General features: G+C 50.3%; 1 protein-coding gene and 1 long non-coding RNA gene across 2 annotated transcripts; one reads left to right on the top strand and one right to left on the bottom strand.

The window, feature by feature from the left end:
• Positions 1-13,352: 13,352 nt before the first annotated feature.
• Positions 13,353-111,051, bottom strand: LRRC75A (leucine rich repeat containing 75A). Its single transcript, XM_005240545.4, has 4 exons — positions 110,180-111,051; positions 77,408-77,536; positions 52,601-52,713; positions 13,353-18,083 (listed from the first exon to the last, which is right to left on the bottom strand). Exons 1-4 carry the CDS (start codon positions 110,438-110,440, stop codon positions 17,498-17,500), a joined length of 1,089 nt encoding a protein of 362 aa, XP_005240602.2. The 5' UTR covers positions 110,441-111,051; the 3' UTR covers positions 13,353-17,497.
• Positions 21,212-24,139, top strand: LOC114012981 (uncharacterized). The gene is made up of 2 exons (XR_003555795.2): positions 21,212-22,080; positions 22,993-24,139. It is a non-coding gene; the product is annotated as an uncharacterized LOC114012981 (long non-coding RNA).
• Positions 111,052-131,144: the final 20,093 nt, after the last annotated feature.

Below are 131,144 nucleotides of genomic sequence, written 5' to 3'. Positions count from 1 at the left end.
CCCTAAAACCACTGTCACAGTGTGAGCTTGCTTATTTTCATGATGGGACAAGAGCAGTGGTGACAGCGGAAGCTAAACGTTCCAGTCCTGTGTCACAGGCTTCAGGGACTGCCCCAGCTGTGCCTACGCTTTCCTGTGTAGTTGGGTAAAGACTTGAACCGGTGTTTTGACCGTTTTACCTCCTGACCTGAAAGAAGGAAGGTGCTATGACTTGGTGTTGCCTGTCTGGCATCACGGGACAGTGACCCTGTCGCTCTGGTAGCGCAGGTGAGCCATGCTGGCTGATGGCTGTGAAGCCAGTGGAACTAGGACACGCGTCAGTGCTTAGGGCATAAATTGTATGAAATGGGGGATTTCACAGAGGTTTCTCTTATGAGAAGTCAGATTTATGTACTTTAATCACAGAAGAACAGGTTTAATGTTATTCAGATTAATGTCAAAAACCCTGATACTATAAAGTGCAGGTAGATTAATCTGGATTTTTCCTAGGAACATTACTGTGATACATACAGGGTTTAATAAAAACATTCAACCTGGGTAATAAAGGAGTATGCAAAACTTGTTTGGAACGAATTTTTGATCTGAAGGTATTTGAACGATGTGAACAGGTTACTCTGATATTTATTGTAATTTTAAATTTTAAATTAATTTTGAAGTAAGAGTAGCATACTGTTCCCAGTGTTCCATGAAACAAAATTATTACTGCCTGATTTTAAGAGCTGCTTGTTTCTTAGCTGATACGATATGCATTGGAAATGAAAATGGTTTTAAAGATTTTAGAAGGAGGAATCTATTCTTTTTTCCAAATGAGAATTTGTACTCCATTAATGATAATGGAGGGGAGTATGGCCACATGGCCTCAGTAAACAGAAAGAACTCTGGGAATTTTCGCTTGACTGCTTAATGTGCTGTTTAATTTGCACAAGATAGGTTTGCTGCAACTTGCTTTTGTAATTGTTCTTTCTAGTACTATGTATCAGAATTACCTCATTAAAATAGAGAAGAGTTGATTTGGGAATATTTGCATAAACAGGAAACGGTTTATCTGGGTTTATTGAGGCTATGAGTTGGTGGTATCTATTATAGTTAACTATTCATGAGCTTTATTGTAGTATTACTTGTTTATTGTTTTCATCAAAAACGAAGTTCCTCAGCGGGGGATCCTCTTAACAGGCTGGTTTTTGCAAAGATGAATGAATGGAAAAACATTACTCGTATTAGAATATGGTGCCTTTTGAACAATGTGGGTGTCCTGAAGTTAGTACTGTGATCTTACATGGGAGCATATATAATCTTACTATTTTATCTTGCAGTGCTTGAGGGGAGGGGAAATAAAATTCTGTTTTGATTACATTTGGAGCACGAGAACTTTACAGTGTTTGGGAATAAGCAACAGAAAAAAACCCCTGATTTTTAGAATACTATTATTTTGGATTTTCTGAAGGCTTAAGAGAACATTTGGCAGGAGTCCCTGGCACTTGACAGCAGCCAACAACCATGGATAAGTCTAACGCAGATGAAAGGATTAAAGCAAAAAAAAAAAAAAAATGCAAGGAAGCTAAGAATGGCTGAGTGCCAGCTATTAGCAATAAGAGAGATGGCAATATCATGTAGTAATTCATTATAAGAGATAACACAGTGATTATGTATTATCCATAAAATATGTGCTGTGACTGCTGACATGCTTGAGAATGGCTGCTCTGGGTGACAGTCTTTCCGTTTGTGTCTTTCCATGTGTATCGAGATGGTGTAGAGGATGCCAACTGCAAAAATCGCTTCTGTGGTGTGAATATGCGTTTAGTAGTAACTAGACTCAAATCCTCGGGCTCCTTTTTGTATAGGGCAGTAAAGGTGGGATGGGACTGACTTGTAACCTCCGTTCAGGGAATTTGTCATGTGACTGGTAAGAGGCATGAACTGCAGGCAGCTCATTGCACCTCACGTTTTTGCTAGAATGAATTGGAGTGGACATCATGCAAAAGGTTTCCTTGCGTGTGCCAGGGGAGGGATATTGGTTTCATCCCTTCTTTCCAGTGTTGCCTGAAAATGGTGGACAGGAAAGCCAACGTGATGTGTCTCACGTCACTGGGAGGGGAGGCTGGGGAGCTGGCGTCCTTGTGAGTACTCTTGTTTCTATTTTGTAAATCACAAACTTCACATTTCATTTAAATGCTGCTTACCACTATGTCTTAGTATTTACGATAAAGCAATTGTATCTATATTAGCATTAAAATTATCACACAAACCCATGAATTACTATAATTAATGTATCAGTTATTAACTAAAACCTAAAGATGTGTTCTTTCTTGGCTCAGTAGCTGTGCTTTCAGCAGCTGAATTCAGTTTTAGCTGGCTGTACTTGCTTAATGAGAAGGGAGGAAGGGATGTACTGCATAGTTTTACCTTTACAGAATGAAGTAGGTCCTAAATTTTGAAACTTCACTCCCTCTCTCTTGAAGGCAGAGGGAAGAGCAGTTCATTTTTCAACTGTCCCTCATTTTAAATTAGTGAAAGGGAAGCAAGGACTGTCAAAGGAGTTGCTGTTTTCTAGCAAGGAATGACTTAGGATGGTATTAGTGTTGTGCAAGGAAAATCTATGGGTTAGTTTCCTTCCAGCTGCCACATTAGCAAATGCTTTGTTATAATTTCTCAGATGCTACAAGGCAGCAGCTCTCAGAGTTGCTCTGAGCAAGGAGTGAAGGCTCCAAATAGCTGTGTGTGTGTGTGTGTGTTTGGCCTTTCCCACGCTTGCCCAGGGCTCTGGCTCAGCAATGTTCCTAGCACTTCACTGACCTTGTGCTGCCAAAGCTTTATTGCATTTCGTATGTTCCTGTAAAAAAGGACAAGGCTGACACATCATTTAGTGGTCTGGTAGGCAAATATGCACCTTATTTTGTCAATTCATGTAATTTAGTGTCTCAATTTTATGCTTAAAAATCAATTTCAGCCCAAATGTTATGAACAGTTCCTAACACTGCTTAAAATTGTAAGACTTTAACACATGGAATTTGGTTTAGAGCATGCAAGGAGGGCATATTTTAAAAAAAACAGTAGGGATTTCATGCTCCTGTACTCTTTAATTCGGGAAGAGGGAGAATATTTGCCCTGTTTTGCCTCCTGACACTCGAGCCCACAAGGTGGTGCAGTGATCAAGTTCAGAGCGTTAATTGTAGAGGAAGATTTTGCAACTTTGGAAGCGGCTGGTTTGGGGAAACATGGGTTTACTGCCTATTCCTTCCCGGTTGTCTAGTAAGATTTGCAACTTTTGTTAACATGCAGAGAAGCCCCTGTACAGTGAAAATACCACTCGTTGCTTGGCTGTTAATGTTTCTCAGTGTAGGACCAGCAAAGGCTGAGCCTGTTCTCTTTTGACACTGTGCAAACCCATTGCAGTAATGGTCGCAGCCCCAAAGCGTTTCTAGTCTAAGCAGGCAGCAGCAACACAGGAGTGCAAGAATCAGCAGTGTGATGAGCAGCAAAAAGAGTTGAAACTTACTTTCCTTTAGTAAAAATAAAAATACTGTGTGAAAAATTATTTGCCCTTGATTACCTTTCGCTCAGATTGCATGCAGCCTCAGGACTTGCAAGCCTGGCTGCTTGCTAAAGCCTGGGACTGACACAGCAAAGCCCTCTGTGTCTCCTTGGTGGTGGGTGTTGAGCCTCAGCTCAGCTGAAGTCAATAAACCCCTTGCAGCCCAGCAGCTGTGTGTGGAACTGTAAAACCTAGGACAAAGCAGAAAATCACTTACACAATGGAGACTGAATTTGAAATCCCTGCTGTTTTAATCAACTTGAAATGTAAGAAGTTTTATCTCTGATAATTAAGACCTTTCCTGTGTGTGCTTTTCCTTTTTTTTTTTTTTGGCTAGACACCTTTAGGTTTTGCAAGTCAATAATTAGATATTAATTTTTTTTGTAACAGGTTTTTTATTTGTAATGGTTTGTGGTAAAATAATTGCGTAGCACAGCTGCAGTGTGAACTGTTAATCAAATGAAATAAAGATCTATATTTCTAAAGCTGACTATGGCTTTCTAGTGGGCTGTCCTTTGTAGGGTTTTTTAATAAATTGATTTATTTTCTGGGTATTTGAATGACTTGCTTTTGCTTTTCCAGATCCTGTAGGAGATCGGGTTTCATTGTCTTTTTCTTGTATTTTGTCCACGTGCCAGCTGCATTTGATGATTTGTCTGCACTGGCTCTGAGTTTGTATTGGGTGCAGTTAACTGAATGGTGAAATAGGTTTGATATTTGATAGCATATTCAGAGGCAAACTTCCTAGCTAAGTCTTAAGCTTGCCAACAGATAATAGATTTTCCTGAATGGCTTAAAATTTACTAATGAATACCTGGGTCAAGAATACTAGTGGTATGGAATAACTTCCTATAGGTCTTCAGTTATCAGAACCCTTATCCAACAGCAGATGCAGCACTGGCGTTTAGGTGATCTGCGAATATGTACAGTTGTTTAATGTGGCACGTAGCAGCAGCAGGTGAAATGCCTGATATAATGCTTTACATCTCTTGTGCCTCCACATCCAATGATCTTGCAATGGTCTGCCAGCATTCCTTCAAAGCCACGTTACCTCCTCGTTACAGATGAAGAAGCTGGAGACCAGAGCCTTGCTGGGGCGGGTGAGAAAAGGGAAAGCCAGTGTGGGTGGTCGTTGGGTAAAGCAATTTTACTTAACTGTCTCAGATCAGGTATTTATTACATTCAACCGTAGCAGTAAATAATAAAATCTTTGTGCCGAGTCCTGCTCAGGATGTGAAACACACAGGATACCTCCTGTGAGGATGATGAGAATTGTTTCAAAGCAAGGTGGCAACTGGGAGCTTTGAAATGCACGGTGGTTTCAGAAGTTAATGGGAAGATGCTGTACCAAGGTATGTGCACTTTGAATTTGATTTAATATGTATCCAGTCATCTTTAACCAGCCTCTGTGCTTCTGTACTACGGAGGAAGGTGCTCTGTGTTTGCAGGAGGCAAAATAAAGATTTTTTTTTTTTTTTTTTTTTGTCAGTACCAGGCTGTTTGGTGTCCAAAAGGGCAGACCACATCAAGGAGAAGTTATTTCAAAGCTACTGCTTTTGCTTCAAAAAGGTCTTTGGAGATGACAGCAATGCTGTGTCACTTGGCAGCATATCAGCAGCTCAGAGGCTAAAGCTGAGGAAGAGGAAGGGTTTCAGGGAGGAGAGCAGGACTGAGGTGTCAGTGATGACACCAAAATTGTTTGAAGATCTGATGTGGTACCTGGAGCTGGTTAGATAGATGAAGAGACAGGCCTGGTGGGTGTTGGTGAAATTCAGCCCATTTTGGGGTTCGGATTCTCTGGTGGTTGTGTGAAAATCTATTAGTTTGTGTCTTTGGAGAGTTTCTTACACAGAGGGAGGTGAAGGTGGCTCTGCTTGCAGGGGCCTCCCACACAAGAGCAGCAGGTTAAGGCCACTGGGTTTGTAGGTGGGATGCTGCAAAACATGGGTGGAGGAAACTGGAGACTGCGGAAGTTGGAGGAATTGGATAAAAAGAAAGTAGAAAGTGGCAGTAAGGTTATACTGTGCCTGGGGAAACTTTTTTCCTCCTTAGCACCTCTGGAGAGCGTGTTCAGGAGCCCAGTCACTGGACATGTGGATTTTTGGTCAGTTCAGAGAGGTTATTTGTGCAGAACTGTAACTACAAAGTAAGATACAAGCTGTTAGATGCAGTGGAGACTTTTTCCCCAAAGCCTGTAGGTTCATCCTTCACAGTCAGGTCTCGCTTCTGATCTGAGGGATTAAAATGGCATCCAGTCACTCTGGTAATTTCCCCTACAGCCCCTGATAATCATCACCTGTTAAAAAACAAGGTCCGCGGGTGGTTGCAAGAAGGGGTGGCCCAACCTGTGTTGAACAATGTTAGAGCTTCAGTAATCTTACTAAAATGCAGGGCTGGGCTGAGGTCAGGACCTTTGCTGGCTGTTACTGATTAAATGGCTGGTGCTCGTTGGGGCCCCAGGTGAAGCTGTTTACCTCCATTTTGTTTTAATTATCCACCTCCCATTTAATGCTGCCCCGATAGATGCAGGGTGAAGATTTTGGGTTGTCTTTTTCTTTTCTTTCTTCTCTTAGCAGAACGCAGTACTTTATGAAAATAATACTACACTTAGCCAAGTTCTCCTGCTGCTCGCAGGGTGTCAAGTGGCAAGTTTGAGGATGAAATGGCAAACTCCTGGACAGTGCTGGCTGATTGTGGAGGTAGGTGAGGAGGAAAAGCTTCAATTCTCATGGGTGATTAAGCAAAAAGCCTTTGAAGTTGTAGACCTAGCAAGCAGAAGATCAGTTGCCAGAGGAAGAGCAGCTGGTACCTACATCCATTAGAAGAGGAAATTAAAGTAGGTCAGAAAAATTATGTTTTTTTCTGGAGGAGCTGGTGTCTAACCACAGCCTGCATATTTTCCTAGAAATCAAGGAGGGAGAAGGAGATAATTGGTGGTCATGGGAAAATACTGATGCTGGTGGCACGGAGGGATTTCAAGAGGTGGCTGTTGGTGTCTGTGACTTCCGAAGGAGTTTTGCTGGGTGAGGAGGGAAAGGGAGAAGAAATGGATGATTTGGAGGAACGCTCAGATTAAAATAAGGGCAAGATAATGGAGACCCCTAGACAAATATGTAAGAGTTGTGCACCGGTGATATTTTGTTGTGAGTGTGTGGCTTTAGAAACACCCTGGTCCGGAGCTCATTTCCTATGAGGTATGATCAGTTGCTTGTCTTTTGCTTGGTAGTTATCATTGGAGAATGCTGGTTTAATCCCTTTCACGTGAGCTGTGCTGAATTGATGTGGAACTAACTTTTAAATGGAGCTTGCTTGGCCTGTCAGATGGGTAATTTTGCTGACATGCAAACCTGAGCTGCTAAGATCAGTCTGCAAGGTGACATTTCTGTGAAAAGCAGCACCTAAATTCCAACTGCTGTTCTGTTGTGTGTGCGTACTGCGTGTTGTGGAGGTGTGGGGAAAAGAGCTCTTGCCTTCTACCGTTTCCTAATCGGTATAATCAGTTAAAGAAGCAATATCCACTCAGGTTATTGAGCTAGAACGAGGACGGTTTTGGCAGCGAGAGACTTGCGGAAGACTGATTTTAACTACCTCTGAGATGGGAAGCTGGGTTTGTTCCAAATGACACTGGGGACTTAGTTTGTTTAGCACATTGCAGACATCTTCCCGTGCCACCAATTTAGCGCACAGGGCTGATGTGAGCTTTGGACCTACACTCTATAGAGATGGGCAGTAGTGAAATACAGCCCCTCTCTCCTGGGTGTTGCAATGCTTTAAGCTGTTTTGCTGCTTTAGGGTTTTTTTTCCTGGAACGATGGAATGATTTTTCTTTTACAGTAACTTTTGCCAGTTGTTGGGAAAATGTGTATCACCCAGTTGGCTTTAAGCATACTTGCAAAGCCTCTCTTCTTCAGCAGCTTGGAAGGGAGAAGTAGGTGCTTTGTTCTTTTGAAAATCTCCCCCTTATAATTTGCTTGACTGTTGTTTCCTTTCAGTATCTTGCAGAGAACCTGAACATAGTTGGCAGGATTTTGTGGCAAAGGGAGGCAAGGGAGGGGCACAAAGAAGTGCTAAGTTTTGCATTTTAGCCTGCAGCTCTGTGCTGTTTCCAGTGCATGCGGTGGAGGGAAGCTCTGAGCTTGCAAGAAAGCACAGCTTCCTCCAGTGTGGTTGGAAAACTACTTAGCCTTTAAATTCATAATTTAACAAGCAGGTGTGTACAATGAAGGAGATGAAATAAAGTAACAGGGAAGTTCTGTTGGAAAGCAATGTGTAAAGGCACGCAGTGAAGCAGATGCCTTTTGTGTGTTTGGAAATCTGTCTGCTCTGAGATTTTTCTACTTGCATTTCTATGTGCAGGATTCAACAGGGGTTTGGTAAGAGCCGGATTAGCAGGTGCCAGAGTGCGATGTGTACAGTGCTCGGAGACTGATTCTTTGCCGCCTTGCAGTTAATCCGTTCAAGAGAAGTTGGGATTTCAGTTTTTACCTGGAGGCAGTGGCAAGGCAAGGGGAAGGGAGGCTTATTCCTGTGGTGATGCAGCTGGATTTTCTGTAGTTGTTAACGTCCCTTTCTTTATTTTGTTGTTTGCTGTATATGGCTGAGTCTTTTTGTATCTATTCCATGAGCTTCTGCCTGAAGGAAAGGCACATCTGTAGTAAGGAGCTTTGAGGTCTAATGGAGCTGTGATTTTTCACACTGTTTAGCATGTCTGTTGCTTGTGGTCCTGCTGCTGGTGGAGGCCTTCAGCTCCTGCTTGCGATGCAAAATCCTAATCACAGAGCACCTCTGCAAAGGCGGCTTGTGCAAAGCGAGGGGAGCTCTGGCTTCCCCTGGGGAAGGACATGGATGACAGGTAACACAGTGAGCCATGGGGAGAGACAGAAATGGAGCAGCCTCGCAGCACATGCCTAGAAAAAACCAGTGATAAATGCACAGGCCAAATCTTCAGTGAGTTGTGTATTGATCTTTTCTTGGCACAGCACAAAGCAGTGGCCCTGTGCATCTCTCTTGTAAACCTCAAATGCTATTTCTGCTTCCCCTAACAACTCGCCGAGAGAGATGCATTGTGCAACAGGCTCGCGGAAGAGCTGTGCTGGCAACCAGTTACTCCACCCCACCTGCCAGTTGCAGTTAAATGAACCCTTCTTGAAGGATGCTCTATAGGCTCCACGGATTTATTTTCTCCTCAGATTGAATTAATAAAATAGCAAAGAAAAATGAAAGATGGCACAGAAGCCACAGAATCAATAAGCTATTACAAGGCCAGAAACTTGGGGAATGAATTTAATTATTTGTGCAGATTTCTAAAGGTGGTGGTGAAGAGGCTTCATCTTTTCTGATCTATTAAATCAGGCCTTCAGATTTATGTAAAACCATAAATTAAGCCAAAGTCAGATGCCTGCCTTCTCTGCATGTGAACAGAAGAGAAGGTAGAAAATGCAAGCCCAAAACTGCCAGAAGGGATGGTAAACAAGGGACGGTAAACTAGGAACAGCTCCAATTACCCATTCATCAGGAGTAATTGAGCAATGGGCTTATGCAGTTCTCGTGTAAAAAAGCTGGCACCATATTCCTAAATACCTGTCCTGTAGTGCCAGTTTGGGATCTAGGCTTCCTCTCGTTCTTTCCAGTTAGCAAAGCTCTTGGAGTTTGTCCTTGTGGACAAATTCTGCACTAACATTTGTTAATGGTAATGCACAAGCAAAGCAGATTGAATACTGTCTTTCCCTGCCAGCTTAGTAATTATGGCTGCTCAAAGAAATAAACTCGCATCCACGTTTTATTCCCAGCAAGCGCTCGGCTCGATATAAATCACATATTTTAGATGAAGAGCTGGTTTTTTGGGGTGGTTTTGTGGGTTCCCCCCCTGCCCCTAATTCTTTTACAATGTTGCTTGGCGACATTGGTTATTGCAGTGTCTGAAAAAGGAGGTCAGTAAGTTTAGTTCTAAGCTCGACCATCTCACCAGGTAGCAGCAGAGCAGTAGTTGCTACCACCAGGCCAATTGCTACTGCCTTTCTCTGTAATAAAGCTTCCTACGAGCGATCTGTTGTAAATTAACTGGTCATCCATCATGCAGCAGCTTTTTGCTGGGCAGGCAATTAATGGCACAATCAATGAAATCGACTCAATTTAGCTGTGACCTCTGAAGGCTGATCTGCCAACTTAATGCTCAGAGGCTGAGAGCCACGACATGAGCCTTACAGGCTTTCCCTCGATGCCCTTACTAGTGTGGGGCACGTGGATTGCGTAGCAAAATCTGTGAGATGTTTCCAAAGCTGGGATTAATCCTGTTAAGGAAAACTGGTCTTCAGATCCATCTTTAAAGAAGTCACTTGAGAGTTAGCTTTTGGGGTTCGTTAACTTTGGGTGCATGGTGAAAGGATGCTGCGGTCCCCGTGGTTGGGGCAGGTGGCAGGCAGGGGCTGTTGTGTTTGTACAGAGAGCCCTCATCCTGACCGAGACCTGTAGCATTGCTGTAAGCATTATAATGATAGGATACAAAGGGAAATTTCACAATTGGGTGGAATATTTGCTCACTGAAACGTGGGAGAGAACTGTTAGGCTGGAAAGGGAAGGTGGCCTGATCAGTCATCCATCCCTGCTTGTGGGAGGCTGGTCCCCAGTGCTCAGTACTTGGAATCTGGCGCTTTTTTCATGGGCCCTGAACTGTTTTGACATCTGCCTTATCACTCCACCAAGGAAAATGATTCCAACAAAGAATTGCACACATCGGAACTGCAGTGTAATTTTGCTTCAGAGCTCCTTGATCAGCAAGAGCTAAAGCCCCTCTGGTTTCTAACCATGCTTGCTCAGTGTTTTGTATGTAAAACAGGTAGTCCTTGAGGGATAATACCTAAGTTACTTTTCCAGATGCCGCTGTGTACATTTTCCCCTATCAGCTCAGCTTGAGTAGACTATTTGCTGTCTCCAGGGCAAGCATTTAACACACCAGCATGAGCCGCCAATAAATAATGCAAGATTCCCCTAGCTAGGACTTTTTCTTCTATTAGTAAGGGAAAAAAACACTAGGCTTCAGGTAGCATGGGAGCAGCTAAAAGTTTTAGCTTAACCTCCTCCTGGGTTTTTCCACGGATGTTGGTTTTTTTTTTTTTTTTTTTTAATCTCAGGTGATGTGGGTGAGATTTGCCAAGGTCTCAGCTTTCTCCCTTTCTGTGCCCTTTATTGCAACCTCTACCCTGAGTCACCTTCTCCCTGGGAAAACCGCATCCTGCAAACGTCTTGGTTGGAGAAGAAACCAGCAGGAGCTATTTAAGCAGCTGCAGCTGAAGCACTCTCCCAAGAGCCGGTTTTCCTCACAATAACCAGAGTATTCACACAGGTTTTGTTATGGCCTGGCTCACAGCCTTCAAAAGCACTCCCCAGCTGCTGAGTTCATGTTTTAGGTGGAAAAGGGCTGATTTTGTGTGTGGCCTGACTTGTGGGTTTGGAAGGAAAGACAGACCTCGGGGCACATATAGGGCTGGTGGCTCTCCTCTGGACCTGTGTACTCAGGAAAATGGCAGCACAGCTTTCCTAAATTTTGGATATTGGGATCTTTGTTGAGATTTTGATGTAGCTCTGCTCCGGGCAGCTTGGCATATTGGTGCCTTCAAGGATTTGGTTGCATCCATGCCTAGGAACAGCAGCGTGTGCTCAGCAGGGCGCTCACTAGGCATCATCTACCCTGACAAGTGTAGAAATCCCTCTCGTCCCTGTGAAGCCCTCTTCCCACTCCCCAAGCATTGCATTTTTCCTTATGACAACAGGATCAGCTGACCTGCTGCTCTCTGGGTTTTCAACTAGGCTGGCTTTTTCTTGTTTGAAAAACACGGTTTTTGCATTAAACCCCCACCTTCCTTTGCAGCAGTTGTGATTATTTTTCATTCACCCATTCCCCATAAACAGCCATTTCCTAAGAACCTGCTTCTGTACAACCCAGAAGCGGCAAAATACAGATGTAGGAAAAAAACCTAGCCTGCACCCGCCACCCCCTCCAGTTTAATTATTTACTTTTCTCCCCTGCAGTGCTGTGCGTTCCGGAGGAGCACGTGGGAAATCCTCTATGCACTGCAGCCCTGCAAATGTATATTTCTTTCATAAAGCTTAGAAGGGAATGAAAATAAAGGTTTTTATTTTCTTGCTGAGGCAGAGAGGAGGCTGTGTCAGGGACACCCCAGTCCTTTAGCAAGTGCCAGGACACCCTTCTGGGTACCTGGGGTTCAATTTTTCCTCTGAATAAAGAAAGGAGAGAAAAGATTAGGATAAATCCCCCCTCTCCTCAAAGGTGGGTGTGATGGTTGTGAGTAAAATGGGTGAAAATGTGAGAGCAAAGGGTGTGTTGGGCTGTGTGCATCAGGGAGAGGGGTCTCAGTCCCCCCTGGGGCTTGGTCCTGGTGAGGAAGGGATTGCAGCCCTGTGGATTTGGAGCTTTACTGGCACAAGCAGAGTGTGGGTTGCAACAAGGTGAAATAAGTCACAGCCAGCCCTGCAGGTTTTTTTTTTCGCCTCGTCTCTTCTGCTCGTCTTAAGTCTGGTGGCTGGAACCTGCCTGCCTGCAAGCAGTTGCTACTGCAGGTACGTGCATTTATGATAAAGCTGGTGGGGTTTGCAGCTCGGCGTGGCATTGCCCAGGCTATTGCACTGGGCTCAAAGCGGGCAGCCCAGCTGTAATCCACGCAGGGAGATGTTTGCTCCTCGCTTAGCTTTCCTCTTGACAAGCTGTCCTTGACCATGCACATGTAAATACACAGTTAGGCCCAAACCTGTTGTATTTCTTATTTTTTGGCTAGCTTTGTGTGGGAGTAGTGGTCATGATGTGCTGCCTGCCTGGCTGTGTGCAAACCCATGTATTGAAAGCGTGCAGTCACTTGTGGGGGGCTGTAAGGGTAGGGAGCGATCCCCATCGAGCCTTTAACTCCACTTTATCGTCTTGGAAGACTCTGTTCCCCCAAGGCATGGAAAGGAGAGGCTGAAGCTCTGCAGCTCAGCAGGTTGTGGTATTGCAGGGTCAGCAGCTCTTTAGCTTACAGCTGTTGAGCATTTGAGAATCTTGCGTGAAGCTGGAGCCCGCTCATATGAAGTGGTGAGGCTCGCATCGCTGGAGGCTGTCAGAGGACTGTCAATGATGGATCCTGGTTTCCAGTCTGTCCTTCAGAATTTAATGCTAAAGGCATTTAATAGAACTGGAAGGATCAGCTCCTTTTGCTGTGTATAGGCTGCTGGTGGAATACAGCCCCCGGGCAGATAAAAACTCAACTGCCCCTGGAGTGACGGAAGAGCGGGAGCACTGCACCGTGTTTCCAGGACAACATCTGCGTACCAAAGAGGTCAGGAAGAGATTAAATCTGTTGCTCACCTAGGAACACCACACTGGAGAGGTTAGGTTAGTTGTTTTTTCCCTTCCTCATAAGCATTAATGTATGAATGCTGTTAATAAGGTCAGTTGGTTTCCTTGGCAATAGCACCTACCGGCGATGCGCTACCAGTTAATGGAACACGGGAGTCTTTGTGTTTCTCAGGACACGAGTGGTCCCTGCACGAGCTTGGGAGCCACCTCCTTGCCCACTGCTGAAATGAGATGTGCTGAACCACAGGAAAGCGCTGGAACGTTTGGGCCTGAATGCAGCGTCAGCTGCAGGGCAATAACCAGGGTGGTTTATTGCCTGGGGCAGCCCCCTCCCCGGCTCAGCCCTCCTGCTGTCCCCTTAGCCCTTTAGGTCACTTTTTGACCTTTCCTCTGCGGCAGGTTTGGGTAGGTGCTTGGGTAGGCATTTGCAGTCATCTGCTCCTCTCCGAAAGAGGGGTGAGCAGCAACTAATGCTTGGGGGTGACCATCACCAGCCCTCTTGCTTGCTCCTGACCCCCCTCTTCTGGAACATAACCCTCATTTTAAATTAATAATTCCCTTCAAAACCCAAACAGGACTTGTGCAAACTCTTCTGAGAGAACCCAGCTGGAGCGAGCCCTCCGGAGCGCATGGCAGTGGTCCTTCCCTGGCTCTCATGCCTCACCTACTGTTTCAATTCCCCTCGATTCTCCCTTCGATTCCCCTTCCATCTGCACAGAATCATTTTCAATTACATCTCTGTCACTGAAGGTGTAAATCTCCCACAGACTGGCTTCTTTCATGCCCAGGCAGAGCTGTGTGGTGCTGGTGGAGATAACAGATCAAAGCGGGCTTGGGCGTTTTAGGCACTTTTTTATTTTCTGGTGGCCGTTTTCTCCCCCCTTTGACAAGAAATGACCTCAGCCAACTTTAATATTCTAACAGCAGTGATTTTCAGTACTTGAATCCTTCTTCTAGGGCCATTTAAAAGCTTCTGGCCAGAAGCAGCAGCCCCATGTAGCACAGGGAACATCACTGATTATACATGGAGTGAGCTCCAGGCTTGTTCTGATGCTGATGAGCTGGAAAGGGAGGCAACCTCATGCTGCTTTCTTAAAAAAAACCCCGCTCTTCACTGAGACCACAGGATCATCATCCTGAAGTGCAATAAATGGCTAATTGACCTAATCCACACTGTGAAGAAGAGACTGATTAGCTAAAGTCCTCTTTGTTTTTATAACTGAGTAACTGTCTCCACTAGAGCTGTGGGGTTTTTTTCTTTGCCTGTGAAAGTCAGTAATTTGGGTTGCATGCTTCAGCATGCACAAATGTACAATAAAAAGCCCTTTCTAGTTATTTCCCTTTCTCACGAGGGCTGCATCCTCACTGGGCACAGAGATACCGGCACAGCCTCTCTGTACCAGCGGAGCTAGCTCAAGTCGTGCAACATCTGCACAGGGCTGTGGGGTCTTTCTCTGGAGGCTCATCCTTTGCAGCATGGTCCTGGATGATCACACAAGGGATCCAACCACGGCATTTCACAGTAGAGGGGGATGGCTGGGATGAGGTCCCAATCTGCAGCACATCTGCGTCAGCCTTAGGGACAGAGCCTTATGTTTAGCCCTCTGTAGCCAAAAGTTGAGCTGGTGAGCTGCTGGTAGCCCTGTGCAGAAAGAGCTTGATAAATGCAAAATATTTCCCAGTTGATTGATGTGTTTCACAGCAGGTAGAAGCTCAGCTGGAAGGGAAATGTGGCAGGAGCAACCTCCTGGGTGGTTTGTGTTGGTGAGGGAACTGAGCGTGCAAAGCATCACTAAGTGATGCAGCACTCTAAAAGCAAAGTGCCTCTGGTTTATGAATTTGCACAGCTAAACCGGGGGGTCCAGACGAATGCTAAGGCCCGGGATGGCCGGTTCCTGTGCAAATACTTTGCAGAAAATAAAAAGGTTGCAGCAAGGAGCTTGTGATTTAAATAGTTTAAACAGATGGAGGGGTCTGACCTGTGCACAAGGAGAGGAGCCCACTGTTGAGTACTGAGGTACTGAGCAAACCAGTGCCTGACCTCTTACAGAAGAAATTGCTGAAGTTTTCTTGTTTGTAAGGAGGAATCTTGTTTTTGATGAAATCCCCATACATGGAGTTACCAAATCTCCTGGTGCAGCAGGGCGGTGTGTCTGTGTGGCAGTAGTGATGGTGGATTTACTGCCTGTGCTACATTGCCTGCCCTGGGTGTAGGCACAGGCTCTGTATGCTGCCTGGCAACCTTTCCATATGGACAAAGCATATGTGCTATATTAACTCAGTCCTGCAGCCTGCCCCAGGCAAGCAGATCCCTGCATGTGGCTGCAGGGGGAGGGGGGAGAAGTGCAGCCTCCCCCAGGGATGGGCTGATGGTGAGGGATGCAGCCGAGACCCGGCCAGCCTGGTGTATCATGTCTTGCTTAATTTCTACCTTTACTAAAGGTACCTTTTTAAAGTTGTAGTAATGGTGGAAATAGTCCCCAAGTGCTGCAGGAGAGGTCTGCTGGGAGTTACAATGAACCTCTTCCCACCCGTGTCCTGTCCCATGCCATGGTTTGGGTGCTGGAACAAAGATCCAGGACCACGGAATCCTTGCTGCAAAGAACAGCCATTCCCTTCGGTGCACTGAGAAGAGGTGAAAACCCATGGGGCGGTGTACTGTCCTCAGCATTCCTTTCTCCCCCATTAGTTTTGCACACTGGCGACGTTTAAAATTTAACAGATGCTTTTATAATGCTTCTGTGTCCACCTTCTGCCCACCCTGCAGAACCCAGCCCATAAACGGGGCTATTTATTTCTCTAGCGACCCTTTTTTTAAGCACCGTGGAGAATGCAGCTCCTTCGGTCGTCGGTTTTGCTGGGGTGCTCTGGGATGCCAGCTGGGCATTTAACCTGTAGAGAGGAAAAAATTCAACGCTGGGTCTTTATTAAACATTTTCATTTATTTTGATTACGGATAGCTCCTTTATTTCAAACAGATCAGTTTATTCACTGCAAAGTTTTTTCATGCCTGTTGGAAAGAGTTAGCATTAAAAAACAAACAAACAAACAAAGGAAAAAGGCTTGGATACATGCAAATCATACTGAATGTTGCCAAATGTATTAAAACGAGTAGCAGAGTTTCTTCTAAATTACCTACTTGCGTACGGAGGAGAAACAACCACCAACAGTGTGAAGCGCTGCTGGAAAAAGCTTCCCGGTGCAGTGGTGTTAACCAAACAGAGCCAAAGAGATGACCAAAAGTCTGACTGCGTTTGCACCCAGAAAAAGCAAAGCCAGAGAGTCACCGCTGCGAGCCAGAAAAACGATGCTGTAAAGCTGGTCGGGGGAATGGGCTTTGAACAGCCAGAAAGGGGCTCCCTCTTAGCAAAGGGAGTCAGGTCTGGCCCTTTGAAGGTAAGGGAGAGGAAGTTTTCACGCTTTCCTGCCCTCCCCCAGGTTGAGGATCAGACGAAATTCTGGTTCAAAAGCCAAAGTGCATGGTCCAGCACTGCTGCTCTGGGGTGATCCATTTTCCATCAAAAAGAAAATAAAATCAAACCCCTGTCTCTTAGAAAAAAACAAAACAACATTTTAAAAACAAAGGACTTCTGGTCCAGGGGGCAACGGACACAGCCAAGTGTCCCAACAGCCTTTCGGAGGCTTTACATCTCCAGCTGGCTGTGTCTGCCCTCAGCGGCAGTGATACAGGGATGAACCCCAGGATTATTTTTTCTTTTATAAACCTTCAGTATTGTAGTCTCTTTTGTCATCAACAGCGATGAACCTGAGCTGAGCCCCAGCTCCAGATTTTGTGGCTCGCGTCTCAAAATGGATCAAATACTGTCAGCGTCGCTGGTGCAAGCTCCAGGTACCACGTTAAACGCTCTGGAGTTATTCCAGCAGCACGGGTAGTGGGAAACTGGATTTTACATCTGAATAAATACTGGGCAGGCACAAGTGCCAGCCTGATTTCAGTAAGGCTGGAGAGCGAGAGCAGCATCCAGGCATGCTGCGGGCTGGGATTTAGCTTTGCACCAGGAAAGCAAAGCTGTCCCTGCAGGCTGGCTCACAATATGAAGGGAAACACCCCTGGTTAGTGCGTGATCGGACTTTTGTTGTATCTCAGCAGATATGCTATTCATCAGCAACTCCTGAAGTCAGGATTGGAAAGGATTTAAGGTTTATCTCAGTGGCAGTCCTCTTTGGGGTGACTGCTGTCTGTCCATCATGCCTAGGAGAGCAGCTGCGATCTGGCTAGATCCAGCGCGAGGGAAAGGGAGCCCTTCTTTACAAAGTCTGGGCACCTTTCTTCTCCCCTTTTGTGCTCTTCTAAGGGTCTTGTATGACACCACCTTGGAGATGCGTTTTTGAGAGGTTAAAAGGCATAGCACATCACTAATGTTTAAAAATACCTGGCCAGCTTTTGTAAAATATAAGTATTCGACACGATAACCTTTTTGTGTTCTTTGAAAAGAGAGAAGTTGACATTCATTGTACAGGAGGAAGGCAGCAGTCCGGGCTCCCGAAGCATCCCACCATGTGAATCGACCCTCTGCCAGTACCTTCAGCGCTGAGGTCTCGGTTTGAAGTCACCCTTGCTCACCGTGCCCACCCAAGAGCCACGGAGCTGGACATCATGTCTGCGGGGTTGCAGCACCTTGGTCCGAGTTGGGGAGCTCCCCAGCTTCGACCGTTCTATCTGTCTGCTGCAAGCCTGTGTTGTCAGTCTTGCCTGGCCCAGCTCGCAGGTCCTCCTGGCTCTCAGCCAGGCCATCCTGGCTCTCCAAATCGCTTACCTGACCCTCACCGAACTCCAGAATGGTTGGCAAGTTGCCTTGCTTTGGACATCGTCTCTTTAGGCTGACCAAGAAGGGCTGCGGCAAGGAGAAGATGTCCACGTTGTTGCCAAGGTCGATCCAGGTAACGCTGGGGAACTTCTTGGGATCCTTCAGGGTTTCGGTGAGGTCCCGTAGGATGGCCTTGGTGAGCCGGTTGCCGTTGAGGGAGAGGGTGGTGAGGTGGGGCAGCACGCAGAGCGCTGGCAGCAGCTGCAGCAGCATGTCGTCTGTCAGCTCCGTGAAGCACAGCTCCACCGTGTCAATGTGCTCTGAGCTGTGCTGGAGGTAGGACGTGACGCGATCCAAGTCTTTCAGCGTCAGCGGGATGCCTGACAAGTCCACTGTGTTGTCCTGAGGCTTGCCCATCAGGACAGCTTTCAAACTGCAGGGGGAGAAAAGGAGAAGGACGTTAATGTTGGGGAATGTCTCTGCTTGGTGCCATCGCTTTGGGCTCTCTGGCTGCTCAAGAACATGGGTTATTTAGGTAGGATGTTCGGTTGGGGCTAACCATCTCTTCTGTAGAGTCCAGGAGTGTGGCTGTCAAGTTTGGAGGCAGAGAGACATTTCAAGGCTGTTGTTTATTGATAGAAGATGGCCAGAAACGAGGAGACCATATTTAAAACCCCTAATTCAGAAACAGTGCAGAGTTCTTTTCTACAGCCACTGCAAAACCCCGGAATAAAGAGGCTATCCTGCTGCTTTTTAAAGGAGCAAAGAAGGGCGAGGGAGCCCTTGCTTAGGTGGGCAGGAACTGCTGGTGCTGGTGTAACACTTCTCACACTGCTGATTGTGAAGCTCTTTGAGCAGGGAGGCACGTGCTTGTCCTCTCGCCTGAACAGGTGGGAAACTGAGACCCAAGCCAGAACGACTTCATCCCAAGACAGCAAATGTAGGATAGACACCTCCAGGGCCGGCTGATTTGATCTAGTATTTCCAGTGTGTTAGATCTATTATGTCTCTTCAGTGTAGCTGCTGAGGAGACGAGCATGATGGAGAAATCCTTAGATAAATAAATTAATTCTCACAATGGCCCTATAGAGAGTCATTAGCATTAGCTAGACTGGAGTTTCACAGGTCAATTTATCTTCTAAAGTGAATCAAAGAACACATCTACAAGGAGGACCTGTTGGCAGACTAGTGTTGCTGAGGACTTTTTGCTAAATGAATTATTCCGAGTGAATTAGGAGGTTGAAGGAGCCTCACGCATGCTAATTGCTCACATCAACTTGGTGAGCCTCAAAGATCTCATCTGCTGCAGTGACACACGTCTCAGCAAAAAATGCTTTTGCCTTTCATTACAGCCTGAGCTGAGGAACGACGGTTCTGCCCAGCACCTGTTGGGTTTTCCAGCTGGAAATGCAAACCAGCACCTAACACTGCTTTTTTTAGCTACTGAGCACCGCCTGCTGCCGAGCAAACCCCCCACCTCCGCTGCCCATGGCATGGTAGGATGCTTCACAGCTGGTCCCACCGTGTGCCCCATGTCGTGAGCTGGGGCTGGGTGCAGGCAGCTGGTAAGTGTCAGGGTTTTACCTGGGGAATACAGAAGGATCACAGCTAGAGAGCTGTAAATTGTGCTGAGCTTTGATTTGTAATTAATGCACAGACACAGACCACCTTGCAAGTGGTGTGAGCTCCCCACTGGACTTGGGGGGAGTAACTTAGATGTGAGCTCCCCACTAGACTGGGGAGGGGAGGGGGGGTAACTTAGAATAAAGGCAAGGTGGAGGGAATTGAAGGTTATTTATAAGTACCAAAGCATTTTATTGTTGACTGATCAATACCCGATTAACCACTGAGGAACGTGACATTTGCCACGGCCACTTGATGTGCTGGAGATTTGCAAGCTGAGGAGGAGTGAAATTCCTGCAGTTCCTATGGAAATAAGCCTCAAAAAAAATGCAGGGGGGGCTGCAGGTAAGTGTGTGTGTGTATATATATATGTGTGTGTGTGTAGTGCGTGTGTATTTTCCGAAATCATCATCAGAATAACTTTCCTAAATCATCACAGGAAGACTGAAATGGCTCCAACATATTGTTGAAGAGTCTGCTCCAAGCCAGCGTGTCTCAAGGTGCTGGCAAAGAGCCAGGGAGAGCAGCAAGGAGCTGCCGCGCGGGGTGGCCCTTGCCATGCGTGCGTGCACGGGCGCTAGCTGAGCGCTCTGCCTAGTCTTACTGCTCTGTCGTCATCCAGAGAGCAAAAAGATCTGGGTGTTGCACACGGTATTGTGAACGTAGGGAGGACGATCTGCCACGCGCGTCTGCTCCGCCGAGGGGCCGGTGCTATGTGCAGTGCCTCATGTGTCTGCTTGTCGTATCCCTGTGGATTATTAGCTGCCTGCCTTTGAGCCGGTTGCCGAATAGCACGGCAGGCCATCTGGGCTGGCACTGGTGCAGTCAGCGAGGCCAGTTTAACAGGGCTGAGGGTGGTTTTAGCAGCAAATACAGGACAAGCCATGGCAGGGCTGCCGGGGTGTCCCAGTGGATGGACGCGTGTGCACCGGTTGAGAACGCAGCTGCGTTTGTGCTTGGGGTTAAGCTGTCGGCCAGACAAGTGGAAACAGCCTCCATTGTGCCAGGGGAGGTTTAAATGGGATATTAGGAAAAATTTCACTGAAAGGGTGGTCAAGCTGCCCAGAGAGGTGGTGGAATTGCCATCCCTGGAAGGCTTTAACAAACGTGTAGATGCAATGCATGGTTTAGTGGTGGGCTTTGGCAGTCTGGGAGTAATGATTGCACCTGATGATCCCAAAGGTCTTTTTCCAACCTAAATGATTCTATGATTGTGTGACTCAGGGCCAAGATGCTGCTCTGCTGTCTCCTCTGGGCATGTTTTCCCACGCTGCCCACGAGCAATGACTGCCCAGAGGCTGTTATTTCAAACAAGGGGGAAAATGAGAGCTTTACTCCAAAGATCCGTGCCCAGGGGTTGTGTGCCAGTTAAGAGTCTCCAAATCCCGCTCTGGAATGGCACAAAAGCCATGTGGCGGGTGCCCATGGCCACAGGTTGGCTCTGGAGACGTGGCTATGACCCAGCCAGGCTGGGGTGAGAGCAGGCAAAGTCCTGGGTGCTGTTAGACTGGAAACATCTCTCAAATCTTGACCAGGTTGTGATGGGGAGGCTGGCAGGGGTGAAAGATGTCTTTTGACATTTCCTTGGTGATGCTGGGTTATGCTCCACAGTCCGTTTAGCAGTACTTCGGTTTTACTTCTCTTTTGAAGATCTTATTAAAGGAAGAAATGGATGCAGATAAGCACTGGGATTAAAATCAGCTGCCATCTAGAGGCTTGGCTAAACACTAGGAAAACAAGCTCTCCACCAAGCCTCACCACTCACCAGTGCCAGCCCAGTTTCAGTTTGCACTTGAGCTGTAGCTTTCTGGTATTGCAGTGTGGCAGAAAGGGAGGTAATTTCACAGAACCTGCTTGGCTAGAGTGGGTACCAAAACCAGAGCTGGATGCAACAACTGTGCAAAAGGCATTGATCCAAAAGCCAGGTGATGCTCACAGTCGTTTCACATGAACTGTTTGTTTTCAGGGAACACCCCATAGGAAAGAACTAAATTTAGGATTTTTTTGTGGTTCCCGAAGCCCTTTATGGTCTCACATGACCTGGTGCAACCCTCCTGCTCTAACAGAAAGGCACCTGCCTGCTGTGCTGCAAGGAAAAATCACAGTTTCACCTAACTAGGTGATGCAGTGGTAAGGTCTCCGTAAGGAAATCAGTTGCCCCCTGCCCTTTGTGCCTCAGAAGCCGCTCAGCTGCTCTGTGTTTGTTATTCAGGGATGTTCTGTTTGAAAAGAGGAGCTTATCCTGGCTGCGGTTGCTGCTGCTGGGGGGACATTGCTGTGGGCTGGAGGAGACTCAAGCCAGGTAGAAGAGGAGACACCAGGGCATTGCGGGCTCTAGGAAGACAACGAGTCTTCCCAAAAAATGCTAGAATGCCCAGATGCCAGCTGCATGAATTAATTTCTCATCCTTAAAAAAAAGATGTGAGTTTGTGCAGCAGTTGGCCAATTTCGTTATCACCATTAAGGAGAGTGATTGACTTCTTATTAACCTTCTAGCTCTAAGTACTTGGGAGACCTGAGGGCAATTTCAATCCATCATCCTGACTGCAGCCCTGGCATAAAGAAGGCGCTGGGCTCCGGCACCAGGCGAGTGAGCCAGGGCAGCCCAGCCCGTGCCGTCTGCCACGACCATGCTTGTGCCGCAAGGCTGGGGCAGGGTCCCCGGGCTGTGGGTGCTCATCCCTGCACAGTAAACCCAGCGGTGCTCAGCAGAAGGCCACGGGAGAGGAGAACGATGAACATCTGGGATGTTTTGCAAGAAATAGCACCCGATTTGACAGACAGCCCTACCTCTGAGGCTGTGCCAGGTATGAAAAATGTCTTGTCTGTTGGTGGGGGAAGGAAAAAAATCAATAATGGAGTCTTGAGAACAGAAAACAGGAGAAAAGGGATGTATCCAGCATGGTTAGGTAGGACTGAGGAGATGGGGGATTGCAGGAGGAGCAAGACCTACAAGAGCAAGCCCAAATCAGCTGGCAGCAGAGGGAAAGCAGTTTCCTTCTGCATACAGCACCAGAGGCAAAGAAAGCAGGGAGCAGCAGCACCCTGGGGCTGTACGGCTGTTTGTATGGCTGTGCTTTCATCTCCCCAGCTTGGATCCAAGAGGATCAGCCCTCTGGCTTTGCAGGAACACCTTTAGCCAATACAAACCGAAGCCCTGGTGCAGAGCTCTGCCCCTGCAAGATCCTAAGCAGCCCAGTGGGATTTTTTTGGGTTACAACCGAGCATCCCTACGTGGGCGCAGGCAGTCCAGTAGGAACCGTGAGCACAGCTGGGTGTGCTGAGGCTCTGTACGTGCTTTGGGCATCCTGGCAAGAGCTGTGGCCTGAAGAGAAGAAACCAAACCAGCCTGATGGATGAGCCGCCTTTCGCTAAGGGTTCTTACCGTACTGATAAACAGAAGCCCCAGGCTACGATCACCCATGGCAGGCTCTGAACTTGTGATTTAGGCCCATTCAAAGGCACACAAATCTCACTGGAAACCTTTTTTTTTTGTAAGCAAATCGTGGTTTACTGAGTGTGTGCCTGGGACTTACTACACACATCAGCCAGCAGGCAGGTCAGGTGGGAGGAAAGGCTAATGAATGAGAGTCACTGCTGCCCTTCATTATTATCTGCACATTTCAGTTGCTGGTTTGCCCTGGGTAAGATTATTAACACAGGCTGCTTAGCAAAAGGCTGGCCAGGCAGTTTCTATCATTTTGATCTTTTTTTTTTAGATTTTGGTGCAATGGTGCAATTAGCACCTTCCCATCTGGGCTGCTCTCCCCCACAAGACGTGGCAAAGCTGGGATGCATCTGCTGCACCCCTCTACATCACCTTTAAACGAAACGTGTTACCAAACTGCACTACCAAGCAGAGAAGGGCATGGTGGATAATGCCTACCCGTTCTTGGATTCATTCCACACTGCGAGCGTGGAAAGGGGCCGGAGGAAGGGTCAGAGCTTGGGCTTGCCCCCTCGTCCCCTTCCCCTGCCACTGGCACTAAGCCTGGCTTTGCAAGGGGGCAAAACCTTGCTCCGGTAGCCCAGGCTGCTCAGTCTAAGCCAGGACAATTACTAACTTAGTCTTTGTTTTTCATGCAGGTGCAGGCAAATAGTTACCCAGACTCCCCATCTGCCAGAGAAAAGTTTTTGACGCAAATTCCCTCTGCCTTCGGTGAGACCCTGAGCTGCTCTTCCGCTGGGATGTCCTTTACATCAAAATTGCCAAAGTGAATCTAAGCGTCGTTCATCCAGAGAGTTGGGCCCTCATTTTAACGGTTTTAGGTTAGTCTTTAAAGCTTGTTCAGCCTAAGAAAATAGCTCAGAATTTCTAGGTGCAAAAAGCTCTGGAAGCTCTGGCAGAAACAACTTACCTAGGTGGGGGATCAGCCCTTGAGCACCCCTCGGTAGCAGGAGAACAAGAGGGCTTGAAAAAGAAAAGTTACAAAGCTACTGCTGTTTTTCCTTGTTTAATGTAAGAGGTTTGGTTTGTTTTTTTTCTTCTGGCAAGACAGATCCTACAGTGCAAAAACTATTATAAACTGATGGGGTGCCAAGCTCCGGTGGGTAGGTCGGTGATGTCTTGGTGCGCGGCACATCTGGAGTCTCGCTGAACTCTCCTGTGCCTGGGGGGACTGTTGCACTGCGGCAGCAGCATCTGTTAGTGGCGGTTCGTGGCTTGCTGGATTAGCTGAAACCTCAAACACACACCTCCACAGCCATTTAACAAGATCTATACTTATCCCTTTACAAGGTCTCATTTAACCTGGATGTGGGCAGGAAGACAGCTGTTAATGTGACATCGTTCTCTCTGCTGGTAATTTTTTGGCAATGCTGGGAAAGAAACTAATGAAATATATATATATATATATTTTTTTTTTTTTTTTTTTAAAGAATTTATATTCATATGTTGGCAGCTACTTCTCTCCCATATGTACTGCTGCATCACTTTTTGGAAGCAGCCCCAGCCAGCAAGGTGTAGCAAGGCTGGGGCCAGGGTGATTCCGCAGTAACAAGCTCTTCCCACCTAAAAAATCCCAAATTACTGCCGTCTTGCAGTCTTTGAGCACCAAAGCTGCTTATAGCAGGATCTTGCTGTCAAATAAAGCACATAGTATCCCTGTGAATAAGTGATAACCATTTAATAGCATGGCTAAAATAAGCATCCAGGGGTTGATCCTTGTTTTATCCAGCACAGATAGCCCCTGCACAGAGTGATGCTGCCTGCCTGCCTTCATGTAACGTCTTGTGGGACTTCTAGTGTGGCTTTACTTTAGCAAAACTGAGATGATAACAAAGGGAGAATGGGGATAACTTCAGGGCAGCTCTTTTTTTTTGTTTTGAGCTGCTTTCAATATTGCTTCACGTTTGGGTTTGGTGGTTTGTTTTTTTTTAACTTTGGAGCATGCATACAATTTCTGCCAGCAAGTAAAAGAGGATTTCTCACTAGGGCTCTATCCTCCCCTTGAGAGGGATTTAGCTGATACCTACTGAAACAGATCAACTACCCTGTACAAACAGCCTTTTCACCCTGACGATCTGCAGTCTGTATCAAAGGCAGAGGAAATCTAAATCACTGGGGCAGAGCATCCCCGTTGCTCACGCTGAAGGATGGTTTGCTGCTCTGCAGCAGCCTACGCTCAGTCTGTCCCTCAGGAAACAAACCAACCAACCCCCTCCCCCCCCCCCCCCAATGATTTAATAAAAATAGTTCTGTGGATATTCTGAACCATCTCATGGAAGTAAGGAAGATATTATGTTAACAAACAGCTGTAAAAATTTTTTATCCCTGCCATAAAGTTTGCCACAGAATGGCCCCAAATCTCCGGAGGAGGATCTTGCCATTAAAGAAATCGCTACGAGCCTTAGTGGAGGATCAGTTACACCCACTTGGTTTCATCCTCACACTTTATAAGGATATTCCATAGGGGAATACACAGATTTTTCTCCCCAGCTGGAAACAGTATATGGGGTTTTGACCCATTTAATGATAGGACTGGGTATACAACCACGCACAAAACTCCTGGTAACACTTTGGCAGGATGCGGATTTATATACACTTGTGCTGAACCGAAAGCTATTTTGCATGCAGCATTGAATGAGATCAGAAAACGTTCCCATGAACAAGAATATTGAGGTTTAGATCAAAGAGAATTAAAACAAAGGGCTTTCCTCTTCGTATAAGCTCATGACATTTTTCTAAAGCACGGCACAAATCAGCACAGGAGATGCTGATGTGTCCTGTAATAAAGTATAATTGGACTATTGAGCCACTTTCTTGGAGGGCAAAGGAATAGCTCAAGAAAAATGAAGACGAGGCAACCCCACAGAGTGAAGAATTACAGTAAGAAATTCACATGCTGTCGCTGGTGAGAAAACTATTTATGAAAATGTCAGCAAAAAATTATTGAAAGTATTGAGTCATCAGAAAAGAAGTCAAGTCTTGAGAAAAAAGACTTGTCCTGAAATACTGATGGTATCAAAGATAAGTGTTAAATTCCAGGTCCCTACTCCTGCTTCAAATGATGACAGCCAAACACTGGAATAGGTATTTTGGAAACGGAGGGAAGGAATACAAACAAATGCAGCGAATGCAGAGACCCTGTAATAATGTCGCCAAAAGGGTTAAGCTGCCCCGGGCTCAGAGGAGGAACACAAACAAGAAAATATAATTACCTAGCTTAAATGAGGAACGCAACTAAGGTGTATATAATAACGGCTACATTTTACATTATAGCTATATTTTATATGTATTATATATGATATATATGATATATGATGTATATGTAATAATAAGGATGGCTAAAACAGGGAAAATGAGAATAGATTGCTCTTTCTTCATCTCTCAATTCATGAGCCAAGGGACACCCACTGATGCTGAAAGACTAAACTCCCAGCGGATAGAAGGGAAGGAGTGTTACACCGAGTTCAAATTAACCTCCCAGCTCCAGCCGCGGGATAGCTCTAACATCAAGGGCTTGGTGGGAGGTCCACGGCGGACACAGCACTGCTGCGGCTGATAACATCAAAAGTCATGTTAGGATTTAGGTAAATAAATTAACTGGGTCTGCATCCTGGGGCGGAATTGTAGAAATTGTAGAATTTGCCAAAACGGGGCCCTTTTGCTTCATCGCCAAAGCCTGGACAAGGGCTGGGGGGTTGCTCCTATGTGAGCAGCCTGGTGAACATCAACGGCCCTGGGACCCTGAAGGGTCCAAAGGCTGTGTCAGGAGGTGGGGGGGGCATATAAAAATATACACGCATGTGCCTGTGTATGTGTGTTTTGCAGCTGTTCCTTATATATATATATATATAAAAACTAGGGAGAGGCATTACAGGCCAGGAGCAAAAACGCTTCTCCTTAGGCCAGTGGCAGGGAAAGGACCGTATTTCCCCAGTTAAGTTCCAAAAAACTCCGTTCAACAGGTCTGTGATGCTGCCTAGCTGAATACTTTCCTTTTTTTATTTCCCCCTCCCCTCTTTTGTTTTAGAAAAAACCCAACACTCATCAAAACATGAAAGCTGAAATCCAAACCCAATGTAGCCAGAGCCCAGATCAGAGCTGGGGTTGCCAAATTCCCCAAAATTCAGAGACACACGATTCCTACATGGGGCCACCACAGCTCAGGATTGCTTTTTACTTTATTCTAAACTTTAACTTGTCAGCGCTGCAGTGTGTGTGCTGCCATGATTAGTCATTAGCTGGTCTAGCTCCTCGTTTGCTGCCACAGAAAGATTTAGGGGTTTAGTAACAGCATAGTTAAGTCTGTTTTTCTCCACCTTTACAAATGAATAGGTTTTCACTCCTCGCCTTAGATTCAGAGCAAAGAGGATTTTCAAATATATAAATATAAAAATACAGCACTTCAAAGCCCCTTTAAGGCTTACCAATAAACACATAAAAAAAAAATCCTAAGTCTTTACTGTTAAGAAGGGAAGCACCAGTGGGGATTAGTTATTTTGGCCTCTCCTTGTTCCAAGAGCTTTCCTAGTTTTGCTAAGGTTTGCAGTTTTCAAAGTAAAGTCTGGACATCCCCGTTGTTAACTTCCCTCCCCTGCCATCCGAAATTCTTCCCAGGCGGCTCCTCCAGCGAGCACCATGGGATCTCGGGGGGTGGGAAGGGCAGATAGCTCAGGCAGGAGCTCGTCATCTGGGGGGTTTGCTCCTAATTTTGGCCCTGAGGTGTGACATCAAAATTAACTTTCTTATGGCCGTTTATAAAATAATTGTGGCTGCTGGGAATGTTCTGTGGGAATCACATCCCCAACTAGGATCTCCTATTGCCGTTGCAAGACCAAACACTGGGCTATTTCTGGAACTCGGCACAGCACTTTTAAAAACATTTTTGAAAGCATTTTAAGTGCATACCTGGAGGGAATGCTAGAATTTTCCCCTTGCAGCAGAATCCTCAGCGTTGCATGCTGCCGGTCCCTGCGTGTGTGATGCTTGCAGCATACCTCCTCCGTGTGCCCGAGTGCCCCGGCTGCTCCACGAACAGCTCTTTGTTTACACATCTTTCCTTTCCAAACCCCACTGAATTGTCTTTGGCTCCACACCAAGCTCCACAGGCCTGTTCCTTCTCTATTCCAGGCATACAGTTTGGGAAGTGCATGGGGTAGTTGATGGGAAGAGTCATTTCTGTGCACCCAAGAGCATCCAGCCCCTGCACCAGGAGAACTAAGGGTCTCGTGGCTTTGGCCACAGCGTGGTGGTAGAAGGACCGTTGGCATCATCAAGATCTTGACCACTAAATCCTTCCTATCATGGTGAGATGAAGTCAAGCACCTTGGATTTATATTTGTTTACTATATTAATCCACACCTGTGCAACGTCTCCACAGACACCTATTAAATTCTAAAAGCTCGTGATACAAGTAATAAGAAAAATTTCCCCTGGGTGACTGCTGACCCTCTCCACTAGCCTCAACTCCATCATCTCAACCCGTCCAATGAAGAGCCACCCACCAGAGAGCACCATCACCCAGCCCTTGGTGCCTACCAGCCCCCACGTCACCCCAAAGCCAGGGACACAGCTCACACGCCGCACCTTGCACATGGGTTCCCACCTTGCAGGGGACCAGTCACTGCCTCATCCCTGGTGTGGTGAAGGGATGAGATGTCACCGGTGCCATCAGACGTCCTGCTCGTGGCACAGCCCTCAGCTCCTCTGCTGGGTACGGCACACGGGCTGAGAGCTGGTGGTGGCTTTGGGCAGCTGCACTCAGGCTTTGAAGACCCAGATCCGGCTCTAAACACACCTAAGCACACTAATATTGCAAATCATGTGCGGGTGGAGGAAGGAATCTGGTATTTTGGGTGCAGCACCTCTTTGGGGGAAACAGAGTGCATAAGAAGAGACTGGAGAAAGAATAAGAGAAAAGAGAAAGAACATAAAACAGAGAAGAGTCTGTGTTTGGGGCTGGGTGGATTAATTTACTCTTAACACCTCCCAGAATGACTCTAATTCCACCCTAGAGCATCTTTCCGAGGAAGGGAAATAAAGGACTGCAATTTTCTTTGCATTAAGCACTTTGGCAAAGCAATACTTGGTCCCTTTCTAAGGCTGACGTGCCTCAGTCCTGTGCTAGCACAGAGGAAAGGGGGAAACCACGGGGAACGAAGGGCAGGCAGCTCGGGCAAAAACTGCAGGCAGGGACTGGCTTCTGCACTGCCTTCCACGGGCACGTGGGCTGTGGGACGTGCAAAGGCTGCACGGATTCTGGAAGCTGAGGAGAAAAATAGCAGTATACAGAAAGGAACCAGACACGGTGAACAAGTGGCTGAAATGAATTTAAAAAGGGAAGGGGAAAAAAAAAAGTATAATGTTTTTGGTTTTCAGTCCAAACCACATAAATCTGACCCACTAACACTGGCCAAGTGGAAGTCACAGATCCACCACCTGGGAGCTCAAGGAAAGTCCATCTGGGTTCAGCTGCTGGGGCTCATGCCCAGGCTGCTGGAGAAGCAGCTGTGCTTGGTGGATGTTTGGGGACTTAGAGCCACCGATGGGGCCCTATGATGATAACAACCCCTAGAGAAGGTCCTAGAGAAGGTTAAACCAAACCAAACATCTGAGATAGACCGAAAGAGCACCCACACCTTCCCATGGTCAAGCTCCATCACCAAACCGCTCTTCCCTGCTCTTGCTTCTACAGCTGTGAGGTTGCTGCGTCATCAGAATTTCACAGCATCCCAGTGGTATGGAGTAAAAAGACCCAATTAAACCTTTCAAAGCAACAAGCTTCCACACACACAAGAAAATGTAGTGTTATCCGAAGAAGCAACTTGACAAATATCCCCAATAGGGATAATCAAGCAGAAGAACTGCTCTCATTTGCATGCTGCACAGCCAGCTCCTCATCATCGTCCAGAGCCGAGGAGGCTAGATTCAAACATTCAGTGAAGCGATGGTCTTTTGCTCTGCACGAGAACCATTTATGTGTTACAAGAACAGGGATTTTTCCCAACTTGTTTTTATTTTCTGCTAAACAAAATTCTAAAAATAAGCATTTGGGATCCATCAAAATGCTTTGCTATTTAACTCTATTTAACGCATTGCAAAAAAATGTAAATATCCTGCTGTTGCAGTACTCCATTTTTCTTCCCCCATCCTCCCGAAAATGAAATGTATTTATATACTCCTTCCTACGACATATTTTGTTCTCAAGAAATCTGTGTTTTCCTATAGGGAAACCATGTTGGAACATTCCCAACAAACTCTACTCCAATGTAATAAGAAACTGCAGCTGACGCCCCATTAATAACATGCATTTGTAGAAAAGGCAATCTGCACAAGTGCCAACAGAAAAACAAGAATTTAAAAGAAAACAACATGTTGGGATTGTTGCTTCTGTAAATGCCCTCCTGGAAGAGAATTGGACCAGAATGAGAAATTGTTCAAGTTTGCATTATAACAAACAATGGTTTGCAATAAATAAACAACATTTTCTTTAAATTCTGACACGGAGGGGGAGGGGAAAAAGGCTGAAAAGACTCTTGGAAAGGGACTTTTATGATTGAATATATAAAAAACACCTGAGAGTAGCTATTGGATTTACATGAGCAGCTCCCCGCCAGAGAGAAAGGCAGCTGATGTGTTTGACTGGGAAAAGAACCTTTGAACTGAGTTGCAGCGCTCAGTGTCCAAAGGAAAGAGGCCACAGGAAGAGCAATCACTAGTAAATTGCTCACAAACCCATACAATTTGCTGCCAATGCGTTTAAAACAGTTCCATCCTGGTGAGCTGAAAGGAAGGGGAGGAAAACGGGAAGGGGCAGGAGGAACGGGCTGTGATGGTGAGGGATAGGAGACCCGTGGGGATGGATGGAGCACAGCAAGGCAGCGCTGGCCGGGGCTCCAGCCCCGCTGCATAACCGGGATGGCTGGCTGCTTGGAATTCTTCATTTAGTTTCATTACTGGTGTGTCTTAATCATTGCAAGGAACGACCCCACCAGCAGGCTGGCTGTGGCCCCCAATGTAGGGTGGGACAGCGTGGCTGCTCCCTCTCCGTCCCCCTCATTGCAAATTTTAGAGAAAAATAAATGAGTTTTGACACATCTTGTCTATTTGCAGATGAAAAGGGCTATTGTTAATTATCTCCATCCCTTTCCAGGGCCGGGGGGGCTTTGGGGTGGGGGAAACGCACCCGGTCAGGCAGGACAGCTTGGGAGGCATTGGCTCCGGGTTGCTTCTGCTGAGCAAAAAAATAAACCAGGAGTATCTGCAGAGAAGCGCATGTGTCACACCGACCAGGCTTTCGCTGAAGGCTGGAGGGTCACTCTTTGCAGAGGCTGTTTGTGTTTCCTGTTCCTTGAAATAAGCTGAATCCCATTAATGCAAAGGAGAAGAAAATAAGATTTTTGACAGGGAGGGGGAACTTCAACTCTGATCCTCCAGCCCAGTTTTCTCATCAGAAACCAGCCCAAAGAAGAAAAAAACCCACCCCTCTCCCAACTGCTTTTCCTGCAATTAGGGAGTGATCAGCTGCCAAAATCTGTGCCTGGGGCTTTGCTTTCCCTAAACTGTTTATTTTATTGGAGTACAGATCACATTTGGAAGAGTTTAGGCAGGCAGAGGTCCCCCATTGCCTGTGCTGCTCTGATGAGAGCCAGAGCACGAGACGCAGCTGCCAGCCCGGCTCCCAGGATCCCTGCCTGTCCCTCACGCTCTTTGGGAAGATGCCTTCTCCAGGGCTGGGGGCTGGTATCACCCCCAGTTTCCCCCGATCCTTGACACACTGACCACTTCAAGCCAAAGCCCTGCCCTTTCCGCTGCCATCCCGGCATTCCAATGGCCAAGAGAGGGTCGGAATCCTGACATGGGTCCCAGGTGGATCAAAGAAACCTACTTCTGCTTCAGCCCGACTGCGGACACGTTTCCCACAGCTGGTTTTTGGGGGAACACTTACCACTTCCCCCCCGCAGGGCAGAGGATGGACGAACCTGCAGCCATCCCATAGCTACGGGGCTGGTGTCTGACCATGCCTAGGGTGGCAGGAACCCCCCCAGCCAAGCAGCGAGAAGGTCTTGGCTGCAAGGGGAACCGGCTGCCTGACGGAAGAAGAGATGAGACAGCCGAGGTGAATGCCTTTCACCTGGTGGTTGGCCTGGCTATCCGTTTTTAATTGCAACTTGCACAGCTATCGAGCCACAAAAGTTCTGTTCCGCGTGATTTTTAATAAACGGACATTACACTGGCCAAGAAATTCCTTGCACCATCACCGTCCTGCTTCCCTGCAGGGGCATACAACCCCAAGGAGGGACGAGACCCCCAGCAATTAGGCAGTGTTAAGCTAATGAGGCTTGACCGGTGTGAGACTGCTTCCACAAGCCTTCCCCGTGCTGGCAGACCCAATCTGCTTTACATTAACGTGCACAAAAAATAGTGGGTCCCACTCGGCGCGGCAGAACAGAGCGAGCATTGTAACCTCAGCTTTCATCAAATGAGGAGTAACAGGATACAACCTGATCCACTACTAGCTCTCTGCTCATGCCTCCAAAAGAAAAAGCGATGGGGTTTGTAGCTTTTTCATATTGTGTCCCAACGAGAAGATTTAATAGGGATCCTCCTTTCTTTATAAGTACGGCAAAAAGTTGCTCGGAGCAGGGGGTTGAACCTGCTTTATTTACATCCTACAGGTTCCTTTTTCTGCTGGGCATGGTTTTTCCTGCAGCTTTGCTACCTGCTCACAAAGCCATTTCATTTTAATAGACCGCCCCCCTTCTACAGGGTCAGCAGAAACAGCCGCTACCATTTCTGGGGCTGCAAAACCAAACAAAAGAAAGCAGGCAACGAGCGTCTTTAACTGCCCAAAGAAAATCCCTCTTTGCCCAGCACTTCATGGCTTTTGGCAGGTTATTTCCCTGCTAACACTGGGCATCTTGGCATTCTTCTTCCCTGGAAAGATGGAAACAGAGCTGATATCGGAGGTGAAGCTCGCTGCCAAGACTGCCTTTTCAGCTGGGCATAACAAAAAGGGAATTTTATACGCCGCTTTTAGCAGCAAAACATCCCTGCCGCCCGGTTCCCTGAACCCCTACGGCACTGCAAATTCTGCGGACAAGCAGGAAAACCACAAAAACCTGCCCCGAATTTTCCCTGACTGGCTGGGTAACCTACTTGCTTTTCTGTTAAGAGCCAGGTCCCATTATCAGCTCTATCAATAAACCTACAAACCCATCGCCCTCTCCCTTCGGCTGCCCCAATGCACACATTTTGCCCTTTTCTCCACTTTCTGTACCCATCAGTGATGCGGTTTCTTGTTGCTGTGCTCCCAGCTGGCTGTTAGAGGGGAATGAGCGATGCTGGAGAGATCAGCCCAACAACAAATTTCCCAAGGTAAGCAATTTGTCTGTATTATGTGGACACATGCACGTATATATATATATGTATTTCCACCCCCCACCCCCACCCCGTCTCTAACTCATCATCTTCAGAATAATGAGCTGCGTTTTAGCACTCAGTGGCCGGCATGACCCAACAGCTGGTTAAACTGGGGAACACGGGAGGGGACAGTCCAGATGGGCATTTCTCTCAGCCAAGACACTGCCAAGGAATAATCCCCATTCCCAACAGCAAGGTGAGAAGTGCCCTTCATGAGAGACTGGGCACGCAGGGAGGCCAGCCCATGACGATGGCTCCCCCACAAAAAAACCCCTCATCTCACCAGTTTGGTGCTAACCCTGGGCAAGGGGAGGGTGAAACTCCTGGAGGAGCATATTGCCACCCTGGGCAACATGTTGCCAGATGAAAGAAACCAGCCTTGGGGATGGACGCCCCGTTTCTCCGGGACTGGGATGTGTCAGAACACAGGCTGCCCATGCTGGCAAGACAGGCAAAAGGCAGCGCGGAGCCGTGAGCGTGGGCAGGGTCTGCACGCTGCGCTTTGGGCTCCCTTTCCTTGGAGGTGCCAACCAGCCCCTTTTGAGATGCAAAAGATCCTTCTGCGCTTCCCTGAGCGCTGGCAGGACACTTGGCCCATGGCCAAAAGGGGCTTTTTTTCTCCACCCTGTCACCTGTGAGCCAAAGGACTTTACCCCATCTGATGATGAAATGTCAAACTGGAAGGGGATGAGTCAAGCCTGTCTGGGTCACCCATGGGGTGAGCCAGGACTTCGGGGCCAGGCTGCTGGGGGACAGATGGAAACACCTGCCTAGGAGCAACCAGAACAACCAGGGATGCAGCTAGGCTGGGCCTGGGATGCAGGAGCCTGTGCCAGGAAAGCTCCAGCTGTGCTCCATCGCAGCCCTGCTGTGACCTGCACCCTGCTGCTCGCATCTCCTCGTGCAGAGCCTGCTGCCTTCTCCGGTCCCACCCCCCCCCACAGGCTCTCCCGCTCCTGCCAGCCCCACAGCAATGCACAAGAACAAAGAAACCACCCAGATCCAGCCCAAATATGCCTCGGTGCCCCTTTGAAATGCCTGATGCCCAGCTGCCACCACCCAAAACCTTTGTGCTGGAAACTTCGGTCCAGCCCTTCTCCCCATGGCAGCAAGGAGCAGCAATGCTGCCAGTGCTCCCACCACTGTCCTCCTTTGCACTGCTATTTTAAAACATTATTTTCATTCAAAGAGAGCAGCAGCGGGTGTGGGAGGTGGAAACTCACCCCGACAGCAAGCCAAAACCCCAAGTCGAAGTGATGGATGAGCTCACTAAACGCCTTCATTTACCACCGCTAACGATGCACGATGTGAAAGGGCTTGGAAAGAAATTTAGAAAGCTTCTATCAAAGCTTTATCATAAAGCTTGATTCTTCTAATTGGGAAATATAGCCAGGGGTGACAGCCGTGCCAGGGCTGGCTGGTAATTAGATGGGCACCGCTGCCTGGGGGAGCGATGCCTTTCCCGCACGGTGGCAGGAGAGCAGCCCTGTGCAGACCTCACCAGCTAAACAAGGAGTAAGGCAGCGGCTGTTTTACACAAGGCAAACAATCACGGGGTGTCTGGAGGACTTCCAAGGCGGGGAGGAAGCGCATGTGTGTGTGGGTTCATTACTTCACCAGCTGATGCCCTCATTTAATAACCATTTCTGCTAGTCGATTCCCCACACAGCAGCCCAGGTTGGGAGGATAGATTTAAATAATCGCCGCCGTGTGTCAAAAGCAAATCTAATTTCCACTCCCTCCAGAAGCAGAGGAAGTGGAGTAGTAATAATAATAATAAAAAAAACCCCAAACCCCCCACACTTTTCATAGTCAAAGGCCTTTTCTAATCAGGCATGGGACTAGAAAACGTACTTAGGGGACCACAGCAAAAGTGCAAGGAGGTGGGAGGGGAGCGGTGCCAGCAGGATGGATGGTCCCTCCAAGGGGAGAAAAACTACTGGGTTACTCCTTAGTCCAGCTGGAGAAAGAGAGAGGGAGGACAAGGAGGAGGGTGGCTTGAAACCGAGGGTTTAAGTCACAGGTAGTGCCTGCGACCACCTGAAGCTTTCAAGGCTGCAGCAAGAGCGTGAGCCAGCTGGGAGAAGGCAGTGGGTAGGACGGGGTGTCCTGCTGCTCTAAATCACCTCCTCCCAGCCTCCCATTTTTTTCTACTGTAGGATATTCTCTGGTTCACCTGGCTGTCAGTTCATCTGCTCAACAAGGGAAGGGCAAAGGCAATTCAAGCATTTGTCAGGGTCAATATTCATCAGCGGAGGGGGGTAAAAAATTGTACTCCGCAGTTTGAGTCAATTGCTTTAAATTCTGGAGCAACCCAGACAACTTGCAGAGGGCAACGAGCAGGGTAAAGGCTCATTTTACCGAGTCAACAGAAAACCTTAAGCCCCTTCCAATGTGACAGCTTGCCCCGTAGCACCTACCCGGGTGGTATTTCAATACGCATGCATTATTTACAGTTTAGCTCCCACAGCTTACAAAGCAGGTCTTCGCTAACGCCGACTCCTCCCGACTAAGCCAGGTGTGGCAGGGCTGGCACACAGGCAGGAGCTGCAGCCCCGCCACGATTCAGGTAGCTGTAAGGGATAATTTTTCCATCAGCAAAACAACAGCCGTGAGGTGCCACCCATCCCAGCTCACCAGCAGTCACCCTTCAGCCGCACAGAGGAGCGGGACAGACTGCCCAAGCCAGGATGCGCTGATGCTGGGTGATGTGGGTGAAGCTGGGGAGGCAGCCGGTTACGCACCAACAGCTTTAGTAGGTTGGATGTATCACAGGAACAGAGATCAGAACCAACACGGGGCAGAAACCTGGATCGTAACATTTGCGATGCATCTCATTTGAATCTGCTAACCAGTCGCCAGGATAATGACCACACATTTGCATTTCCTGCGCTCTGTAATGCCGTAAATGAGAGATCCTCAATGCTGCCCAGCAAAGCATCCAAACCCAGGAGATACCAACCCAAGGGCATCATGCCCCACTGCATGGCACGACTCTGACCACCTCGAGCAATGCTTTACAGCTGGGGGGGACACACAGGACACGACACACAAACTCGCATTCCAGTCAAAATCAATTCTGGCTGTTGCACTCTCACAAAACATCCCTTCCAGGAGTTATTTCAGGCAGGAGAAAGAAGAGACACTTGCTGTGCAAAGGGACACTGCCTCCAGCAGCCAGCTCTCGGTGGCCGAGACAAATTCCCTATTTCCAAGTCAAATCACCTCGATTCCAACCTCACGCATCCGAGATGCCAGAATCAGACTCGGCTGCTGAGCCCCTTTCTCCCAAATGGCCAAAGCTGACTGCTCACCCCTGCTAGCGACTGGCAGCCCCAGCCCCCCAGCTGACGCTTTCAGGTCAGGCGGATGCTCGTCTCACCTCATGTGGCACAAAATCTCTTTGCAGCCGGTGTGTGGCTCTCGTGCTCTGAGTGCTGCATCACCACACTTTGCCTATGTTTTGTTTTCCCCAGATTTGCTGAAAGCTTGCAAATTCAGGCCCAGGCTCAGCTGCTAATGATCTGTTTGCATACCTGTGTCGTGAAGGCTTGGAAGAGTCCCAAGGCAGCCATGGTACTTTCTGATAAAGGACACTGTGCTCCCTTCCTGTGGTTGTGAACTCTCGGCAAGCAGCAGCACTCTCAGTGCCTCCTCATCAGCTGCCAAAAAAGGCTTTTCTCTATGTGCAGTGTCAGGATTTGGCCTCTTCGATCACCGAGTCATCTGCCCTACACCTCATCTGTCCAGCTATCACCACAGCCAAAGCAGCAAGCGAACACCCAGCTTTCCGCCACGCCCCTGCTTCAGCAGAGTGATGCTTGCTGCTAACACCAAGCAGATTTTAGAGGAAACACGGCTGTGGTCACCCATGGCCACCATGCCCTACGCTGCTTAGGAAGCTGTGCTGGGTCAGTGTTAAACCAACCCCACGTAGCAAACCTTGGGGCTGCCCTCCTGCCTGCTGGGATTTATCAGCACTGGTGGCAATGCCTGGAGCTCAAGGCTTGAGGCTGCGAAGCACGAACATGCTATAAATGCTCTTGGTGCAGGGGCTGGGATGCTCCTTTGTTCAGACAAGTCCATTATATGCCAATGGAATGGAATAGAATAGAATAGAATAGGAAAAGAAAGAATAGAATAGAATAGGAAAAGAAAGAATAGAATAGAATAGGAAAAGAAATAATAGAATAGAATAGGAAAAGAAAAGAATAGAATAGAACAGAATAGAATAGAACAGAATAGAACAGAACAGAACAGAACAGAACAGAACAAAGAGTAGAACGGAATGGGAAAAGGGAAGGATATTTCAGTTGGAAGGGACCTACAACAATCACCTAGTCTGACTGCTGGACCACTTCAGGGCTGATCAAAAATTAAAGCTTCATATTATGGGCACTGTCCAAATGCCTCTTAAACACCAAGAGGCTTGGGGCATTGACCGCCTCTCTAGAAGCCTGTGCCAGGGTTGGGAGGTGCTGGGCTGTGTGCGACGCGGCACAGCATCCCTCCTCGCACACACAGGTACAGGCAACCATGCCGTGAGCCGTGCCTGGTCCCAGCAAACCCCTCCTGGGCAGTAAGGTCGTGACACCGTGCCCTCTGGAGCCCTGCTAGCCCATGAGTAACCCGCTGGCCTGCAGCAAACACCTCGAGGTATCATCTGATTTCAGACAGATGATTTCAGCCGGCTGAGCATCTGGGAAATGTAAGCTAGAATTTCAACTGCATTGCACAAGCAGCGCCCCGCAGCCAGCTGTCCTGGCTGGGAAGGCTTTGGGCAGTGCTCAGCAACTGTCCCACCCTCCAGATGTGGCTGCAATATTCAGCAAAAATAACTAATTTCCAGCCCAAACCTGCCAATCTGGTGGCCAGATAACTCCTAGTGAAAATGAAGAACAAAATGGGTGATTTCCCCACCCACTGACCATCCCTGGCTGGCATCTTTGGGGTGCACGAAATGCCCCCGCTTCCCAGCAAACGGGGGAGCAGACAGCTCATGCTCCACAGGCACAGGAAAAATCAAATTTCCCCTGAATATCATCAACAAGCAAACAGGACGGCAGCTTTTTTACCCGCCATGCACAGCACATTGCAGAATTATTCCTTAATCACAGCCCTCATAAATATTTGCTCCCCCTCATTTGCAGCGCTTCACCTTTCCACCCGTGACAGGCATTGCATTTGCTCACCGTTCAGTCCTGTTTTCATCGTGCCAAAGGTCACTCCAGTGTCTCTGACTCTTTTAAATTCAACAACAAGCATTGCAGTGCTTGCTTTTCGAGCCTCTCGGGAAAGACAGGCCACCCCAGCAGCTAGGGCAGATTGATGGGCGCTGACATGCCAAGGACCCTGGCAGGGGGACACCCCAGGCTCCAGCAGCATCCCAGTGCTTCTTCCCTTTGTAAGACATTTATACAGCTTTTTCTCCCAGGCTGGATGCTGTCTCTGGTCAGTCTCGGCACAGATTTCTTCCAAGTCCTGCACTTTTAACTGTTGAGGGCTCTCCAAAGCACTCGAGCAAGCAGAAGTAGGTCTGCCTCACTGGAGACAGAAGAAGAGGGTGAAAAAACTCCAGGCAGGAGGGCAGGGAGGCATTAGGTGATTCACAGCCTGGAGAGAGCCTCTGCCACTCCAAGCGAATGGCAGGATGCTGCAGACCCTGGAAAAATCTCACCGCCGCGCTACACTAACGACGGCACAGCGGCGATAAGCATCAGTGCAGAAGAACCACCGTTCTGGGTCACATCCAGGTCTGCCAAGTCCAGATCCTGTGTCTGGATGTTAATGTTTAGGTAAAGGAGCTAGAGCTTTATTCGTTTACTCCTCCCTGGCAAATCCTTGAGCTTCCTGTGCTTTAGAGACTTCTTGAGCCAGGGGTTGAGTCTAAACCGTGGTGTTTCATGGCCAGTGATGAAGCTGTCTTTCATTCCTGTCCCAGCTCTCAGCTTTCAGGCCCTTCGACATCGTTCAACAGGGAGAACTGGGTGAAAAAGTTATTCCTTCTGTTCAGTTCCAGCCTGCAAGTTGCTGATGTGGAAGCTTTGCTGTAACGACGGCACGCTCGTTCGGCTGCCGAGCTGGGGGAGCCGGGAGCCAGCTCAGAGCATCCTCTCTGCACTGTCAGGTTCATCCCTGCCTGTCTGACACACACATGCTGAGTCAGGGATAAAGTGCACACCAGGGACAACATAACGCCCTGATATTTATAACCCTACTAGCCTTAAAAGAGCATTATTTAAAGCAAAAGCTGCTTAGTGCTGTACGTTATTGACTTTAAAATTACTTAGGTTTTTTTTCTATTCCTCTCTCATTCCGCAGACATCTATCTTTCCTCAGCTGGATGAAATACCTCCCCTTTTCCCACCCAGCTCAGCCTGCGGTGCATGACTGCTGGCCTGTCCGTCCTCTCCCCTCCAACATCACCCGCTGCTCCCACCAGGACAAAACATTTCACCAAGGATTTTGCGTGGTCACAAAACACCAGACGCACCAGACGGGATGTCTTCGCATTAAACAGCATTTTTTGAGAAGAGATTTATCACCTTTTCTACATAGCGAGGGGGATTGAGTGCGGCGATGCCTGCCTGGCTGTGGACAGCTACATCTCGGTGGGGTGTCTTTGAAGGGTTGTGATTCCCCAGGGATAAGCCGGCTCCCAGCAGCCAGACTGGCACAGTGGGACAGGGTAGCTGCCCAGTGCCACGTGGGGCCAGGGCGCAGCCACTGCCGCTTGCCAGCATCTCCCTCTTTTTTGGGAAGCAGCTTATCCGTCTTTAACCTCAGCTTTAACCTGCCCACCCCACTTGCTCCAAGCCATCTTTTGGGGTGCCAGCGTGGAGCAAAAAAATTCTGGCCAGCGACCTCGGTGCCTGCAGAGAACCAGCCCCAGAAGGTTGCTCCGGTTCAGTTGGAAAACAGACTTCTCGCACAGGAGTCCCTGACCTGGCAGTTTTGAAACAACGCAGACCATCAGGGAACAAAAATACAGAAGGCACTGTGCTTCCAGTCATGCGTGTGCCAAAGGGAATAAATTCAAGAGGCAGGAGCCCAGAAGAAGCATCATGTGGAGGAGCACAGAGAGCAGAACAGCTGACAGGTCAAATCACGATTGCTTCAATCCCAGCTATACAAGACACATAAAGTCATATTTTGAGCAAGTTTCAGAAGTCCAAAGAGTCCCAGATTGGCAGATCTAGGAAATACCCCAGGGCCATGGAGGAGACAGAGGTGAGAAGACTAAAGGAGAAGAAAAGTGCCCCCTGTAAAATCACTCACATCCAAATATTTCTCCCAACTCCTTATTGTCTCCTGGTACCTCTGAAGGTTTCTTCTTTTTCCTTTTTGTTTCACCAAGGTGTACGCCTTGAACCACAGCAAACCTGCTCGGTTACCGTGCTGAGTGCGGATAAGAGCCGTACCAAAGCGCCGGTGGCAGCGCTGCGGGAGGACAGCCCCCTCCCATGCTCTTCAGCGCTGCAACCGCTTCCAAACATCTCTGCCAAAGCATAGAAAATACTTTATATGTGTTGGCTGAGGGCTGCAGGCACCAGACCAGTAAAAAAAACAGGTAATACACACAGTGAGTTAAAAATAGTCAAGCAAGACTTTACAGTTTTACCTATGTGTGTCCAATATGGGGCAATATTTGAGCTGTTCCTCTTCATCAGTTGCTTTTCAGGTTCTCCCTAAAGGCTTCTGAGCAGGTCCCTGAGTTGCTGAATGAAGCCATGCTTCATGGGGGGCACCAGCCTTTGATTGTTGTGGTGTATCTACATTTTTTTCCCCTTTTTTGTTTTTAATTTGAAGAAAGCATTCAACCCTCTCATAACAGAGGGCGCATAGGCACAGTGGAGAGAGAAGTTTGCTACGCAGGCTTCCACCAAAGTGAAGATTATTAGGAAAGAAGACATTCTTTAAAAGAAAAGAATACATGGGCAATGGGATTGGAATTGATGTACCGACCACAAACAAGGCAGGGAGTCCGTCCTACACTACAGGTGAATCTGTAGTCAGCTGGGCTGGAGAGGGATCCCTTGAACAGCTTCATAAAGAGTTGGGGAAAAAAAAAAAAAAAAAAAGGGAAAGAAAAAACCTGAAGGTGACTATCTCCCAGGGGAGCTGCTGCAGGTGATGCCTGTGCAGCAGGCATCCTCGGTGCTGGCACTGCCTGTGGGCATACTGGGGTTTGCTCCACGGGGGCTGAGCCAGCCCCATCCACCCGACACAGGCGTTAACAACCGCTCCTCATCCCGCTACTGCTCTCATCACTGGGGTAATCCACGAATAAGGCTCAGCAAAGTGCTTTGGTCTGGGAGCAATGCCTTAGAAGACAGGCCAAGTAAAAACCCAAAATGAGATAAGCGGGATGCTGAACACACCACGAGCCAGCTGGTGCTCACGGTGGGTGGCATCGCTGACCGCAGCCGCGGGGCAGCCCGGACATGACCTTGAGCTTCAAAACCACTCAGCACATCCCTGACAGCAGCCAAGGGAGATGTCTTTTCATCTTGCTCATCCTCCCCTTGTTTTCCACTCTCCCTCCCAAAATCTTAGCTCCCTTCTGATTCCTTCTGTGTCACTCCCGAGGTCTTCCCATCGCATGAAGTCATCCTTCTGTCATGGGAGGATTACTCAGTCCCCGCTGTTAACCCTCACCGTTCCCAGTTAGCACTGCTAACTGGGAACACCGTATCCCAGTTAGCAGGGATAGCCCTTTGCATCAAATAGCTCTGTGGGACCTGCTGCCCTGGGAGTCCCTCCAGCACAGCCAGCAAGCAGCCTGGTGACAAGGGACAACCAGACACCAGGCACCTTGTGAGACACCTCAGTGGTCGTTTAATATTTTCCAGAGGAAAATCTGGTCTGCCTCGGCCAGACTGGGATTTGAATGCTGAACCACGGGAATATGCAGAGATTCAATTCTAATTTCCAACCCTTGTCACACAGGCAATCACAAGGGTACGATAAGCTTGGAGGTGGCCTCTCTTTTGCTCTTAGGCCAATTAACAGAAACAACATAGTAAATAACCACAATATTTCCAACGCTGCTGGATATGCGCAGGGAAAAGCTTTGCTCCAGCCCAGTTGCGCCCTTATTAACAACCGCCACGCACAGGCGGGCAGTGGTTGGTATTTGGTCCCTGCCCTGGGAAATGGATCGTGTTCCGCCTGCATCCAGGCTGCAATCATCTCAGAGACACGCAGAGCTCTGTGTTACAGCCGCAGCCAATGCACAGCCCGCTGCCGGCGGCTGGCAGCTTTGCAGCAACATGTCTGGGCGAGGATGGGGGCAAACATCAGCATCTCCTGCTGCTGAGGGTCACAGCTGGTCCCACCCTGGGGGGTGATGCATCTTTTTGAGCCATTCACCGAATTGCAGCCACTGCAGCTGGTATTTAACTCCCGAGGGGGATGTCAGCACAAGGATACATCGACTCAGTGACCACGCAGGTGCCACAAGGCTGCGGACCTCGGTCACTGTGATATGACCCAGCAAATGTCAGAAGATCCACCCTGGCCAGGAGCACCTCTATCCCTCAGCCACTTCCTCCTGCGAGATGCAGGACCCTACCTGTAAGCCAGCGCCAAGCATCCTCCCCCATGAAGCCTGATGGCCTCAGTTCCCACCACCAGGCAGCTTGAAGAACCACCAAGAAGTACAGCTTTGCTTTTCTCCACCCCAAAACACATGGACAAAGTCTCAGGCCAGAGGTTTGGGAATTGCCTGCTTCCCACTGCAAAGGTGGAGCAATCTGCAACACCCCCCACAATCACAGTGCCGGGCAATACCCCTGGCTGGGTTTTGTAGCATTTGCTCCATGTGGCAGAAGGCACTTGGCTGCTGTGTCCCTTTGGATCTCTGGGACAGTCATGTAATGTAGGGCAAAAGAAAGTCCCATTGACACAGTCAGGAGTCGCCCACCCACGGGTCCCAGAGGTCTCCCTCTGCAGCAGCTCCACGCCTGCCGTGCCTGCACACGCGTGCACATAGATGGGATTTTAATGAAGAGGAGAGACCACATCGTTCCTGCTCCAGCCTCCCACCGACAGCGGGGTTGTGCTGGATGCTCTGAACAGACTGCTTGTTGCAGGAGCTACAGTTTCTCCTGTCGCTCGCCCACAAGCTGCCAGCAGCAGCGGAGGATTTTCATCCACAAACATTCTCTTTCTGTTTTCAAAATGAAGGGCACATTACTCATGCACCAGGCTTCCCCCCTTCCCCCCTCCCCCCCGTGAACACTCCCTTATTTTTTGCATCACAAGGGCTTTGTAAAAAATGCAAGCAGGCACTGCAAATTAGTATTACAAATGAGTGCCCAGCATTCCTCCAGGACAGAAATGTCTTGTGCCCCTGATGAAATTAGGAGTAGGATGTTGAAAGATCGTTCCTACCACCAAAACAAAGCTGCTCAACCGCCCTAAGTTCACCACCAAATCAAAACACCCTTCTCTTCTGTTTTAACAGGTCTCCGTACCTGGCTGCCAAGCGCAATGGGGAACATCGGACCCACAGGTAACCGTAGATTAAAAACTGCCACAGCCTCCTGACTTCCAAAAGCTGTCCCAAACTATTTGTTTGCACTTCCAGCCAGGTATTTGCAAGGTGATTTCTAATGATTTCACACCAGAGGATCTTAAGAGATCAAAAGGGAGTTCAAGCTGACTCCCAGGTGTAAAGGAGGAAACACATTTATTTCACTGGCATGTTTCCACGCCTCCTTTAATACTGTGGAAAACAAAGCAATGCCACGGAAAACCGAGCAAGCAGTGGTGCTGCAGCTGGAGGAGGTGAAGCCACACAGGTTTGGGAAGAGCAAGGATGGACAGCCCTCGGTGTCTGGGTGCTACAAATGGGAGCTGGGAGCTCTGCCTCCCACAGAGGTGAAATACCTGCACAGTATTGCTGTGCTGATCCTGAAAAGGAAGAAGAAAAGCATTTTTGGCTGCCTCCAGCAGCAAGGGACAGTGCCAGAGCCTTGCAGGGCTCCACTCAAACCCCATCAGTGTGCCATCTCAGGCACGCCTGCCAAACTTTCCCTGTCCCTGCTCCTGTTGGGTATTTCCCCAGGTTCCCATGGTGCCATGCCTGATGCTGGGGTAATACCTTTTGCAAAGCCCAGGGTGGCACAGGGGGAGGCGGACTCCAGCATCCCACCACAGCAAGATGCAAAGGGAACAGGAGATGCTTGCACATGAGGAATGAGGGGTCCAGGAGAGGTGTCTGCACTTCCCCGCTCAGGGTTAAAAAGCAACACGTTGCTTTTATAACTGACTAGGGTCTTGCTCAGCAAACAGCAACGTGCCATGCTCTTCCACCCTGCAAAAAGCAGGGGGTTTAGCTTTGCGTGCAGACAGGGAGCAAGGCAGCCTTGTGCCAGGCACACAGCACCCTTCTGCAGGGAAGACACATTGGGAGAAAACCTCTCCTCTGCTTTCCCCTGGTGAAGCTGATTCCTGCCTCCGTAAAGCAGCAGACACAGCCCCCTTCTCCTCCGGCACGGCTGCTCTGGCAGTACCTGTTTTCCCAGCCCAACAGATCCGGCCTGTGGATGTGCAAACCCAAGCTACGACCCCAGTGTCCCTAGTCCTGAATGCACCATGGCCCTGAATGCCGGGGACAAGGCAGGAGCTGGAGGAGGACGGATCAAGAAGGATTTTTGCCCTCGGCAGGAGTATTTTATGTCACTCTGATGGAGCTGGCATATGATGGGTATGGCACACTGTGGCTGCTGGGCCAGATCCTGCAGGTACCAGGGGCTGGAGGTATCAGCAGGGCTTACCTTCCACCCTCGGCTACCAAATATCCCCCCTGACTTGTTGCTTCCGCAGCAGCTGCTGCAAAACAACATCTCACCAGGCTAAACCGGTCTGGGTTCCAACCCAGTGCTGCCAGAGGGATGCAGAAAGCGAGAGCCAAGGGTTGCTGCTTTTTCAGCCCTGCCTAGGCTGGGAAAATAAAACAAACACAATATTCTGTCTTACTTTATCATGCATAGCCCTGGAATATGCACATATTACATGGAGAAGTACCTATTATGCAAGGGGTTTTACACCCTCGGTGTGGTTCCCACCACCGAGGCAGCGCCACAGGCAGTAATTTCCCTGCAGAAATACAGGGCAACAGAGAAAAAAATGCTCATTTGCTGCATTCCTCTTATTCATACCAACACTCACAAAGCAACAGAAAATGACAGCTACTGTTGGACACTTTTATGACTAAATATATCCTCCATCTCAGAGAATTACAACCCTACAACTTTCCTAACCTGTCCCAAGAGAAAAACGATGGCTTTCAAGCCACAAAACTGTCCGAGCTGGAGAAAAATCAATGCTGCCCAAGCCGTGAGCCACAAGCCAAAATGTGGGAGGCTGCCAGACCCCCTTGACAGAGGAACTGGGGGATCACCCTTCACGCTGGCAATGACGCATCAAGGTTATCCGCGAGCAGAGCATCCCCGTGGGTACTTGGTTCAGTCCCTTAGGTGCATTAAGAAAACCACAAAAGAGAAAATTAGGCTTAAATTTCACAGAGTGAAGAAAAGAAGTACCTAATATTCAGGTCTTAAATCTGTATGCAGGCTGCTGAGAAGAGACCCAACTTTTCCAAATGCAAAGACCTTGGTGGCGGCCAGCACGCTCCTGCCACCTTCTTCAAGTGCTGCAGCTCCACTTTCTCTTCCCTGACCTTGTCCCTTGCTACCACCGTTATCTCAAGAATCCACTGGCCATTGCAGTTAAACATAATAAATTAGGATAAACAAGAATGCTCCTGGAGCGCCTTAGGAGCGATGTCATTTTTCTGCAGACTGACACGTCAGAGTAACACGTTAGGAAGCAGGAATGTGGTTTAGCACTGACTAGCGCTGCTTGTCAAGCAGAGAGGACAAAATAGTCTGTTTAAACTCGAATTTACCTGAACAGGATCTAGTGCAACAAAGCAATAAAGGGGCTTTTGGACCGGGCTGATGGAGAGATACAGCTCAGAAAGCCTGCAAGCCAGGTGGCTGTTGCTAAGGGATGCGGGAAATGCAGTGGGGAAAATCACAGCAGCAGAAAGAAACTGCAAGAAGAAAACTGTACGATGTGGCATCCCATTGCAACAAGGCAGAGCCGGGTCCACCTCCCACCCGCCCTGGAGCCCCACGTCAGGCAGCGCAGTGCCCATGCCCACTTCTTGCATCAGGAGGATGGATGGTGTTAACAGGGTGGTAATGACATCTCCATTTCACCACGAAATTCAGCTGGAGAAAGGTAAGTGTTTACTCCACAGCCTATAACCAAAAGCTGCCTCCCCCAGCTGGGTACCTACAGCAGCTCTGCTCGCGTTATCACTGCAGGATTTGGGTTCAAGTGGTCTGTGTTCCCAAGCTACATATGAAAACCCCTGCAAAGCCATGTCCTGCATGCCCAGTGCCCACATGCAGCAGGCAACGTGTGGGCAGAGCTGGTTTCCACACCAGCATATACATTGCAAAGAAAGGCAACTCTTGGATTTAAGAAAAAAAACCCAAACCAAACCCAAATAAATTAGATTCCTGGTGTCACCAGAGCCAGCAAAGAATGTTGCCCTTGTTTAAGAACTTGTTTAGAGCAACTATGGGCACGACTCATCCTTTATATACATAAATCCTTGGGAAATAACTACGACTCGCTGTCAGCCTTAGGGATGAGCTCAGGACAGCTGTGGGAGAGCCAGCCAGGCAGTGCCCCCTGCAAAGAGGAACAGCAAACGGCCCCTTCTGCAAATCCTCCAAATCCTCCTCGGGTACATTCCTGGTGCAGCCGTGGAGCAGATCCCACACCAGGGCTGACCTTCCCCTCAGCCCTGTGCTGTAGAAGTGCACCCAGCTGCTGCCCACATCTGCATCGTGCCCGAACCGGGCATCCAGGCTGGCCCCACCACCAAGAAGGACAAGTGGCAAAGAAAAGAGAGCTGGCTGGAGGTAAGTGAAGCCACCTGAAAAAACCCTGTGAACTGAGAAAACCCATCAGATCCTTGCTCTTCGCAGGTCCCAGCACTGGGGGGAGGGTTTGCATGAGTGAGTGCTCAGAGCTCTGAAAATAAAATGGTTTGAGAGAGTGAAGAACAGCACCACATCAGCTCAATCTGGTGTGAGCCCCCTGTAAATTTTGTATTAGGCTCAGGGCAGGCATGGACTTATTTTCGGGGGGGTTCTCTGCTTATGGCAGAGTGACAACTGGGTTAAAAAATCCATGGATTTAGGTCCACACTGACCCCATTTAATTCCAGTGCTCAAAATGAGCTGCTTCACCCTAAATTCTTCCATGCTTCGTACTCCAGTGGCATCAGCAGAAACTGTGTGCAAGGAAGGGTACTACCTTACGTAAAATGGGGCTAGATTTGGAGTTAAAATATGAATAATGGATATTCCTTCGCACCCTGCCCACTGCTCTGCCTGGTGGGGCAGGCACCACGGCTCCATCCCCTCCCTGGTGCATCCCTGGCTCATCGCTATGGCTCCTGCGCACAGCGGCAGCGAGGGCAGCAAGCAAAGGTAGCGCACCGGCCACAACTCCTCAGGGTGGGAAAGACACAGCAAAGCCAGGGAGACTTATTTTTCCCCCAGGAAACACTTCCCCCGTGCCCAAGAAGCGTGCAAGTCTGTGCTCCAAGGCCATTATGGATGCGAGGAGCTGTGATTACCAGTTTTGCTTTTGTGATGCTGAAGGCAAGCACCTGGCAGCAGGAGGAGCAGGGAGATTCCAGGATCTAATTCAACACTTGCTAGTTAAATGCAGGACTGTAATCATGTCCCTAGGCAGAGCCAGAGACATACAAATTATTTTAGCCGGCTGGTTCTATCCTCCTGCTATTGGCTACCCTACCAGACAAAACACTGATTTTCATCCTGGATGTTTAATATAAATATACGTGATTCAGAGGGAGGCACGGAGAGGGAGAAAGCAAAGTGAGAGACAAACAGATTTATAACAGGCAAAAAAAAAAAAAAAAAGGTCATTTGGCACAAGTTGGGGTGCTCTGGTGCCAGGCAGCACAGCCAACGCTGAGAGATTCTCCCTCGATTTAGCTCTTTCTGTGCACACCCAGGCTGAACGCGATGCCTGGGGTGAGATGGAGATGGAAAGTGCCAGTGCCCCGCTCTGCCCGCACCGCCCGTGCCTGGCCGCAGCGCCCGTGCCTGGCCGGCTGAAAAATCAGCTCCAGTCCTCTCTATCCATCATTTGTCCCCATCCTCCTCCGGCTGCTCTGCTTCTGATTATCACCTGTAACAAATACGGTGGCTGCAGAATAAAGAAAAGCAATTTTCCCCTGTAATTATTTCGCCATGTTTCTGGTGGGACTAATTACAGCTATTTGGCTTTGCTCAGCGCTCGGTCAAGCTGCACCCATGTGCAGGGCTCTCGCTCATTGTGCCAGCAAGACCTCGGCAGAGGTACCAGGGGGTCCTGGAGGGACCGACCCACCCCACCGCTCGTGGCTACATCCCCCATTGCCCAATGGAAATGCCAACCGGCGTTTAGTGAAGAAAGGATGCTATCCCACTAAAAACTTGACCATGGGCATCCCAGGAGGTGGCAATACAACATCCATGCCTTCACTAGCCCTGAGCAAGAAGAAAGAAACATCCTGCTAGTGCCTGAGACCGCCTTGATCCCACAGCTGGGAAAACGTTTTAAACAGTGAGAGGGATCAGCACTGCATTAATGAATCCGTCTCTTACAAATGCACTCCCTACCGCTCCCAATCGCAGGGATAATTAAACTCCAATTTCTTCCCAAGCCCTTCCAACATGTCTAACCCAGCTGCAGGGGATGGGAGACTGCAGAGCACTGGGAGATGGGCACAGCCATGATCCCAGAGAAACGATGCCTCTTAACGAAGCCATGGCACAGATTATGATGTGTGTGTTTGTGCTTGTTACGAGTCAGTGCACTAACGAGCGTGTCTCTGGCAGACAGGACCCAGGAGCACAATGCATCACAAAGATACAGATTTCTAATTAACAAAGTATTTTCAAGTAACTCTGGGAGTTCTCCACGACAGGTTCTGCCGCCCCTGCCATTGTGCTGCGATCCCTAATTACCAGCAGAGAACCAGCTACCAAGCCAAAATACTGATTACAAGGTCAAGAATCACCGTGCAGGAGAGGAGAGACCAGGTTGCCACATCCAAAGCCCAGGGTTAAATGCTCCCTATGGATGGATCCTCCCGGCAGGTTGCAACACAGGACAGGAGATGACTCCAAATTGTCTGGTTTTGACCCAAAGTTGTCTTGCAGGAGAGTCAGAAGGCTGCCTCTCCAACAAGAAAGAAAGAAAACTTTGATTTTCATCCCCACCCAAAAAAAAGCCTTGGTGGAGGGGGCGAAGGCTTGTGAGACACCCACGAGCTTGGTGCCGGGGCCACCCAGGGACCACAGGGCAGCCCATGGGGCTGTGTGGTACCCCCAGCCCCAACGTTCATCACTGCACTGGTGCCCATTGCTGCATTTTTTTGTGAATAATTCATACTCTGCCAAATCGCTATCACGACAGCAGGCGCATCGTGGTGAGTTTCCCAACGCTTTTCCATTAATAACCCACAACCGAAAATATTGCCAGAGCCCCCAGTGCTCTGTCCCTGCTATAACCAAAGGCATGTTGTCACAGTGGAGAATTTAAGTCAGTTTCCCCCAAAAAGAACGGAGGAGCCTTTCCTTTTAGAAAGGCAGCTTTTAACCCCAGACCTCCGCCCCAGACCGGCTGCTGGCTGCGGGATGCTGGTGGCCACCGAGGAGTCTCCCCGAACAGCCCGGAGAGATGGCAAGCGAGCCCCGGGCTCATAACAGGAGCCGTGACTCCACAGACCAACGGGATTCCCACCCCAGCTTCCAGACTTCCCTGTGCCAATGGGGATTTTACGAGGGCAGCCTCCGATAAATCAAAATAAAACATATCCTAATTAACAAGGGTCGTTCGTAGCTACTTCGCAAACACCTTCTCCACAGGGGCACAGCCAGCCCCCGCCGACCACCAGCACTCAAGGAGGGAGAGGAAGGGGGAAGGGGAGGAATGGGAACTCTGAAGAAAGTCCAGGATTCTCCCCATTTATTGGCTCTGTTTAGTTTCTGAACAAAAATCAACCAGCGAAGCAAAGGAACAGGACAGGACGTGGCGTGATAAAACCCGCTACAGAAAGAGCTGGGAAAGTATTCCCGCAGGCTTCAGTTTTATTTCTGATGAAATGAGACTGTCCTCTCCTACTCCATCAGCGGGGACCACTGTCCCTCTGCTACCACCGCACCTTGCCAAGAGACGGATGCAAAGAGGGGCTCTGTGGCTCCCTGGCCATTACAGCCAGCTACTAATTATACCCCCAGAGCAGAGCACTGATGGGCTGTGGATGGCCAACAGACACACAACAAATTGTGGAAACTTATTATTTGTAAGTTCCTGCAATATCTGACAGCAGGGCTGGGTCAAGCCAACGCCAACAGGTGGGAACAAGCCCCTGTTACTCCCTTGGATGCATGGCAGGGCATTTGCAAACCCCAACCCAGAGCAGGGGGCTCCAGGGAAACCCCCGCTGGGAAGTACCCATCAACTCACACATGAGACGGGGAGCATCCCTAACAGGGTCACTGCCAGAACACAAATAAAGCCGTGGGGGCTCAAGCACAAGGCAGATGCTCTCTCTGTTCTCTCTCTCTTCTCTACATTACGGCATTTAGATCTCAGCAAAAGGTTGACTTCAACTTCTGAGCACCTAAACCATCAACCCAGGCAAACCCCATCCTACAAACCCTCGCCGGGGCAGAGGCAGCAGCCAGCACCGCGTGCTCGCAGCCCCAGCGTCACTGCCATGCGGTCAGAGCTTGTTTTAAGGCTGAAACCTCACCCCTGCTATTAAACCCGTGAAAAACCTCAGCTATTTCCCAGCCCTTCCAAGGAAAGGCGAGCGTTACAGCAGGCTTGTAAGATAAAGCCTCGCAAATCTCTGGCACGTGGACACACTTGCACAACCACTCCAAGCTGATAATTAAGGACGGGGATTGATAATTAAAGACAGAGTGGCACAAAGCGCTGCTTTAATTTTTTTCATTTTCAAGAATTTCTCGTCTTTTGGGCTATAAAGTGCTCCCCGCTGCCAAACAGCGTTAACTTTAACGATGCCCTGATGGGATGACAAGGGGTGTGCATTTCCTATTCTAATTAAGACAGAAAACCCAGAGAGCTCCCGGGGTGCCGAGCCCTGCCCGCAGGGTGCAGCCTTGCAGCACGCAGCCCCAGAATGCTCCCTCTGTTTCTGCCACTTTACAGGGAAGAGCAAATTTTAGCCATCCATACACCCTAGGAAAGCCGAAGGCACAAAAGCACAGTTATCCACCGCTAATGACATGGAGGTGTTTCTCCACCTTTGGGTCTCTACGCTCAAACAGGGTGCAAAGATGCTGAGCCAGATCCCTGGGAGATGCAGTCCTGATCTGATTTGGCCATGCAATCCTTTATCCCCTTGTTTCTATTTTCCACCTGTGTCTATTTTACTCCCCTCTTCTTTTCAGTTTTTTCACCGGATTAGCCTCCACTATGGCTACAAATAGCATCTATTACAACAGGACCAAAAACTCTCTTGGGATCATGAGCCAGCACCTGGATACAAATCCTGACCCTGCCAGATTGTGGCTTCTTTTGTATTTCTCACTTCCTTAAACAAAAATAATAAATATATAATGCATAACATCACAGAAAACAAGGAGCCTTTTCCATCCCATCAGCCTCATCCACAGGTTTTTCAGCTCCATGGATCTGGGACACCAGCAGCTGGGATGCTTTGCTAAGGACCCAGGCAAGGATGGGGCCGGGGTAATTTCCTCCTTATTTTTAATCAGTTCCCTTCATGCAAACACACTACAAGCCACAAGTGCATGATGACATGCGCTTAGACATTAATTATCAGCTAATTAGGCTGCGTTGGAGCAGTTTGTCTCCTGTTGTCCAATGCCCAGCATGGGATGTTTGCAGGACGGATGGTTCAGGTTTGCCAGCCTGTTTCCACTCCCTGGGCACTACCACACTGCTCTCCTCTGCAACTGGGATGCAACGGGGAAAGGAAAATGGAAAAGGAGGAGCACACCTCTGGGTAAGCACGAAGCAACCTGATAACGCATGCGTGGGGAAACAGTGGTGAGACTGGAGACAACTGAGGATTTTGGAGGTTGTGGCGAGCCAGGAAGGTTGTGATGTCCCAGCTGGCTCACAGCCCTGCCTAATGGATTTAAGCACTTTCCTTCACTGCGGTGGATTTGTTCTTCCTGTCGCTGCAAGCGTGCAACAGGCAGCTCCCACCAGCACCCGCATTTGCACACCGTGGCCAACAGCATGGTGGAAAAAACCCTCCCCGCTCTCCTGAGCCCGCAGGGAGCCCTGAGGATGCAAGGAGCAGGGAGGGGACGGTCACCCCCTGGGGTGACGGTGGCTTTCAAAAGCCGACTCACCAGGACTGTGGCTTCCTCTTCATGATGCCCTGGCGTCTCCACTGCGAGTGGGGGCTGAGGTGGTAGGTGAGCTGCCGGCAAAGCTTCTCCATGGCCCCAAGAGAGTCCCCCTCCTGCAAAGACAAGGCAGGGACACCAGGTAAGGTGTCTGTAGCATTGCCATCACATTCACACGATGCTCCAGCCCAGAGCAGCTCCCTTCCAGGAGCTGGCAAGCCGTAAGGGATCACGCTAAAAATTGTATAGCAAAGGGGAAAAGAAATCCTGCTGACTGCGAAGATGCTCCAAGGATGGGGCGTTCCACCAAGGGCCACCCAGTTCTGCCCACCTATGGACATTGTCGCTGGAGAATGACCACAGGGGTGCACAAGTCCCGGTTAAGGACGAGGAGGTCCCTCCTTGGCCGCTGTGCTGGGGTTCAGGGGACCAGTGCTGCAGGGTTGTCTCTTTGCAATTCATGCAGCAGCGGCACCGCTATCGTTTTGACACTACGTAATGGCTTTCAGCATTAAAGTTCTACAGAGATTAATTAAACAAACCAAACTACCCATCCGTTAATGTCAAAACTGCTTTACAGAAGAGCAACCAGTAAGAGGCTTGGCGAGCTGATGGAGATCTCGGGAACAGTGCTTGTCAGAAAATCTCAAAACGTGTATTTGTTAGGGAAAAAAAACCACCTTCAAGGAACACAGGGATTTTGGTGGAGTCTCCTCAATTCTGGTTACAACTTCCACCCACAAAAAAAGTGGGTTGGAAAACTTTAACTCTGAAAGTTTCTAAGAATTTGGTTCTAGAAATTTTGGTTCCTAAAAATAAAACAAAATACAAATACCAGGATCTGGACCATTCAATCGTGTTTCGTTACAAGATCTTTACATAGTAATGCATCTTATGACATCCAGTAATGTATACCGCCCACCGTGCTCTGCCTGCTTGCTCTCCGAATGGTCACAAGCAGAGATTAACTTGACCTAAAGAACAATAATGATTTAAAAAAATCAAGATGCGACCATTTGCAGCGTCCGCCTGGTTTTATGAAGCTGTTACATTATGAAACATCTTAGAGAAGATACCGAAACTTAATAGGAAGCATTAAAACAAGCAACCAGCCTGGGCTCAGCTCGCTGCTGCTCTTCATTCATGCTGACTGCGCAGGGCTTTGCCGTGTGCTGGGACAAGCTAGGCAGGGATGCTGAGGAAGATGCTGCACCTTCTCTACCTGAGCACCCAGTTACTGCTGCCTCCACATCCTCCACTTGAGGCCGAGCGCCCTGGCAGCCCAATTTACGCAATGTATTCTCCTACCTTGCCCCCAAGTCAGCAGAGCGGGACCAGCCCTATAAAGACATTATAAATATTGAATTAAGCAAGGAGCGATGGGGATGTTGACAAATCACCTCTGGGTGTGCAGGGAAACAATTACATCAGGTTTTCTCGGGGTAAAAAGAACAAACCACAAAACCAGGACAGAAAGAACATATCTGCAGATGGCTGGAACAGGAATGTCAGTATAGGACTTGCGGTCTTTAGCTTCTCTGTTCAACCCGCTCTGTAAGATATGAAGCCTTGACACAAATGGGGGTAGTTTATTCCCAGACACATCCAGATGCCTACGCAGCAACTACCATTAATCAACAGCTGATTTCATTCCTGGGCGATGCCTGCCCAGCTCCATCTGCGCTAACCAGCAGTGAAGCAATGGCACCAGTGCTCACCACCTCTGCCAGGCACGCAGTGACGGGCGATTTTGGCAGCTCAGGTAGAAACTCCAGATCCACAGATACCAGCAGGGCACAGAGCACAGAAAACACCGTGTCAGCACGAGCTGGGAACAGCGTGAGTCAGGAGCCATTTCACATCTAAGCTCCGCAAGCGTGTGACGGCTATACCTCCTGATTCCCAGGAAATAGGGGTTTAAGAGCATATTTAAACCCATACTTTTCAACACCTCATTTATCACCACGCTTAACTTGAAATAAGGGTTTTAATCCCACAAATTTCAATGGGATGTCAGCCTATCCTAAACCTCAGGCACGCCGCAATCTCCCCTCCTGCTGGCAACCCCGCAGCAAGAAATACCTCATGTTCCAGGCTTGGGGATGGATGAACCCTAGGAGGCTCAGCCTGTCAAATTAACACAGAAAAAGTAATGAAAGAGGAGGTTTTTATTTCATGTTTTCCACTGGAAGGTCTGGAACTGCAGACATTCTTTAATTAAAGCCTCAAAACATTTTGGGAAGGCAACAGCACGCGCTGCTCCCCCTAACCGCTCTCAACTTATTCTCTGCCAGCAACACCTTCCTCGCCATGTAACCAGCATCCCTAACGTGAGAAGAAAACGCCACAAATTTTGACACCTACCCTATTTTTTTTACCTTTGCATAACATCCAACAGCAAGCTGCCCAGTCCCATCAGCTTTCAATCAATCTATTTTTTTTCCAGCGGTTACCCTTGCAAAGCATTGCAACAGCCCCTGAAATAAGTGTCCGCTCTCAGCGCTGCATGGGGGTTCCCCTCTCCAAGCCCTTATTGCATCACGTGGAAAAATGTTTGTTGAAAAGGAAACAGTGCTAAAATGCTGTGGAGTAAGCAGCCACCGTGCCGCAATTCCACGCTGCAAACTGCCCCCAATATAATCTTGAAAGAGACAATTAAAATGGTCTCCAGTATTATCCTGACCGCTAAACTACTGGGGAAGTGAACTGATTCACAAGAGGAATGTGGCCAAAAAAAGGCTGAGAAAGTAAAAGAAACAAGTTTTGGCTGGTACAAATGTGGCAGGACCATCTTCTCTCTCCGGTAAGAGATCTGTTGGCCAAGCAGGGTGCTCCTGCTGGCCCTCGGTGCGTGGCTGCCAGACCTGCGCGCTGGGTCCAGGTGGCTGGTAGAAGCTCAGTCCTGAACTTCACATCATGCCAATTTCCAAGAAATTCAGCCCCCAAAAAAGCCCCTCAGCAGAACCCCAGCAGATCATCCATCAACACCAATACAGCACACCGAGGCCTCCAAGGAAAGATGCTAGAGCAGCGCAAAACATATTTAACCCGTATCTCTCTGCATCAGTGGCCACAGGCAGCTCATCCTTCACGCGGTCCTCCCCACCACCCTTTTTTCCTCACAAGCAAGCTTGACTCATAAGCCCTGCACGTACTGGGCTACTTCTGTTTCGGGCTTTTAAACACTATTTAGAGAACATATGACTTCTGCACACAGCAACTCATGTGTCTCCTTCTGGTCTCAGTACCATGTGAGGGTATAAACCAAAAAGTATGGTCTTTTCCACACTGCTCTGTAGATAAATGCCCCAGTTTAGCACTGGGATAAACAAACAGCCCAATTCAGAACCTCCATAAGACTTCATAGGATGCTATTCTGGGGTCAGGCTCCTTGCTCTACACATCTCATTCCCATCACTGCGCTTCACCCTGCCCATGAGCAAGACGCAAACCTCTCTGCTTCAAGAACCCACTTCTTTTAGGGACCTTCCTAAACCTCTGCAATTCCTCCCCAGAGCTTTGCAGGAGCTCCAGAGCAGCCCCAGGCCTGACCTCCGGCACACCAGACCTGCCCTGCCTTGCATAAAACATGCACAGAAGAAGGGATTTAGCTGATGCATGGTGCCAAAGGCTCGTCTGATGGACTACACAGCGGCTCTTTTGCTGTTTTTATGATCCAAGCCTACCAGGAAAGAATTGAAGCTGACGCACACCCTGGTGGGACTGAGCCCAAGAGCTTGTTTGAAAACTGAGTCAGCTCACGAATCAGCCCAGCTCGTTTGGGTTGACAAAGTTTTAACCTCGCTGCCCGGCAAACAGGGAGAGAAGGGCATGCAGGGCTTCCAGGAGAACCGGAGGTTAGTGCCTTACACCAGCAGGAGCAATGATGCTGGGCACCATCCCTGTGGGCAGCTGTAGGCTTCCTGCCAGCGTGCCAGCGTTACACTGCGATGCCAGCCCTCCCTCTGATGCAGGGTCACCCTGCTCTCCATCCAGCACGCTCCTTGCTGCTCTGTCATCAGCGTCCTTGGGCACGACACAAGAGAAGACAAAAATGGCATCAGGTGGGCAGATGCTGCTGCCGTCCTCCCTGGCTGCTTCCCGTGATTAACCACTTCCCGCAGCATCAAAAGCAATGCCTAAAGGTCTTTCTGCCCCACCTACACCAACCTATATCACATCACTTATATAAGGTCAATATAAGGGCGGGGTATTTTGGTGGTCAGAGGGCACATGAGTGGCAAGGCAGACTTACCCCAACCTGCAGAAATTGCAACCCACAGCACCGGGCTGGCAAACACTATATACCATTTCCATAGAAGGGACAACAATCAAGCACAAGACACATACAATGAGAGCAGCCGTTTGCGCTGAGCGTGTTGTCTTACCACCAGAACCGAGTTGCAGCAGCAGTCATTCCCGAAATAACACACAGGGATGAATGCATCGTAAAGGCATCGCCAGTGCTACCATGGAAGACCTGGCCCCTTCCAGAACCACGCATTCAAGGTGCAGGTGCATGGGAATGCATATTTGTTACTCTGGTTTCCAAGCTCTGGGAGGAAAAGTGCCGAGCTTCTCAGGGTTGGGGAGATGGGATGGACCACATGGAGTTCGGCTTTCCCAGCTGACGATGCTGCCAGGAAAAAGGCTGTTTCGCAGAGCTGGGATATGCCCTTTCTCTTAGCACTACACTCACAGACCAGCTGATAAATGCTGGTACGATGCTGCTGCCGAGCCCTCAGCTGAGCTCCCCACGGATCCATTGGCTACGCATCTGGGAACATCTGTAAGTTTGCAAAAGCTCTCAATGCCGCGATCCTGCCCACACCCGTACAGCTCCTACATCAACAGGGAGAGAAACCTGCATCATGCATGCAGCAAAACGGCTTTGAGCAGCACCTAAACAGGGGGCAAAGCCTCTCCACAAGGAGCGAGCGAGCTGTACGGCACCCTTGTTCCTCTTCATTCCCCTTGGCTGCTCCGCTGGCAAGCTTTCAGGAGAAGACATGCCTCGCAGGGCATGTTCATGCAGCACCCTGCTCCTCAGCAAGACTGACGAGCCACAGAGCCAGCCCAGGTGGGACCAGCATCAGCTCAGAGAAGCAGGTTTTGGGCAACGTCTTGGCTTCTGTTTGCCCATGTCCTCTCCGAGCTGGCACAGACCCAGCACAGTTCCCAGCCATCAGACACGATGCTGAGCGCAGGATGGAAGAGGGATGAGGGGAAAGCTGAGAGCAGAGGCTCTTCCCTGCAAAGGGCCCCTTTCCCCATAATTCTTCCTCTGTCTTCGCCTGCCTCCAGCCCTCTGGAGAAGGAGAGAGGGCTGCTTGCTGCCAGGAGGAGCCCAGAGATTCATGAGATTTTAATCCCTTAACAGATTTCAGCTGGGAGAGGGATTTGTGGCACATGCCCCATCCGCAATCTGCAACCAGCCCCATACCAACAGGATCTCATTCAGCTGGAAAATGATGGGGAGCGGCACGAGCCAAGCCCCATGGTGGAGGGGGTGCCCCAAGCACATGTTGAGGACCACCAAGCTCCTGACCCTGGCTCCAGCCCCAAAAGGAGAGTTCTGGATGAAGGGATGGAACAACAGTGCTTGAAGTGGAAATCAGTTAAACCCCAGGGATAAAGGAGAGCAGGTAAAGGCCAAGCTCACCCCAATGCACCCTGCTAAACCTGCCCCTCACTGATGGTCCCACCTGTGGTGCTGGAGAGATGCCTTTCAGGCTGTACCAGCCCCCAGCCACAGCTCCCGCCGGTGAGGTACCACCCAGCATCTGCACAGCACTGTTAACCCCAAACGAGCCATCCTTGGACGTGTTCCTCTGGATGTGTTCCTCGCCGCTCCGCCAGCAGAGAGGTGACACCATGGGAAAGCAAACATGGGATGGGCAGGACCGTGTTTTCACCGGGGTTAAATACCCACAGCATCACTGCCTGCCCTCCTTGCATCACCGCACCACAGCAACTCCTGGGCAATGCAAGGAGGTGAAATTTGCACTCACAAACCGAGTTTTAGGGCTGCTCTCTCAGCCAGAGAGCTCAGAGGAGGAGCAAAGCATATGAAAGCCTCATGATAAAGATGTTACTGCAAATTAATTTGTTTTCATTAACAAATGAATCAACCGCTCCTCCTCCAGCAGCCGAATCCCTGGTGGTGCACAGAGCCCGAGGGAAGGTGGTGGTGGGGGGTTGCATCAGGGCCAAACATCGTGTAAAATAGGCCAACGTTAATGATTAAAGAGCCCTGGTAAAGAATTCCTGCTGCAGCACGGCAGGGGATTGACCCAAATTAGAACAATTAGCCATTGTCTCGGGTCGCAGGAAGCGACAGGTTTTTTCTCATGTTATTTACACAGTCCCACATTTCTGTCACTTGCAATCAATCTCTAGGGAAAAAAAAAAGTGCTGTCCTGCAAATCTTAGCATGCAAAAGTCCCGTATTGGCCCTCCCAAATAATGATTTTGACTTAATTAAAAATTAATTCCTTTTTTCCCTTTCCTGTTTCTTTCAAAAAACTTTTCAAACTTGTAACATCTCTTTGTGGATGCTGCAGGGTTTGCTGTTGCCGCTCTGATGCACAAAAAGGTCTGTCCATGCACAAATCATTACAGCCACAGGCCAGGGAAACTGCATTCCTCCTGGGAGCACCGTTTCCCGCGTATGAAATATTTGGTGGGGAGACCCCTCAGCCGAGATGTTTGCTTCCCATACAGTTCAGTGAATGGCGACCCTTAAAGCATGACCTATTTCATAGCCAGAAAAGACAGAGAATGATAGATTTCCTTCCAAATCCTCTTCCTTGTTTTATTTTTCTTGGGTGATTGGCTAGGACAATAGGATAATAGTTTGGACTATTAAGCAAAAGTAAAAAAACCAAACAGCTGAGAGGAGAAAAAAAAAACTTCACAAGGGCAAACAGAGTTATTACACAGTTAAAGACATGAAATAGTGAGAGATGCTCTAGGAAGCCCTAGGACAGATCATCCTCCATGGCTTTGGCATGCATGAGATCAGTATTATGAATCAGCAAGACGCAAAGGAGAGCAAACCCCTAGTAAACCCACACTGATGTGGGGACAGACACTGGGGTTTGGAAAGGACGACACCAAAATGAAGAGGAAACATTCTTTCAGCACAGTGAAATGGCCCCACGTGCAAAGCCTTCACACACCAGGAGATGCCTAACGTGCCAAAGCTGATGGGGCACAGGGACCTCCAAACACCTACTCGGAAAGCAGCAGGAGAAGGCACAGGGACACATCTCAGGACATGACTAAGTCAAAGCCGTGCCTGCCATCCACCAGCGTGGAGCTGCCGAACTCCCCCCCCACAACCAGGTCAACACAGCCGCCAGCAAAAAGCTCTGCCCACCCAAAACCTGCAGCCGCTCCTGTGGCTCTGAAACAGCTTTCCCTGGCCGCTGGCACCGGAACGGCATCCTGCTCCCCAGCACCGGGGCCCCGGGGTTTAATAGAAACCGAATTTACGATGCCTTCCCTTTTGATGTAGTCACGCGGAGCTGAAGTCATCTAATGGCTTTCTGGTTTTCTTTTTTCCCTTTCCTTTCTTCTTCTTTTTTTTTTTTTTCCCTCCCCCTTCCTTGCTTTCAAAGCATGGGGGCTAAATTGCAGCCTATTGTTGCAGGCAGACAGCAGACATCTGCGCTGCAGCCAGCCCCGGCCCCAGCAAGCCACCGCCAGGCTTTCCTTTTGAAGCCCTAATGGAGTTTTCTCCAGCAAACTGTCCCCCTTCTGCAAGACCAGGAGCCGAGGAGGTAGAAAAGGCTTTAAACCCACCGTTCCCCTTCTCATCGAAGGCCAAACCATGCCAAGACCCAGCGCTCATCCCACCACAGGAGGCTCGGGGGTTGCTGCGACCTACAGCCCCATCCAGGTGTGCAGGATCCACGCCAGCCACAAACCCCTCCGGGTGGTGGGTCACCAAGTTCCTTGGGCAAGGCACGAAAATGCACATGGAAAAATCCCCGTTGTGCTGCGGGGAAAGGTTCTCCTAAAAACATCGTTGTAAGGATATTGCAATTCCATCTCTTATCATTTCAGACTCTTCTGGGAAGAGACCCAGCCTGCTGGGGAACGAGTGGTGAGGTGGATGGTGCCCAAAGGCAAGCAGATATGGGCATGGTGGATGTAAGTGATAGACCTTGTCCACACAGAGGAAAATAAAATCCAAGTAATGTGACAATATGGCTTTAAACGGGTCCATTTGACCACCCAATACCCTGCGCAGAAACTATTTTGACAATAAATCAAGGATATTTGAATTCAAATTAGAAGAGAAGTGGAACAAATATAATTCAAGGCCATTTTAAGAAGAACGAGGTTGTTCCCAGCAGGGTTTACTGTGACTGAGCTAATCCACTTGCTCTTTCCTGTGCTTCCCCAGGCACACAGCCATGGGGCCGAACACCGCCCGTGCCCCCCTGCCCAAGGTTCGGGCCAAGCACCCACTGGCACCCGAGACACTCCGATGGCTTTTGTAAGGGAAGGATGTGGTCCAGAATCAACTCACGTTAGGAAATGGCCAAGAAAAGACCAGCTGGTCCTGGAAGAGAATGAAGGCCTCTTATATGAGAAGAGGCGTTTGGCTTCTTCCAGGAAAAATGCACGGGTTTGGCATGGGAAATGCGGATCTGGGCTTGGTGACCCCTCTCCCAGCACGGCTCCAGCAGTAAGCTCACTGCCGAGCCCTTCCCAAGCTCTGCTTACATCCCCTCTCCAGCCATCCGCACAGAAGCAGGAGGTTTGAAAAGACAACAAAACCAAACGAGCTCCCGATTTCATCCCTCACTGCCACTGTCCACCAGCAGTTTGCAGGCTGGGTCCTCCGGGTGCAGGACTGCGGTCACGGACCCAGGAAGCCAGCAAGACCCTTGTGGAGCTGTCAAATAACCATGTCCAGCCGGCTCCCTTTCTTGGAGACTCCTTGCCAGGAGAGGAGTGTTTCCACCTTGGATAAGTCTCTCATTCTGTTCTGCGATGGCAGATTTGACAATGACCACTGTGGGTCCACAGTAACTCAGCAGTTACAGACGGTCAAAGCCTAGCGTCAAATAAGGTACTATATCTTACTTCACCTAATGCAGGGGTAGTTTCGTATAAAACTATCTCAAATATTAGGAAGTGGTTTGTGGGAAATTCTACTGCGAGTATATTAAAAGATACAGAGGAACAGAACCGCACGGGCATAGAAGTTGCACAGAAACAATGCAGACCAACCCAGCGGCTCCAGATGCTGTTTGGATAAGGAATGTTGTTCATACTGGAAACCCTACCCCCTTCCTTCTGGTTTGCTAGGATATAGGCTTTACCATCAAAAATTCCCTTTTAAAGAAGGGCAGAGGTGAAAGCAGCTGTCTGAAGGAGCATAAATAAAAGGCAAACAAAAAGATGGTGCTTTTTTTTTTTGAGGAGGAGCAGTCTTCTAGCAAACAATAAACTATAGTTTGATAAAAGCTTATCAGAAAGTAAAACTTTCCATCCAGCAGCAACCCTTTTGGACAAAAAGGAGTATTTTGGAGCACTTGCAAGAACTGAGAAAAGGAACCACTTCTCATCAGCATTCCTGATCAGAAAACTCATCCCATTACCTGGCAAAACCCTAAATCCAGCGATCAAACCACCCAGTAGAATTCCAAACCCCCATGCCCAGGCCTGCAGCCATCAGGCCAGCTATGCAGAAACAGGAATGATAGCCCCAGCTGCTACACAACATGCCCCCAAACGGAAAATACTTTTGCATAAGACTAACTGAAGGTTGTGGCCACGATTAGCTGCGAGCCCTGGGCTGAGAGCATGTAGCTTAAGCAGCACTTCTGATCTTCACCACCTTCTTGGAGAAGCTTGACACGCTGGCAGGAGCAATGGCTGAAGGTGTCCCTTAGCAGATGGCAGGTTCTCCGTGCCAGGGCAGACAGCATCAGCTCTGGCAGCAAGCACAGCAAAATTAATGGTCTGTGGAGTCCTGGGTGACAGCAGCGTAAAGCTCAATGAGGGAGAAAGTCGGCAAGTGGTGCAAAGCAGAAGTGGCCTCAACCTGGGGACTTCTGGGCAGGAGATGCCTGCAGGGATAACCAGGCTCGCAAGCTGGGGGTGACTGCCTGACCCAGTGCTCCTCAGCGTGCTGATTGCAGCCGGTCTCCAGAAGGTCCCATTAACACCCTGGTCCAAAAGGAGCAACTGGCTTTGGCCAAATTAACCAAATACTCAGCGACTGAGTGTGGTGCATGCAGTAACTTCATGGTTCGAAGAACCCCAGCTCCTCTGCTTCCAGGCAGACCTATTGATGGTGCAAACCTTCTCCCCACCACGGCCCAAACCAGAAAGGCACGTGGTCGTCACATCTTGCCCTCACATGCTGGCTGCAGGGATGGGAGTGGATGCTGACCTCCCTGAGATGGCCAGCAAGGGACTGAGCACCAGCAAGGTCAATTCTTTTGCTCTCAGTAAAGGACTTGCTCCTGTTCAACTCTTACAAAAACCTGACACAAAGCCACTGCCAAAACTGGGAAACCTGTGGCTGAGGACATCTGCACTGGGCATCCTGACACAGTACTGAGCCCTCACCTAGGGCAATCACAGGGTACCAAGGACCCCAGCAATTAAACCTGCCTTGAGCTAGCCCAAATTAGGAGCTGGTGAAGCTGCAGCAATAGCAGAACCTTGAAAGAGGAATTCTGCAGAAACAAAGAAAAAAAAAAAACGGAACAATTTTGCAGCTCAGGTCCTGCTGTAAGCAGCGCTCATCATCCGCTTTGACGAAAGGCCAAAGTGCGATGCATTAGACTCAGTGTTGACACACCAAAATGAAAAGCAATGTACAATAGGGCTTATCATGAGAGCCAGAGGTACAAGATGAATGGGATCGCAGCGACTCAGGAAGTTATTCAAAAGGATCCTGGACTAATATTACTCTTGGACTTCGGAGAAGCAATTAAAGAAGGCAATAAAATTCGAGGTGATAGATGGCCCTGAGGGGAACATGTAAGATAAAGGGAAATTGCAAAAAAGAATATAAAAATCTTTTGTGAGAGCTACTGGAGGGTACCCAGCTTAGCTTCTGCAGGAGAGGATAAATGAGCAGCAGTCAAAACAACATGGGAAATGGCAGGGGATCTGCATGCTGCTCGGCACCCATTAGCTGCGATGCCTGATGTCACCGACTGCACCCTGTCGAGATGCGCACAGCAACCCTGTGACTGTGGAGGAGGCTTTTGAGCATTGCCACTCCAACATGTGCTCCTGACAGATGCAGTGAGATCCTCAGCCAAATAAATTGGACCCACTTCAGTGCTATAAACAAAGTCACTAATGGGAAGGCCATTTAGATGCCAGGTTCATCCCTGGAAGGGTCACTGGACCGTGCTTTTAATGACAAATGCATCTGTATCCTGACAGACACAGTGAGTTATCATACAACAAAGCAAGCAGCTAGAAATCCAGAAAGAGCCATTCATTACCCTGGAAATATCTCAGCAAACAACCGACTGACAAATTAATCATTATAGCTGATGTAGAACAGCAAAGACAGAAAAACACCCAAGGTGCCGCACTGACTGGACTGCAAATGGGAAGAAGGGTCGGAGGTGCCGACCTCTAACATCTGCTCGAGTCGGTGTATTCTGTGGATGATGGCACTCGCCTTCCTCCTACACACGCAGGCACAGAGGATTGATTTCTGAGCCCTGGGGGGCGCAGAGCCCCTGGGCAGCTCCTCCCCAGGGGGGTTCAGCTGCTCCCCATCACTCACTGCCACTGTCCACCAGCAGTTTGCAGGCAAAGCTGCCCCATGTTTTGGCAACGAGTGTTGATGTCTCTACTGCAGACCTGATGTCTCTGCTTACCTGTGGGGCTCCAGGCTGCAAGCGCTGTGTCTCCGGGGGCTCCTCAACTCTTTTCAGGCTCTCAGACCCTGCTCGTGGGCAATGCACGCAGGATGGGGGTGCACGCTGCAGAGCGACAGGTGGGTGCACAGAGTCTGCACGGTGCCCGTGATACCTCCCACCATCCTGCCCTGAGCAAATGTGGCTCTTCAGCCAGACCCTGCCCTAGCCACCCCCTCTACATGAGCCAGCGTTTCTCAGAAGCATCCCATTTGGAACCACAGGTCGGAACCTGGCATCTGCCTTTGCTGCTAAACGCAGGAACCACCAGCTGTTCCCTGTACCCCTTTCCCCTCAGGGTTAAACCAGAAGTAGATTATTTGGTTATTTATGTCCCAGCTGTAGGACATCATGGAGAGACTTTCCCAGCCCATCAAGCCTCCTATGGAGCCTCTCAGCTGCACCACACCAGATCCCACGGGAAACAACCCCCAGTCTGGCTGTTATTGCTGTTGGAGGAGAGCGGGAGCATCCCCGGGCTGCCACTGCAAATATTTATGTTATTCTGCGGGGGCTCTCAGCCCCTCGCTACAACCCCTGGGAGTCTCGTGACGTACAGGGGAGCCTGGGAAGGGGTGGCAGTGACCCCCCTCAGATCAGACCCCACTGCTCCCTGCTGCAGGTGGGCACAGAAATGGGAATCCCAGGGCAAGGGCATAACCCTCGGAGCAACGCTCACCTTCAGCTCATTAACCACTGCGGGGCCCTCGTAGGCACGAGAGAACTGGGAATATTCTGGTTTGGGTTTGGTTTTTTTTAAGAATAGAAGATAACATCACCGTAAGGAAGCAGCAGCTAACAGCAGTGGCTGCGCTCCAGCCAAGCTCTCCTAGCAACAGCTCCGGGATGCAGCAAGGCTGGAGGGAGGGGGGTCACTTCATCAAGCGCTCCAAGCAGATGCGAAACTACAAACACAGACACCGGAGCTGTACTGGGGATTTCCTGGAAAACGGGTGGAAAGGAGAAAAGGGAAGGTGACAGAGAAATTGGGAGGATTAGCAAATCACCTAACGATTGCAAAAATTCTTTTGAAGATGGGAAGGGTGGGATAAAGCTCTTACCCAAATCCCCAAATACCCCAAACCGTGAGATAATCGCTGGCTGGACTTTGACCAGAAATCATAGTCCCTGCCATCTCTGAAGAGTAATTACTGAAAATCCCGCTGGCAACTTCCCTATCTGAGAGACCTCAGCTCTTTGCATTTCCTTATTACTTTTTGCTGAACAGAGAGAGCGCAGCTGCATCCCCCCTGGAAGGAGCAATCACCTGGTGATGCTCAGGGGAAGGATACAATGTACATGTGGGGTGAACCAGAGAGAAGGGCTCCTCTCGTCTCAGCAGCATCCCCACCTGACCCACCCCAAACCTGCAGTGCTGCTCACTGATACATCTCCTCTATCTGGCTGGGTGAAAGCTCTTCCTAGAGCCGGCACAGCCAAACCGAGGGGCTGCTGAGCTGGGGGGGCTGCAGCTGGGGGCTGCAAAGGCAACAGCTTGGAGATCAGTCGCAAAGGGCAAAACTTCTCCTCACTCCAAGAAATAGCCTGAAGCATACGTCAAGACAGCTGTGATGCTGCAGATGGGCTAAATGCAAGTAACTCTTCAAAATTCCAGGATGAGCGCTGGAATGTGAGTGCTTCCGAGCCCAGAGGTGTTGCGGTTCAGCCCTGATGAGTGCAGTGCTGTGCACAGCCCTCCCCAGGGCCAGGCATCGCTTTCCCCTACGGTGAAATGCAGATAATGCTCTTTCCCTTCCTCATACAGAGCTTGAGGAACCAGCAAGGGAAGAGCACAGAGAGCTGCTCTGCACTAAGTGTTTTATCCTCAAGTGCTTTCAGCTCACCCTGAAGCATCACAGGTACTCAGCACCTCTGCCCCCCCCGCAAAGGCTGACTGCAGTACCCAGCAAGGGAGCTGAACTTTGGGGTACATGTAAAACAGTGGATTTTTCTTCAAAAACACAGCACGGGGCAAAGGCAGGATTTGGGGCAGGTGATTGCACGTACCTGCGTCGTGCAGTGCCACTGAGCCCTTGCTAGGTTAAGCTCCACATGCTCCTCGGTGGGGCTCACTTCTACGCCCTTCCAAAGGCTCTGGAGGTGTCACCATCTCCACCCCCTCCCCCAGATGCTGGGGAACAGCTCCTGCTTTGCAGGAGAGCAGCAGCCTCACCGGGATGCAACAGGGCTAGCCAAAATGTGCCCTGGGCACTGGCAGCCCTCAGTGGCCAGGGATGAACACCAGGTGTACCCACAGCTCGCAGCCCCACAACAGCTCAGATTGGGTCGTAAGATCTGCTAGAGCTTCTTTCACCCATCCTGACCAACGGTGAGCGGGACTTTTCTGCCTGAATCAAGTCAGATGTGACCACAATCTGTGGCTGGGCAATTCCTCAACCATCAGCAGTGGTCTATCAACAGAGAGAACTCCCTTCCTTATTAAAACCCTTGAACTCTCCCTATAAAACCATTAATTTCTGCAAATCCACATTGCCAGCAGACCATCTGCTCGCTTAGTATCCACACACCTGTGAGTTAGGCTGTAAACAGATATTAAAATACCCATCCAAGTGCCCAAGTCACCCAGGTTTCCCCCCCAGCCCTACCGCAGGAGAGGTCCCCACCATCACTGCTTGAGGTAAATAAATACCGTCCCCACCAGGAGGCAGGGAATCGATACACTTCCTTCCTTTGTGGTAAATTATGTTCTGATTAAAAGCTAATGATCTGAACTCAAATGTCAATTGCCATCAGAAAACATCAATAAAGTACGTTGTTACTGTTTAATGAGGTACCTGTTTCTTCATCCTCCATTTCCCTCGGGGACACTTCTTTGGCGTTCCTGGGGAGGCTGCAGGTGAAGCGTGTGGGCAGCGCTGGATGCTCAGCTCGGGAACCTGCCCTCACACCAGTGTTTCTGTGCAGTGACACACAACTCTTGGCTGCCAGAGCTGTGCCAGAAGGGTCCTTGGAAAAGATTCAAAGTTAACCAGGCCAACTACAGCCTCACCTACAGGCTCTGCTTTACCCCCACGGATGCTCAGCCAGGTTGCCTGCATCCATGTGGCACCAGCAGCATCCTGGCACAGGCAACCGCTTTGGCCAGGAGCGAGATGGACACGACACCAAGCGTGGACAGCGGTAAAAAGCCACGCACACTAGCAGGGCTCATGAGGACTGCAAGCACTTGCTTGAATTATTAAGCAGTATATTCTATTGTTCACAAAACTCTCCACAAGCTTGCCAGCCCTAGTGAAAGAAGCTCAGCAAATGCTTTCTTCTGTTATTCATCCTTTTTGCTGCTCTGGTGACATTTTTCGGAGGGGAGCGATGCACTGAGAGACCAGAGACTCCGTTCTGATGCTCTCCACATTCACATGCTCTCAGTCTCCATCACGTCGACCGGGCTGAGCCGCAAACCCTTCCTGTGTACCAACAGACTTTTTGAGATTTCAGAGCACTTCCATCCAGAGACCAGATCCTGCTGCCTCTGACAACCCTCTGGGAAAACTGGTACCAGTCTGCAGGCAGAGGCGCAGAGCACACAGCTGGCAGCTATTTCTTACACTGACTTGAGGGTCTACTGCAGAAGCAGGTCAGATTGAGCTTCACCATGGGAGCTGGTGAAGTATGAGGTGAGGAAAGCATATTTTCCAAAAGACAACCTGAAACCCCCAAGCACCTGATGTAAAAATGTATCTTCTCTTGTTATGGCAAGGCAGAGCTGCTGAGCCCCAGGTGCTGCCACAAGAAAAATACTAAACCGTTCTCCAAGAGGCTTCACTGATGCCAGGAGGGAGCCTTGCTCGTCATGACCAACAGCAGAGTGTCTTTTACGGCTCTTTTGCTTGCCCACCAGGAAGGGGAGGCCACCAGGAAGGCAGGTGAGAGGAGCCTCTTCTCTCTCCAGCCATGGAGAATCAACGGGAGAGTCAAGAGCAGAGGTGGTGGGGGTCTAGGTCATCTCCTGTGTGTTTTTTTCTCTAGAGGAGAATAAACTGGGAAGAGAAACAAGGAGCTGGGCAAGAAACAACTGACCCACTGCTAGGAATGGGTAGATTCTTCCATAACGCAGCCACAGACCTTTACCTTCTCCTTCTGGCATTAAAATACTTGAGCTGACCTGCCCCCTTCTCCCTTCCCTTCTGCCTGGGATCCAGCTCTGAAGCTTACTTTGGCTACTTGGCAACTGCCGCCTTTTGAGAAAAGACAGGGCTACCATGAAATATTTTTTCCTGTTACTGGTTCTTTTTTAAATCTTCTGCTTCAGCTCCGACCTGCGTGATGATGCCCATCGCTGACAAGCGGTGTCACCCAAGATGCTCTCAAATGCTGGGCAGAAGAGGGGAAGCTTCGCGCATCGCTCGCCGGTTCGTGTGGCACCTGACAGTTTGGAGGCATTGCAAAAGCCAAGCCAACAAAATCCACCCTGCAGCATTATGGAGGGTTTGCAGATGGTTACACGGCAGTGGGGAAAGGTTATCTGATTATTATGGGAACTGAGCAAGGGACCTGGCAATTCTGCCAGCCAGCAACAAGATTTTGGGTTTCAGCAACCCAAAAGAGATAAAAAGATAAAACTTTGATAAAAGTCACCCTGGCCACACAAGACTTTCTTTTTCCTTTTCTTTTTTGAAAAGCCTCAGTCAGCTTTTCCAATAACCATTTGTGTTTATACAGCCTCTTTCATCCCAAATCGTGCTGCAGCATTTCACAAACTCTGTTCACTGACCTCCCCATGGTACCAGTTAGGTAGCTGGGAAGGTGAAAAAGACTTTTTTGTGTCCACTCCTCACTGCAGCCAGAGCTGCACATGCTGCCATGCCTTCGCCCAACCCACAAAACCTCCATACTTTTTAATCCAAGGGAATTTTTTTATGTCACTGATAACAGGGTACGCTGGGTGGGCTTCCCCCGGCTGCTCCCCCGTGCCTGCCTCTGCCGCGCTGAACAGGCTCAGCTCCCATCAAAGCAGAACGTCCCTCAGAGATACAAGCGCTATAAAACTGGCCATAATAGGCCATATTTTTCATAAATCAGCCCACACGTCCAAGGAAGATACTGGCTAGCCAGAAAGGGTGGTTACCCCATCACACACTGCCTCAGAGAAGGGAAAACAAAGCAGCTGAGGGGTTAAGGGCTGATAAACACCCCCCACAAAAAATTAAGATGTTTTGCACAAACAGAGGCCAGTTCATCCTACAGTCATGGCACCGGTGCTGCAGGGGAACGCAGACGTAGCTTCTTCCATAAGGTGCTATGTTTGACATATAGTTAATTCACCTAACATTTTAATGTTGTTTGTTTTTTTTTAAAGGACAGGAGCACTCTTCCCTGGGTTCCCACACCATGAAGCGTGCTTAAATAAAGGGTTGCATCCTGCCACTTCCCCGCTGGTGCTGGCGAGTGGGATTTTTCTGAGAAGAACAACCAACACTGGCACAACAGCCTTGCAGATCCAAGCGTGATTAATTGCTCCATCTCCCCATGTGCAAACGGGCTGAGTGCCGGGGAGCAAATTCATCAGGCAGGGAGGGACAAGGACAGCAGGATCTTCCTTGCATCACACAGTGTTTGGACGAGGAAGCAGAGGCAGGGCTCATCCCGTCTCCGCAGTCCCATTTCACACACAAAACCGATAATTTGCCAGTAGTGGTACCATCACAGCCCATCTAGACCTTGCTGTTATTCTTTTTTTAGCCTTAATATCTGAAAAAAACCCCTGCAAAGAGTAATTTCCCCATTTCCAAGGCACTCAGCTTTAGCTCACAGAGGGGCTTTGGAGAACATCTCTCTTTTTGCAACGAAAAGATGAGCAGAGGGCACGACACATTAAGTTAGGAAAGAACCAGTGTTGTCATTAGCGGGGTCTGAGCTTCACAGCCTGCTTCATACCGCAGGATATTTTAATGTTTTGCAGATGTCTTAAATACCCATAAAGAGTGATCTTCACACTTGGAGCAAGACCAGAAAAAAAAACAAAACAAAACCAAAAACAAAAACCCCCACAAAAAACCAACCCCAAAAGAAAGAGCCATTAATACAGAACACAGAACATGGAATTGACTTAGTTGATCCCCCATCACTCCCTTTGCTTTTCTATCAGGTGTTTGGGGTTTTAGAAGGTTTCCATTCATAAATCAGCTTCCTTTTATGATGTTTCTTATAGCAAAGAACAAAAAAAAGACTCGGTGCTCTCACAGACCTTGCATCTGGCATCCGAGAGCTTTGCAAGATGTGCGAGATCCGTTCTCCTTGCACGTCTAATAGCAAAAGGAAAGGTAAGAAACTCATCGAGGCTGACAAGCTTGCCCGACAGACCATGCCTGAGTGTCCCTCAATGTGTCATCACTTCATACCTATAATTTCAGCTCGTACTGCTGTAAAAACGACTGTGATGTCACAAACTTGGAATGATAATTTGAATTCAAGATCAAATAATAACACGCATGGTGGAGGAGCTGGATTATGTGCTTGGTTTGGGGATAAAGGCACTGAGCTGGTGGTCACGGTACCCTGGTTATATTAATCCTGTATAAACTGAGTTTATTAATACAGTTTTAGCCACATGTCCACAGCACACAGGACAGTAAATGAGAGGGGAAAAAATACCCATTTTAGCTTCAACACAGCTCCATCAGAAATAACACATTTTAAAAATGCAGGGGACAAAAAAAAAAAAATCCGACATCATCTGTAAGTTAAATTCATATACCATGGGGCTGAAGAAGGGTTAGAAACAGAATTCATCCAGGTCACAGTAACCACTTTTTCTTTCTATACTTTCTTCTTTTCGTGGGTGACAATTCACGTAATCAAACCCATACCACAAACCTGATCAATTTAGAGCTCATGTGGTAAAAGACATCTGAGCCCAGGATGCAGCTAGGCGTATATTTCTCAAATGACACAGAAGAGAACGAGAAAATAGATCTTCACTCTACCCAGGGCTACAAAGGCAAAATCCATTTTGCTTCCAGTCCCAGCACGTCACCTCTTCAGCTATGCCAGTTGTTTAGTGCAGTTTTTAAATGCCCTCCCTAACACACGGCTTGAAACACTATGGATGTTGGTGGGCAAGCAGAGGGTCACGTTACCTGGCGTACACAGCTTCCACGCCGAGATGCTTGCCCATACCTAGCACCCTACGTGCAAACAGGATTGCACCTTGCATCTCAACTTGATGGAGCTGCAGGCACCGCCAGCAGAACAGACAGACAAAGCTGGACTTTGGGATGGGGTTTGGCTCAGATGTTCTTGCCTGGCCATCGACCGGCAGAAAAGCCTCCCTCCACAAAAGGCAGCAGGATAGGGATCAGTAAAACCAAAATCTCACTTTGTAGCTCACTCTGGGCAGCCTTCAGGAGCTGGAGGAGCCTCCACGGTACATCCCCAGGACAGCAAGAGCTGGTGTAATCGAACACCCCAAGGTCACAAGGGAAAAAAGCAGCCTTGGCCCAAGGCTTCGTTTTCTCCTCTCCCCCAGCTCCACTCAGCATTTATCCCCCGTGCAACAAGCCCTCAGAGCAGAGGAAAGCCTGACTCACCCCCTATCAGTCATCAGTCAGCCATACGTGTGGCTTGGGTCTATGGAAAAAGGAACCGGTTTAATTTTCCAATAGTTTATGGCCAGATATTCCTGCTGGCAAAAAAGAGCTGTGAATTTTTTATGGGGGCCCTTTGCTCCTTACGTGTTTGTGTTTTCAGCTCCTTTGCCTGGAACGGCTCCCGCTGGAAACCTGAGCGGCTGCAGGAAAGGCACAGGGCATTGGGGCAGCCCCATCCCATGCCACGCAGCTTCACTAAAGTTTTTTTTTTTTTCCCCTTTCCCCATTCACGGGGCAACCCTGGACAGCCAGACGTGGCACTGGGGACCACCAGCACCAACTGCTCCCTTCCCCTGGCACCCCCCTTTGGAAAGGGGTGGTTGCGGGCTGTGCCGGGAGCCCAGCCACTACCCGAGGAACCAGCCTGGCACCTTTCCACGGGGCTGGGGTTGGCGAGAGGCTGGATGATAAAACCGCCCCAAGGTCATGGTCATGGGGACAGAACCACTTGTGCAAATGTCTGTTCCTATGCAAACACCCGCTTGAACTGACGTTAGAACACTTGTCGCACAAGACGAGTTTCCTGAAGAGCAAACCTGCCTCTTCTAAGGCATAATAAAGCCCAAAGGTTTACCCTAGCTGGGCAAGGGGGTAAATACCGAGTGCAACACCTAAGGCCACCACCCAGCACAACATTCACGTGAAACGGCGGCATTTATCCACCCTGGAAGCCTCCCCACCAGGCAGCAATATGGCGAGCCACAGCCCAAGCTGGTTGTTCTCGCACGGCTCCACCGGCGTTTCTGGAGACACCCACGTCCCAGCCCCTCGAGGAAGGGGTGCTCGCGACACCCAGGTTCAGCTGAACCGCATTATACATTTGTAAGTAGGGATGGGACCAAATCCAACCCCTGACGTCCAAGTGAAAAGAGTTTTCACTTGGTTCCTTTGGCAAAAGTCACCCGAACACAAGCGCCTCAGGGAAGGCTGGGATCTCAGCGGGATCCAGAGAGACACGATCCAGCCTTTGCACAACATACCCTGATGTCCAGACGACAGCTCACCCAACCGATTCCTGCACTCAGGCTCATACAAAGCACTGAAGGCTCCTCCAGCACCAGTTACATTTTTTGCCTTGCTGCTGGTTTGAATTTACTCACTGGAATAAGCATCCACCGAACTGTGCTGAGCCACAGCCACGTTGGAGAGCCCAGGCCAACTTTTTCCTGGCTATACAGACCAGGACATGTTTACCCAGAGCTTGGAAAAATGATTCAACTTTTATTTTAGCTCAGAGGAGAGACCAAGGGGTCACCTGTAAGCTAAGGGCGGTATAAATAGAGGCTGAGTGAAAAAAAGCAACGTATGGAAAGTCAGGGAGGAGAAAAGCAAGATGCTACAACCATGAGCAGACTGATGGAGCAGGTTAACAGGGACCAGGGTCCAGGTCAGCCCCATCTGTCCCACCTCTGTATGGATGTGGACAAGTTCACAGCTGTCTCAACCTACATATTCATGTATGTTCATGCCACGGGATGCAACAGCACACCTTCAGCTGGCAGAGCAACAGCCAAAACTTCTGCAACACTCCTGGTCCTGAGCTTTCTCTTGCTCTCGTACGCCGCTGCCAAGTCTCTGTCAAAGAAATCGCGGGGAGGGAGAGTTCTGTGGGGAAAGAGGAGTGGATGCTGGAAAATAACCCAGGTGACTAAGGCACGCAGGTTTTTGGGGACGTAAAGAAAATCGGTGTCTCAGAAAACCACCACCAAACACTGGGATGAAATTAATTTTCACCCAGCATCCTGAGCTGCCAGCTAAGAGGGTTTAAAGCACAGCCAGTGGCACCCAAAGCCCAAGCAAGGCTACGTCATGGACCAGCAGCTGCAGCACAGTCTCGCTACTGCTGGATCTGCTGCCTGTCGCCTGCACAATCCCTGCTTTCCTCTCCAAGGCAACACCCATCAATCTCCCAGGGATGCTCCAAGGCTTAGCACCTGCCTGTGAGCCCCTGCGGATCCTCGTGGAGTGCCTCGCTGCACGGCAGAACAGGGTGGTATTTTCTTTGCTGCATTAATACAGCGGTCGCTGCTCTCGTGCAAACACTTGCCACCTGCCAGCACTTGCAGCAGCCACGTGTATGGGACCGCTGGCCTGGAGAAGCCGTCCCTTGCTCCAGCGGCAAAGCCACAGCACAGCGAGGTGCAAACAAGCTGTGCCAAGGAGGGGGAAAGGACCAAGTGCATCCAAAGAACAGCATCTCATGAAGAAGAGTCCCCGTGCTGCATGGGCTGGATTGATCCACGTTTGCTACTGCATGTTTTACCACCACCGTGTGCTAGAAGCCCACGATTCAGTATGAGGAGTTTGCATCTCTATGCTCCCACTGGCACTAATTTTTTTACAGTATTTAGTGCCAAAAGCAACAGGCAGGGAGACAGGCGAAAGCAGGTAGTCGGCAGCAGAGCAGTTCACCGCTGCATGAGTGGCCTGGGGTTATTTTTATGAGTGGTGCCGAGCGCACTTGGCCGCGGCTCACTGTTAGTCTCCCAGGGCAAAACGTGGAGAAGAAACCAGCTTAGTCACGATGCTTTGGAAAAGGGTAACCTCAGCGGGGGAACGGGGCCTCTCTGCCTGGAAACATGCCCGTCAAAATAGGTTTCTCCAGTTTCCCATCTCATTGCCCCATGGGGGAGGAGAAGGGAAAGGAACTTATTCTCCGCAAGAAAAGGGAAAGGGATGTATCTGTACCCTTGCATGGGTTTAGCTATGCAGCACAGGGATGCATCTGTATCTTGAGCTCACGCTGTAGGACACAGGACGTTCATCCTTGGTCTGGAGATGGAGATTTGGGTCCCTGACGTCCCCGAGCCATGCCTGCACGCTGCTGTAGCCGCTCCACCCTTCCCAACACGGTTTATTGAGTGTAGAGAGTTTTATGAAGCACTTCCAGAGCCAGTTTCACACTGTAGCCCAGGCAGACATACCCCGAGCATCATTGTGGCTTTCCCTCAGCAAAACTAAAGAAACTCTAAACATCTCAAAGAAAGCAATTTCCGTCATTTTTAAACACCGGTGGAGGCTATTATTAAGTAAAACCTCCACAAGAAGCAGCAGTGAATGACTCTATCCCTTCATACACTCTTAATTAAAGACCCATTATTAGCAGGACAGAGATGCCTGCATGCCCCAGCTTGGACCCCTGCCCCATCACACCAGGCACATCACACCTATGGATGGTGCCTTTCCAAGAAGAGCTTAAAACCACGACGTGCTGACCAAAAGGAGGCATGGGATGGGTAAATGCCTTGCAGTTCAGCAGCAGAGATGGGAACAGATGAGCCAGCTCTAAGTTTGCTGTCTCCAGGAGGGAAAAACAAACAAACAGCACCTCCCCTTCCAACAAAATCTAAGGTTATAGAGTGCAACAAGCGTGCTTTTGGTTAGAAATTCAGAGGTTTGATGAGCTCGCTGGGACCTGCTGGGAGACATACACACCTGCTCCAGGAGCACCCAAAAAATATCTGGGGGTCACTGTGTGATGCCCAGCGGGGGCTGGGTCTTGCTCAGATGTCTGCTCCCCCCAGAGATGTTGCTGGGACGTTGGTGGTGCTGCCTTCCAGGAGGGCTGCACCCCCTGCGTCACAGGGGATGGAGCCACAAACATCAGGCACACACTCCAGCTGGGGCATCTGCACCTCCTCTCCCCGCTCCACGTTACGTCAGCATACAAAGTCTTACACGCAGCAATGAACCTGGATGACTGATGCCATGGCACTGCTCCAGGCAGCTCTTTCCCAAGGACAAAAAGGCATGGGAAGGGTTTGGAAGACAAGGAAGGGGAGTGCTGGGAGTTGGTTCCTGGTGGCCCTCAAACAGAGCTCCATCCCATCTGCAAGCGTGACCAGAGCCAAATGCAGGTTATGGGGTAGAAGGGCTTCCTTTTTGATCAAAGTGAACTTTTTGTGAGTTCAGGGAAGCCACGCAGCTCCCACATTCCCAGGAAAGCTGTTACGATGAAGACATGCCACCAGGAAGCTCTGCAAACCCTCCTTTGGGCTGACTGGAAAACATCACTCAGCCTCTTCCTACAATTCACACCATTTGTTTTAAATGTAACTTTAATTCCTGACAAGCCGTGTGCAGGGGAGAAGAAAAACACAACCATGACAGATGAGCCTTCAGCTCCCCCACCACACTCTGCCCTGTCCCAGACAAGATGAAACGCAGACAGAAATGTCTCTTCAGGAAGAAGCCTGTTCCTGGGAGTTTCAAGGGAGGAAGGAATTTCAAGAGGGAGCATCACCACCCTCAGCTCCCCCTCACCCTACAGCCTGCACAAGGCTTGGCGGAAGAAAGCTGTTTCCTCTGAAAGATGCATACCTTTAGATGTTTGCAACCAATTTGTCTTTGGTGCATGACACGTCATCACAACTGTAGTGCCAGGACACGCCACGCCGACTTAGCGGAGCCCTGCCACCCTCCCAGAATTACAGGTAGGGAACTGCAGCACGGGAGGACTAAGAGATCAAAAATCCCCAGGGATCTGATGCCACATACACCTCCTGCAATCACTGCCTCGTACCTTTTCTCTTACCCCTCTTCCTCCTTATCCAAGATGCTTCCAGAACTTGGACATTTCACACCCTGCTAAACCTATGTTGTTCTGTGGATCAGATACCGACAAAACCACTTATTTAAGAGAAAACCTGGGGAAAGATACCTGAATCATCCAAACAGCCAGTGGCCACCATGCAAAGTCCCATTTTCTGTGGAAGGGAGCGAGCCAGCCTGGGACTTTCCAAAGCCCTTATGCTGCTATAGCTGCCAGGGAGCAAACGGGATCGGGAGTTTTCAAAGCCCACATCTGCCTGGGGCTGTGCTCACGGGGAAACCTGCTCATGCCAGAGCCAGAACAGCAGCCCACAGAGGCTGCACATTTTTGGAAACCTGGCCTTGAAGGCACAGCCAAGGACTCTTGTCATTTGGGGTCATGATAAATATCACACAAGGGCGAGGAACAGTCTGTTATCCTTGCGAGGCAGAAAGTGTTCCTGATGGGGTGAGGTCTTTAACTCAGACCCACAAAGTGGGAGAAAACAAAAATAATTTGCAAAACAAAGTGCGAACACCCAAAGTACTGGCATTAAGCAAATGTCACTTGGTCAGCTGGAAAGCCCGATACTGTGCAATCAAACCACGGTCTCCGAGCAGGTCCTCTTGGTCCAAAGACGCGCAAGCACAGCAGTAACCAGGAGGCTTTTTCCCTGGTACTCAGGGAGAAGCTCCACGCTCCCAGCACAGTGGTTTCCCAAGCCAGCAGAGTTATGGAGGCTTGATGAGACCATGGTACCTACCGGTTTGGGGCAGTGGATGTATCTAGCAAGGCTGATGATTAAGTCATGAGTGATTGGATCCACCAGGTTTCGAAAGCTGGCATATCGATAGAGGACATCATCCAGAGAGGTCGATTCCATTCCTAAATCCTGCAGAAAATAAGGTAAAGGAGAAATGTTAGATGTGCTACAAAAGGCACTGTTAGCGTGGATCTTCAAATTGGCTCACGTTGGCGGTCCCCCATGAAGAAGCAAGTGATCCCCACCACCACCCATCACAAGGAGGGGACAGATGAGCACATCACCCTGGGGAAAGCTGCACTCCTGTGCTTTATCTGCTCTGCACAGAGGTGTTAGTGCTGCAGGACGAACACCCTCGTGCCCTCCAGAAGCCATAAATCCACTGAGCGATCAGTATGCTTGCAACAAACTAAAATTAAAGATGACTCCGGAGTACATGACAGCTCGATCAGCATGAAACTGGAATTGGAGAATAAATATAGCATAGATGTGCTCTGGGGTCTGCTGTGCACTGGGGAGGAAAGAATGAGCCTAAGATTGCAGCAACGGAAAGAGGAGGATAAGGAGGGGTTGGGAAGAGCAAAGTGCTGGACTAGATTGCCTGGAGAAGGGGTGGAAGCGCTGCCGTTGGAGAGTGGACAAGGATATGTCAGCAACGGTTCAGATCGAGCTGATCCTGCCCTGGGGATGGATCAGACCTCCCAAAGTCCCCTCCAAGACTATTTTCTATGATTTGCAATCCTTAGACATAATAATTTGAGGAATTTTGGCAAAGAACTCATCATTATATGAAATATGTCAGCGCACAGGGGCGAGGAGGGGAAGGGTTATATATAGTGTACTCCTTTTACTTCAAATATTTAATCTCCACTATGTTTTGTTCTTCGGCAGCAGTCGATGAGGGGACAGGTCAGCAATCCTCTCACACGAACACACGTTGCAGTGGGGTCCCACCAGCCACCCCAGAGGATGGCCAGAGCCAGTCCCTCGAGGAGATGTTCCTCACAGGTCCCACATGACACCAGAGCTGCAGGAGAGCTGGCTCATTTTCCAGCTCTACGTTACTGGGTGAGCTTGAGCAAGCCATTTCCCTTTTGCCTTTTATTTTTGATGGGAATAAAATGTTTTATGTTTCTCTTTAAAGGCATACTTCCACTTTTAAAGAACAAAGCCCAGAAGCAGCCTCCTCTGCTTGGCATGGATGGGATTTAGCAAAACGAAGAGCCGTGGGTCCTACAGCATTTCAGGAGATTTCTCTCTCCGTTGGGTACCACATCCACGCACCCATAGCAGAGACACCACCACACCTACCACAAGGCATTTACTTTCCAGATGGCCTCTACAAGACTCAGTGGGCAGGGACATACCCCACGCACATGGCACAAGGTGCCAAAACCAGCGTGGCAGTGGTGGTTTGACAGTCACCACTGAAGATCCAGAGATGTGACTCGGTAAGGAAGAACTGACCACCAGCATCCTCCCAGTGCAAACCCTTGTGGAGGAAGCCACAACCTTTGGTCCTTCAAGCCCTCACAGACAATGGGAGCTGGGTTTGTAAGCTGGTGGGCTGGTCCAGCTCCGAGCGTCTGCTCCCGATTCTTGAACCAAAACACAGCACAAAGGAGGAACCACTTCAACTGACCACAAAAAATCAGGTGATGATAAAATCCTTGTATCTTTATCTCCACTAGCATCGGGGAAACTGACTTCTGACCCTCAGGAACAGGGTGTCCACGCTGGAGATGGAAACTTGCCCTCAAGTGCCAAGTCCTCCTCCCATGTAACTGGTGGCATCTGGCATGAAGTTGCATGATGTTTTAAAAACACACGTGTTTCTGGGGGTGAAAAGGCATGCTGCCCAGCAAGGGCAGTGCTCCCAGGGATTAACCCCGGTGCCATCAAACCAAACTGGTCCAGTTCTACGAAGAATCTGAGGCTGAAAAGAGCTGAGCCGCAAAAATGAGACGGAAGTTTCAAGTGAGGAAGGAATGAGCAACGCAAGAAACATGCACAAAGGGGAAAGTATTTGGTGCTCTGGTCCTCTTAGGGAAAACCAGCTGGTTACAGGGATGAAATACAGGAGAAGGCCCTGAGGGCTGAGTGTGGAGCTGGGGAAAGTGAAAACAAAAATTATCTTTAAGATGCTAGTAACAGCCTGAGACTCCTGCATGTCCAAATAGCACCTTCCTAAGTGACTCAGTAAAAAACACCTGAAAAGTGTCAAGACACACAGCACAGGGCTGGGACAATCTTATTCACCATCATCCTGCAAAAAGCCACCTTCCTGAGTCCCTTTTTATTTAATAGTTTCAATTAATAACTTGTTATTGATTGAACATTTAGCACTTCAGCAGAACTTGCCAGGTGAGGACGTTAGAGCACCTCACAACCACAAATTGCACTTATCCCCCCCCAGCCACAAGTCCTGAAGTTTGGAAACAATGTGTTTTAAAGGGAGGCAGCACGCAGAGCTGAGCAGAACGTCAGTGAGATGTTAAGAAATGGGAGAAAGGAGTCCACCTCAAATAGGTGCTACAGCCAAAGCACCGCAGCTCCCAGCCCGCATATTATAAACGCAGATTTGGGCCAAACAAGTAGAAGCACGCTAGGGCTGGATATAGCTGTTGTTGCAGGAAATCAAAAAAATCAAGATACCAGTAAGAAAGTAGCTTTACGTGGTCTAAAAGCTTGGAAAACTTTTTAAATTTTTTTTTTTAAAGGAAAAAATGAGAAAGAAGACAATCACAGACCTGGATAACCTCTCTGTGTATGTGCAGATGGATGAAGACCAGGCAGAAAAGTAGAAATACAATTCAAGAGCTTCAGCTATCAGAAATCCACGATCCCTATCAGACCCAGGACACCAAGGAGGGCAGAAACGCATGGCTCAGGGTGGGGACTGGCCCCAAGTCCTGGCAACACTGCAATTTGTCCAGCTTTGGTATATGTTCAAAGCACCCTGAGACAGTTTAAAGCTTGTTATTGCCAGTCACACACACAATCTGTTAATAATTTACATTAAAAACTCCCCTTTCTCCCACCCCCACTGTTTTAATACAGCAAAAATGAGTCAATAGCACCTTGGCACCCTGCAACAATTTGGAGCTTGCCTCGAGCTCAGAGGTGCCCCAGCCTCAATGGACCGCTACGGGAAGGCACGTTGGTTGTAGGTGCTGATGCTCTGTGACTTGAGACAGGCTGAAAATTATCATCTTCATTTAATAATATCTTTTCTATCTTCAGCCACTGGCCATAGCAGCCAGAGGGATCCCACATTGCCTGCAATTGCAGCTCACACCACAGGCAAGGTAGCAAGTCTTTCCCGTACTGGTTTCCTTGTTTTTTTTAGGGGCATCACTACAGCACTGGCTGAGTTAGTGTTGGCTTTGCTGACTGTTTGACTGCAAACATGCCAGTTAGTAAAAAAGAGCTGAATCAGTTAAAAAAAAAACCACCACATGTGGGGCTGTTCTCCCTTTCCAGGAGCACCGAAAAGAGCTTCAAAACAACAAATCCAACTGGCCACAAAACCCAACCAGCCGTGCCCACTGACTGCAAACATACCTAGTTTGAAAAATTAAGCGGCCAAATAGATTTATGAACTATCTCATGGCTTCTCCCAAGCTGGCACTTAAAAAAAAAAAAAAAAAGAATTAATCTCAGCATCAAGATGTCAAGTTAAGAGGATGGCATGTGTTGTGCTCTCCAGGAGCACCACTGCGACAGCCGGGCCAGCCCACCAAGGCTGCTCCAGTGCAGTTGGGGTTAATTAGGCTGGAAAAAACGAACTCCTTCATTTGAGACCATCTTCATCCTCGTGTAGTCCAGCACTGCGCAGATCTGCAGGTGACTGCACAGAACCAGGTGGGTTCAGGAGCTCGGGCTCCTTTGCAAGAGGAAAAAAAGGAAATAGAAATTGTGCAGCTAATGTAGGGCAGGGAGATTCCCAAGGGAAACACACTCTTTCAGGGAGAGACACACCTCTCCTAACAACAGTGTGGATGTTACCTTCCCAGTCCAGTAGAGCTCAACATTAGGATTAAGTAAACATCAAGTAAGGGCTGGATTTGGCTGACGGTCGTACGGCATCGCTGGCAAACCCCACGCCCCACCAAGGGAGCTGTTTTGGGGGCTTGGCAGAAGTAATCCCACAGATCCAGCTCTCAACACACCGGGATCCCTGAGGATCATACCAAGGCTTAGCATCCTGCCACTTCTCTTTAAGCACCTCAAAACTCTGACAATTTTCTCTGAAGCTAAAATTAAAACGTAGACCAAATAAATCAGAGAATTTCTCCTCTTCTCTCCTGGGAGAACTTCCATTTTTCACATGAAGTATTCCCTCCTCCCTCCTGGTACGCATTTTTTATGCACAGATGTCTTTCTCAGCTGCTCCCTAAATCTCTCTGCCACACCAGCATTGTCTCTTTTCCACCACATGTAATATTTTAAAGCCACTCAAGGCTGAAACTTGTTGGAGGCCAAGTGATGAGCTCATCTGCAATTTAATAACTTCACACCAGTTCATGCTGTCAGCGGCAAATCACGGATCGCTAGCTTTGGAGAAAACGCCCAGCATCTGGCTTGAGTCACTTGGGTTTTTTTCAACACGTTCCCTTTTCTTAGGGGATCTTTACCTGAATAGCCGGTGCAACTTTCCCATGGGAAGGATATAAGGTTTTTCAACGATGGTGTTTATGAGCCAGGCGGGACCATGGTTTTCTTGGTGTAGGCAGGAGGGGGTGTTTTTCTGGTGCCCACCCAAACCCCCGCACTGGGCTGAGATGGTCTGGGAAGGTTTGTGCACGTGTGGCAGGAGAAAGGGAACATCCCTGAGCCACCTGGAGTCCCGACTCCCCCGTGGGCACCGGCCGGAGGACGCCGAGAGGATGCTTCTGAGCGGCACATTCGACAGCACCCGAACGAGCTCGAGCAGGATTTGGAATTAACGACACAAACCGAGCAGAGACAGTCAGGAAAACAGAAGTGACTGAAAGCAACCCAGAGGCTGCGAGTGGATAAAAAACCAAGCTGCCAACTCAACTTGAGCAGCTGCCCCCGAGTCCATCTCACCAAGCCATGACCCTTGCCCGAGCACGTCGGCTCCAGCCTTGCTTTGCCAGGCAGGACCGAGGAGCAGGGGGAGGAGATCATTTTGGGGCCAAACAGAAAAGCAAGAGTCTTGCTCAATTCATTTTGCTGCACATCCTCCCTGCCATCACCCATGACCTTCCTGCCATTTATCTGATTTGTTTCCAGCTTTAGGAGGCTGAGAAAAAGCCAAACCACTTATCAGCCCCTGGGGATGGCTTACCCACTGGAAGACAAGCTTCCTGCCACCAACAAGTTGTGCTCAGCCTGCACAGGAGTTGGGGAGACTTCTGCAAACATAGCAATGCAAAGCTATTAGATTGAAACCAAAACCAAACACACACAAAAAAACCCCCAACAACTATGAAGGAATTAGAAATTTGAATCAAAGAAGTCCAGCAGAAAAAACGTAATGCTTTCCTCCACGACAGCCAGCAATGGAAACTTCCCAGCCACAGCCATGAAAAGCGTAAAGAGAACCCAATTATTTTGGAAAAACACCGAGCCAGGTGAGAGCCCAGGCACAGTCAGCCCTGCCACCCCGCAGAGCTGGTGCTGTGCTAGATGCTCTCTTCAACCTGGGTCTCTTCTGCAAGCAACAACCCCAGAAATAGCCCTTCCACCCAAAAAACAGCCCAAACTGAGCTCAACACACCCAAGCAATACCATTTTCCCAGTGAAAAGAGGAAAATAAATGCAAGGCATTTGGGAGCTGTACCCCCAGCTTATCTTTCCTTAGCGCCAGGTAAAACAACTTGTTATTCCCTTTCTGCTGCCTGTCAAAAAGCGCAGCACGATGACAGCTTGAGCAACCGGCTTTCGCAGCTCCAAGTTGCGTTTCCATGAGACGCAGCATTGTGCTCCCCTAAGCCACAAGCAGCATTAAACGATGGAAGTCAAGCCTGTTTTTCCTTATTAAACTATTTATCGCTGCAAACCGAATTGCAGTTAGAGGAAAATGCGGCAAGTCCACATGAGAAGTCATATGAGAAAGCAGGTTATGCTGTTGCTGCTTGCATTAACGCGGAGTGAGCACAGTTACCAGCTGCCCAAATATTTTATCGTGTAAAATCCACCCCGAGCTCCAGCAATCACAGCTGCTCATAAATATCCCGATAGCTGCTATTTTGGCCAGCACCTCTTCCAAAACTGTTCCTTATCTCCACTAATAGCCAGGACAGCATAATGAATTTCCAAGCAGAGAGTTTGGTATTATAAACAAAGGTTGGGCACAAAGGAAGAGAAGGATTAATACTGTGTGCAATCAATCATCTGCAGCAACTTATCTGGGAGAAATGATTTCATGAGGTGAGCATTAGCAATGTGGTGAGTAAGGTCAGCTCGGAGGGACAGGCATGTGAGATGTGACTCAATGGCCAGCACAGTGTGGGTTGCTCAAAGGCTACGGCGTTGTTTTTCTTGACGGAGGACATATTTAGCTGCTCAATCCCCCTGCCTTGTGAAGTGTCCCCCCCCTGCTTAAAAACAAGCAAACAAAATATTTCTTGCCTTTGATCTTTAGGATGTTCGACTCCATCATGAATTCTCAGATGTCTGGTTGACTTAGGAGGTTAGGAAGCCACCACAAACCTCAGTATTTATAGATTTGCCAGCTGCAAGCGGCCGTGGCTGGCCACGGCTTCTAGAATCAGCCTCCACTCATTTTGCACGTGATGAAGCCCTCCAGCATTCGCTTCCCAGCTGATAAGTTTGGTGCTGCTTTACTCTCCTATGAGATAAGGCCCAGCAGCGTGGAAGTGTGTAGGTGGAAAGATTATCTGCCTGGGGCATTTATTGCAGCACAACAGCCCTGGTCACCTGCGTACACCCCCTATAAACCCTGTGTTTATACATTGCAATAAGGTGTTTTATACGTGCTATAAATGACTTAATTCTTCACTGGTTATCCTAAGGAAGCAAGGCTGGAACAGTCACACTGTCCATCCATCTTCTCCTCCTCCTCTTCTCCAAACAGCTTTTTAACACAGGAACCAATTTCACCCATTGAGAGGGGACTAAAGCATCTGAAAGGTAACGATGTTCCGACAGGTTCTGGGAAAAAAACAGACCTCAGCAACGCAAGGATGCCCAAGTTCACACCTTCGAAGAGGGCAGGCAGCATTTAGCAGCCACGTGTGGAGTGGCTGGGACCGGGCAGTTGTGGTGGGACCAGTCCATCCAGCTGGGGCATTGCAGAAGTCACCCCAGCAACCTCCAAAGCAACCAGCAATTGCTACGGCAATTTTCTATGTCTAATCCACCAGAATAATGCAAAAATTGAGTTTAAATATGTGGGATACTTTCTGTTTAACAGCGTTAATATTGGTCTGGAACAGATTGCTCATTCGAGCCTCCAGTGAGGGTGCAGCTAGAGAAGAGACTCGATGTTTCAGAGAAGAAGTAAATATTTCCCTGGCAGAGTGACTCAAATAATAAATGGTGGCAGCTTGAACCCCCTCCAGGAGACTGGAATTATAGGAACTCAGAGAGACGGATTAATGGGCAGAGATATGATGGTGCCATCCAGATAATAACTGCAAAGAAGAGATTTGCAGAAGAATGCACTGCATTTATTTTAAACTGCGAGGCAAATGCAATTACCCCAATTGGAGTTTGGCCAGACCACAGCTAACAGACTTCTTCAGGAAAGTGCCTGTGGATATTTAATGAGGATAGATAGCCTCAGCTACCCACCCCATCTTCACTTACAGAGCCAGTGGGATCCCAGTATAGAAGAAGTTTGGAAACACTGGGGAAGGTGACTGCAGGATTTGCTTTGAACCATTCAAACAATTTAGATCCATCACCGCCTTTAACACAAGCATTTGCCTTAAGCTTACAAAATATTATACACCCATCCCTTCTAAACCAGCGGGAGCTGCCTGCATCCCAGTTTCCCATCCAACCCAGTGCGTCGCTTTGCGGCCATCACTCCAGCTGGGGCTCCAGCACCAAGCCAGGATCCTGCTGGCCATGCAGAGCCTGCACCGGCTGGCTCCTGGTGGGACTTGTCACTTCTTCCTCCTGCTCCCCAGATGGATGGGTGGCAGCAGCAGCCTCCCAGTAGTCTCGTCCCGAAGGTGCAAGAGCCTCTTCTGCTCTGCACCGCAACACTCCCAAGAAGAGTGATCCCCCAAGGTCTTCCCCTGGCAAAGGAAAGACGTGGGCAGAAAGAGCCGCAGGTCACAGGGCAAGATGCGGAGGAGGCTGTGAGCAATCCCACCGGTCCCTCCATCGTGCCGACAGCTGGGTGCAAACACCGCGGGGCCACCCTCACGGCCTTCTTGCCCCCTGCTAGCCAGGTCCACCCAGAGCCCACCACACCACCTGGCTGAAACCCAAAGGAAAAGGTTAATGCATCAGCTCTGCAAGACACCCAGCCCATTAACTCTGCTCTGGCTGCTGGAACTCCCATTAACAACTCTGCAGCGAAGCATTAAAAGGAGAAATGACAAATTTAATCAAGCATCTGCCATTTCCACCCTCGTGTGTCTGCTAAGAGAGCTTGCTGGAGCAATCCAGATGCTGACCGGAGCATCCAAACCACACGTCAGAAGCAGAACTTCAATTTATCCTTCCTTTTGCTCTGTGATGAGTACCCTGCAATATTACAGGCAGTGGGGGTTACACAGGCGCCCCTGCCCCAGCACGGGCCAGGGCCTGATCCCAGGATGGAGTGTACACACCAGCCCCAGCCCTGACGGCGCTGTGCTGCCAGCTCCTTCCTGCCACCCCACATGCACAAAAAATATTTATTTTCCCTTGCAAAAGTCACCAAGATCTCTGTCGAAAAACAGACTTACAGGACAAGATGCATCTCCCCTCCCGTCAGGTGAGGATGCAGACTTGTCGCCTAGCTCAGTCGGCTGTCAGTTCACATGAAGGTGGTGATTCATCCTACTCTAAGGCAGCTGGGCTGAGTCAGCCTCTGGATGCGTTATCTATCAGTTATCCGCCAAGAAAAGCCCCTCTAATTAGCTTATCCTAGATATTTAATGTTTAGGCAACTGGAGCAGGAAAACCCCACTCACGCTGTTCGCACCTTGCTTTTCCAGCGCAGCAAGCGCAAAGCTCCGCACGGCTTTTGTCCCCACGCTTCCAGCCAGAGAACAGCCCCAGCTGCTTGGCAGCTGACCGCCCATCAATACTAGTAACATTTTTAAGTTTTGCTTTAGGCCCCCATTGTTTTGTTCAAGGTAACCGGGAGCTCAAACAACTCTTGTCCTTGAAAGGTGACGGTAAGGTGCCTTACAGGCACTGAAGACTTTATTCACGCATGCGGGTATTGTACCACGCTGTGTTCACACGCAATAAATACACACACACGTCTTTATAATAAGTATTTACAGGAACAACAGGGAAAAAAAAAATTTTAAAAAAAAGGCAGAACTGAGAGCCTTGCAGGAAAGGGGAAGAGATTTCCAAGTAGATGACACTGTCAGATGGGGAGGAATCACTCGTCTTCATAATTTCCACTGCCTGTTAGAGACCGCCCCGGTGTCTGGGCATACAGTAAGTGAACGATTCCCAGTACAAGAGCAGCATTTGCAATCACACACCTTTCCCCGTTTGAAATTACAGACGAGTCTCCTCGCACACACTGCGACGGATGGGAGTTCTTGGAGCAACACAGAGTCTACAAGCACTTCATGCAATCTGCTCCTTATCCCCCACCTGCACGTACCGCCTTCATTAACAGTAACGAGCCAAACACCCTCGCAAATATCTCTGCTAAGGGATATGCTGAGAACTGAGTCCAAAGAATCTTGACTCAGATGGCCCAACCTGAATGATGGATCAGACAGGCAACGAGGCTTGAGCACCTTGAACCTTGCACCTCTCTGTCCTTCCCCAGGTTACTCCGTGCCAACCAGTCTCATTAAACAGTGGGAAAGTGGCAAAAGTCTCAAAGGTAATTAAGATCCTGTAAGCTTTGGGGAATCAGGGAAGGAAGGGACCTCAGCAAGGGAAGGACCAGGACGTGGTACGCCCCGCATGGCAGCAGATGAATGGACAGGAGGACAGATGGTCCACAGCTGCCATCAGGCTGGCCTAGCTGGGACCTCCAGGAGGACACTGGGAGCAGCTGGCTTTTCCTAGAGCTGAGGTTAGGCTGATCCGATAGACAATCAAGATAAGCCTGCAGGAAAGCCAGCCTTACCTGGCCCTGTACTGGGGACCACCCTCTTTTCCAACAGAAAAAATGAGAGAATGGGAGTCCTTGCCTCTAACCCTTCCCTGCTCTGATCCAGCCACCTCTTCAGAGATGCCCTCACCTTCACAGATTAGCACAACACGGCGTGAGCCACCTGCCTCTGGCGTTAATTCTGTTGAACCAGCCCCCGGTTAGCAGGAAAGCAGGATTTATTGGCTTGGCCTGCTTGAGCCCCATCTCCTGTTTCCAGCAGCTGCCACCGTGAGGGATTTCAGGAGGAGGTCAGCGCGGGTCTCCTCCCGATGTACAACGGTGCAATCCTTCCCACTGCTTGAAAAGCCCTCTCTGAGCACAGCCTGATCAGCTGTGCCCGGAGGCAGGTGATCCCAGTACAGCCAAGTACAGAAGGAACTACAAATCACAGTTGAAAAGTCACAATTGCTTCCCTACCAATCCAAAATTCCGCTTTCAGATGTCACCCCCCTCTCCTCAGCCAGGAGAGCTGTTGCAATCCAATGATGGAAAAAAACTCGATTATTTAGGGGGATCAATCAGATCCGCGTTAGCAGCACTGCCAGAAATGTCGCGATGGGGATTGCCCACACCGATCTGATACGGGGCTTTTGTTTTGATGCACAGCTCTGCCAAGCAGCAAGCACACAGCCAGCCACGCGAGCCACAGGGAACCCCTCCCACAGCATCCCCAAGCACTGAAATTCCCAGGCACATCACACTGAACCTGCAGCATCAATAATGATGTTACTGTATCACCAGGGAGCCTCCTGGACCCCCCCAGGTGACCAAAAGAAATCAATCCGTTACCGCACATACAATAAGAGCTTGCAATCCAATAACTGCCATCTAAAACCTGGTTTCACTTCCAAGCCCTGGGTTGATTATTATTGCATTAGCTATGGAGGGACAGTGTTGCCGCTCAGAGAATGCTTAGCTCTGCTTCAAAGGGACTGCATTTCAGCGGTGGAAGACTATACAAATGCTTTGACAATTGCTTTGGGGTCCTTCAGAGCAGATAGGTGCTACAATAAAACCTAAGATCTTATCGATACAAGCCTTAGTAAAAATAAGCACCAATGATTCCTCAACACGGCTCTTTTGCACAGTAGGTTATTCATGGGACATAATTGAAGACATCTTTGAGAGAGAGAAATATTCAATTAACTCTTTAAACCAGCTGCCACGGAATGATGTGAACGATACAAAAAGATCATCTAAATGAACAACTCACAGCTGACTCCAGTAAAGACATGTCAAGAATTTTTTTCTGCCATTTATATCATTGCAGGAGCCTGGCTGGGAGGAGCGCGGGGACAGCAATGGGTTTGGATAGATAGCTGCAAGGGAAGAGCCAGACGCTGCCATGCGCACCGCGGGCACTACCCAAAGCATACCAAATACATCCCCAACACGCTGCCACGCTCTCGGGCTGCCATCGGTCCCTCTGGAAAGCAAACTCATCCAAACCAGAAGGCAAAATGTTTTGCCATAGCTGAAATCATGCGCTGACAGGCAAGGCAATGGGTATGCTCCTCTCCATCTTAGCCCGAGTACCCCGTCTTCTACACAGGCACCCATGGGTGCATCCCACAGGAGGAGAAACAGGAGCACACGTGTGTCCTGCAACACACACCGCGCTGCTGTCCTTCCCCACACACCCCGTGTTGGTCCTGCCACTGCTCCAAGACGTTGCTCCCTACCCCGTTCCTCCCAAAACCAGAGCTCGGCCACCTCTTCCCCGCACCCAAACGTGCCCCAAATGAACTGCACTGGTGTCTCCACGTTGGCCAGACCTAAGCATCAACCACCTGAAAGCCGCTGAAGGAGCAATCTTGATCCCCTGATCCACAACAGGTTTCATCTCGGTCCTGGTTTGCAGGCACATGGACATCCAAAATCCAGGTATATCACCGGTTTTCCACCAGCAAGTGGAGTGGAGCTTCACTTCACAGCTACCTCGCTGCACCTAACGCAAGAACCTGGCTGTGTATCGCTGCAAGAAGACACGCAGCAGAGATTTTGCACTGTAAAACCTTAGAGGGAACATGAGACAGGTAAATTTTAGGTCAAAGCAAGAAGTGAGAAAACGAGGTTGAACTTGACGTTGAAATAAAACCTCCCTGCGCCTTTTCTGCCTTAAGATTTATTCTGAGTTGACAACAGCCTATTCCACAAGTGTAAAGCTTCTTTCTCTGCTTGGTACCTTCTCACCAGTTAAAAGAGGCTTCCAGCAAAGCAGCAAACCAAACAAATCCCAAGGCACCAAACTCATTTTCTTACTTAGGACAAGCAATGGGAATGGAATAAAAATAAAGGTTTCCACAGCTTCTAACGGCTTGCCAAGAAGGCCAGCATCGCACAAGTAATTAATATGGACAACATGAATTTCAATTCTCTCATTTGCAAATCCAGCATCACAGTTAATCTCGAGCATGGACAAAGTCCATTAATAAAGCAATTCATGTAATGGGATTCAAAGCAATGGCAAATCAATACATAACACACTTGTATGCTAGAATAATCTATGCTTCGCACAATAATCACGGTAACTGTAATGCTGTGTGTTTATACAGAGACATATTCAAGAGCAGCCCAGTCCTCCTAATGAGCTCGATGGAGCTTGTTCTCCCACGATGGGATGCAACCAGCACCAGGGTTGGACAGCCGCAGCAGAAATACCCCGCAAGAAAATCAGATAAACATGGGCATGAAGCAGTTGCAGCAGGGAAAAGAAATCCAGGAGGATGCTATTTAACACAGAGGGTTGGCGCTCTCCTGACCTCAGCCTAGAAGAAGAAAAAAAGGTACGCTATGAGCCATTGTGTCCCTGTGAAAGTGATAAAAAGGCTTCCGTGGATGAACAGAGATGCACGCCCATGGTTGGGTACCATCCAACATGTTCCCAAAAGTTACGCAAGGGGCAGGGGGTGCCTGAGCAGTGCAGGGAAGGGACAAACTCCTCAGCAATCCCATTTCATGAATTAGCTTTGGAGCTTGCGGCTCGTTTCTCTCCAGACACCAACAGCAGGCAGTTCAGAAGCAGTTTCATTAAACACCGACCACACACACTTTTGCACAAAGATACCCACCGCGCCAAGCTGGCAACCGATCCCCCTAATTATGGGATGATAGCAGGCACGCTCTGAAACCAGCCGTATCCACACAGCTCCAGCTTAAAGAAAAGTATGGGTATCACCCACTTCTCCAATTAACTCCTAATCAAGCCCGTGAGATGCCTTTTTTGCAGAAGCTGTGCCTAAAAGTCCGTGATGCCAAGCTGCTCCGTAGCACAAGAGCTAAGGCAGCATCCAGCGAGGCATGGCATGGCTGTGCAGCACTTGCTTCTAGCTGAAGCCCCAAAGGATGCCTGGGACCAGCATCCACACACAGCGAGGGTTCCCCACCGGCGCTGCTTTGCCTGCAAGGCTCTGGTCACCGCGGAGCTCCACATCTGCGTAAAAAAGATACTGCAAAGGTGTCAGAGCTGCCTCCAAATGGAGAGGTAGAGCAGGAGCCATGGAGAGCTGCTGCTCGTGCTGCCCCCATCTCTTCCTTCTGCTTGCAGGCAGGTTATTAAGTGACTTTCCCAATTTAAAGACTCCCTAAGTCCCACAAAGGACGGAGTTATTCTGGGTTTGGGGAGGTCCTCACAGCCCTGTTCACCATCAGCAGCAAGAGTCAGGGCTCCCCACATCACTTCCCAGCTCAGTGGTGCCTGAAGGTATGGGCAGCTCCCCCCGTGTTTTTAAAAGCCTGGTCCCCCATCCTTCAAGTGTGAGCTTATCAATTTAATCTCGATAACCACACTGCTCAGTCCCTCCAGGGCACAATCGGTGAGGGAAGGGAAAGGATTTCTTACACCCCCGAGCAGCCACAAGCTAGGCGCTGCGTCAGCCTCTCCTGCACCACCCCACTGAACCTCATGCTCAGCAGCTTTTCCAGGTGCAAGGGGAGATGATTTCCCCCAAACATCCTCCTTGAGCCCCTTTGGTCTTGCCCTGGGTGCCTGGCAGAGCCCTCCTCCCCGGGAGGTGCCTGTCCCTGCAGCTCATCAGCTGCTGGTAGGACCCTTCCTCCATCCCCCACTGTGGGCTCTGATGCATTTACTGATCCACACCGATCCCAGCCCATCCCCTCTTTCCCTTAACCACTGTCTTTCTTGTCACCTTTGATGTGTGAAAGCCCATGTGGGGATTGCAGAGAATCTTCCCCTAACAAACCGGAGAAACTGAGCCAGAGCAAGTCAAACCCACATCCCCAGGCTCGGACCATGCCACCTTCTGCCTTTAACGACCACATTTGCAAACACCTTTAGTTGGGAGGCCACGGTTGTGCTCTCCTCCTCCTCCTCCTGTGGGATATCTTCCCTCATGCTTGCCAAGTCAGAAACCCACTTAAATACCTGATTAACTATAAGCACATGTTTAAGTCCCACTGAAGCCAAAGGGGTTTGATTAGCAGAGCACTTAACAAAGGTTTTCGCTAAGCAAAACTTTCCTCCACTGCCCTCTCCACCCCAGCCCCTTCAGGGCAGCACAGGGTACCACTTGGTAAGCAATAGCCAGGACACACCACGGACATCAACTCGCCAGAGCGAAACGCAGCTCAAGTGATCACTGGAAGAGCATTTCACACAAAATCAGCCAAGGAGATCCCAGGAGACACAGGCAATTTGCAGGCTGGGCTGGGCTGAGAAGCGGTCTGCCCTGCGAGAGCCAGTGCACCGAACTCGCCAGCAAAACGTTTCCAGTAAGTGCTATTAAGATCCTCCTCTTCGCTTCACCACACATCACTGCAGCAAGGCTTGAGGGTGGTGGCTGCTGGCCTCTGTCCCTCCAAGCCCCGGGGGCTGTCTGGGATGTGACAGATTAACCCACACGTGGCCAGAGAGCCCCTGCACTGCACCGAGAAGAGAAATTCATCCCAGGTTTTGCTGGGGGTGCTCAACGGACATGGAAAATAAACAGCCTTTCTGCTGTGCCCCATGCCTCTTGCCCTGTCTGTAGGCTCTGCGTCCTCTACAAGGGAAAAGAGCTGCTCTTTGCACCCCCAAACCCAAAGCAGCACCCCCAAGCCAGGCAAGGCTGGAGGGCAGGAGGGAGAAGCAAGCACATCCCCTCCTGCCTGCCCCCCCCCTCCCCCCCGCCCCAAGCTGCCTCCTGCTTGGACAGGCAGCAGTACATCTTGTTCAGCAATAAAAGGTGTCAAAGTCCGCCCGACCCTGATTAAAAATGAGAATGTTTCTGCTTTGTTTGACAGTCAGGGCCATTAAGCTGCTCTTGTTGATATTTCACTTCCCAGCGAAGATGCTGGCAGCGTGCACCAAGTGAACTCAGGATGACCTAGACAGAAACCTACCTTTGCCCAGGAAGCTTCTGCGAAGGAAATCCAGCACGTGATGGGTTCGTGGTGGTGCAATGCCCAGCAGATGATAGCAGGCTGTGAGCTGACACTCGTGTGTGATAAGAACCACACCTTCAGGCCACTTTGCAGGAGACTGCTTCATCCAAAACCTGCTGCTTCCACTGCTGAGTCATGCCAGAGCTCCGTGCTCCGAGTGATGCAATGCAGATTTCGGTACACACTTTTGCTTCTTATAGCTCCCAACCTGATTAGGAGTTTCCTTCCACCCAACCCTCCACTGTTGGGTGCGAGATGAGGACCAGAAGGATCACCAGTCCCAGTGACGAGGCAGGAGGCTTGTCTACAAGCTGTTTACACTGAAGATCGTGTCAGCTCCTATTCCATGTTTTCACACCCACGGGAGCACGGCTGAGGTCCACACCCTGGCACCAAGGATGAAAGCCTGGACCTGCACTATCGGTTCTCACAGGTTTAGCATGGTAAGAGGCCAAGCTGCAAGAAGAACGTGGTGCTGGCAGTGAGCTGTGGCTCCCAGCACTCCATTGAGTGAGGTCCACAGCACCATGCCTCCTCCTCCTCGGGCCCATCCGCATCTCCCAGACACCCAGCTCCACACAGGCGGGTTCCCTCGTTAGGAAGGCAGAGCCTCTGCGTCAGCAAAGAGTCCCTGTTTGCACAGAACAGGCACTGCTGGCTCAACCGTCAGGTACCCAGCCTGGAACCAGCCAAGGCAGGAGTTTCCACTGAGGGATGGAGGTGCCCAACAGGCTCCAGGGGTTTCCTTCTTGGAGAATGACAGCGAGGGGTGAAAAGATGAAAGGATGGCTGTGCTTCACTCTGTGATTTTTGGCACTGGTTTTCTTTCAGATAGAAGAACTTGTGCTTCCAGTGGAAACACTGACAAACCTCCACAGAGATGGCTCTGGTATGAAGGCTCGGAGCATCCAACACATCAGCTGGCCAGGGCACCCCTCAGGTCCTTCATCTTAACACTCTGCAGCCTTCACCCACAGAGAAGCCAAGCAGTTTCTCAGTTAACACATTGCCCACCCAGCCTTCTCCCCTACCTTGTCCCAACCCAGCAAAGCCCCCAGAACCACACTGAACCGGACTCAGGTGCTGAGGTCTCCCTGAAGCCAATGGGCACTAAGCAGAGGCATTATTTCAAGCGCATCTTTCCAGGTTTCTCTTCAGCTGTGCCCTAGACAAACCCTCCAGCTGCATCTCCTGAACTAGAGCAGCCACCCCAGCCCCAAAAGGCTGACTAGTGGCCCAGGACCTGCAGCCTGCACATCTACACGAAGGCACACGTCACCTCCAGCCCTGTCAAGGTCCGGGCTGTCAGCTGCACACTGGCATCTCCAGGCACTGTGTCGAAGAAACCACATCCTCCACCAATGTGATGCAGCACAAGCATGGGCTGATCTCTCCCTTCAGCACCAGCTGGCAAGTCAGATCAGCCCCTCCATCCCAGCACTATCGGCTCTAGGTTGTTATCCGTACACGCTGATAGCTTTTCCTTCATTTACCCTCCTGCAGATCCTTCCTCCTCCAGTAATTCCTGGCGTCCTTTTGAATTTCATCCCCCAAACCTGTTGAGCCCCACCATTGCCTCTGACTCCAGGGGGGTCCGACACACCCCAGCCTCTGGGGCAGGTGTCCCCATGGCTCACGCTGGGTTTGGCTCATTCGCTACAAGCAGCCAATTCCTGGAGCGGTTTTTGTGCCTGGGAAACTTGCCTGTGAGTTCCCCTCATGCAGCCTGCAGGGACAGCCAAAAATTCCCCTTACACAAACTTTGGAGGAACATCAGCAAAGCACCCAGCAAGAAAAGCCTCTGTCTCCATGCCCTGGGCTATTTCCCTGTTTCCTTACAAAGTGACACCACCTCAGGAAGCATCCCCAGCCAGGAGCAGAGGTCTGAAATGCCGGCAGTAACAGAGTACCCTGTTAATCCCTCGTCCTTCTCCGCGGGTGGTTGAGCCTTCCTGGGAAAACTAAACCAGACCCCATGAAATGCTATGGCCAAAGAGTATTTCCACAGGTGCTAGAACAAAGTCTTTGGCTTGAAACTCCCACCACAGCTCTGGCATTACAAGCCCGGAACATTTATTTTCCAACTTCAAACTAGCCAACACTAATATTTTTGACCACTGGTTTCTCCTGAAATTAACAGCAGAGAAAGAAGAACCCTAGAAGCCTTCAGGACACGGGACCAACTTCTTAATATTGTTTTCCAGATCCAACTGCAGGGCTCAATAACTGCTGAAACCTGATGCAGGACGATGAGCTGAGCAAGGGCAAAGCCAGGATGAGCTCACTGCACAGCCCCGTCTGCCGGCACGTCGAGCTTTCCCTTCCCTGCTACAGTCCCACCAAGATATCCACAACCTTGGGCTGAAATTCTTCAACTGGCCATGAAACAGCCGATGTCAGTATCAAGGCAGCGCTCAGACATGACTAACACAGTCATTGGGCTGGTTTCCAAGTGGAGAAGCAAGTGGCCCATGGTGAATCGGACACCTACAGCCTCACACACAAGAGATGGGGGTAAACCGCGGCGTTTGCAATGGGCTGGGGGGGGCACTTAACACAGGGTAACACCACACGAGCCTTGGGACCTTCTTCTCCCCCCAAGAAATACCAGGAGTTCATGCTTGAAGGAAAGACTCCTTTTGCAAGACATGAAACGAGAAGGAAAAACCTTGTTTCTCCCTGAAGGTGCCACAGGCTGATCCAAAATCACCACTGACAAGTAAATAGGCTGGAAAAACCTACTTCTGAGAGCCGGCAGGCTGACAAGCAGACTCGACGTGTTACTGTTTCCCTTTTTTACTTTATCTTTCCTGACGTGCCTGCTCAGACAGATAAGGTGCAGCTGCTCCGAGCACCCCTCCTGGCTCTGCCACCTCTGGACACTGCCGTCCCTGTTCCTGGGAGCTCCCCGCTCCAGCATACGCTCCCCTTCCCTTTTACCAGGTGGATGCTCAGCCCTTCTGCCCCTCCATTCCCTCTGCAAAGTGAGCAGGACCGATCCTTTCCCCCGTTGCATGGGGGGGGGGGGGTTTGGAGGGGTGATGATGGCAAAGCCTGCAAGGCAGCAGGGGGCTGCAGGAGGGGGGCTGCGAGACCCCTCTGCCCGCTTCCCAAGGGTGGCACACCTCCGCTCTTCCTCTGTCAGAGCTCAGCCCTTGCAAAACCTTTTGGCCAAGCTGACCTCACCCACAGACCAGCCCCTTTCGGTTTGCCAGGGCCTTTCTCCTGACCTCTCCTCAGCCCGCCAGTGGCAGGCAGCGAAGCCACGTCCCTCCCCACCGTCCCCACTGTCCTGGCGCAACCTGCTGCTGCCGCCTGCTCCCTCCACCTGGCCACCTGTTCCACATGCAGCTGCCCTAACAGTAAGGGCTGGGTCAGACAAAAAAAACATGTCTCCACGTGTGTATTGCATGCACACACACACAGCAGAAGCTCATAACCCCCAGGTCCTGTTGCAGAACCCAACCACAAAACCAGCTTCTCCTTCTCCTGAGAAGGGGAGCTGCTTTGTGCAATTCGTTCTGTTTAATTAGCAACACAGCCTGGAGTGCCCGAGCTGCAAATCTGCCCTGCGGCATCCTGCCGGCTCGTGGAGGGGTCAGGCAGGAGATGAAGTGTCCAGAGATGGAGCTTGGGTCAGTGCAGGGCTTTGCAGGTGGTGCTCAGCAGTGAGATGTTGTGCTCATCCCTCTGCAATCAACAGCAGCAGCACTGTAAAATGACCTCAACCTGCAGGAACAGCACTTTATTCCTGCCTTTGGGATTAATTTCAGGCTTCCATATTTTCGCGCCGGCACATTATCCTCTGAAGGGAGGGCACATAAGCAAACACAAGTCCTTCTAGAAAATACAGTTGATTTACACGATGCGGCACCACTAAAAAGAATTTTTTTAAAAAATGACTTGCAAGAGAGGAGTTTAGCTTATTTATTTTCTTTGTGTTGGTGGAGAATAGCAGCCGATGGGCAAGAGATGAAAGCGTCCCAAGCAGAGATTTCTTACCACATTTCAGGGAGCTAATCCCATCAGAGAACTGCTTTACATCTGTTTGAACAGAGATGGAGGGAGAGGTTGGCTGGAGCCAAATCTTGTGCTGGTGCAGACAGGCTGACCCTGTCACCTGCACGGTGCCAAATCCCCCACTCTCCTGCCCTGGGCAGCAGCAGGGTGGGAAAGAAAACGTGGGGGGAGGAAGATCGCCCAGCCCCAAGCCACGCATGGAGAGTACGCAGGAGCTCAGGCTGAGCACCGATGCTGTTTCCTTTCTGCAGTTCAGCCTGCTTAATGACCAGTGCCACATACTGGAAAATCAGCTCATGGTGCAGTGACAGCAGCTGGTCCCCAGCTGGGAGCAGGGACCTGCTGGGCAGGTGCTGCGCACACACAGTCCCACGTTGCTTACAATGCGCCCAGGAGGTTAATAGGGATGCACGCATCCAAAAAGCCAGGACAGCCCAAAGCCCTCACAGCTCTCGGAGCTGCTGCCACCCTCATCCTACAGCAACAAGGCAAGAGAGAAGAAATGCTTCTTCTGGCATTCACCCACGGAAAGGACTGGATTTTTATACTCAAAAAGGAGATGTCAGAAAGCAGATGTTGTGCACAAATGGTTCTAAGACACCTTTCTCCCTTGCTTAAGCCAATTCGGTGATAGAACTTGGTTAACACCAGCCAGTTCCAGGGAGGAAAAGCTTTCCCTCAGGTGAGTCCCCGCGCACGCAGATGATGCCGCTCCACAGCACGCTCCTTGACACACGGGGGAGACTGAGACGCAAAGGAACTTGCCCAACACAGAGTCCCCAGCAGCATCGCCTGGGGCCACACCACCCTGCCACCAACAGCACCAGCCACGGTGCTCCACCACGCCGCCGGCCCATGCTGGGCTTTCAGCTACGGCCATCGAGCGCTCGTCTGGGTCGGGGTCTTTCCCAAGCCCCTTGTAACACGGACATCGCATCCCTGCCACAACGACGCCACACAGACGTGAAAGGAGCCTGTCAGCATCACCCATGCTGGTGATGCTCAGTGTTTTTAAGGGCACTTAAGTTACAGTTAAATCTACACTTCCAATGTGAGGAGAGGATGGAAAGCAGAGCCTGATGCTCAGCTCCATACCCGCCACCAACAGGGCCACGCTGAATGCTCTTAATTCCCAAAAGCTCTCAAGCACAATGCTCTTAATTCCCAAAAGCTCTCAAGCGCAGCCTGTAATTCCCGTTATACAGCCCGGCAGGTGGGTAACGGCACACAAAATAATATCTTGATTTTTTTCTGGTGTACGAGAGGCTGCCAGGCAGCCCGAGGGAGGGAATTGCTGAGATGAGGGCTTCCCCTCCAAACACCTGCACCAAAACGGGATGCTGATTGGGAAGGTAACAGAGGGGACCATCAGCTGGGGCAAATTAAGTCCAGTTTTTGCAGGGTGTTTCAAAAGTCTCCCACCTTCCCAGCCCAAGACTCAGTGAGCACTGCAATTTATGCCACGGGGAACTGGGCAACTTGCCCCTATCTTATAGGAATACACCACTGAAGGAGAGTCAGGAGGTTTTGGGGGTTACGGGAAGAAATTAAGTCTTTCCCATGTTTCACCCCATGCTTCTGTGGTTTTATTTCCAGCATAAGGGTTTTAATCATTAGGTGGAACGGAGGCTGTTCTGGGTTGGGTGTTTGGTACTTGGCTCAGAGGGAAGAAGCTCGGAAAGGGAATTTGGATGCTCCACTGAGGATCCACCTTGGCAGGTGCCTCCAAACTGGGGGTAAGCAAGGTACTGCAGCTGCAGGGGTGGGATCCTCCCAGATCCTCAGTCTCCTCCGTGAAACCCAAAGGTAAAGGCATTTGGCTCAGCAAAGAGATTAGTGAATGCTCAGCCTTGCTAAGGAAGAATTATGGAACGGGTTGCAGGAGGATTCAATTCAACAACATCAAAATTCAATTAATACTGCTATTTAAAATAGCTTTAAACATTAAGTATGTTTACTTTAAAACATTCATTTCCAACAAGCCATTTAAAATGACGCTAACCTACGGTCATGCTTTAATATTAAACAGCTTATGTTAGCCTAGGTAAGCAGGATGTGCCGCCTGCCAAAGTTTTAAGGAAAGTCACTGACGAAAACCCAACCAGAAGCGACAGAGGGACAAACACAGCTTTTGGGGGAGTCTGGCTCTCTCACCAGGACAAAGCAAAATTCTCCATTTCAGTTAATTCACCTAGTCCAGCTAAACACCTAACTTCAACAAGTCAATGAACAAACTAGGAGTACAAAGGAGAAACACGTTTTCTGCAATCTGCAAGTAAAACCACAACCTGAGAGGCCAAGATCGCTAATTATGGTGACCAGAAGTGTAATTCATTATGTACAATTAATACTCTGGTTAATGCATCATCTAATTTTAAACGTAAACTGTGTTTTGAGAGGTTTACTTTGTCTGCCCTACATATCCAGCATATTATGAGTTCATCAACTGACCAAATAACATTAAAATTTTAGTTTTCTGCATTTTAAACTTTGTTTTCATCTCCGTGTAACTTGAGTCAGAAATAATAATAATAAAAAAAAATAATCAATCATGTAAACCCAAAATTCACCATTTCCCACCAGAATGAACACATACAAAATTAATCACCCAGCCAAACAGCTGCCTAAATAAACGCCCCCAGATACACCAGGCTCCTTGCTTGGAAAAGGAAGTATCTGATTACACCAGCAGAAGCAGCTTTTTACAACCAAACAGGAAAACATCCTCTTTCTTATGGAATGACCAGAGGAAAAAAATCCTACCCACAAAAAAAAAATAATAAAAAAAAATAATAGGCTGCTTAAATCAAGATTCCCTCCTTGCTGACTTTGGCTGCCGTCACTGCCATGGACGTAGATCATTCACACTTGCATCCCAAATTGCTTCACGCTTTCCGCCTTCACGCAGGAAGCCCACAGCAGCCATCAGGAGCAAGGTTTCCCCCAGATCCCTTCTTCTTCCCACTCCGGAGTGGGAAGAGTTGTATCCAGATAGATGGTGCATATGGAAATGGATGAAGGACTGCCAGAACGAACCGAAGCTCTGCTGGCTCTGCCTGCATGCCACCACGGGTCAACAGCGACCTTCAGAGAAGGGGCCATCAAGGATGGGCTGTTTGGACAGGTTCGCATCCCGTTTCTGCAGAGATTTGTGCTACACTACCCTAATTTTGGTGAGCTCAGGCTGGACCAGGGCCTGGGGCTTATTCAACACAAGCAAAACCCGCAGTAGACGCTGCAGCGGGCGCGATGCATCCCTCATGCACGGGAGCTGGGGCTCTGCCCCAGCGTGCCCTTTCACTTTTTGGGGTTTGAACCCTCAGGTCCAACTTGAGGCCCTCACCCCCACACTTGCCATCTCATGAGATGTCCCCAACCTCCCGCTTCCCACTGGAGGTGGGGGTGCCCCAAATCATTTGGGGGACCCCACACTGGTCCCCACCCCAAGCACTGTGCTCCATGGGACTGGCAGGGTGGGAATGGGGCAGGGGTGTCCCTGCAAAACCCCTGAGCATATCTCCAGCTAAAATAACCATTTCCCACCATAGACTGCAAAAGGCTGAGGGCACGTCTGCTCTCCTTCCTTAGCAGATTCTGCTTTCCCCTACTGGGATTTAATTGTCGTGCCAAGATCTGCCTGGCCTTGGGGAAGGTGGGGGCAAAGGAACAGCTCTGCAGAGCAAGATAGTAATTAATTGCTTGCCAGATCCCAGCCACCCCCTCAGTGGGCTCAGTTTAAGCATCCCCCAGAGACAGTCAGCTCTGGGAGTGTTTCCCAGCGTGGTACCCAGCCATGGGACCAGGGGCTCCCAGGCTCAGATTTGCTTCAAGCCCAGTGCCCTTCGGTCGTGCAAATATGGGGAATCTCAGCCTGTGCACGAAGAAGATTGCTGCCCATGAGAGACGGAGATATGGAACCACTAACGGCATTACTGCTGGGTTTTAGAATTGTGTTGTCTCAGCTCATCACGCTTTGGAGGGGGAGGAAGAGACAGAGCGCACTCACCTTGGTGTGTTTTACATGCTGAGGTTTAGAAAATGGTGCTTCACCTGCCATGTAGCTGGATGTCCTGCCCCTGGTGGGTACCACAGCATCCCCCCAGCTGGGTGAAGGCAGGGGCCAGCATCTGCCCCATGCCCCCCGGCTTGGCCAAGCTGCTCCGCACCCTACGGGCCATGCTGGTGGCTCACCTTTTCTAACCTGGCTCACTTTTGCTTTCCCAGCTAGCATTCATTTTTTCATCTTCTGAAGCTAAACATAAAGCAAGGAGCTAAGAAATCCAGCAGACCCTCCCCCACCCTCCAAAGAAACCCCCACCCCCTGCACTTGAGGGTCGTGCTCAAAGTGCAGGCTGGTTGGTTGGGCTCTCCTTTAATTAATTAACGTTCATTTCAACTCAAGTACTATTAAGAAGTTTAGGGACATCGCCTCACAATCTCTTGTGCAACACAAGAACGCAACCTCCTGCCCCCCGCGAGCGCACCCACAGACGTTACAAAACCCCGCAGGGATGGGCAGGCGGAGCAGCACCGGTGGGAAGCAGGAGCAGGTCTGCAGCAAAGCAGCCCTGGAAACGCTGCTGCTATTTCCCAGAAACCAACCTCAAAAGGCAAAGGGGACGTTAGAGGGCTGAAAGCAGCAGGCAGCAGCCTGATCCACTGCCTGGGGTCAGCTGAGCTCAAGGATGTGCAGGCTGTTGGAACCTAGGCAAAACCCCCCCAAAAAAAGTCTTGTAAAGAAATTCCTCCCCCAACACCAAACCCGAGTCCTGCTCTGCAACGGCAGGACAGCCAGGCCTCTGGGAAGGTTGTATTATAACAGCAAGAGGCCCTAAGGAATGAGATGTCCATGAAGATACCCAAAGGCACAAGGAAGGAGGCAGCTCGCTCCCGTCGGCTCTGGTGCGTGTCCGAGGCTGTCCCTCAAGCTGGTCATGCCACAAGCTCAAACCCTCACACAAAGAACATGTTGCTGCCTTTGAAAGACAAAAAGTCTGAAAGGTGGAGAGGCTTGAAAAGGTCTGAGAAAGCTGGAAAGCTGGAAGCAGCTCCCGCTCAGAGAGCCAGGAGTAATTGCAGTTAAAACCTTCTGCCCGGGGAGGGAGGCTAGGCACAATTGGCTTTCTGCTTTCAGAGGCAAGATTAAATTTACCATCCAGTGGTCTTCTCTCCAAAATATGGAGGACAAAGAGGCTGGGATACACAGAAGACAGAAAGGGAATCAGGCATGAAATCACACTGGGCATTTGGCTAGGACCTGCGGTAGTTAAATGCTAAAAAAAATCCCATCTCTCTGTACGAGAATCAAATTAGTATTAATACATAACTATCGCATTTACCTAAGAGGAGGTCACAGTCACCGACCCCTCCCCCCCCAACACATGGCATGCTATTATTGATCTCAAGCTATCAAGAAGCTATAATACACTGGATTTCAAGCGCATGGTCCCATACCACAGTGCCCCGAGACCCCCTGCACAGCCAGGCACCCCATCCCAGCACAGGTCCCAGCGTGGGGACCTGCAGGGAGTTCCCTTCCCACACAGCCGTCACACCCACGCACTGGCAGGAGAGGGGAGACATCCTCAGACACAGGGGTTTTGCAGTCTGAAGCAAGATAAAAAGGAAAAGGAAGAAAGAAAAAACAAAAAAACCTGCATGCCAGCCTGTCTGAGGGCTGGAGCCCTGAGCTGCCTGCATTTCGCATCAGATGTGCAAGCAGCAGCAGCCTGGGGGGGGGGGAGGGGGGAGGAGAAAAAAAAAAAGAAGAAAAAAAAAAAGGACACATTCCTCATTCCTGCTATTATATAAACAGATGAAGTGCTGAATAGGCGTTAGCTTGCCAACTGCGACCATTAACCTCTCCCAGTTTGGAGATTTCTGGCTCCAGTGAGGGTGCAGGCAGGACCTCCTCACCCAGCCCAGCAGGTCCAGCAGAAGGAAACCAAGATGTGACTCAGCAGTTTCATCTCTGACCCCTTTCAGATTAAGTCCCCGTGCTGCATCACCTCCTGGATCCCCAGCTCTGGCACATGTGGGAGCCACCACCTCCCCAGGCACGCAGCCCCCTGAGCCAGCAGCGCTCCCAGAAAGGCTGAGCTGGGGACTCCTGGAGAGCTGGCCATGCAGGGAGCGCATCCAGGACATGCTCCTCAGATGCAAGTGGATACAGGGACACGGATCTTGCTCCTGCTCGGGAGCTCTCACTGCTGTCCTTACAGCAAGCACAGCCTGCCTGGCTGTGTTGCATGTGTTGTTTTAACGCATCCACTAGCAATGCTGATTTCTTATGCGTGTGATTCCCCAATCCCAGCGGGGACATCCCTGCTAGAAGAGAAAACCTTCCCTGCTCCGTGCAAGCAGTAGGGTGAGCATCACTGCCGCACCGGGGAGGGGGGGCCTCCAGGGATGGAGCCCGCATTGCTGAGTGCTACCACCTCTGCCCTCCCCAGCACCGCCTGGCCTTCCCCTCCCTCCCTGCATCTCAGCATCTCCCAGGGACACATCTTCCTCAGGAGAAGCAGCGGCAGCCATCTTCCAGGGGGTTAATTAAAACCAGGCTGCTCAGAAGCCAAGCAGATGCAGGATGCATCCACCTGTGAATCCCATAGGGGAAGGAAAAAGAGCAGAAGGAGCCAGGATGGGGAGCAAGCAGGGAAAGTACGCTGCAAGAGAGCAGCTTGCAGCAAGGCAGGATTAGGGAGCACAGCGAGACCAGAGACCCCGTTTGGGGCAGAAACACCCCCCCACTGCCATGCACAGTCATTTGTTGTCAATGCCTCCAGCAGCCTAAGGGTTAAAAATAACTGTGGGGAGTGCTGCGGGTTTCGTCAGCAACCCAAACCAGAGGAAATGAGGCTAATCCCAAAGCCGCCCCACTGAGCTGGCAAGATGGGTTACCCAACTTCCACCTGCGGTGCCCTACACGGCACCCGGCCTTGGCTCCTGTCGACCCCCCCTCGCAAAAAACAAATCCCATGCCACAACTCTCTTCATCCCTGCCCTCCTCCCGGCAGCTCGCAGGCTGCGAGGAGCTGGGAAATCCCAGCCTCCGTCACCTCTGATGCTTCATGTGGCAGAAACAATGCTGCTGAGGTCCTCCAGCAGCCGAGGTCCTCCAGCATCCCCGGGGACCACAGAATGATCTCCACAGGGATGATACCCCACGGCTGGTGAGGAGCTGGGAAACCCCAGCCTCAGTCACCTCTGATACTTCACGGGGCAGAAACAATGCTGCCGAGCTCCTCCAGCATCCCGGGGACCACAGGACGGTCTCCATCGGGATGATGCCCCGCAGCTGGTGCGCACGGGGCTAAGAGCAAGCACAGAGCGGCACGGTCCAGCTACGAGGCACTCACAGGCTGCCGCTAAGATGCATCATATCAGCCAGACCACAGCACTCCCCAAGGTCTGCTCTAGACATCCATAAGCACGTCCAAGGCTGAGGAGGAATGTTTAAGCAGTTTTGGCATCGGCAGGGCTGGAGAACGTGCTTCAAGGCTGGTGCAACGCCAGGGGCCAGCATCCTTCGGGGAGAAGGCTGGAATCTGAGGCAAGGCAGCACTGAAAAACATCCCTTTCATCCTGACGAGCTGCCAGAGACACTGCAAACCTTGCAAACTCACCTGACAACACATCTACCTGCATGGGGATCTGCTGTGCAACAGCATCTCTCTCTCTTCGTCGTAGTTAGGGGAAATAAATAACCCTGGAAGCACTCCTGACCCACAGCCTGTACCATGGCAGGGGCACACTGTGTAACAGAGACCAGGCTGATACCGGGCCATGAAGTGCTTCAGGAGCTGTTACCGAGCACACAAATTTACAACAAGGGGCCAAATTGCGTCTTTATGGGTGACTGCTTTTCGAGCCTGCCCGGGGATAACACCGCCCCGCAAGCCTTCCCCTCCCCACCTCAGCATCTCCATGCACCCACGAGATGCTAGAGCTGACTTCCCAGGAAGGTCCAGGAACACCCACATCTCTCCCTTTGACTGCTCCAGGAGCAGTGCTCTCCCTTCCCTGCTGCCACGTGGCCGGGGCTCGCTGCCTTCACAGCCCCCAGACCCCCCGCAGCTCCTGCCTCCCTGGCAAGCGCAGAAACCTGAGCACTGGCGGCAGAAAAGAGGGACAGGTAAGATACACATCACAGGGGCAACAGGGATAAATAGCTCTCCATCTACATCAGCTGCCATTTAATGCACTTACCAATGTTAATTAAGCAGAAGGACCGCCCCTAAGAATTGCTTTTTAATTTTACCACACAGCCCTTTGCCCTGGTGTAGCAGGGAGAAGGACACAGGAGCCCAAAACGAACTCTCTCTACATTAGACATTTTTTGTTTTACTATTCCCCTGGCCAAGCCCCCTCTTACAATGAAGATATTAATCATTTAATTAATAAAGCATCCCTGCACCACACAGTCCCCGTGGCACCAGGCAGCTGCTCAGAAGTAGCAGGCATTTAATCCCCAACCTGATGGGGCAGACATCGGGACACAGTGGGGCAGACACCGGGATACGTGGCACCTTGTTCCTGCAAACCCAGGATCAGGGTAGGACAGGGCCGGAGGTGCCCGCACCCGCAGCAGGGATGCATTTCAGGGACAGACCACGGGGACCGCAGGCTGCCCACAGCGGAGGCAGCTGCCTGCGCCGTGGGCACGGGGTCTGCATGGCTCGCTGGGCATCAAAGCATGTTTGCCCCTAGCCCCTTCTTGCAAATTGGGGTTATCATGGTGTCTTTGCCCACCTGGGGTCCCACCACCACCCAGCGAGGCTGGCACGAGCCGAGAAGCCACTTTGCAAGTCCTGCAGCTTTGCCACACCTTGGACCTTGCCATTTAGCTTCTGGCCATCTTCAGTGCTTGGAGCTTATTACAATACTTCACCTTCTTTCCCCTCCCCCTTTTATTTTTTGCTTTTAATTCCTGGAACTGCTGTACACCTCCTGCCCCACGCAGGTGATGCCCAGAGCCGGCGGATGCCTCCTCCTCCCTTCTCCCACCAGCCCAGCTCTGCCCAAGCAGCAGCGACAGCCCAGCAAAAGCTCCACGTCGAGCCATAACCAATGGCAAATTCTTCGAGTGAAACGTAATGTGCTGGGAAGCGCTTCACCATTTCACTTGGGAAAACGATCCGTTTGGCAGCAGAGAGGAGGAAAACATGCTTTGTTTTACAAATTCTCTCCCCAGCAGGAGAGACACTCCCAGAATTTAATATACTGACAGCGCTTGGCTGCTTTAACCACTGAAACTCAAGAGTGCATTAAAAAAAAAAAAAATTAAAAAAAGAAATAAGTGATAGTCTATATAATATTAAAGCCTATCCTGTTCTGCAACTGGTGGTATTGGGCACAGCAGTTCATCGGCGCAGAAGAGCTGCAATTCTGCCACTCATGACAGCAGCCAGCAGGGTCTGAGTGGGGGTTCCCAGCTTTCTCCAAGTGCTGGACACAATTAATTAATTCACTTTTCACTCTCAGGGTGAGGCCCTGCAGCAGCTCCTTGTGGGAAAACAGGGAGGATGCTGACAGGTAAATCTAAGAAGTCGCTTTATAGCAGAGAAACTGGATTCAGAGTTTAATCAGTGCAAGAATTATTTCCACGAAAGGCAACCAGCTCCATCCAGGTCACTAGCAAGCTTCTTGCAACCCCAAACTCCAGCCTCAATAAAATGGTAAAGTATAATATATATATATACACACACAATATATATTATATATAAAATATAATAAATAATAAACAGTATTTCCACCTATTCTCCGATGCATTTAACTGCTAAAAGCATCCCACGTGCAGCATGGCAGGGATGCCCTATGGGAAAACACACCTCATCTAAAGAGAGCAGCGGACAGCACTTTTTGGAGGGGGGATTTTAATTTTGTAGCATGGGGTTTGGGCTCCAGGCAGTTGACAGTGTTCCTGGAGCAGACGGAAAGAGCAACCGGTATCTCCAGCTAAAGAGCCTGTCGTGAAAATGAGCCTGGCTGTGCCAAAGGAGCACGTACCCTTGCGAACAGCCGCTGCCAGCTCCTGCACGCAGTGATAAATAACATAAGTGTTATTCCGAGGGCAGGCAGTGGGATCAAATTCCCTCCACACCGGAGACCGCTTCTGACCTCTCCAAGGAGCAGTCTCGAAGCAAAGAAATCTGTCTGCTGTTCACATTTTTCATCTTTTTAAACAAAATTAAGTCCGCTTCGTATCTTAGCGCTTTTATAGTTGTTTGCAACCTTCAAGCATTCTTGAAAATATTAATTAATCCTTACAAGAGCCTGTAAAGAAAACAGCGTTGCTCCCCATTAGGGGAGGGGAGCAGGGTGGATAAATTTGGTGAAATGCAGAGGGCCACGCTGGACATTGGTGCCAGTGGTGAGGCTGGAAGGGCAGGACCTGCATGTTTAAAATATGATTTTGCTGCCCTGCCCTTTGGCTGATTATCAAACACAGCTTTTGTGGGAGCCCTAGCAGGCAGGAAGAGAAGCCCCCCAACCCTCACCTTGCAGCTGGCAGGTAGGGCAGGACATTATGTCAAGGAAAGCTGAAAAGCTGGTCTGCCTCAGGTCTGGCTACATGCTCATCCTGCTCAAAAAAAGCATGGAGCATGTTCAAACACAGGGATGCTGTCACCTACCCCCTAGCTAGCATGCTGGGCTGGCTTCAGAGCTTGATGGAGTCAGTGGAAAGGCTCCCAGTGACCTAAACGGCTGGGATTTAATAAAAAAAGCCTACATGCAACTGAGAGCTGGGCACCAGGTCACTTGGTTTGCTCGAAAACCCCAGTTTTGCAGCAGCATCACACATGACCAACCCACACCACAGCCCCTCTGTAGTGGCCACCGTATAAATGGCTCATGGGGAAAGGTCTCTGCCCCACCAGGTTCACCCATCCACCCCCCTCTGCAGGAGAAAAAGCTCGTCCTTCCTCCCCTAGATCCTCCCTTTCAGGCTGGGAATGTGGCAGGAGCTCAGCTCTCAAAGACTCCTGCTGCCTGGCAGCCCCAGCTCCCTGGGAGCAAACTGAGCATCCCTTGTAACCACCAATGCACCCCTCAACTGCCACCTCCGGAAAGCCAGCCTGGGGAAAACCACGACAATCAGGATTTGTTCAGTGGGGCATCCCACATTCGCTACTCGAAGGCAAGGAATAATACCATGTCATTAAAAATGTGCTTTGAGTCTATTATAGTATCTAGGACAAAGTGTTCCCTATTTTGACACTCTTAAGACAAATTTTATCAGAGCAAGCTCTTCAGAAACACGCTCATGAAGACCTATCTGACTGTAACAGGTTCCTTGCTTCCCCCAGCATTTTAAAATTAATTTCTACACCACCACCACCCCCCAGTCAGATGATGGGATGCCCCCACGGTCAGATTTGTCATTAGGGCAGCTGCTGCGACACATCCCAGCTCCCTCACAGCCAACCTGCAGGGAGGGAGAGGATGGTCCAGAGCATCACTGAGAAAAAATAGTATCTGAAGCCAGAGAGAACTTGGGAGCAACTCATGGTACTTCACAGGCACCGAGATTATTTTTTTTTTGGTGGGGGTGTTTGACATAAACACCTTCTAAAATTAGCCCCTGCCTTCCTGCCAGCTCCAATGGGCTGCTTGCACCGATAAAGCTTTGGCGTGGCTGAGAGGGTGCGACATTTGGGCACAGATCCGCCACCCAACTCACGGCAACCTCTTGACCCACACCGCCACACAGATCCCGCATGGAGAGGTGGTTGTCCCAAAGAATCATACCCCCAGCTCCCAGGGAGGGGGGCACGTTCATCTCAAAGCACCGTATCTCAAGCCTCGAGAGCTTTCTATAAAGGAATGCAAACACGCGTGGAATTGCTCAGATTTCTCAGCCGGACTGCCCCAAAGACAGTCCTAAACCCCGTAAAGGGACCCTGGCTGACGGGGTAGATGGAAGCGTGCCTCTGGGTGGGCTGCAGGGCTCGGGGACATGCCCAGACAACACTTCCACTTGCTAAAAAGTTACCAGGACCAGAAAATGGAGGAGGAAAAACGCAAAAAGCAAAACCCACCACAAAAACCAAGAAGAAAACCAGCAGAGCCTGGAGGAGCTGCGTTTTCACACAGGCAGACTGACACCGAGCAGATCCACCGGGCCAGGGAGCTGCTCCCGATGCCCAGCAAAGATCTGAGCAACTTTTCCCCAGGTTGTAGAACTGGTTACGCTGAACAGCTAGGTGCCTTGCAGGCTCCTCGGGAAGAAAACCGAGCTTGAAGACGGGTCTGTTTTCAGTTTGCATGGAAAACTTGCTGGTTTTCCAAGCCCTGTGTACCCCAGAGCCTTGAGAATACCCAGCGCTTCAGCTTTTTTATCACCATCTATCAGCAGAAAAGGTTAAATGCTAATTTGCTGCAGACAGAGCAGTGCTCCTCGGCTGCCTGTTTGCTCACAGCAACTTTCAGTCGTGTTGCTTCCCAGCTCATGCCCAGCTCAAACAAGACTTTCAAGGGGAAAGGTCTTGGGCTCTGCACAATTAATTCCCCGCGCGGCATCTCGCACGCTCGTTGCTGCCAGCCCCAGTCACCACCAGCAAAACTCCACCAAGCGACTGCGCGTCAAAGAGAACAAGATAAAAAGCAAAGCTGCCAACTCTTGGTATTTCAGAGCCGAGAAGAAAAAGAGCTGCTTCTCAAAAGCTGCCAGCTCAAATTGCCTCAGCGTTTCCACAGATCTTGCTTTAAAACACCGAACTTTTTGAAAGTTGAGTGGGAACCTCCTTGAGTGGGCTGCGCATACTGCAAACCCCAGAGCTATCAGCGCAAGCAGTGAAGGGAAAGAGAAAAATGTACCCGGCAGGGTTCCTCGCTGCAGACAATGCAGAGCCACCTCCCCGGGGTTCTTTTCCCATCTCCAACACCGTGCCCACCCTGCAGCTCCTCAGCAGCTTCCCCAAAATTACGCCACGAAACGTAGACCCGCAAAAACGGAGCGTACCCCCCTTCTCGCTAGCAGGCGTTGGAAACCGGGATGTGTTTTGCACCTAGACTGCCTCTTCCCCACCGCAAGCAGGCAGCGCACCCCCACCCCCCACCCCCCCCAGGAGAAACCTGCCCATCCTCACCTGCCGCAGGTGCCTCAGCAGCTCGGTGGCCTCCTCCTGCTTCCCCTGCTTCACCAGCACCAGCATGTCCTGGATCATGCAGATCCGCCGGTGGTAAGGGGGCAAGCTGCTGCCACCACCCTTCCCAAACTTCTCGCCGGACTTCACCACGAGGGATGCGAGGAAGTCCCCCCTTTCCCTGGGGGGCACTTTTTTGCGGTGGTGGGCCGGGGGGCTCTCCCCGGTGCCCGGCTGGCAGCCCTTGGTCTGCTTGGTGCCCATCGCGTGCGGCCCCGGCTTCTGCAGCCCTGGGGCTGCATGCAAAGGGGGTGGGGGGTGGGGGCTCGGGGCTGGAAGCCACGGGGGAGGGACAAGGCGGGGGGGGGGGGGGCACAGAGGGATGCACGAGGGGTTTGGGGGTGCACAGGGGGGTGCACGAGAGGACGCACGAGGGATTTAGGGATGCACAGGGGGATGCACGAGGGGGGATGCACGAAGGGGTTCAGGGGGTGCGGGCGGGGGCTCGGCGGCCCCGGGAGCCTAGGAGGGGGGCGGGTGGCCGGCGGCGGGGCCGCTCCGCTCCGGCAGGCGGAGGAGAGGATGGCTGCGCCCGGCGGAGCGGAGCCTTGCGGCGGCCCCGCCGCCCCACTCCATGGCTGCGGGGATCCCGGCGGCTCCTTCCCCGGCGCCGGGCGGCGGCGGAGAGCGGCAGCGGCTCCGCGCAGCCCCCGAGCCCCCCCGCAACCCTCGCCTCCTCCTCCCGGCGCCGAGGGGGCTCCCGGGGTGGGCGGTGGGGGCGGCCACGACTTGGGGGCAACTGTTGCGCGGCGGGGGCGGCGGGGCTGCCCCGGGAGGCGGCGCGGCTCGGCCCGGCCGGCGGCGGGGTGTGCAGCGGGGAGCGCCGGGGGAGGGCCGGGGGCGGGCACGGTGCACCGAGGCTGGGCTTGCGGAGGAAGCTGGAGCCGGACGGGGCTCTTCCTTCCTCCACCGCCTCCTGCAGCCCCGCCGGGCTGGGGATTGCACCGGGGGGGGTGCACCGGGGGGGGGAGGACCGGCGGAGTTGCATGGAGGGGAGCGGCACTGGGCTTGTGTTCGCCCCGGGGGGGGCGGGCAGCGGGGCTGGGCTGCGGGCAGCCCCCGGGAGGCGGCGTGGGGCATCCCCGCTGGTGGTTCCCAGGAGGAGCACGGAGGGCTTTCCCGCTGCAGCCTCACCCCAGGGGACCTGCGGGCGCTTGGCCGTGGCCGTGCCGCGCACGCAGCCCGGGCTGTCCCCTCGGGTGTCCCCCCACCCGAGCCCCCCTGGGGGGCACAGCCCGGCTGCGCCCTCCCGCACCTCCCCGGGGCTGCCACCGCACCTCCTGCCCCCCCCCCCAGCCCTGGCAGCAGCCGCTCGGGTGCCCATCTGCAAGTCACCTCTTGTGCCCTGACACCCCCCCCCCCCCCACCAGCCAAAGCCTCCCCACCTGGCCCCCTCATCCAGTGCTGGCAGCTGCCCCTGGAGCACTGCTCCTTCCAGCAGCTCCCCATCCAATATTCAATCATTCCTTATCTTCCAGGCACCCGGCTGGCAGGGCTCAGGGCACAGATTACAGCTCTTGGATAAAGATCATCACGAACAACTCTTCCAGACAGGGACTGCTCACCTGCTGCAGGAGACTGATTGCTCAAGAAATGCCTGGAAGGAATCAGCTTTGGACTGACGAGGCCCCAGCAGCAGCCTCAGACCCTCTCCTGCTGCAAGGGGCTGTTTTCCCACACCAATGTGCACCAAACTCTCCATCCGCCCCCATGCCTCTGCTTGGCCAGGGCAGGAGATGTCCCACTGCTGCGTAGTGCCCAGGCTGGGAAAGCATCACCTCCTGCATTTTGCAACTATGTTAGAAATAATCCCAAACCAACACATGAGAAATGTTTGCCTCCTCTGCATCCTGCACAACTGCACATCCACAAACACACAAATGCCATGTTATGTTGCTGAATAAAAGGCAGCTCTCCTCAACAGCCAAACGGCTGGAGGCCCACATAACGGTTTCTACAACTCCAAAGGCCAGCTGTTGTTATGCATTTTTGTGCATGGACCACGAGAACAGCACAGACCCCCAGTGACCTCAGTAGGGTTTGGCTCTGGTTTACAGAGCCAGGCTGCACAACATCCATAACAGGACCAGGCACCAGTGTCTTCCCCCAGGAAGACAGCTCATGACTGCTGTCATGAGCTAAAAACCACATTTCACTGGTTCAGCCATATCGAGTACAGTCACATGAGGAAACACGCAGTCACATTGTTTGCAGAAACCACCAGTTTGTGTTAACCAGAAGCTTCACCTGGCGGTAAACCTCCCCAGAAAATTCAGGGAAAGGCAACCAATTTGCCAATGTCAACAGGAGGCAGTGGGAAGCGATGCCTGACCCCCCCAGCAGCATTTCCCCCTGCAGACTCCATTCTGGGTACAGCCTCCTCCCTTTAGAAGGATCAGTCCTCTTCATGCTATTAGCAGGGTAATAATGCATAACATCATTAAACTGTCGTGACCCTGCAAGAGGCCCGTGGCTGAAAACTCACTTGAAGGAGCACCATTTCAGAGCCGGAGCCTGATGCTGTGCCCCAAAGTCCATGGGAATGGGACCGGTCACCTCGCGCATTCATTCTGCTTAAGGTGGTTTCCCCACCTGAATTGACTGAGCATCATCAGTGCGTTCCTGGGCAGTGGCTGCGCCCTCAGTCCTGCTGACATGCACAGCCTCGCTGCCTAACAGGAGCTGGCAGGCAAGGTGCTTCCAGCCCTAAAACCCTCTGCCCATCCCCAAGTTTCACCTCTGAGGCTGTTCTTGACGTACACCTGTAAGTCTGTTGTACAGCAAGAAGCCAGCAAGACTGGGTTGGTTCACCTCTCCAATAAAAACATTAAATAATGGAAAAGAAGCAGAAAGAGAAACCCCTGCCAGAGCTGGGATCCCTCGCTCCTGCAGAATTTGAAGCCACGGGGCCTTCTTCAAAGAGACATCGCCATACGAACGGAGCATCTCACCCAGGATGAAGGGAAAAGCACACACCTCCCTTATGCCAGGAGCCAAGTTCTTATGCCACTAGCCCTGAGAACCAGTTACCTGCAGCCTGTCCAGTTACCTTGACCCATCCAGCCAACCCCAAAAATCACATGAACCCTTGTGTCTGCTGGGAGCGGGTAGTGCGGGTCCTGTGCCCATTACAATCTCCATGCTGGTCCATACCAGCTCTAGCAGCATTGCAGCGCAGATGCTCATCCTGCAGGAAAAAGGATTTGGACATGACCGTCCCAGCTGGGCTGGGAGGAGGATGCTCATTCCGGGTCGGCTGAGTGATCCCACCCAGGAGCGTGCTCCTGTGCTCACCGGAGACCCAGGGGCTGCAGCAGCACCGCAGGGACAGTTTGCAGCATCCTTGCTCATACTGAGAAACACTGATGGGAACTGCTTACCCGTGCAAAACTGGGGTGTACAGCCTGGTCTGAAGAGAGAAGCCACTGGATAAAACATACTACTTTCAGTAGTCCAGGATTGATCTTTTAAGATGGTATCAGGCTAAGCATTTTGTTTCTACAGGCACATGGAGGACCAAATCCAACCCATCATGGATTTTTTCCCTCTAAAAAAGGCGCTTTGTGCCAAGCCCCATGAGGTGGGGCAGCTTTGTCAGCACAGGCTGCAGGGCTGACCGCGAGGAAGACGCTGACGTCCCTCCACCTCTTCACGTCCATCCAGTGGGCCACTTCACTTCCATGGAAGAACACCATACCTGTTCCCTGGGGATCCCAATGTAATGGGCCACACGTTCCCATCTGGACTAAAGCTACGAACCCCTTCTCTTCAGCACCCGCTGCCCCGGATGAGGGGGGAGCTCTGCCTGCAGGGAGCCCGGCAGGGCTGAGGAGGTGGTTTTGCACAGCAACCACGGCCCCGAGTAAATAAATAAACCCCAACCTTTGCACTTCTGACACTGCTGTCAGCAGGGCAGTGAGTGCATCGACTTCCCCTGATCAGGCTTATTTATAGCACAGGACAAAACCAGAAAAAAAAAATAAAAGAAGAAAAAGACAAGAGTGTGGTGCATACCCTTGTTTACGGCAGCGCAGAGCAAGCACCAAGTGCTGCCAGGTTGGAGGGGTCAGATTTACGTTCCCCATGAGCAGATGCAAAGGCACCATGACCGCTCAGGGCAGCACGAGAGCAACCTCCAGGCTCAGCACCGGTGGCTTGATGGCACAAGACATGCAGATCCCTCAGCAATGCTCCATCCAGAGCATTATTCACTTCTACCCCCTCAAAAGGGTCTCATCCAGCTACAGACCCAACCTCGTGGTGACGCTCAGCTGTCACGCACACACACAATTCTCTGTACACGCTACAAACACCCACCCACAAACCAAGCCCCCCCAGCACTGAAAAACCTGACCCCAGCACGAACCAGCTCTGCCCTGCAGCTCTCCGCGGGCTGGAGCTCACTCTGCCGCTCTCTGACCGATGAAATATTCTGCTAAACTCATTAGTGGAGCCGCAGCCAATATGCATTTTTTCCTTAGTGCAGATGTGTGCAAACTGCAAATTAGTTAGATGTTTGTCTGAGGGACTTTGCTTTTTTAAAAAAAAAACAAACCACTCTGTTCATACTCTTTATAAAGATATCGAATATTAAGGGTGTGTTAGAAAAGTCCACTGCTTCAAAGGGAAATAACTTCAGATCATGAGACTGCGAAAGAAGGTGATTTCTCCTCTCCCACAAAACTCAGATTTAAGAATATTCTTATTTTTACATCAAAAAGAAACGAAAGCTTTTCAATGCATTATGCAGAAGCTTGGGAACAGCCACACCACATAAGTCAGTAACCGATGGAGTAAGTGCCATGCAGGAGATCCAGCATCAAATACCTGAAAACACAGACACTTGCCTTCAGCTCCCTGACGTCCCACGTGTGGGTACCCACCACCAAACCACTTCCCACGTGTATACGGACACACTTGTGGTTTCAGGTTAGTCGCAGATAAAACGAACTTCCTGTTTCCAGGAAGGACTGACTGGTTTTACTGGAAGATCACAATCTAGTTACACTTCTCTCTTGCCAGCCCACTCGTGTTGTCCTTTGCAACGTGCTTTTCAAAGTGCTGCAGCTAACCCCTCTACCCACGTACTCGCAGGCTTAGATGGGGGAGATTAATTCCACAGCTTGCCCAAGGTAGGCAACCCCTTTCTGATCCCAGCTGTCGCCCAGGATGCCCATCCTTATCTGGAAAATCCACTCTGGATGAGTATGGTCCAACGTTGGATGTTCATAAAAGGGTTATTGCTCAAAACACTTGTAGACCTCCATGAACGGGTGTTTTGCAAGGCGTCCCCACCATCACTTCTGTATTTGAGAGCTCTCACGCTCCACCTGAGGCACCCACCCACCTGGAACCTCGGAGTTTACGAGTCCTTCCTCACCTGCCAGGTCTAGGGGGAGCTTCTTGGCAGCTCAGCTCTTGCTCTAAACCCCACGGTTACCATTTCTCTAAGCAAGAGAAGAAACACCTCCAAATTCAAGGAGAGTTGTTAATTTTGTTTGCCAGGGCACCACACCAGCATTTAACCCTTTTATCACCCCAAAAACCCTTCCCACAATCCAGATCTTGGCAGGACCCTTGGAGCACCCACCATCTCACCTACTCCTGGCCCTTCCCCAGATGTTCAAGGGGTTCAAACCAAAACCTGAGCTGGGACCAAGCTCTGCTTCTCATCAAACTCCCTTGCTTTGGAGGGCAGCGCAGGACTTGCTGATTTTTCTGGATAGGACTGGAATGATTAGGATTAACGTTAAATGTCAGCATCAGCTTCAGGATGGTGGTACTCACTATGTGGAAAGGACTAAGCTGACCATAAGAAATACTGCTTTCGAGATGGCATTTAAAGGAATCCAAGAGTTAATGTGATTTTTGTCTCTTAAAAAAAAAAAACACCACCAAAAAAATCCAAAAAACCAGCCTTACTGTAAGACACCACCAAATCCAGAAGAGGAGAGCAGTCAGTCTCGACAGACAATCTCTGGGGAAGGCGGCCAAATTGAAAAATGTGATTTTAAAAGAGCAAAAGGCTATCCATATCCTAAGCTTGATTCAATTCGGCTTTGACAAGGCACAGCAGCAAGACAGGGTTGAAGGGCCTTGTGAAACGCTGCGAGATGTAATTGCAGATGAACTAAACTCAAGGATAAAAGGGGCAATATAATGATGAGAAATGATACATTACATGTACTGAGAGATGGTTTTAAGGAGAAATGAAAGAATCTCACGTAGAAGCACTTATGTTTCGTCCAGGCAATGAATGAAGTCTTCCCATATTCACCTTTGAATTAACTCTCCACATTTGTCCTGAATTAGAAAACGCAAGTGAAAATTATTTTAAAAAATAGATAAATTAATAAAAATTCCCTGTCTTTATCCCCCAAAAGTAAGGGAGAACACAGCCCAGGCAGCCAGAGAAATAGGGGTGCAGCACAGAGGGAAGCATCTCCCTCCTGCTCAAAACCTGCCCTGAGCTCGGGCGCCCATTTCCAGCACAGCCTGCGGGAGATGCTCAGAGCAGGGCTGGAGGTGAGGAAAGGAGGGATGTGGGAGGGATGTGTTCAACAAACCTGGGCACCGGCGGTGAAAAAACTTCCTACAGGCAAGAGCACACACCTGCCAAAATCCCCAAACCACGATGTGGAAAGCTTTTTCCTTAATTATTAATTTGCTGCACCTTCACTTTTATGACACTGCAATCCCTGTACATGCACAATCATTTTTAGAAGAAAAGCGCTGGCATTCACGTCGAACACCGGCACTCTCCCAGGCACTTCTGCCGTGGCAAAAGGAAATTGGGATTTTTCATGCAACACCCTTGGCCAAGCCATTTCACCTCCAGATGCCCCATCCACCTCGCAAAGCCGGGCTCCCTGAGGAGCTACCAAAACTTGCCATCATCCTGCCATCCCACCCACAGCCGCTGCCTTTCCTCCATCGCCCGGGGGGAGCATGAGGGAAGGTCCCTCTGGTGCTCACCCTTGGGGGTTTTAATATTTAAAAAAAAAAAAAATTCCAGAAAGGCTATATTAATCTCCCAGAGAATGCAGGGGGTAGGGGGGATGTTGGGATTTTTCTTGGTTTAGAGTTTGAGGGAGGTTTTGGGGTGGGTGTTTTTTGCCACTGGCAAGTGTTTAATAATTTAGCCTAATTATAAAAGAAAAAAAATATTTGTTAAATACCAGAAGCATGTCCTCAATAAAAAGGGATAGCCTGTAGAGAGGCTTGCCTGCATTATGACCATGGGTGCTGGGGGGATGGCCCCCCCTGCACGCAAACTGATCCCTCTGGAGCAGGGATGACCCTCCTCCACCCCACGCTTAGGTATCAAATATGCACGGGGATTGCTGTCAAGAGACGCTTCTATAACCTCCTATTTTTCCAGATTCAGGTGCTTACCCCCTCCAGTGGCACCTCTCCCCTCTCCCAGATTTCCCATGCAAAATAAGTCCAGACTCAAACCCTTAACCACGAGCAAATATAAAAATACTTAAGCTGCCGGAAGCAATACATCTTTCCTTCACGTGATGGCTTCTGCTTTTTTTTCCTCCACTCAACAATCTGGATGCTGTGTTTATAAAACGAAAAAGACTGTTTACACATTGTCCAAAAGTTGTTTAGCAAGAGGTTAGAGCTGCCAAATGTTTTCCTGGAGTTGTCTTGAAAACTACCCTTTGCTTTGCCTCCAGCAGGATTAAAAAGGCTCGGACAATTTTCTGCACTTCGGTCTGCAGGGAAAATTATTGCCTTGAGATGCTTTAGCAGTAAAAAAGATCAGTGAGCATTTTTATGGAAAATGATCTCTTTGTGCTGTAAGAAAAACAGCCAATTCAAATGCGGATCGGGGATTCAAAGCTCTGGGAGCGTGTTCGCGAATTTTTCCTGAAGATAGCTGCGTGCCGCAGAGCTGCATCCCCTCCTGGGTTGTGGTACCCTGTCCGTAACGGAGTGCAAACACCCAGCAGCGCCAGAGGGGTTAATCCATCCCCAGCCCAGCGCGATGGAGGGAGCAAAGGGCTGTTGCAAACAGCCTAAACCAAAGGGCTGGTGCACCGAGAAGGGGGGACCCTCACCGGGACCAGCCCGGCACTTGGGGAGCGCTTTGCTGGGATGGCACCCAGCCCTCCCGGGGGAGCCGGCCGCTCCACACCACCGCTGCGGTGAGGGAGAGGCGAGCCCAGCGCCCCAACGGAGCCAAGAGCCACGAGTCTGTTTGACTCACGCTCCTGATGGTTTCCAAATGTTTCCCAGCATCCAGCCGTGATGCGAAGATGAATGTTTTGGAGGGGCTGACCCCATCCATCCCTGCCACAGCCCAACTCCGAGTGCGTTTGGCCTCGGGACCAGGGGTCACTAGTTACTACGGGAGTTTATCCAGTCCGTTCTGCACGTGCCACTGTCACCGGATTAAGCATTTGGTTATTTGCTCTCTAATTTCTGCTGGGGATTAACGCCTGTTTGGTGGAGCTGGCCTGGGGTGCTGGATGTGCTGCTGTGTGAGCACCAGGCTGGGGCTTTGGGGACAACATGGGGCACAAGGACATCAGCCAAGCTCACCGGTCCATTTCACACTGCAGACGCTGCCTTTCCAGCCATTACTCCCATTCCCAATTTGAATCGGTGGCTTCCAAAGGGGAAAGATTTCACATATGGTGAGCACCAACATCCCCAGCCATGTGTGCCCCCAGGCTCCTCCACACACACACCCCCCCCCCACCCCTCCTGCATCACCTGCTGCCCCAGGACCCCCCCAAGTTCAGCACCCGACATCAAGTTGCTGCTACCTGGCAGCCTCAGCCCCACCAAATCTCAGCGCCAAGCACAGAGGAAGAGCAATGCCAGCCCGGTTACCCTTACAAGTGTGCACAGTGAACAGCCAGCCGAGCCCACCGTGCCTTTCGTCTACAGGAGGAACAAAATAACCTCTATCCACTCGAGCTGTTGGGGCTGAGTAGGAGGAGCTCAGCTCAGGGCTTGTTTATCAGAAACAAAACCGGTGCAAATCCTATTTGTGCAAAGCTGCTTAAACCCTCTTGTTCAGAGTCTTTTCGTTTCGCCTGGTGCAGGGGTTGGGCATGTTTGCTGGTCAGAATCGGGGAAAAGCAAGTTTAGAGCCTGGGTTTGCTGTCAGCCTCAGCACCTGGGGGCTGAGTTGCAGGCAGGCTAGAAATTTGCAGCTCTCCAGGATTGAAATAATAAATAAATTATCATTTCTAAACTCTGTTACCTGCTGCTCAACAGAGCCTGAAAGGAAAATAAATACAGATGGGAGGGGGAGGGCAACAAATAAATCCTCATAATTTCATCTCCCTTTTGGAATGCTTACGTTCATTGACTGGATGTGTCCTCGGCAAGCTGTGCTGTCATCATGGGCTTTATCTGGGATGAATAAAATGGCACTCAAAAGAGCACAAAATTTAGGTTTAAACTCTCCGTTATGAGAGGCAGACTCCACCATGCACAGCACAACAGCCTAGGCTTAGTTTAATTGCAAAATTAAGTTTTACCCACCTCATTTTAACTTTGTTAAAGCCGAAAAGAGCTATATTCTATTTAGAGGAAAGAGTGGCATGGCGTGTCTTTCCAAGCAGGAGTAAGACCCCCAGCATGGACTGCACCAAGATCTGGACCTTCTCAAGGTCCAAAGCGATGCTGCGATCCAGCTCGGGCACATTCTCTATTCATAAAACAGAAAAGACACTTCTTTTGAGAGGGAATAAGTCAAGTCTTTTGTGTTTGCAGTTCAAATCTCTCAAGCGTGGAGTAAAACTGACCTAAATCCAAGACTTCCTGGCCACAGAGAGGCTTAAACCACAGGTTTCTTTCCGACGTGGAACAAAAAGTTGGTATTTCAGAAATAACAATTATGAATTAAAGTTTCCATTCACTTGTGCAAGGAAAACTCTCTGATTTTGGAAACACTAATTTTCTTATCAGTTTACTGTGACGAAGTGACTAGAAGCAAGGCAGCTGGCATCAGCGTTACACCGTGTAGCTCCAGTTAAGCGATTCGCCCTCTCCCTCGGGAAGGGTCACTGGCCCAGCTGGGCTCCAGGGACAAACCTGGGATGATGCCTTCTTCCAGAATGACCTAACAAGGTACCTGCCTGGGGATGCAGGGGTACACCTTGCTGGGAAGCTTTGCCCATGGGTTAAAAAAGGCAGTAAAAAGTAGCTTACGTCATGCAACTCACCAGCAGCAAGATTCAATTTCATTTCATTGAAATAATTAAATGTTTTGGGGTCATTTCAGCAAAACACAGTAATGAGAGTCAGGCTGACCTGATCCAGTGTGATATACTCACCCAGCACTCCCCTGGCAGAACACACAGCTGTGTTTAACGGGGAATTTGCTGAGCAATCCCAAGAGCTCACAGGGTCACAGCCCCCCATCCCCTCCCACCGCAGCGGGGGAGCAAAGCGGCCAAGGGCTTTGCAAAACCAAGGCTGATTTTAGATTATATCAAAAGGATTTGTTCAGGCATTAAAATCCCAACACTTCCTCGGTCTGGTCTCCGAGCATATCCCCAGGTAAGCAGCCCCAATTTGCAGCCAAATCACCCCAGACCTCCCCATCAGCACAGCAGCGGGCACAGCTCAGATTTTAACCTCACTGGCAAACACTCCTCTCCCTCTGGTCACCCCCAAGGAGTTACAAGAGTTGACAGAACTGAGGATTTTCCCTCTTCCAAGCTGGCAGAGAAGCCCAGACCTGGGTGCTCAGCCACCAGAGCTCACTCAGCTCCAGCTCCGGGGCTTGTCTGCACCCAACAGCCCCATTACTGCCAGGCAATTAATTACCCAGCACTATACCAGGGGCCAGTGAAGTCTTTTGCATAAAATATTTGTTTCCCAGGAAGAGGGGGGAGGGGAGATGTGGCTTAAAACATTCCTTGGGATGCCTAAATAATCCAGCCCAGATGGAAAATGTGTTCATAAAAGGAAGATGTTAAACACAAAACAACTGTGGGGGAATGGAGAAGGGCAGGAATGGAAGGGAAACAGCCGGGGCAGCACAACTCCCAGCCTTCTTGCTGCAGGTGATACCCACTCTCTTGGAAGCCAGAATCTGCTCCTCTCAATTTTTATTTTTTTTCCCCCCAGCAGCACAAACAGGATTATTTTTCTCATCGCAACAAGCGGAGGTACAACAAGCAAATAACAGCACAAACCATTTGATGAAGGTAAATAGAAGGAAAGAAACCGCGGCTTTCTTAAGGAAAAAGAAAAATAGGTTAAAGGAGTAGGATGCAGACACAAATGGAGCACCAAAAGTTTAGGGCACTTCAGAAAGAAAAGACGAGCTGTGCCGATGAGCCACACACCAAAATTTAGACCTAAAATCTGGGGGAAATTTGGAACAGTGTTGAGAAGTGTGGATCTACTTTCCCCTTGCAGTAGGTCTCCTTTCATGGCATCGCTCAGCATCTCAGTGGTACTGCATGCAAGAGGCAAGCAGGCATGAAAGTATTGTAGGATTAAAAGAGCAACATTTTTAAACGCAGTCACTGCGCTTAATCTCAGAGCAGTTAAAAGCAATAGCCACCATCACTTAGCAAAATTAACATTAAAAGCCATCACGGAGATGAACCACCAATGGACCAGACCTGCATCACGCCTCTGCAGAGGCCATCCTCCAACCCCCTATGTGGTGCAGCTCCTCTGCAGAGCCAACACACTGCCTGCCATGCCCAGAGCAACATTTTTAGCGCTCTCCATCATCAGCACAACCCTAACAGCAATCACTTCACAGCTCTTCAACCACCCAGAGCCTCTGCTATTACCAGCTGCCATCAGAGGGGCAGAGCAGGGATGCTGAGAAGCTCTTGCCCTGGGACAACTAGTTCAGACACACAGTGATTTTGACTTTTTTTTTTTTTTTTTCAGCATAACAAGCACAAATTAACCCGAAGCCACAAAAAGATTCAGCAAAGAATAGACAAAGCTCATCCAAGTACCAGATGGTAGCAGTGCTGACTAAATTCAAAGGCCTCTTCCCTGCTTAGTCTTCTCAGCCCTAATCTAGATAAAAGCCCTCACTTCTTGAGCAAAGAGCTTATTTTCCACAGTAAGAAGATGAGGGTGTTAAGTCTTGGAAAGCCAGGGGTGTATTGCTATTTACAGGAGGAGATGAGACATCCCAAGACCCAATTGTTTCGGATCTTGCGCTAAATATTCCCAATTTCACCCTTCTTTGTAAGTGGGGGCACATCACTGAGTGACCTGGGGTAGCCTACACCCCACCAGGAAAAAAAGTCAAAGCTCTTCAAAGTGACTTCGCTTGGTTGTGACCATAGCTCAGACCCCCAAACCAACAATTTTGCCAATGTGTGTTCACATTTTCAGACATTTTAGAGCCACGTTTGTAAGGCTATACACATATATATACACACACACACATATATATATATATATATAAAGGTTCCCAAATGCTGCAGAGAGCCCACCCGTAAGCACGTCCCTGGGGAACAGCCAAGCCCGTGTCTCTGGATCACTCCGGAGGCTCTCTGCAGGGGATGGAGCCTGGATTTCCCTGTGACGCCTTCACAAGGAAACCTGTGCTCGGACACATCACCCCAGCAGCACATCTGCATTGGAACATCAACCCACGGATGGGCACCACCACCACCACCCAGGTTCCAAGTTTCCCCCTGCTGTTGTGTGGGAATGCCCTGGCCATAAGTAGGAGGAAAAACTCATGAAAGCACAGGGAGACCTCCACTCCCAGGCACCTTCTAGACCTCAGTCAAGGTGGCTGTCAACATAACCAGCCCCGTTTATGCTGCTGAGGACGGGAGCGAAGCTGGCTGCCAGCTGCAGAGAAGTGATGAGCAGATGGACCAGGCAGGTTGGATCCTGGGGGAGTACGAAGGAAAGTTGTGGGTCTGAAAGTCTTAAAAGGCACAAGAAGAAAGAGAAATCAAATCAAAGTTAAATGCTGCTGCTCTCCCTCTCGCTACAGCCTTCAGCGTTGAAATAATCCAGGAGTGCTTTGAATTCCTGCAGAGAAGGCTCTGAACGGCTGATTTGGGATTCAAGGCGCAGAGCGGCGAGAACCAGCAGCATTAACCAGAGCCCGGCAGAAAGCATGGAGCCCTGCCTGCCTTCCCCATCATCCCAGGGATGCTTACAGACCTTGCCACCCCCCCAAAACCCTTCCGAAACACAACCTCTCACGGAACAAACGTCGATACAGAGATGCAAGACTGCCACCTATGACTACAGCAGCTTCAGGTTGATGCTCTTCCCTGCTAAGAGTATCGATCCTGTCCCAGTCTGGGGCTCCTTCTATTTTCTCAGCCGTCAGGACAGAGAGGTTTTATTCCTGTTCTGCAGGTGAGGACCTGAAGCAAGAGGCAAACTGGAGCAGGAGCATGAGGTGGTCTCCAGAAACCAAGGCTGGGCTCTCCCTCAGACTGACCTGAGCTCATATCTCTGGCAGAACAGGAGAGTTGATTATTTTTTATTTAAAACCCTAAACTTGAGAGGTACAGCTATGCTTTGTATTTGAGCCTGCTTTCTCTTGACACACTCCTAGGTCTGTAAAGCATTTCCCAATCAAAACCAGCAGTCTTCCATTCTTCATGGACAGCGGTTAGCCTTGCCACAATTTTTATTATGCATCATGAATTTTAATAGAAATTTAGGCAAACGCCAATCCCTCAGCATCGAGACAGGCAAGGTTTGCACAAGGTGAGAGGCGTTACTTGTTTTTTAACATAGTCACAGTGAACGGTTGTGGCAGGTGAGGGAGAGACCAGGGGAGCTACATCCACCCGTGAAGAGCGTGGAGCTGCCTGCAACTTAGAAACCACCTCAGTCAGGTCCTACATCACTGCAGGGTATCCTGACTTGAGTGCTCTGTATCAGCATTTGTCAAAGCTATGACAGCCCCCCAAACCACCCCAAAAACCACCCCAAAGAAACCAGTGAACCTGCCCGCTCCCATGCGACACGCAGCACTTCCCACCCCATCTGTTCATCCCCCCACGCACAGGAGGTGACCCCACGCCAGCAGCCCTCCCTGCTGGTAACACCCGCCCTGGATAAGCGAGGCAAAGGCCTCAAACACAGACCCCAAACCAATCCAGAGATGTCAAAGAGATTTCTGGCTTAAATGATCTTTCTGGCTCTGCTGAGGCGGGGCGGGGTGGGGGGCTCTCCACTGTGGCTTTGGTAGCAAATAAATCCATCGCTTTGCTTTCACTCTACGTCAGCCTCAAAAATGCCCCCCCAGCCGTTTACAGACATCTGCGCTGGCATGACGCAGATCCCTGCCTTCCCACATGGGATGGATTAGTGATTCACCCTCTGGTTTCAGCACCCCTGCAAGCCCAAGAAATTAAAGTCCTCTAACACATCTTTGGCATCTTCTCCCAGAAAGTTCAAACAAACAAACAAACCAACCCAAACACTTTCAGCTGCCAGAAGGAATAGCAACAGCCCCGTACTAACACTTGGCATGGAGAAGCCTGGGTGGTGAGATGGATGGACATTCAGTGGAGGGTTTCCCATTTCCAGGAACAGGCTCGCTCACAGGCATGCCAAAGGTTGCAGTCTTACTGGCAGCTTTCTGCAACAGCAGAAACCCCAGAGGCTAGCGGCTGGAAGTGACCGATTTTGAGGGAAGGAGCAGAACAATGCCCAGAGCACCCTCTCCCTGCGGAGAAGGCAGCAGGGAGGGATGTTTCCCAAAATCTCTTGGCAGCAAGGTACCATCTGGTCTTGCAATCAATGGCACACTTATGGGCAAAGCTGTGTCTCGCATGAAATAAGGCTGGAAGAGGCAGCAGCGTTACCAGCATTGCTAAGAAACCCCAGAAGAGACCTCTCCAGCAGGCAGCCAGTGGCCCTCCTGGGCTGTCCCATGCAGATATGGCAGCTCCTGGAGACATCCTGCTTCCAACGACATGAACATCTACAAGCTGCTCTTGGGAAATTTGGCCAAAAATAGCAGACATGTTGTGTTACCCTCAAGAGTCACAACAGCCCTCCTGAGGTCACACCATGGGACTCATGGAGCACCCGTAGCAGCTTCTGCTCCATTTACCAGCCTCTCCTGCACTCCACAGCAGAGCTGTCTCGGTCTAAAATCTCCTACGCATGCCTGCAGACAAAGAGAGATGCTCTTCACTTTTGAAAACCCTCCAAGAGATGCTCTCAGCAGAAAACGTGCTACTGCCTTGCCCGAAGCTTGGCAGCAGACAAAAACCTGGAGGCACAAGTGCATCTGAGTCTCACCAGCACACAGCAGCTCCCGAGTCACTGAGGTTTCTGACCTGCAGGTCAGTGCACATCGCACACCTGCTGCTCAAAGTAAGTTTGAAGCCACACAGGGAAGGATTCAACACTACCAGAAACGTTGGTTTCAGCCAGCTTGTGTTGGCCATGATCTTAAAACACCAACCCTGTTCTTATGCGGCAGCTCATGGCAGTGAGCAAACCTTCACCAGACCTGTTCCCAGCCCAGCCAGCCCCCAAGGCTCACGCTCCCCACGCCTGGGTGACCACTCAGCTCTAATCTGATGGTTAAGATATTCGTGCCACAACCAGATCAGCACAGCACCAGGTGGCCTCGAGGGACTTAGGGCTTGTGAGAGTTTAGCGGAGATGCCAGCACCAGATGGCAGGTAACGGGAGAAGCCCCTCGCCCTCGGCAGCAGGGCTGCAAGCACTCCCCCTGCACGGCATGCTCCTTCTCCCAGGGCTAGGCACCATGTCTTCTCCACCCCATCCAGGAATAGCCTGCACTCCATCATTGGGCAGCTATGAACTGCAGCTCAAACTTAGCTCCATCTGCTGCTGTGATGCCATGAGTGACTCCAGGGGAGGTACCATGCTGCAGTAGCTGGCACGTCGACCCGAGGTTGTGTTATTCGGTGCATGCTCACGCTTCGCCCTCCAATTTTCAGCAGATCTGCTCAGATCCCAGTTCTCAACTACAGGGAAGTGCTTCTCTAAGTATTTTGACTTCATCAGGGCGACCGTTCCAGGGGGCCATTATCTGCCAGCGTATTCAGCTACCCCAGCCAAGCAAAAGCAGGCAAGTCCCGGCAGTGCTGGGCTCCAACAAGCCCTGGATGCTGGGGGACTCCTTCCTCCAGCCAGTCAGCTCAAACACAGCAGCTTTCAAGCTGCTCTAATTGACACCAGGGTCCATGCCGGCCTCCAGCTGTGCCTGGGCTTTGAGAAGATGATGGCCACCTTATGTGCCAGGTTACAGGCTTCCCCCTGTGCTACAGTCACTCGGTTGTTTTATGCATCTGCAGTCATACCCAGGCAATGGCTTGGTGGAGAGAGTTTTTCTGCTGAAAAACTGCTTTGTATTGGTCTATATCCCTCTGCACACAAAACACTGGGGAGGCAGTAACCCCTGCCAAAGGGCTGCGTTGACACCAGGCAGATCTCTGGCAATGGCAGAGCATCCTCATGCGAGCGGCGTGCCCAGGGCAGACACTGCTGGGACATCTCCCGCGATGAAGGCTTCCTGTATTCCTACAAACCATTTTATTCACGCACAATGGAGTGTCATAAATAATTATAAGGGGGCTGTGCTCTTGGGGCACTGGTGCAGCACAGTTTGCCAGGAGTCTGCCTCACTAACAGCCAGCACGAACCTTGCACACAGCAAGGTCCAAAGCAAGGGGAGAAAGAAGAGGTCCCTCACCCGTAACAGCCAGCAAACACAGGGACTGGGGCTTTATTTAAAATAGGAGACCGGGGAAAGCTCAAATCTTCCAAAAAACAACTTGGTTCCTAATTTCCATTGCCTTCAGGGCAGTTAGGCACAGGAGCTGGGTCCTGGCCAAGAGATACTTAAGTCTTGCTGCCAGCAGGGGTTTGAGCTGTCTTCCTAGAAACAACACCTCTCTCCTCCCAGTATTGCTGTTGATATTAATTCTGAATTAAGACAGACCCCTGTGCTTGTTAGCCAGCACCAAGATCAGACTGAGGTGTATGACTCTCACATAAGGAGAAAGGCAAATCCTTGGCAATAATCAATAGCAGGAACAGGCTTGTCTAATTGCTTTGACCTTTGCTTGGTAAGCCTTCTGCTCACCAGGCTGGGCTTCCGTGGGGGAGATCCACCAGCCCAGTTTATCCCTTACAAATTTCCTGCTGTTCCCTTTCCTGCCTGGGAGCAAGACCCAGGAAAAATGAACTAATTCTCTAGACTTTCCCCAGGCAACCACAGATGCCGAAGGACCTGTGGGAACAGAACCGAGCTGAGGCATCAGGCTACCCCTGCTACGCCAAATGCATCAAGGAGCTACTTCTCTCCAGCAGCCACCTGGAACGGGCACCAGTTTGCAGGACCAGCTCCGAGTCAGCCTAGAAACCCTACAAAGCAGCCTTGGGAATGCTACAGGGCCTCTGTCCCATGAAAGATTTGTTTCTAATTAAAAGAGCGCATCTGCGGCCTTGGGTGTTACTCAGGGGATACTACGTGCCTACTGAGAAGCGAATGCTGAGGGTGGGTGTGTTGCTTATCGGAAATACAGATGGACACAAGGCGTTTTGTCGGGGGGAAGGTGTTCTGGCCCAGCGTGACCTCCTGCTCCGGTGGGAGCCAGGGACGCGGGGGGCTGGCACCCTGGGCCCCCAACACCGGGAAAGCCTCACGGGGAGATCCTGCTGCTCTCCCTTTCCCTGTTGGCACCACAGGAGATGCCAAGGGGCACGGGCTCCATGGAAGCTATAGATAAAGTCAACCCCCCTGAAAATCCCTGTCTTGGGTCCCACGGCCGAGCTCGCAGCACAGCACCCGGGCACCGGCCCAGGCCAAGCGAGCACCTGAACTGGGAGACCACCCGGGAACACCGGGGAAAGGGCTGGAAAACTGCTGCTGCTCAAACCGTTTGTCCTCCCTTCCTAAATGAACCCCTAAATGAATTTTAGGGGGTCCACGACGTGCGACAAGGATGTACCAGGGGAAGGGAGGAAGCTGCTCGCCCTGGCCCTCACGCCCCTTCAGGGGTGCAGCCGCGACACACGCAGCCCCCGGCTCCCCCGACACCCCGGGGGCACCCCTGGAGCGTGTCACTGGGGAGAGGGCCCCTGGAGCCCGGGCAGGGCCGGGGCACCGGCTGCTGCCCCGCGGGCCCGCCTGGGCGGCACCACGGAGGGAGACGGGGCCCAGAGCGGCGCTCGGCCACCTCACACCGTCCCCTCACAGGCGGAGGGAGCCGACACCCCGCGCCCGGGCAGGGCAAACACCCCCAGCCCCGCACGGGTGACGGCTCGGCCCGGCCCAGCTCGGCTCCCGGCCCGAAGGCTGAGCTCCTGCCACCACCTAGCGGTGCCCCACGGGGAGAGCCGAGCGCAGCCGAGCACAACGCGAGTCCAGCCCGAGCGCGACCGAGCCCGTCCGAGCCGAGCCCGAGCCCCGTCCGAATACAGCGTCTCCCCCGCTCCCAGCCTCCGGGCCCCCGCTCCCGGCGGAGCTGCCCCCCGCTCCCAGCCTCCGGGCCGCGCTGCAGCCCCCCCTCAGGGCGCAGCCCCCCTCCCCAGCGGACAGTTTCCAGTTTGCCTCAGCGCTACAAGTGGTTTCCTTGCAGGAGTTCCAGACCTCTCCCCGTCCCGGGCCAGCGCTCCGGGTCTCCTGGTCTCTTTCAGGTCACCCGCATCAGCTCACGAAGGATTTCCGTGGAAAAGTTCATTTTCCAGCCGTTTGCTCCCTCCCGAGCCTTCACGAGCGCAACCGGGTTCTCAGCAGGGTTAACCCCAAGGCTGGGGGCACGTCCAGCCACCCCTAACCCACCGACCACCATCCCCCGAAGCCCTCTGGGACCAGCCTGAAGCTCAGTTTTGCCCCACAGCGGCGAAGGCCCCGCTGGAGACACTCCCGCAGTCCCCCCGACTCTCCCCACTGGCAGGGACTCACCAAGGCCAGAGGAATCCAGTAGCTCCAGTGCAGCCTGTTCGCTTCCAAGCGGTGCCTGGTACCACGCTGAGCCACAGCACCCAAAACACCCACTTACTGCTTGGAACACCTCCCCAGGGTGCCCCGTTACCCTCTGGTCAGGGGCAGCTGCCCCCTCAGCCTCCCACCCCGGCTGAGGGGCAATCAGGGTGATGGGCACCACCTGTGAGTAACAGCCAGGAGCCACCCCACACCTCCCCCCAGCTGTGCTCACAGCCCACCTGGCTCCAGCTAAGTGCCAGAGCAAAACCTGGCCACCTCGGTGGCATGTGTGAGCCTGCTGGTCCTCGTTACTCTGCAAAATAGTGCGTCCACCCACCTGGGACCCCCCGCAACAAAGCAGCACCAGCCCGGCCCCAGCTGCCCAGCAAACGCTGCTTCTGCGAGGGAAGAAGAGGGTAAGAGTCCAGAAACAGAATTAAAACTCCAGGGTCAAAATCCTGCCTGGGGTGTTGAGCCACGGTGAGCACTGCTGGGAGATGCATGCAGCCGTGGTCCCATCTATGGGCTACAAAATCACATTTCTTACCCAGTTGTGCCTGCTAGAAGACGACAATATTGTTCCTACAGGGCCCTGGGGTGAAACAGGTACAAGACATAATGGATTTACCCACGTTTTTCAGTCACCTGCTTTACCTGAGCTCAAAAACTACTCCATGGTGTGATTTACACCAAGACCATAGAGAGGATATTGGCGTCCTCCTTGCTGTAAAGCCCTCTCCTCCAAGAAGATAAGAGATCATCACCAGAAGGGATCTTTTCAAAGGATAAATGATAATGTGTTGTGAAATATTTTATTCACAAACATTAACAAGGTCTATGTAAAAGCTGGTCTATGGATTGCCCAACTTTTTTTTTTCTTGTAGCTACAGATTAAATCTTATGCTTTATTCCCTCAAGGTGCAAGAATCATGTTGCAAGGAGCTAACAACAGAAAAAGCAGAAGGAAAAAATCTATGCTTAGGTCTCAACTGTTTCTTTAACATCCTGTAAAGAAACACCTTCAAAAGGTAAGTAGAGAGTACCGGTTCTGCTAGGAAGCCTTGCAGGCTATGACACAGCCTTCTCATCCCTGCAGCAGCATAGTCAGTCGGATGCATTTTCTTGCCAAGGATAAGTTACTTCTATCAGTAAAGGTCATAGCAGAGCTGTAAAAGCCCTTTACAAAATGAAACTGAGATCTGCAAACACAAAACAAGCTGCCCAAGTCACCCAGCAAGGAATCTTGATCTCCCAAGAGCCGGTGCAGAGCACCGAGGGACAGGGACGCCGCTCAGCATCGGTGCTGAAGGAAGATCCAACTCCAGCAAGCTCACACCTTGCTTCTCAGCCTTGCTATTTATTTAGCCAAGTTGTTTTCAACGTGGGGTTGACTACATCTGAAAAGTTGGCAAAGGCCAACAAAAAGGATACCCAGTTAATGGAGATACCACAAAGGAACCTTTGTGCGTGCAAGTCCTCAGGGATCCTCCAGGACAGCTGTGGGGCTCAGAATCAGGAGTGTGGAAGTCAGTGAGTTAGCTGGTTAACAGCAGATAAACAAGTGGCAAGAGTTTAATAGAAACATGGGTTTCTACCTTCAGCTACAGATTTATTTTCTCACTCTAGCAGGCAATTCATCACTACCAAAGTTCTGATTAGTGCTGGAGGGAAGCGAAAAGGAGAATTTACAATCCAAATTTCAGCAGCTGCCAGCATACTCATTCATATGAACTTTTGAGAACAACATTTCTTTGAAATGCTGTTTCAAAAAAGCTAAAGCAATTTGCTTGCAGAAAGAAGGCGCTGCTGTGAGAAGACAGATGCTGTTCCTAATTTTCAGCAATACTTTCACGTAAAACCAAAATATTTGGCACAAAGCACCTGATTAAAGAAATGCCATCGCTGACAGCAGATGGTACTTCTCATCCCAATCTGTAGCAGCCTGCTAATGTTAGATGTAATCTGATTGCAAACACAGCACGTGCATTTTTTCCAGATGAGCAAGCT

The sequence above is a fragment of the Falco peregrinus genome, chromosome 2 (genome assembly GCF_023634155.1).
Source record: "Falco peregrinus isolate bFalPer1 chromosome 2, bFalPer1.pri, whole genome shotgun sequence".
In the NCBI taxonomy this organism is placed as follows: domain Eukaryota; kingdom Metazoa; phylum Chordata; class Aves; order Falconiformes; family Falconidae; genus Falco; species Falco peregrinus.
This window is presented reverse-complemented; position numbering and strand designations above follow the sequence as displayed.

Excerpts from the sequence above, each read along its gene's own strand:
- LRRC75A (XM_005240545.4), bottom strand. The coding sequence starts at position 110,440 with ATGGGCACCAAGCAGACCAAGGGCTGCCAGCCGGGCACCGGGGAGAGC. Across the intron at positions 77,537-110,179 it reads TGCTGAGGCACCTGCGGCAG|GATTTAGGAATGGAATCGAC; the intron begins GTGAGGATGGGC and ends TATTTTCTGCAG. Across the intron at positions 18,084-52,600 it reads AAGAGGAAGCCACAGTCCTG|TTTGAAAGCTGTCCTGATGG; the intron begins GTGAGTCGGCTT and ends CTCCCCCTGCAG.